Source organism: Hemiscyllium ocellatum, chromosome 5 (assembly GCF_020745735.1).
Source record: "Hemiscyllium ocellatum isolate sHemOce1 chromosome 5, sHemOce1.pat.X.cur, whole genome shotgun sequence".
In the NCBI taxonomy this organism is placed as follows: domain Eukaryota; kingdom Metazoa; phylum Chordata; class Chondrichthyes; order Orectolobiformes; family Hemiscylliidae; genus Hemiscyllium; species Hemiscyllium ocellatum.
The window spans coordinates 2699952-2844130 of record NC_083405.1 but is presented as its reverse complement, the minus strand read 5'-3'; positions in this window follow the sequence as shown (position 1 = coordinate 2844130).

The window sequence follows — 144179 nt, the reverse complement described above, 5'->3', positions numbered from 1 at the left end:
AGTCATTTCTGCCCTGGGAAATAGTCTCTGGCTATGCCTCTCATTATCTTGTATACCTCAATTAGGTCCCGCTTTTCCTCCTTTTCTCCAATGAAAAAAGTCCGAGCTCAGTCAACCTCTCCTCATAAGATAAGCCCTCTAGTCCAGGCAGCATCCTGGTAAATCTCCTCTGAACTCTCGCCAAAGCATCCACATATTTCTTATAATATGGCGACCAGAACTGGACGCAGTATTCCAAGTGCGGTCTAACCAAAGTTTTATAGAGCGGCAACAGGATCTCACGACTCCTAAACTCAATCCCCCTGTTAATGAAAGCCAAAACACTATAAGCTTTCTTAAAAACCCTGCCCACTTGGGTGGCCATTTTAAGGGATCTATGTACCTGCACACCAAGATCCCTCTGTTCTTCCACACTGCCAAGAATCCTATCCTTAATCCTGTACTCAGCTTTCAAATTCAACCTTCCAAAACGCATCACCTCGCATTTATCCAGGTTGAACTCCATCTGCCACCTCTCAGCCTATCTCTGCATCCTGTCAATGTCCCGTTGCAGCCTACAACAGCCCTCTATACTGTCAACGACACCTCCAACCTTTGTGTCATCTGCAAACTTGCCGACCCATCTTTCAATCCCCTCATCCAAGTCATTGATAAAAATTACAAATAATAGAGGCCCAAGGACAGAGCCCTGTGGAACACCACTCTCCACAGACTTCCAGGCAGAATATTTTCCTTCTACTACCACTCGTTCTCTTCTGTTTGTCAGCCAATTCTATATGCAGACAGCTATGTTCCCCTGAATCCCATTCCTCCTGACCTTCTGAATGAGCCTGCCATGGGGAACCTTATCAAATGTTTTGCTGAAGTCCATATGCACCACATCTACAGCTCAACACTCATCAACTTTTCTAGTCACATCCTCCAAGAACTCGATAAGGTTTGTGAGGCATGACCTGCCTCTCACAAAGCCGTGTTGACTGCATTTAATCAAGCCATGCTCTTCCAGATGGTCATAAACCCAATCCCTCAGAATCCTTTCTAACACCTTGCAGACGACAGATGTGAGACTTACTGGCCTGTAATTGCCGAGGATTTCCCTATTTCCTTTCTTGAAGAGAGGAATTACGTTTGCCTCTCTTCAGTCCTCGGGTATGACTCCAGTGGAGAGCGAGGATGAAAAGATCTTCGCAAGGGGCTAAGCAATTACATTTCTTGTTTCCCAAAACAGACGAGGACAAATCTGGTCCGGGCCTGTCGACTTGTCAATCTTAATGTTTGACAAAATTTTCAGTACATCAGCTTCCTCTATCTCTTTCCATTTCAGCATACACACCTGGTCTTCAAAGGTTTCATTCACTTCAAAGTTCGTTTCTTTCGTAAAGACAGAAGCAAAAAACTCATTTACGGCTTCCCCTACCTCCTCAGAATCCACACCCAAATTCCCGATGCTATCCCTGATCGGATCTACTCTTCTTTTGACCATTCTCTTATTCCTCACGTAAGTATAAAATGCATTTGTGTTCTCCCTAATCCGTTCTGCCAAGCCTTTCTCGTGCCCCCTCCTGCTCTCCTCAGACCATTTTTACTTTCCTTCCTCGCCTGCCTGTAATCCTGTAGAGCTGAGCTTGACCCTAGCTTCCTCCACCTTATGTAAGCTACCTTCTTCCTTTTGACGAGAAGCTCCACCGCTCTCATCATCCAAGGTTCCTTTATCTTACCACTTCTTGCCTGTGTCAGAGGGACATATTTATGCATCACTTGCAACAACTGTTCCTTAAACAGTCTCCACATGTCTATAGTGCCTTTACCATGGAACAATTGCTCCCAATTCATGCTCCCTAACTCATGTCTAATCGCATCATAGTTTCTTCTTCCCCAGTGCAATATCCTCCCATTTTGCCTAATCCTCTGTTTCTCCATAGCTATGTAGAATGTGTGGCAGTTGTGGTCACTATCACTAAAACGCTCTCCCACCACAAGATCTGATACCTGCCCTGGCTCGTTTCCAAGCACTAAGTCTAGAATGGCCTCTCCCCTCGTCGGCCTGTCAACGTACTGGGTTAGGAAACCCTCTTGAACACACCTTACAAAAACAGCTCCATTCAAATCTTCTGAGCGAAGGAGGTTCCAATCAATATTGGGAAAGTTAAAGTCATCCATTACAACAACACTACTACGTCCACACTTTTCCAAAATCTGATGACCTATGCTTTCTTCCATCTCCCTGCTGCTAATGGGGGGCCTGTAGTAAACCCCTTAAGAAGTGACTGCTCCCTTGCTGTTCCTAATTTCCACCAGCTTATTAACACCAGCTTATGGTCCATGAAATAAACATTATAAATCTGGCCCTCCACTAATGCTCATCAATAGTACTCTTGAGAGCTTTTGTCAACCATGGGTGGTTCACATGCTTATCAAGTTCTTCTTTTGAACAGAAACAATATTTATTGAGCGGTTTGGGATATCTGCTTGAATGTCTGCTCACATACACTCACTGGCCTTCCTCTGGGTCTATTTTCAAAATTCACTTCAGACCAGATGTGAGGCAGAAATCCTCAATTGAGATGCTTGGTTCCTTTCAATCATTCACGGGGAACTGCTGCATGTGGCTGAACACATGATCAGCGGAGGCTGACTCCATTCTCCATGTTTCTCTTTCCCTGTTATTTCTGTTTGATGATGCCACATTCCTGTGAGCTGTGTTTAACGTGACCTTATTTTCCTTCAAACCAGAAATCCCCTAACTCTGGTGGCCAGGTCCTTCAGCTGTCACTGTCACATCTCCCAAGGTGTTGCCCTCAATCCGTCCCCTCCATCCCAGAACAATGATAGATTCCTCCTTGTCTACACTTCCTCAGGCACTAGAATCTACATTCACATTGTCACCTTATGCCATTTCCACCATCTCCAGCAGGACAGCACCATCAAACACATCTTCCCCTCCCTCCCACAGTCAGTATTTCACAGGGACCGTTCCCTCTGTTTCACCCTCCATCACCCAAGCACTTCCCCACTCCCCCATGGCGCCTTCCCATGCAATTGCAGAAGCTGCAACACTTGTCCATTCACCACTTCCCTCCTCACTGTCCAAGGCCCCAAACATACCTTCCAAGTGAAGCAGAATTTCACTTGTAAACTTTCAATCTGGTCTCCTGTCATTGCTACACACAATGCAGTCTCTCTATATTGGCAAGACGAAACAGAAATTGCGTTGAGGAAAACTCCCACCCTGTCTGTAGAAATAATGTTGACCTTCTCATTGCTTCCCATTGCAATAACCTACGTTGCTCTCATGCCAGCATTTTGGCCCTGGGCTGCTGCATTGTTCCAAGAAAGCACAACCCAAACTTGAGTAACAACTCACTTTACACTTTCGTATGTTACAACCTGTAGGAGTTAATGAACAATTTCATAACTTCAAAGTCTGACCCCATTATAACTGTTCTCTAGTTTCCGCACAATCTCCCTCCTGGACTCTCTATGACCTTGTGTGGTTGTATCTTCTTTACCTTTCGCTCAATACAGAGAAAACCTTTTCCCCTATTCACATTTTAATTTAAAGCTATTTCACATGATCTTCTCGTTCACAACTACTAAAAGCACGTTTATATTTTTTCACACCCTCTTTGATCCATCAACCCACTCCTCATATCTGTCAAGGGATTATAAAACTCATTTTCCAATCCTTTTCAGTTCTGAAGAAGTGTCATACTGGACTTGAAACGCTAACGCTGTTTCTCTGTCTCTGCAGATAATGCTAGACCTGTTGATTTTCTCTAGAAATGGATAGGCTCAGAACAAATTTTTAATTAAACAAATAACTATGGGTACTGGAAATGAAAATACAAAAATTGCTGGAGAAAATGGGAGCTTTGTAGAAGGGTCACTGGCCCTGAAAGATTAACTCTGCTTTCATTCCACAGTTGCTGTCAGACCTGCTGAGTTTCGTCATCAATTTCTGTTTTGAACAAGTTCCATAGACGTGTGATAAAGCTGCTCAAATGCCCTGTCTAACACGGAATGCCGTGCACTGGGAAGTGACCGATAATACAAGGTGCACAAATTCCTTGATCTGAAACTTCTTAAGGTTGGCACCAGTGACACCGCAGAGCTCTTAATCATGATCAGGGAGAGAAACAGAGGGGAACACATTCACATCAAACACAGAAGATGGCATTGGGGAAATGGAAAAGTTTCAGATGCATATGTTAAGGGGTTTTGAGTAAAGTAATAAATTGGAGGTGTGACACCAGGGAGAGACCCTCATCAGAATGAGAATAGGAAAATGCAAGTGTTACCACATCAGAAACCAGGGTAAGACACTGAGTACAGGGCTGATAGGTGAATGGGTCTTGGTTTGAACTGGGAGCTAGTTAGTAGAATTGAATTGAACATATTGGAGCTCAAAGTGGGCATTCATGTGGTGCGGTAGAATCACAGCAGCAGTAGAATTGTATTCAACTACAATTTTTAACATTTTCCCCAGGATAATCCCTCAGCCTACCATTACCACCAAGCTGACCTATGGTTCAGCGATGAGTGCGGGTGAACATGGTCGGGTCGGAACCATGTGCACCTAAACCTGATAATACGTTGCTGGTTAAAGCACAGCAGGTCAGGCGCCATCCAAGGAATAGGAAAATCGACGTTTCGGGCATAAGCCCTTCATGATGAAGGGCTTATGCCCGAAACGTCGAATTTCCTATTCCTTGGATGCTGCCTGACCTGCAGTGCTTTAACCAGCAACGCATTTTCAACTGTGATCTCCAGCATTTGCAGACCTCATTTTTTTAAACCTGATAATAATTTATTAAAGCTACCGCACTTGACTGGTTACATTCAAAACAGCAGGACTAACATCTGACACAGAGGGGGAAATGATCCCAAGACTAACTGATCATATAGAAGTTCTGCAGTGCTGCCACATCCAGACATAATGTCGATGGACTATTAAACACTGGATATCGCCACCCTAAATAATGGGATAGTCCTGTACATCAGTGTAAAAGACATGGTTGCATTATTTGCACAGTTCTCAGCCAGAATCACAGATGCCAGTCTTTAATCAAACTGATTCGCTGTATGTGACATGAAGAAACAGCTGAACACCGTAGATACGACAAAGGCAATGGGCCCTGACCCCATTCCTGCAATAGGACTGAAGGCCTGTGCTACACATCAAGCCGTGTCCCTGGGGAAGCTGTTTTATTCCAGCTCCAAATCTGACACCTCCCTGGAAAATTACTCAGCTATGTCCAATCCCGTAACAAGGGAATAACTACAATCTGACCATTTACCACGTCCTGATCCCACCGCGATAGTCACATTGGTGGGCGTTCTATTTGACAGAGCTGTCAAGCAGCACAGAAATAACCAGCTCAGTGTGGTTTCCGATAGGTCCTCACGTGGAGATGGTGCTGTTGTGGAAATGTCACTGGATTACTAATCCAGAGCAGGCTAATTCTCTGGAAGCTAGTGGAAGTTATAATTAATAAAATATCGAGATGTAAAACCTGGAATCATTAACAGTGACCTTGAAGCCAATGTCGATTGTAAACACCAATTTCCTTCCTCAATGTACTTTCAGGAAGTGAATCTTCCGTGCTTTTCTGCTCTGACCTAAACATGACTCCAGACACACAGACATGTGAATCACTCTTCAATGGTCTGAGGAACGGCCAAGCAAGACACTCTATTGTATCAGACTGCTCTGGGTCTTAAAGGATTAAACCGTAAAGATCACCCGTTACTAGCCTCAGTATTGGAAAGGGAAACACTATCATGTTGACCCTGCAGAGACCTCCTTCCTAACATCTGAGAGCTGGTGGCAACACTTACAGAGCTTTCCCACAGACTGCAGAGAAACTTCGGGAAAGGAGTAGGTCATTCAACACACTGAGCATCCTCCATTCTAGTTCATGGTGAAAACCTACTCAATTCAGTTTTCCGCACACAGTGTGCATATCCTTTAGTATGTTTAAACATCGGAACATATAAAATAGGAACGACTGTATTCGTTTTGGTCCATCAGTTATGATGCTCTATTTAATATACAGGTAGTTATCCAGTAAAGGTGTGTTTATTAAACGCAATTTCGCTGCAACACAATTAGTGAATTGCGCCCCTTTCTTTATAAAGCGAGCTCCCGTTCACTGTTATGGGAGACCGTCTCTGGCACCAGCTGGACAGCAAATCCCAGCCTCAGGATCCCTCTGTCTGCTAAATGCACCCTCAGTGTGTTCAGCTAAAGCAGGAATGTAATCCACTCTGCAAGCGTTGAAACTGAGCCTGAATGTGGGATTTGTAGTCTACATTTAGAAGGAACTTTATTTCAACCGGGAGGGGAATTCCGCATCGGCATCATGTGGTCAGTAAGCTCGCGCGCTTTCTGGTGAAGATCTTGGTAAAAGGTACAGCACTGTAGTCAGTGACTGTAGTGGTAAAGTGTGACATTTACTGTACTAATTCATTACAATATACTGTTTAAAGATTTATGTAGCCAATGCTATTGTGTGCAGGCACAGGGAGAATGTGCAAACTCCACACAAACAGTGAACTGAGACTGAAATTGAACCCAGATCTCTTGTGCTGGGAGGCTGCAGTGCTAACCACTGAGCTACCCACTGTGGGCAACACAACCTGCCTGCACAATTCAACACTTGAATTGTGGCAAAGCAGCAGGGAGATTACATAAATCCCCAAACTTGTCATTGAGCAACAGGAGGAGGACATTGAGATCTTGAACAGTTTGGTCAGGAGCAGGCGCAGCACATGCAAGCCATCAAAACTATAGTGTAGGAATATCAGGAGGACATTCAGCCCATCGTGTGTGTAAAGCAGGAACAGGATGAGTACAATTAGCCACCCATGCCTCTTACACAGCAATTGGAGTCGATCTTTTGCAGCCTCGTGCCTGTTTCACAGGAATTGAAACAGACTGTCGAGGTTATGGAAAGGGAAGAATAGCCAACTTCACTCGGGAATGGAAAGGGATGTGCAAACGATTGGGACTGAAGACAAATTGTTCGAATCTGTTATTAAGGAAATAACAACAGGAGACCTTGAAAGTCAAACCACAATCCATCAAATTTGACATGATTTTATTGAGAATAAATCATGTTTGAATGATTTTAATAACTTTTTTTTGTTACAAGTGTGACAAACAAGTTGAATAACGGGGATCTGAAAGATATATTATATCTGGACTTCAAGAAGGCAATGCATAACACGCTTGACAAAAGATTAATATGCAAGGCAAGAGCACATGGGGTTGGGACAATTTATTTGCTTGGAGAGAAAATTGGCCAATCATTAAAACCATGATGTGGAGGTGCTCGCTGTGGACTGGGTTGAATAAGGTCAATAATCACATGGCACCAGGTTATAGTCTGACAGGTTTATTTGAAAACACAAGCTTTCATTGTCCTGCGCCTTCATCAGGTGTTAGAGAGAGAGGACCTTAGGCACAAATTGTATAAGGGAAAGATGAAAGGGTTGTACAACACATGCATATGAATTGAACACATCTAAAATGGCTGCTAAATCTTAAATCGATGAGAATGGAGATTCAGGTTTTGATTGATGAATATGCAATTCCCAGAGTTCCTTTCAAGTCCTGCCTGGAGGTACCTTCAGGTATTATCAATGTAAAGGAGGTGACTCCTCCAGTCAGACAACGTATTTGAGGCAAGCGATCTTGTTTGGAGAGTGTATGTGCCTTCACCTGGAATCAGACTGGGTTTATTTCCTAAGTAGGAGTTCATTAAATATCGCGTTGTCTGGCTGTCTACAAACTGTATATTTTTTGAGAAACTATAATGCATCTGGAAATACAAACCAGCAAATAAAAATTCATCTTACAGAATAGACGTGTGTGTGTATCTGTGTGTTTGCACTCACGTGCATGTGTGTGTTTGAAAACAAGGTGGAGTGTCTGTGGGAGGGAGACAGAGACAGTGTATGTTTGTGAGAGAGTGAGGGGAAGTATGTCAGTCTTTGGGAGGGAAAGATAGGGTGTGCGTGCGTATGAGAGGGGGGAGTGTGTTTGTGTGCGGGGAGGAGAGGGTGAATTTGCATGGGTGTATTTAAAGGGGAGAGGGAAAGGATGTGTGTCTCCTCGTTAAAACACAGGCAGATTTGGCAGATCTCTTTCCCTACACACACTCTGTGGCTTTAGTGCTTCCCCTCTCTGCAGCCTCTGCTCCATTTGTTGTTCATGTTACACACCCAAATGATGGAACTAAAGTCCCCAGTGTCCATCCAGAATTGGTCACCAAATCCTCATGTCTCCCTGAATGCCTAAGGCAGCTCACAGCACAACCTGCAGCAAACCGTCCCCAGCCTGTCCACTAACATTTTAATAACAGGAGTCAGTCAAAAGCCCCTCAGCTCCAAGTTAGAGACCTGTTCGTTGACAATAATACTCGAGGGGTTTCCTCATGTCATGGACCGCACAATCATCTGAGAGGGACAAACACAGGCCTTCAGTGGTCATGCACAGACCAAGTTTCAAAGACGTGACTCCAACCTTCTGGGACCCCCTTTCCAACTTGGAGCAACAGCCGGCCACATACCAATTCATTGTTTCTGAGCTTCACAATGCCAGCACTCGATACACTCGGGAGCCAAAAATCAAAACCAGGCAACGCTACAGAAAAAAACAAACAATGAATTAACTGATAACATGTGAAAATATGGATAAGGAGACAGGGGAGTGGGAGTAACTAGAGAAGTGAGAAAATGGTGGGTCCAATCACAAGAATGAGACCATTGAATAAAATTGTTGCCAGGTCGGTTGAAATTGTTAGTTACATCAAATTGTGAATCTGCCTCACAGAACCATCCCAGACACCATAAACTTGGACAAGGGACCAGCCAGAATGGAGAGCTATGGACACCATGTTAGTGGACTACCTGCCCAGCATGGGGACCATTGCAAACCTTTGCCAGTATATTGCTACTATGCTTTCACGGGAAAATGTGTAACCCATGCAGTGAGTGACAGTAAATGGGCTCCCACAGATTAGGTTAGATTACTTACAACATGGAAACAGGCCCTTTGGTCAACAAGTCCACACCGACCCGCCGAAGCGCAACCCACCCATTCCCCTATATTTACCCCTTTACCTAACACTACGGGCAATTTAGCATGACCAATTCCTCTGACCTGCACATCTTTGGACTGTGGGAGGAAACAAGAGCACCCGGAGGAAACCCACACACAAATGGGAAGAATGTGCAAACTCCACACAGTCAGTCGCCTGAGTCGGGAATTGAACCCGGGTCTCTGGTACTGTGAGGCACCGTGCCGCCCACAGATGCATGGCTCTGCATCTCCACTGCCGAAATATAAGGTAAGCGATTGTGTGTGTGTGTGTGTGTGTGTGTGTGTGTGTGTGTGTGTGTGTGTGTGTGTGTGTGTGTGTGTGTGTGTGTGTGTGTGTGTGTATATTGGTGGCAGTAGATATGAAAATTATTATTTGAGAGAGAATAAATATAGAGGAAGTCAGTTTAATGTGAACAACTGACAGGGCTTTGTGTCATTAACCGAGGGAGACTGAGGACCATTTCATAGACAGAGGTAACGACATGCTTGTGAATATATAGCTAAAGGCATTGTCAGATCCTGCAACAATATAAAGCAATCCGTACAGGAATGATGGAATTTTGGTCTGCCTTTAGATACAAGCCATGGGATACCAACTCACATTTGGTTCAGCAGCAGCAGATCAATGGCTTTATTAAGACTGTGTTTCATCGCTGCAGGTTCAAACAGCAGATGGGATGAACCAGTGAAATGTATTCTGCAGTTGACAAAGGTTAAAATTAGGAATGGTCAGTAATCAGCTTGTGGCAAAAGGGATGACTGTAGTTGTGACTCGTCTGTTTCAGCCTCAGTCATTGGCCAGGAATGAGATGGAGTCAGAGGAAGGAAATGGAGTTTGCATCCAGAACAGAAGACAGTGACCTCAAGCGTTCAATATTTAAATAGCAAGTGCAGTCATGCAATGAATCCTGGGTCATACCTGAAACTGAGTAGGTCAGTTAAGTAGTGCCTTACGTCATTTTACATAACACAATGAAAGGGAACATTTACTCGGTTTGGATAGAATGGATTAGGGTTGCTGAGGTATAGATCATAAATCTTCCAATCTTATTAATCTGTCTTCCCCGTATGTGGGAGTATTGAGGGAACATTCCATTGTTTCACAACTGTCTATAAAAAGTGACAGGAATAAAATAACAGACCAGCTGCATAAAACGTTTGGTGGAGAAGTTTCTAGATACCATTTTGTAATGCTGCTCCAAGTTTGAAATTCTCTGTCATCAAGTCCTTTCTTAACCTTATGACATCATTCAGAGCATTGAAACTGCTGTTCAGGAACAGGGAGAAACAGGAGGTAGTCACTCAACTGGTCGAGATTGTGACACAGGGACAGGAGACAGTCTTTCAACTGTTTGAGACTGGGACATAGGGACAGGAGGTCACCACTCAACTGCTCGAGACTTGGACACAGGAACAGGAGGGAGTCGCTCAACTGCTCAAGACTGGGATACAGCGAAATCTGGAGGCTCGTGAGGCCCCAGATTTCTGTTCCCCAGGTGCAAGAGGAAGTGACTCACTGCCCCCCAATCTGGGACACTGGGAGAAAAGGGAAATTGGCTTGTTATTAACAGAAATATTTGAATAATTTGCATGAGCGAACCATTGAATGCTGCTGCAACATTCTTCAAATCCATGGCTAATCTAATTGTAATTCCCTCATTCCATTTAATAGAGACTCCCCTCTCTGCAGCCTCTGCTCCATGTGTTGGTCATGATGCAGATCCAGATGCTGTAACTACAGTCACCATGTTTCATCCAGAGTTGGGTCACCAAAGCCTCTGGTCTTCCTGAATTTCCACAGGAGCTTAAAACGCAGCCTCCAGGAAACCGTCCCCAGCATTTCCACGTACGTACAAAAACTAGAGTTAAGTCAAATGTCGGTCAAATGCAAGTGAGAAGCCTGCTCTGATTCATTAACAGTTGTGGGGATTCCTCATGTTACTGAGCACATGAGCAGCAGACAGTAATTAACACAGGCGTTCAATGGATAGGCACAGAGCAAGTTACAAAAATATGCCTCAAAACTGCTGAAAACCCACTTTCCAACATGGACCACAGGGCAGGACACTGGGGAGTAAAGGAAAATGCAAGCAATGCTTTTTGAACATTGTTTCTAACCTTCTTAGTGTTGGAAGCTGATGCTCTTGGGTGAGCAACACTTAAGGGCAGGAAAAGATATTGGACGGTTTTTCACATTAAAACTGGACAATTAAAACTGGATGGCGGGGAAGCAGTTTAAACACTGACAAATGGGAGGGAGTTGGGAAAGGACAGAGGGAGAGAGTCCCTGAGTCAGTGTTATGGAAGGATGTGTTAGCAGGTTTCAGAATGCTGTAATGAAGACATTTCGATCATATCTAGCAACATAGCTTAGTATGTCTGGGAATGATGAAATTAATACGATATCGGTGCAAGGTCAGATAGCGTCAGAGTCTTGGAGATGTACAGCACGGAAGAAGACACTTCAGTCTAACTCGTCCATGCTGGTGGGATATCCCAAATTAAACTAATCACATTTGCAAGTATTTGGCCAATATCGATGTAAACCCTTCCTCTTCATATACCCATCCAAACGTCATTTAGAAGGTGTAATTGTAAAAGCCTCCACCACGTCCTCTGGCAGCTCATTCCACACATGCACCACTCTCTGTGGGAAAAAAAAATGCTCCTTAGGTCATTTTTAAACCTTTTCCCTCTCATCAGAAAGCGACGCTCTCTAGTTTTGGGGAAAAAAGACCTTGGCTATTGTTGGGACAGATCCTCTGTCCCCGTGTTCGTTTGGAGGAGAGAGACACCGGGTCTGATTAAAAGTATAAACAGGTTTAATGAGAGAGAATCGTACACAGAACAGTGAGGTGTCTAGCTCACTGGAGAAGGCGTTCTGACTATTTTAAAAATTTGTTTATCCTTTTGTTCTCTCACATTCCAGAGTTACATCCTTATTTGGTAAAAAGCAGAATTTTCATATGTGATTGGGTCTCACCTGATAACGTTCTATTACCTCAGTTTGAGCTACATGCATCTAGACACGGCTCTAATGTCCTGTTATATCTCACCCTCCCTGTGGCCTCTTCAGGCTATGCGATCAGCTTTTCAGTCTGTTCTTAGTGTAACATAATGGCTTACTGTTGTATAGTGAAGCTAACAAGTTCCAGACATGCTAATACTACCTTACGTGAGCACTACCTAACAATAAAGTTTCTTACACTACCTAACCTTAATAATGGATCCCAACACGCCCTCCCTTGGCCTCGAAAGAGGCCACACAAAATACAGCAGTTCGTGCGCAGCAGTCAGGACCTGGATGGTCGGTGAGCGCCCCTCCGTCGCTCCTTTGCAAGACCGACCAATTAGCTTAACCCGGCTTGTCTGACTCTAGGGAGACATAGTTTTAGGGGATAGGAGTCCCTAAGCAGCATACAACCTCACAAAGCAATCCGCGTCGCAAAAAATTCCTACTCTAGGCGCCTCTCCAGTTCGCATACAATCGTTAAGGCACGAGAAGCAGTGAAATAATACATAACAGACATAATCACTCAAAAGTCGTAAACATCTACAAAAAGCTATCTCAAAACCAACAAAACGATTACTGAGTATGATAACAAAAGCGAAGAGAACCAGAGGAAAACACAAAGTGGATGAGTTAGGACGCCTGCAGAATGAAGGTCTGCTGTCCAAAGAACACCCAATTGTACAACCTCCCAGTAAAATCGGTCGTATTATACCATGACATCTTAAAATAAATTTTCAAACTACTGACATAGTGTCAAATCTTTTTTGTAATAGGATTCAATGAGCTCTCCTTCCTTCCCAAAGGTTTGTTGTTAAGTCGGTTCTGGAAGTTGACACAAAACTGGCATTTTCCTTTGTCAAAAATACAGTGAATACAATGTCAAACTACTGGGTCCACGATTTTCCTTATATCAAGCTGCTTTGCAAGCCAGAAACTTGACCAGATTCCCGACACGGATACAAAAGCCAGGCATCTGTTAAAACCACATGACCACAGGCCATCATTCTGAAGGTCAATGCACGACTGTGCCTGTCTTAGGTTGTCCCTCGCTCGAGGAATCTTACCCGTCATTGGCTAACCAGTCACCTTCACTTGACCAATAAAAACCCACATCCATTTTACAGCTGTCAAGTATGGACACGGGCAGTGGTCACTGGCTTATCATTGTGAACAGTGGCTGTCGAGACCAATCGAAGCCGTTTAGGAATACCAGATGATGGCTAGGAATCTCTTGAGTGAACAATAGTCTCTTGAGTCTCGAGGCATATAGCACTTCACAATCTCTAACTGCAGCATAAAAGCACAAATTTACCTGTTGTCAATTTGAACGGGAAAGAAAAAAAATACACAACTAGGGGGTCTCTGCACCTCAGCCCTCACATTCTGAGGCCCGAAATGGGAAGGATTAGAAATGAGAGATACAGTTATAAAGTAAAATCATAAGTTGTCCCGCGCTTCTCTCTCAGGCATATCTCCTCCATTCCCTCTGATACCGATCCCGTAATCTTTCCTTGGGGTGCCCCCATCACAGGCTCCTCCAGCACCGCTGCCTGGTATGCGGGTGGGGGGTCATCCTTTCCCGTCAAGGCATAGTCGATCGTTCGTGTCACAAGCGTCCTGATACATGGTATACAACAACAACCACAGGTAATAAAGATAGCAACAGAGATGCATAAACCAAGGGCCAGCTGTCCCAGCACAGTTCCCCATCTACCGAATGTGCTATTCAGCCAATCTATGACTGGGTTTTTTAACCCCTGACTGCTCAGAAATGATGCCAGTTGTTGTTCCCCTCCCTGTCGTTATCAAAATCATAAGCGGAATGGCTCTTTCTTCCCTTTATAGATCAGGACACTCCCGCCCAAAATGCCCTATCCTTCCACAATAATGGCATCCTGCCTGTGGAGACCTTCGTCTCTGCCCCTGTCGCTCAAACTCTCCATCAAATGCTCCTCCATGTCTCTCCCTACTCCCTTTCTTCTCTGCCCTACATGCTATCACTCGCTGCTCCGGTTGCTCACTTTTGGCTGCATTCTTCTCCTAATTACCTCATCAACCGCAGCTACCATCATTTATGCATTCTGCTCCGGTCACTCGTCCTTTCTCTCTTTACAAACACTTTCTGTGCCCCTCCTAACAATTCATTTAATGGATTTATCCCACTTCACCCTTCTATCTTCCGTATCTTTCCCTATCCAGCATCCCCATATAAGTCTCCTTTCTCCCGCAGTAAATAGTATATTCAAAATAGACATTAACTCAGCTCACAAATACAGACTGGGCCTCAAAACTAAATTAATTTGTTCTGACAATCCTATTGGATTGTCAACCAGGACCGTCATTTCCCTTTAAATGTTCCGACCTCCCCACTGGTGAGGGGGTCACACACAAACCCAATCTCCTTGTCCCCTATCAACACTTCCCGAAGGGGACAAGTCGTTATGTTCTTCCCTGTTTCTTTCTTTTAAGAAATTTTCCAATGTTCCTATCTTCCCATATGCTCAAACACCAATTTATCAATTCATGCTTGACTAACTTTAAGGCCTGTTCCTAACTTGTAAACATATTTATATATTTACGTCCATTTATTCAGTGTTTAATATTTAAAATGTAAAATGCATACAGTTCCCAATTTTGAAATCCACTGTAATCGTTCAGATTTAGTACCCTAATTTAGATCCAAAATTAGTTTTCTTATGTACTCCTGACCAATCATTTCTCAATAACAATACTTTAGGTCGTAAAAATAATCAGAGCTGTCTTACAACAATTTGTCAATTCAAGTTAAAAGCTTCTAACGCATGCACAATGGTCGAATCCAAGGTCACAGATAATAACCATGGAAACTTTCGTTTTTACAACTACCCACTGTCGAACGAAACTTCGACTGTCCTTCATATATTGCTTTTATGTAAAAATAAAAGAGGTTAGTAAGAAAAGTAGTTAGGGAGTCATGACTCATAAAAGAACAGAAGTTATTAGCCTTAAAAAATCATGTTAAGTTCACATAAAAAGAAATCACTTTAAACAGCAGTCCCGGAGCTCAAGCTCTAGAAACAAAACTTACTCATTCAATCACCAACAAATAAATGTGCATTCAAACCAAATCACAAAGGGTTAAATGTTTTGCTAGCTATACACGCGCTCTCTCTCTTTTTGCACAGTCCTTTGTGAATCTCCTTACCCCTAACCCTTATTCCTCGCAATCCTTCTATCTATCGTTCTCTCTTGCTTCCTCTTCATTTTTTTTTCTCTTTCACCTTCCATTTCTCTTTATCCATCTCTGTTTGTTCTGAAACTTGAGCTAGTTATTTTGGTTAAGAAAAAAAATAAGAACTCTGTCTGCTACTGGACCCTGAACCTACTGTGAATATAATACTGGGTCCAGGGCGCTACATATTTTGGCTCTTTATCGTTTTAATTATAAAAATATCCCAGAGCCATTTATACAACAAAACAAACTTATGACGCCATTTTGACTTCAGAACGCCACTTGAAAGTCTGATACTTGAAGTTTTTTAACCAATGACTTTGGGCGGACTAACATCCCTTTATATTACATTCTAAAAAGAAATGCCTACCATCTTCAATCCTAACTACTTCCACAGCATTAAGAACTGATTTCTAGAACAGAAACCATGCAATCGTCCATTCTGTAAACAAGGACAATCTCTTAAACCAAGACTCTACCATTCACAAAACAACTAAGTGAGTCACAAAACTAAAACGGCACACACACTCCACACCCCGCAGACCAGCAATGGCAATCACAATCCAAACACAATAAAAGAATATTTATATATCCATTGTTTTCATCATACGCGACAAACACAGCACGAACAAATCACCAATGTACACTTTTCTGAGACAACAAACAAGTCACAAGCAACAGTTCTCCCCTCCACCAAGGCAAACAGGCCACCTGGTGACAATGGAAAACAGATGAACCCGCAACAAAACCCGGAATTGTAGCTCTTTCCAAACAAGGCAAAGGAGCAAGTCTCTTAACACTTGTCTCCCCAACGAAGACACCTCCCCGGCAGGCCCCCCCCACCCCGTTCCTGATGTTGTCTGCAGCTCGCAAATCTAGTCATGTTGAACAAAGAGCGGAGCCTGCGTGTTTGTCTGTTTCTTTCTCTCTCTCTCTCTCTTACTCTCTCTGCCTCTCTTCCTGCAAGCTGCTGTTGAAAATAAACTTCAGTTGTCCTCCTTATACTGCTTCTATGCAAAGATAAAAGGGACCATCCAGAAACGGGGTTCAACACTATCATTTTCTAACTACTCTTATCCATCCCCAATCAATCTCAATAAAACCCCCAACCTGAAAAAAAATCATGTTAAGCATCCATAAAAATCACATTCAGAAAAAAACCAGAGACTCAGCTCTCGGTGATAACACTCAAACATTCAATCACTAACAAACAGATGAATTCAAGCCAGAGCACAAAGTGTTAAACTGCCTGTTAGTTGAGAAGTTTTCAGCCAGTCTCTCTCTTTTACACAGATGCACCGCTGACGCACGCAGCAATAGCTTTCTCTCTCTCTTTGGGCAACAATACAGACCTTTTTTTTTACAGACTCACACACAGATTTCCACACACAGAAACTCTCTTTCTCACACAGACCTCTACAAACACAGAAATACTTATACACACACAGATTTTTACACACCCAGAGACTCTATCTTTCTCATAAACAGACTCCCTCTCACACACACACAGTCGCTCTGTCCGTAACTCTGTGTCTGTCTCTGTCCCCTGTCCTTGTCTCTCTCTCCTTCGACTCCTGTCAATGTCTGTTCCAGTCAACACTCTCCTCTGGTCAGGGGAAGCATACGCTTTACCCAGATTCGTCAGCGCGGGGTTAAGTATACGCTTCACCCAGATTCGTCTGTGCGGGTGGAAGCATACACTTTACCCAGATTCGTCAACGCGGGGGGAAGCATATGCTTTACCCAGATTCGTCAGCACAGGGGAAGTATCCACTTTACCCCAACCCAGTCCAAAACACAGGGGAAGTATCCGCTTTACCCCAAAACTATCTCTTCACCAAACACTTCGCAGCGCTGCATCCAAAAATGACTCACCACTCTTGATCACCGGTTCACTCTACTTACTCATCTCTAGGACTTTCAATCCTGGACCCAGAGACTTTCGTTACCATAAAACAAAACGGTCCGATTCTCTCTCGGGCTGACAAGCCCAGAATTTCGGTTGGCAAAGAGTTGTGAGACGCCAAACAAAATAAGAATTTAGTGTATTCAAACCCCTACTGGAGATCTTTTGTATAAAGGGCGTCTCCGAGCCCGATTAGGAGTGGCCGGCCGTCCGGCGAGCTCTCAATCCCTGCCAACAGGCGTGTCTCTACTCCTGGGTCCCATCTGGGTCACCAGCTATTGGGACAGATCCTCTGTCCCCGTGTTCGTTTGGAGGAGAGAGACACCGGGTCTGATTAAAAGTATAAACAGGTTTAATGAGAGAGAATCGTACACAGAACAGTGAGGTGTCTAGCTCACTGGAGAAGGCGTTCTGACTATTTTTTAAATTTGTTTATCCTTTTGTTCTCTCACATTCCAGAGTTACATCCTTATTTGGTAAAAAGCAGAATTTTCGTATGTGATTGGGTCTCACCTGATAACGTTCTATTACCTCAGTTTGAGCTACGTGCATCTAGACACGGCTCTAATATCCTGTTATCTCTCACCCTCCCTGTGGCCTCTTCAGGCTATGCGATCAGCTTTTCAGTCTGTTCTTAGTGTAACATAATGGCTTACTGTTGTCTAGTGAAGCTAACAACTTCCAGACTTGCTAAACTACCTTACGTGAGCACTACCTAACAATAAAGTTTCTTACACTACCTAACCTTAATAATGGATCCCAACACTATATACCCTATACTTGCTCTTCATGCTACAGGAATAAAAGAACCCAACCTATTCGGACACTCCCTATAGTTCCAATCCTGGCAACATCCTTGTAAATCTTTACTGAATCTCTTCAATTTTCTTAATATATTTCCAAAAGGAGGGAGAGCAGAATTGAATGCAGTACTCCAAAAGTGGCCAAAATAATGTGCTGTACAGCAGCAACATGAGCACCCAATTCATATATTCAAAGCACTGGCCAATAAAGGCAAGCATACCAAATGCCTTTTTTCAGTATCCTGTCTACCTGCGACTCTACTTTTAAGAAACTATGAACCTGTATTCCAAGGTCTCTTTGTTCACCAATACTGCCCAGGACCTTACCATTAAGTGTATATGTCCTACCCTGATTTGCATTTCCAAAATGCAGCACCTCCCATTTATCTAGATTAAAAACCATCTGCCAATTCTCAGCCCATCTGACCATCTGATCAATGTTCCATTGTACTCTGAGGTAAACCTTCTTTGCTCTCCACTACACCATCAATTTTGGTTTCAGCTGCAAACTTAGCAACTATTGCTGTAATGTTCACATCCAAATGATTTATGTGAATAGGGAAAAGTAGTGGAGCCAGCACCAACCCTTGTAGCACACCAGTGGTCACAACCCTCCTGTTCGTAAAACAATACTTCACCACCACCCTCTGTCTCCTGCCTTCGGGCTAATTCTGTATACCTATGGCTAGTTCTCTCTGTATTCCATATGAACTAAACTTGTTAACCAATCTACCATGCAGAAAGTTGTCAAATGCCTTACTGAAGTCCATATCAACAATATATACCTCTGCCTCAATGAATCCTCTTTGTCACTTCTTCAAACATACTCAGTCAATTTAGTGAGACACAACTTTCCATGCTTCGAGCCATGTTGCCTATCACTTATCAGACATTGCTTTTCAAAATTTTTGCAAACCTTGTGTCTCATAATCCTTACCAACAACTTGCCCTCCACCGAAGTCAGGCTCACTAGCTTTTCCTTATCATCCTTCTTAAATGTTGTCAGTAATTGCACCAAGTCTGCAAGCCTCCCATCTTCCAGTACCTCATCTGTGACAATTAATGATACAAATATTTCAGTAAGGGGCCCAGCAATCACTTCACTAGCTTCCCACACAGTTCTAGGGTACATCTGATCAGGTCCTGGAGATTTTCCCGCCTTTATGGGCTTTATGAACTCCATCATCTCCTTCTCTGTCATGCAGGCACTTTTCAACGTGTCACGGTTTATTTCCAAAGTTCTTTATCTTCCATGTCCTTCTGCACAGTCAATAGTGACGCACAATGCTTGTTAAGTATCGCCTCCATCTCTTGTGGTTTTGCACATCGGCAACCTTGCTGATCTTTAAGTTGCCCAAAACTCTCCTGGGTTATTCTTTCGTCCTTAATGATATGTGTAGAGTCCTTTGGATTCTCCTTAACCCTATTTGCCAGAACTATCCCATGTCCCCTTTATGGCCTCCAGATTTCCCTCTTATGTATACTCCTACTGGCTTTAGACCCTTCTCGACAGTCACTTTAAATCTGGAATTAAGAGCCAAATGACAATGATGAATCCATTGTCGATTTTTGGAAAAACCCATCAGATTCGCTAATGGCCTTGAAGGAAGCAAACTGCCGTCATTACCTGGCCTGGGTTACATGTGACTCCAGACCGACAACAATGTGCTTGATTCGTAACTGCCCTCTGGGCAATTAGTGTTGGGTAATGAATGCAGACCCAACTAGTGATACCCTCATCCCGTGAATGAGTGCTGAAAAAAACTTGACTCCTGCTTTCTCTACCTGACATATGCGTCCCTCTTATCCGTGACCAGACACTCAATTTCTCTATTCCTCCAGCATTCCTTACACCTACCAGCATTACCCTACACCCTCACAGGGACAGACTGTCTCTGTGATTTTGACATCTCATTTTTGAAGGTTTCCCTCTTCTCAGCTGGCCCAGTAACTGCGAATATTTGTTCCAATCCCGTTTGGAAGTTCTTGCTAATATCATCAAAATTGGCTTTCCTCTAATTTAGAGCATTATCTTTTAAACCCAGTTCATTCTTTTCCATCTCTATTTTAAAATGAGTAGAATTATGATTATGTGTCCAAAAGTGCTTGCTCTTCACTGATACCTCAATCTCCTGCCCTGCCATATTTCCCAATGGAAAGGTGACATTGAGCTCCTTCTCTGTGATGGAGAGCATTGGTCCAGCAGCTGCAGCGTTGTAACTGGGATTGGGGTCAACAGTGTCTTCATCTCATTGGGCTGAATCGAACAATAATTTATCTCAGTGCCATTTTCATTGAGTGTGACAGAGGGATTGTCTGCACAAAGTCGAGCTAGATTCGTGGTGCTACCTGATCGAACTCATCTCATTAACTACATCCCCACCCAATGGTGCCCCTCTCATTCAATGTCAGCCCTATGCTCCCACCCATCACGGCTGGAGGCACTCACCATCGCATTGATACCCTTGGATATTATGTTACCCCTGGCACTGGTGCCATTTTTAAAAGGCCAGTGGGCACATAGTTCTGTGTTTTTTTGATTTTGGAGTGGTTTGTATAGTTTACTCCGAACATGGCAGATAAGGTGCAATTACACCACGGTTTGTCGACAGGGGCACCGAAGTCCTGGTGGATGGGCTAGTACAGAGGGTGACCATTCTCTTCCCAGAGGGGGCTCAAACTATTAGACACACCTGGCATGGTCTGAACTCACCACCCAGCTCAGTATCTGAGGTCTGAAGAAATGCCCAGCAATACAGCACAACCATCAATAACCTTCCCCTCTCTGTCAGGATAAGGGTCACCATATTCTCTCTGCTGCTTCACACTCACTGTATCTCTGTTGCAGCAGCGACCGAGAACAACGTTCACGCTCCACCACTCTCACTGCTGCTTGCAACACCTTCCCTCTCTTTCTCTCTCTCCGCTTTATCACCCCCCCCGCCACGCACACACACTGATAAAATTGCATGGATCCGCCACTGTGGACTGACTCCCTCCAGACACCTCACCATATCTACCCCCACCAACACCAGCAGGGGTACCCACTCCCAACTTCCTTCCATCCCTCCCTTTCTCCCATTCCAGGAGAAAGAGCATGGAATAGACAGAAATTACCAAGCATCATGTGGAGATTCTGAACTATCCACGTCTGTTACTGAGAAAGGAACAATATTCAGTGAAGGGCAATTCTCACTTTAACCTCACTGTCAGTTCCGTTTTCCCCGGCACAACTTAGAAACCGTGGCCCTGATGTCATCTCCCTTTTGTGTCAAGCTGGTACAAATGGAATCCACACGGTCTCAGTAGTCAGGAGGGTGGGCTCACATCACATCGTCTCCATCACATCTCAGGAAGGGAGCACGGAAGCTCCCTCGTACACCTCCTCCTGTAAACAGCTCAGATACTGAAACTAATCTGTGAGATTTACTGCTCTCCCAACCTGTCCTGACATCTTCAATAATCTGTTCTCATATACACCCTGGGCGCTCTGATGCTCCACCTCCTTTGTAACGGTACAACCTAATTTATATTGTCTTTCAATGTCCTTTCTACTAAAGAGCATCACCTCACACTGGGCTGCATTGATCCTCATCTGCCATACACCTGAACACTACACCAATTTATAACTTTCCTGTTAGAGTTCTACACCGTCCTCAACAAATTTCACAATTCTTTCAGGTTTGGTATCTGCAAATATTGAAATTGTCCTGCAGTCACACTCCGCCCAAAAATAATGACACACACCAGACAGAGCGAGTGAAATATTGACACACTCTCCATGTCTGTATCACTGTCCATGTATAGTGAATGCCTTTATGTGTCTGTATTCGTGTGTGTATCTGTGTGGGGCGGGTCTGGCAGTCTCTGTGGTGTTTAAAGTGATGTAATATCCCACGCTATGAGTTCTGAATAAGGATCACTCGATGTAAAATGTCAACTTTCATTTTTGTCCAAAGATGCTTCTAGAGCTGCGGAGATTTCTGTTGCTGTCAATCTCTGTTGCACCCCCACCCCAATCCCCCACCCCGATCCCCCACTTTAATCGTGACGCTGAAGTGTGTACAAGATCAGGGATTCAGTCTGGTCAAGAGAGAGGAAGGGCAGCAGCTCACAGCACAATCCAACCTGAATTTTGATTGCACCGAACACATGCAAGAGCGCGAACATACATACACGCACATGCATATGCACAGATTAGGTTGATTTGGAGAGGATTGTCATTGTATTTAGGCCCTCAGAGTGGAACCTGTTCATGTGGAGAAATGTCTGTGCTGTTTCTGCAATGTGGTAATGGTTTTTCACTGGAAAGCTTTTCCAACACACAGTATGCACATCAAAGCATATTTCCATTGCAATTAAATCCAAGCAATTCAGAGTGAGCCGCTTTCCAAGGCGATGCGATAAATTTTAATTCACTTCCTTTAACTTGGAATTATTAATGTTTTACTCTTACAAGTAATCTTACCTTTGAGAAAGGATTGAAAAGACCTAAACCAGACCAGCAGAGTGTGAGCTTGTATCACTTCAAAGAAAAGAGGGAAAGGGAGAGGAAGGAAGAGAGATTTTGACCCCGTTTCAGTGATTCACACCAAAACAAGAAGAGTTCCCATCGCACAGAGATGCAGTGACAGAGATCCACACACTAATGCAGGAACACATGTAACTAGCACAGAGAGGTAGACATGCCACAGTGGTTAACAGAGACATATGTAGATACACAGGAATAGACAAACACCAACAGAAATATGCAGGTACCTACTTTGACATACAAACACACACAGACTCATCGAGTTATACAGAGTATTTGCAAACAGGCCTATCGGCCCATACAGTCCATGCTGACCATAATCCCAAGCTAAATCATTCCCACCTGCCTGCACTGGGCCCAGATTTGTCCAAGTGTTCTCTTATTCTTGTACCGGACCAAATGCGTTTTAAAAACTATAACTTTACTCAAAATCCATCACTTCCTCAGGAAATTCGTTCCCTACACGAACCACATGCTGTCTAAAAAAAGAATCACCTCACAGGTCGTGATCAGGTGGAGCCAAGAAATTTGTAGGAAGCTAAGGAAGTGATTGCTGGGTCCCTTGCTGAGATGTTGTCATCATCAATAGCCACAGGTGAGATGCTGGAAGTCATGAGTTTGACTAAAGTTTTGCTATTAAACAAAATGGAAAGAAAAAGCCAAGAACTATAGATTGGGGATCCTAACATCAGTGGTGGGCACAGTGTTGGAGGGAATCATGAGCTACAGGATTTTCATGCATTTGGAAAGGCAAGAATGGAGTAGGGATAGGCAAAATTGAGGACTGCTGATGCTGGATTATCATAGTCTGGATGAGAGTGGTACTGGAAGAGCACAGCAGTTCAGGCAGCATCTGACGAGCAGGAAAATCGACGTTCTGGGCAAAAACCCTTTATGTGGATAGTGAAATGGGGTTGTACGTGGATAATCATGTCTCACTAATTTGATTTATTTTTTGTTGAGAAGTAACATGGAATCCAACTAGAATTAGCTAGTTGGATACAGAACTGGCTCAAAGGTAGAAGACAGAGGTTGGTGGTGGAGGATTGTTTTGCAGACTGGAGGCCTGTGACCAGTGGAGTGCCACACGGATCGGTGCTGAGTCCACTACATTTCGTCATTAATATAAATGATTACGACATGAACATAGGACAGTTAGTAAGTTTGTAAATGACACCAAAATTGGAGGTGCAGTGGCCGGCAAAGAAGGTTACCTCAGATTATGATGGGATCTTAATCAGATGGGCCATTGGACCGAGGAGTGGCAGACAGAGTTTAATTTAGATAATTGTGAGATGCTGCATATTGGAAAGGCATATCTGGGCAGGACTTATACACTTAATTGGTAAAATCCTGGGGAGTGTTGCTGAATAAAGTGACCTCAGATTGCAGGTTTCTAGATCCTTGAAAGTGGATTTGCAGGTAGATAGGACAGTGAAGAAAGTATTTGATATGTTATTGGTCAGTGCATTGTGTATATGCGTTAGGAGACTGGATTGCGACTGTACAGGACATTAGTTCGGCCACTTTTGGAATACTGTATGCAATTCTGATCTCCCTGCTCTGAAGGAAGGATGTTGTTAAACTTGAAAGGGTTCAAGAAGGGTTTACACTCGGATTGCCATGGTTGGAGGGTTTGAGTTACAGGGAGAGGCTGAATAGGCTGAGCCTGTTTTCCCTGGAGAATCAGAGGATGAGGGTTGATGTTCAAGGTTAGTAAAATCATGGGTGCAACAGAGAGAGTGAATAGCCAAGGTCTTTTCCCTAGGGTAGTGGAGTAAAAAACTAGATGGCAAAGGTTTAAGGTGGGATGGGAAAGACAAAAAAGGGTTCTAATGGGCAACATCTTCATGTAGAGGATGGTCCGTGTGTAATGAGCTGCCAGAGGAAGGTATTGAGGCTGGCACAATTACAGCGCTTAATAGGCATCTGGATGGACAGATGAATGGGAAGGTTTTCGATGGAAATTGACCAAATGCCAGCAAATGGCATGAGAGTAATTTTGGCTATCTGGTTGGCATGGACAAGTTGGACCAAGGGTATGTTTCCACGCTATACAGCTCTATAACGCTATGTCTTTTAGGAAACTTCCTCCTCTTATCTTAAAACAATCCCTCACTCGAGGGAAAAGAGACCTAACATTCAACATTGTCGATACCTTTCATGATATTATAAACCTCTACAAGGTTACCTCTCAGCCTCCTACGCTCCAGTAGAAAATATTTGAGTCTGTTGAGCCTGTCCTGATAATTCAAACACTCCATTCCCAGCAACATTCTGATAAACCTCTTCTGAACTCTCCCGAAATATGCTCTATATAACAGGGCGACCAGAACTGCACACAGTCCTCCAGGACATGCCTCACGAAACTCCTGTGCAACCAGAACATAACACACCAACTCCTGTACTCAAAGGACTGTCCACTGCTATTCGTCATTTATATAAATGGTTTGGATGTGAACATTGGAGATATAGTTAGTAAATTTGCAGATGACAGCAAAATCGGAGGTGTAGTGAACAGTTACGATCGTCACCACTGAGTAAAATGGAATTTTTATCAGGTGGGCCAATGGACTGAGGATTGGCAGATGGAGTTTAATTTAGATAAATGCGAGGTGCTACATCTTGGAAAAGCAAACAGAGCAGGACTTATACACTTAATGATAAAGTCCTGGAGAGTGTTGCTGAACAAAAAGACCTTGGAGTACAGATTCATATTTCCTTCAAAGTAGAGTTGCAGGTAGATATGATAGTGAAGTAAGTGTTTAATATGCTTTCCTTTATTGTTCAAACCACTGAGTGCAAGAGTTGGGAGATCATGTTGCAGCTGTGAATGACATTGGTTAGGCCACTTTTACAATATTACATACAATAATACGGACACGGTCTCATCCCTATCAGAAAGATGTTGTGAAACTTGGAAACGTTCAGAAAAGATTTACAAGGATGTTCTCAGGGCTGGAGGATTTGAGCTGTAGGGAGAGCCGGAATAGGCTGGGGCTGTTTTCGCTGAATCATTAGAGTCTGAAAGGTGAATTAAAGAGGTTTATAAAATCATGAGAGGCATGCATAGGGTAAATAAACAATGTCATTTCCCCGGGGTGAACGAGTCCACAACTTGAGGGCATAGGTTTAGGATGAGAGGGGCAAGATTTAAAAGGAACCTCAGGGGCAATTATTATGCATAGAGAGTGGTATGTGTATGGATTGAGTTGCCAGATGCTGGTCAAATTAAAGTTTTTAAAAGACATCTGGACGAGTATATAAATAGGAAGAGTTCAGAGGGATATGGACAAGTGTTGGCAAAATTGGCAAGATTAGGGTAGGGCATCTGGTCGACATGGACAGATTGTACCAGAGGGTCTATTTCCGTGCAGTACATCTCTATGACTCTATGTATCTATAACGAAGGCCAGCAAATGAAACACCTTCATAACCACCCTGTCTACATATGAAGCAAACCTCAAAGAATTATGCCTGAAAACATAGGTTGCTCGGTTCTACAACACTACCAATGGCTCAACATTTAATTGTATATCTGTTTTTTTAGTTTGTTTTACCAAATTACAATACCTTGCATTTATCTACATTAAACTCCATCTACAATTCTTTAGCCCAGTGAGTGATAATACTGGGGAAGAAAGGTTGGAAAGTAACCAGTTGCTTTGCATCATTTAATGGTTTTAGGAAGAGGGCAGTCACACGTTAGAGCTGGGAAACAGTGATCGGTGTTTCAGGCCAGAAAGTAAACTCTGTCTTTGTCTCTGAACAGTATTGATATCTATCGAGATCCTTCATAGTGCAGAGTGTGTCTGCAGGATTTCATTCCCTCATATTGCAGACTACAGATAATAGCCATTTAAATGGGAAATTACAGCCAAGATGTTCATAGTTTATCTTGAAGGCAGAGCACATAAACTCGACATTCTAACCAGATTTCAATAAATCCATACTGATCTGATAGCTAGCATTTAAAAAAACTTGGGCTTGGTTTAGATCTTGTGTAGTCGGTAGTATCCCTGCCTCTGAGGGAGAGCTCTGGATTCTATTCCAAATCCTGAACTTGTCTGGTAGTGTCCCTAGCTCAAGACTAGACGGTCTGGATTCAGGTGCAGCGTGTCAGACCAGGTCGATGAACAAACACACAGGAGAATAATATTGCAACTTTTGGGGCTATTGTGGAGTGGTGGTAGTGTCCCTACCTCTGGCCCCAAAGGTCTAGGTTCTAATCCTACTAGCGGCATTTTATAATACGTCTGAACGCGTTGACTAAAATGATTTAAAAATTGTGGTTTGGTCGAGATGGAAGAGGTGTCAGTATTGGATTTCAGAATTTAATCCCCGTTTGACTGAAAGCACAGACCCTGGGTGGAAGGCTCATTTGCACCTTTTAGAGGTTTATAAATTCATGAAGTGCACGGATAGGGTGAGTAGTCAAGATCTTTTCCCCATGTTTGGAAGTCCAAAATTCGAAGGTATGGATTTAATGTGAGAGTGGAATGATTTTAAAGTGACCACGGGGCAACTTTTTCACTCAGAAAGTGGAAATGAACTGCCAGAAGAAGTGGTGGAGGTTGGTATAATTACAACATTTAAAAGGCATCCAGACGATATATTAATAGGAAAGATTTAGAGGGATATGGTTCAATTGCTGAGATGTAGATTAGATTCCCTACAGTGGAGCACAAGTCCACATCAATCCTGTTAAGAGTTACCCACCCATCTCACCACATTTTCCCCCGACTAATGCACCTGACATTATGTGCAACTTAGCGTGGCCAATTAACATAACCTGTACAACTTTGGACTGTGGAAGGAAACCACACAGACAGAGCGAGAATGTGAAAATACCACATAGTCAGTTACCTGAGCCAGCAATCAAACCCAGGTCCCTGGTACTGTGAGGCATCAGCACTGAGCCACTGCACCGCCCCAAGTAGGGCACGATTAATTTCAGAAATAAGGTTGTCGTGGGCGAGTTGGTCAAAAGTGTTTGCTTCTGTGCTGTACAACTCTAAGATTTATCAAGCCATTTGATCCAGGTCCCTGTGTAAACATCATTGTCCACCATATAGCCAAACTTTACTTTATCCACCATCTTTCTAACCATGCCTTCTATAATTCTCATCTGAATCATTTGTCTAAATGTCAAACAAAAATGGATTGAGCACAAGTCCCTGTGGAACACCACTGTGCACAGTGTCACAAAGCTGGAACTTTTTCTCTGAAAGCTTCCTTTGCTCAACGATACTGTGTCCTTGATTTATTTTTCAGAGGGATCGTAAATAGTTCCCGGCTCCAAGGTGATTGGTTTGGTACAGAGATTAAACGGTTTTGTGATTAAAGGTATAATGAAAGGGGAGTGGTCAGCTCTCTAGGTGAGCAGTTCAGTCCAGACCTAGTTTGTAGTTCAACAGTGTGGACAGGTTCTCTCTCTGTCTCTCTCCCCGCCCCCCCCCCCCAACTCTCTCTCTCCTTCTGCCCTTCTAAATTCAACCTGTTAGCATTTTTCCATTTCTACTGTTCTTAAGGAGTGTTTGCTTATTGAGATGGTTGTGTACTTCCAGAACAACCAGTTAAGTCTAGTTTGATTAGATTGAGTTCTATAGGGGTTCTTTATTCCGTTCTTTGCGTTTCAATGTGTAGTTTAGTGAATATTTTTGTCTATTTTAAAAACTGATAATGTACACTGTGCACTTACTGAAACAACTTACAAAGTTATGGGCAGTGCTGCCTGCTTAAGAATATTTTGAGTGGTCTGGCCTGGTCCAAAACAACAGGCCTCCAACCTGAAAAAAACAACCCTCCTCGATAACTCTGTCTCCTGCTTTTAGGTAAACACACACACACATACACAAACACGTACACAGACACGTACTCAGACACATGCACACACACACAGAGACACGCACGTGCAGAGATGCACATACACAGATGCACACACAAAGACACGCACACAGAGGCGCACAGACACATGCACACGTACAGATACACATTCAGACACGCACGTGCATGTGCATGCCGCATACACACACATCTTAGCATCTTTTGGATATAACTCGATAAGTTATGATTAAAGATGGGCTCATGGCTTGTTGTGAGAGGGTAGTAGAACTGGCTTGAAAAACATGTCAGCCATGATCAATAGTTCAGTCGACTGGATGGGCCAAATGGCCTTTTTCTGCTCTAATTTCAATGCTCTATGGTACATCCATTTGTCTGTGTTAGTGTGTGTATTTACATGTGCATGTGTGTCTGTGTGTCCGTGTTTTTGTGTGTCTGTGTTTTTGTGTATTTGAGTATGTCTGTGTGTGCATGTCTGTGTGTATGTGCTTCAGTGTGTCTTTGTGTGTATGTCTATATATGCCTGTCAGTGAATGTATCTTTGTGTGTGTGTGTGTGTGTGTGTGTGTGTGTGTGTGCATATGTTTGTGCTACTCATTATTTTTAAAATTGTAAATGTCAATGTACATTTTTGTAATTTCTGTACTGTTTGTCATTCATCTTTCCATCATAGCTTGAGGAAATTTGTTTTCGTCATGAATTTGTTATTTTTACAGATGAAGGAAAACTACATGATTTCTTCCCAGGACGACTCTGACCCAATGTGAGACCTATATCATGGGCCATGCCATCAAACTGGTTGCACCGATAATTTGCTGTGACCAATGAAGAGAGGCAGTAGAAAAGAAAACAGTTACTCAACAACCCAGGGAACTCTGGACCGGTGAGCGTAACATCAGTAGTTGGTGAGTTGTTGGAGGGGATTCTGAGGGATAGCCAACTGCATGCATTTTCAAAGGCAAGGATTGATTGGGTATAATCACCATTGCTTTTTGCATGAGAAATCGTGTCAAACTAATTTGACTGAGTCTGTGAAAGAGGTGACAAAGAAGATTGATAAAGGCAGTGTTGGAAATGCTTTCCATATTGACTGGAGCAAGTTTTTCTACAAGATTCTGCATATTAGGCAAGTTAGTAAGCTTAGGTCACATGGGAAATAGCGCATCCAAGCTAATTGAATACAAAGTTAGATTGACGGGTGGCGACAGAGGTTGGTAGAGGATTACTTTTCAGACTGGAGTCCTGTGAACAGTAGTGTGCCACATCAGTGATGAGTCCGCTGCTTTTCGTCATATTTATAAATGATGTGGATGTGACCATAGGTGGTAACGGTAGCAATTTTGCAAAATTGTTAGTGTTGTGGGTAATGAAGAAAATTATTTCCGAGTGCAATGAGACCTCGATCAGATGGGTCAATGGGTTGACGAGTGGCAGATGGTGTTTAATTCAGATAAATTTGAGGTACAGCATTTTAGAAAGCAAATCGGGTTACTTAATGGAAATGACTTGGAGGATGTTGCTGAGCAATGAGAGAGAGAGAGAGATGCTCCTTCAAAGTGAACAGGATAGTGAACAAGGTGTTTGGCATGTTTGCCTTCATTGGTCAGAGCATTGAGTTTCGGAGTTGGGATGTCATGTTACAGCTGTACAGGATGTCAGTGAGACAACATTTTGGAATATTGTGTGCATTTCTGGTCTCCCTGCTTGTCGTAAATTGCTGTAAAACTTGAAATGTTTCAGAAAAGATTTATAAGGACGTTGCCAGGTTTGAAGAGTTTGAGCTATAAGCAGAGGCTGAATAGGCTAAAGCGGTTTTTCCTGTAGAATCACGGGCTTAGGGATGACCATGTAGAGATTTATAAAATCATAAGGGGCATGGATTTTGTAAATACGCAAGGTCTATTTCCCAGAATAGGGGATTCCAAAAATACAGGGTATAGGTCTAAGTTGCGAGGGGAAATATTTTAGATAGAACTTTGAATCAATGTTTTCATACAGAGGGACGTGTGCCAGAGGAAGTGGTGGAGTCTGGCATCTTGATGGGTATCTGAATAAGGAGGTATAGAGGAATATGAGCCAAATGCTGGCAAATCAGACTTGATCAGATTGTGATGTCTGATCAGTACGGACAAATTTGCATGCTATATGAACCTATAAGAAGGATGACGGGACATTCTAAACAGGCATTTCATGCGGGAATTCTCTTCCCCACAAGTTTGAGGTGCCTCTTTGCTTACATTGATTCAAAGCTGAGTTAGTTAAATATTTGACAGAGAAATGAGTCATGTAAAATGGGATACAGACAGGAAAGTGCATCAGTGACCATAACCTGATCAGCCACAATCTTAGTGCCTGGTGGAGCAAACTCAAAGTGTCTAATAACCCACTCCTGCTCCTGAGTCCCATGTTTCTGTGTCCCACTCAGTCCCTCAAACCTGCTAGACAGAAGCAGTTAGAATCTACTTACTGCTGGTGCACAGAAAGAGAGGCGACCATTCAGCCCCTCACAACTGTCACACCCAATTTGGGCTGGTTTGGAAAATGTAATTGCAAAACCCAGGCTGGGTACAAAAGATGTCTCTCATGTCACTTTAAAGAGCTTTCCCTGTCTGCAACTTGCGCTTCATTTGTTGGCTATGTTGTAGACCCAGTTTCACTGTGAATACAGCCCCTATATGTCAACCAGAGATGGTCAAAACAATCTGGCAACATTCAATAACAGAGCTTCCAGGAAAATAAATAACACCCTCTACTTTCCAATAATAGAATGTGAGAACGCCACAAACAGGGGTATGTCATTCATCCACACGCACCACCCCCCCTTCACCCCGCAAACATGTCTTCACCCACAATAAGATTATATAAGGTCTAATATCCTCTTTCACGTCCAATTCTTCACAGCCCTCACCTCTGACTGGTAAAAAGTGTCTTGCCCACACCATAAGATTAGAAGTGGGTGGGTTCACTGAAGATCACTCAATGTTCAGGAAAAATGTCCCCCTTCAGCTCCTGAACTAGTCTGTGTCCATTTGCAGCATGACCGAGACAGCATTCAGGCTTGTGCTGTTGGAAGTATCGGTAACATTCATGTAGCAGTGCTGCTGGACACTGCATATTTCCACAGTTAAAAGGAAGAGATTATTCAGCACCTCATGCTAGCTTCACAGGAATATGAGGGAGTCATTCAGCTCAATGAAATTATTGGAAAAATATAGAGATAGCCCATTTACTGCCTTCAAACACTTACACAGGAAGAGAACTAGTCACGTGTTATGCATGACAGCAAAGCTCCTCAAAAATATTTGAAGGTATTGTCCCAGACGCTATTAATGATTAAGTGTTCTGATACAGAAATATTCCATAAACATGTACTTGGCAAAAAGGAAAGATCAGAAACAGATTCTCAGATGAAGTTTTCCAATCGAGGAGGGAAAACAAATCAAGTGAAAATTTGGAGAGAGTTGCAGCTAGGAGACTTCCACTGAAGCTTCCAACTCTGTGGAGACCTCAAAAACTTCTGATGTTACTGAGAAACCAAAACACTTCCTGTAACGTGGCTGCCAGAACTGCACACTGTACTCTATGTATGGTCTAACCAATGGCATGTTTAACTCATATTATGTCGCCTCGATGAATAAACACTATGCCTACAGTCCCGTGTGATTTCTTAACTGGCTATTGCACTGCCCAGTCACATTCAGGAATGCGTGGGGGAACACTCTTTCTCCTCCTTATTGTTCTGCTATTCATTGAATTCTCCCCTGTCTGGTTACTTCTTACAAAGTACAACACCTCATATTTATCAACGTTCCATTCCTTTTGCCATTGATCTGACCATCTAACCTTCCAGCTGTATCTTCCTGCAACAGAAGGCCTTCCTCCTCACTGCCAACAACCTGGCTAATCTTTGTGTCAAACACAAAATTACTTATTACGCTCAGCCCCCACCCCCCGTCACCACCTCCACATTCACATTTACATCATTTATGTTTACCATGAATAATTAGATACACTGCACTCGCTCGCTGTGATACACCATCAGGCACTGGTCTATCTCTACCACCTTTTAGTAACTTGGGACCACATAGCTGATCTCCAGTCCTCTAGCACCTCCCTTGTTTGGTCAAATTCGACTTAAACATTTAGGTCAGGACATTTCCTCTCTTGTCTCCAACAGCATCCTGCGATACAACTTATCTGGACTTTACATCATCCAAAACCATCAATCCCAACTTGCATCTTATATCAACCTGTTCGAGAGCTTCCAGTCCATCTTCTTGAATTCTGTACCTGCATCTTACTTCTCCCAACTAAAACAGATGTGAAGCTCTCATGTCACAGTCTATCAATGTTCCCCCGTTTCATATACTCATTACCCCCTTGGTTTCGAAAGGGGACCTAATTTTTCCCTGGTTATTCTGTTCAGCTTGATGTTTTTGTAGAACATCTTGGGTTCCCCCTAACTTTGCCTGCTGCACTTCTCCGTGCCCCTGTATTAGTCAGTCTGCTGTGGGTGAATTTCCAAAGTTTCCCTGAGAACACCTCTCATTCTTTGAAACAGTACAGAACACAGGTATAATCTCATCCATACTGCATGCAATCTGTGCAGAACGCCTTTACTTCGATATTCCATTTTCCGTTAACTGAAGGCCAACTTCACCTTTACCCTTCCATTCCCAAAAGTCACCCCTGAACCACGTTGGTTCAAATTTATTTACTATTCACTTTTTGACTTCTAAACATCCACCTGAATATCTAACTTTATCACATCCAATAGTTCTGCATTGTCTCCCCCTACAAGAATTATCTTCAAACCATTTCAAAAAAGGTTTGTTTACAGTGATTTATTCGGGTGAGATCCAAGGTGGCGGTGATCCAGTCGGTCTGCCCTGCTGAGCTCTGCACCAGAACCCAGACAAAGTGATGCAATCGCCCTCTCTTTCTTCCCTAGTGTGGTAAAATCGGTCGTTTTTTAATCCCCAGTATTGCTCTCCGCCATTTTAAGTGAATAAGAAAAATGACTAAGGGAACATCACCACGAGGATTACAACCAGCAGGGCACTACAGCAATGAATACACCCGCGGCTGTGATCGCAGCCTCGGCGATCACTCCAGGGCACTTATTTGTGGAGCAGAACCTGGGGTCTCGGAGTGCAGGAGTATGAGAGAGAAGATTGATTCAGCAATGGAGGAGACCTGAACCATGCTGGAAATGATCTCAGCCATGCTGCAGAAGCATGACCAGGAGATCCAGCATCTCGGGCGGACCGGGGCTTTGGAAACCATGGCAGAATTCTCAGCGGGTCGAGTCCAAGCCCTGGAATGTTAGGTACAGGCCTTAGTAGAGCAGGTTGACGACCACGAAAATCACAGCCATCAGAAGAACATCAGCTTGGTCGGGCTGCCGGAACGAGAACAAGAAAGCCAGCTCGTCAGCTTCTTGGAACAATGGCTCACACAATGTTTGAAGCTGGAAGTTAGGGCAGACTGGTTGCGGGTCGAGCGGACGCACCGGGTCGCAGTGTGCAGGCCCGGATTGGAACAGCATCCCGGTCTGGTCCTAGTGCAACTCAAGCACGATAGAGACAAAACAGGTGCTGGAAGATTCTCGAGCTCTGCAGAAGGATGCATAGTTTCTGATCTACAAAGGATCACGAATTATGTTTTTTCCAAGACCTTTCTACGGCTGTGATTCGCAAGAGGCAAGCCTTTGAAAACGGCAGAAAGGAGACTGAGGGACATGAATATTCTGTGCTTGTTAAGATATCTAGCAACATCAGATTTCAGCCATGGATGGTCTGTGTTTAATTTTGACTCACCAGAAAACTCAAAGGACTTCCTATACACGTTAAAATAGACTGGCTGGTTCAAATAATATGGACACATGTGTTCCCTTTGTTTTCTCTGGGGTTTGCCTGGTTTACCTCGTTTTGGGTTTTTTTTTAGTATGTAGAGGTCCCATTTTTCCTTTTTCTCTCTCCTCCTTTCTTCTTCCCTTCCCATTATCCTTTTTTTTCAATCAAATGCTTTTCGTTTCACTTTCTTAGTACGGAATAGGACAGGGGGTTGGGGGAGGTGGGGTGGTTACATAATGTTTCACCAGGACTGCCTCGGGTGAAAGTAAGGATTGGACAGGATTAAATGCCCACTTTTAATTTGCTTGTGGTAAGACCCGTGTAATGTTTTTTAACTTTGTTTTGTCTGGGTTGGGAGCGGCTTCAGCTAGGAGGAGCCATGGGGGATTAATGGTTTGTATGAGCGTCCCCTGTGGGCAAGGGCAAAAGTCTCTGCTTACTTGTGTTCTATGTTGGTTCATGGTAGAAGTAGTTGTTAGAAGTTTTGATTTGGTTGTTTTTCTATTATATTTTCACGTTTATATGAACTGTTTACAGCTTTCACTCGGCGCGCTATAAATGGGGTACTTCTCGCAGTGGGTCATCGGCTGCTTTGGATGGTTATGGCTAACCACTCATTTAAATGGTGCATCTGGAATGTTAAAGGGAGCCATTCACTGATTAAGAGAAAAAAATATACGTTCAAGCCTTAAAAAGGAAATGGTTGATGTAGCCTTGCTGCAAGACCACATCTGACTAATAAGGAGCATTTAAAGTTACAGCAGGGAAGGTTCAGCCGGGTGTTTTTTCATCCTTTAATACAACAAGTAGAGGAGTAGCTATACTCGTTCATAAGAACCTTCCACTTCAGTTGTTTAAAAATGAATGTAGGTGGTCTCTGATCCTTAAAGTTTTAATACATGGAGAGGAATATGGGACCTTGATAAATATTGCCCCGAGCACACCCCCTCAAATTTCAAATAGATCTGCTCTTCTGGTTGATGATCCTTGGGGCATGTCGTACAATTAAGGGGAGACTTTAACTGACTTACGGACCCCGAGGTGGATAGAATGTCAAGGGGTTTCGCTGGCATTTCCCTGCCACCCAGGCAGCTGGTGGACCTGAACAGGTAGCTGGGTTGGTGGATGTGTGAGATGTCTTCACCCTGAAGATAGGGACTTCACCTTTTTTTTAACCCACATAAATTTTATACTAGGATTGACATGTTGTTTGCCCCATTGGTCTTTTTAAGTTCGGTGCTGTTCTGTAGAATTGGGAACATAGCCCTTTCTGATCATGTGGCAATGTACATGGAGGTCAAGGATGGTGGCGATGGGACAGGCTTGTAGCAATGGCACCTGGATTCTTTCCTCCTGAAGGATAGCAAATTCATTGAGTATTTTTCAGGGAAATTTAATTTTTTTGGGACATTAGTCTGTGTACGGCCCGTAATCCAATGGTGCCCTGGGAGACTGCCAAAGCCTACACAAGCGGTTTCATTATTTCCTACTCAGTGACTCAGAAGCGGCTGAAAGGAGAGCAGCAATGTACGCTTGAGGCTCGGCTGAAGACAGCTGAGACACCATATTTTGTCAGACCGTTTCTAACTTATTTGCATCAGTTTACAGCCCTTCGGACTGCTCTGAATGCTGCACTCGCCCTGACAGCAAAGAGAGAGATTTCCTTTGCGAAACAGAAGTTAATCGAGCATGGTGATAACCAGGTAGATATTAGGCGTAATGGTTAAGAAAGAAGATTGCTGACATTATCATCCACGATCACAAAAATATTAATGCAGCGTTCAGGAAGTTCTACTCTGGAGTGTTCCAGTCAGTGGGCTGGGAAGACTTATTGGCGACGATGGAGTCCTTTATTAAGATCTTGGACATTCCAAGTTTAAGTTCAGAGCAGGCGTATCTTTAGAATGCCCCTCTGAAAATCCGAGAGATACAGGAGACAGTCAGGCAGCTCCAGAGTGGTAACGCCCCCGGCCCAGATGGATTTTCGGAGTGAGATTTAGCAGGAGTTCATAGACATGCTGGCTGGGCCAATGTTGGACATGTACAATTATTCGTACAGTCAGGACTGCCTCCCATGCTCTCTGAGAGAAGGAAAAATTTATCTCATTCTCAAGAGAGGGAAAGTCCCAGAGGATTGCACTTTGTATGCGCCTATATCATTATTAAACGTGGACTTTAGCATTTTGTCGAAAATGCTGGCTTTGAAGATTCATTGTGGAAGAGGACCATTTTTATTAGGGGCCGTAGGTCCTCTGATAATATTAGAAGAATGCTAAATATGGTTCCAGAGTGCCAGCAAGGTTCGATTACAGGCTCGGGAGTCTCCCTAGATGCAGAGAAAGCACTTGAACGGATGGAGTAGGTGTGCACCTTTTACGTCCTTGAATGGATTGGTCTTGGAGGGGTCTTTGTCAGATGGGTGGCAGTCTTATATAGTGAGGTGAAAACAGTGGATTTCACTAATGGTATTGGGTCTGACAATTTTAGTATTGACAGTGGTAGCCAAAAAAGTTGCCAAAAAAGATGCTACAGATGAAATATTTTGTCTTCCAGAAGACATTGAATAGTTGTGCACAAATGATAAATCTGCAGAATAAGATCGCCTATGAATAAAAGTAATTTTTCGGCTTGGATACAGGTTTAGTGAAGCAACAAAATGCAGTGATATGGACAAAATAGGGTCATTTTCTGTTTGGCAGAATTTAACTTTTTGGAAACCACAAGTCTTGGTCCCCAGGCCCCACCTATTTACAATCTATAGTCTTACGTAATTGAGAGGATAGAACATGTTATAACCCAATTAACAGATGGTACTAACTCAAGTGAGAAATTGCAGTGAAGATGCAAATAATTAGAAAATGTACATGGATAGGTTAGGGCAACATTTGACAAAAAAATTGAGCAACAAAAAGTATGAGTGCATCCGTTTGGATCAGTGTAACAGAAAGGCAAATTATTATCCAAATGGAGAGAGACTTCAGAATGATTAGCTGCAGAGGGATCTGACTGCCCGCGTCCATACTGCAGAATACTCAGATGTAGGTACAGCAGATAATGAGAAAGGCAAGTGAAACTTTGGCATTTATTTCTAAAACAATGGATTATACAGGGAGGGAGGTGTGAGATCGCAACTGAGTACTATGTGCAGTCTTGGTGTCCTGACTTTAGGAATGGATGTATTTGCCATAGAGGCAGTTCAGAAGTGATTTACTCGATTGACTCCAGAGATGAGGAGTTTCTCCTTTGAAGAGAGATTGAGCAGTTCAGGCCAACACTGCCTGGAGTTTAGAAAAATGAGAGGAGGTGTCAGAGGTCTGGACGATGTTAAAGGTGATTAACAATGTAGATGTGAAGTGGTATTTCCTCATGTGGGACAATCTTGAATGATTCTAAGACCATAGTTTTACGATGAGGTGGGGGAGAATTGCAACAGGGGTGAGGAGAACCTACTTCTCTCACAGGGTTGGGAATCTGTGTAATTCACTGCCCCAGAGTGCACTAGGTGTTGGGATATTGAGTAAATGAAGGAATATGGAAAGCGGGAAGGAATGCGGAACTGCGGCCGCAATGAAATCAGCTATGATTGTATTCAATGTTGGAACAGGCCTGACGGGCTGGATTGCCGACTGCTGCTCCTCGTTCTTATTCAGCCCTTTGAATGTGTTACACATAAATGGGGGAGGATTGGTTATCAAAGAGGAAGCAGACACTCCGGGTAAATCAGCCTTAGTCAGTTTGACAGAACGTCACCAGTGGAGTCACACAGTGACCAGTGTAGGGTCCACAGCTCTTTACAATCTGCATCAATGATCAGGAGGAGGGGGAACAAATGTACTGTAACTATGTTTGCCAATTAAACTAAGATAAACAGGAAACTAAATTATCGAGTGAAGGTAGAGAGTCTTTAATTGGATATGGACAGGTAACATTAATGGATAAAAGTTTAGCAAATGGGATTTAAGATAATATATGGTCTGTCTTTTTTTTAGGAAGAATGAAAGGCAGTATGTTACTGAAACGGAGAAAGACGACAGGACTTAGAGATTCAGTGTGTACTGCAGGGTTGACTCTGACCCGATTAGACACGGGAAGTGTTGCTCCATCTCCCTGATGTTCCCAGGGACCCCATTACTCTCAACCACCATATATATCCTCCGTCTCCAAACATCGGCATACTGGGAGCTGATGGAGCTGTCACCCACTCCTGCCTGGGAAGTTCCAGATCATAGAAGCTGAATGAAACAGTGACCCTAACAGCCACTGGCAGCACCATCCTCCCCCTGGTGTGAAGATGCACATCCTGTTGAAGGAAGTGACGCCACTCTATGACCAGCTCCTTGTTCAATCAGGGTCCCGTCACACTCTGCTCCTGAGTTAAATGTAACTTGGGAAGCTGCTCCTGGAAAACTCGGTGTGGATACAGCAGATCCCTTTCTCCACACATACATTCACTCCGTGATTTCAGATCTTCTTCTCTGTGCAGCCTCTGCTCCATTTGTTGTTCATCTTACAGAAACTGATGTTGTAACTACAGTCCCTATGCTCCATCCAGAGTTGGGTCACCAAATCCTCACGTCTTCCTGAATGTCTGAGGCGGGTCACAGCACAACCTCTAGCAGACCATCCCCAGCACCTCCACTAATTTTCCAATAACAGGAGTCAGTCAGAAGCCCCTCAGCTACAAGTCACATGCCTGCTCTTTTACAATAATACTCGAGAGGTTTCCTCGTGTTAGTGACTACACAATCACCTGAGAGGAACAAGCACAGGTGTTCAGTGGACAAGCACAGAGCAAAGTTCAAAGGCATTTCTAAAGCTGCTGGAACCCCTGTCCAACATGGAGCACCACATGAGACACACTGGGAAGTGAGCAACAGTCAAACACATACACCCCTGTCCATGGAGTACCACATGGGACACACTGGGAAGTGAACAGCAGCCAAACACACACACTCCTGTCAGTGGAGCAGTACATGGGACACACCGGGAAGTGAGCAACAGTCAAACACATACGCCCCTGTCCATGGAGCACCACATGGGGCACACAGGGAAGTGAACAACAGCCTAGTGCACACCTCCCTGTCTATGAAGCACCACATGGGACACACCTGGAAGTGAACAACACATCTGTCTATGGAGCACCACATGGGACACACCGGGATGTTAACAGAAGTCTGTCACATACCCTTTCATTGTTTCTGAGTTTCACAATGGCAGCTCTCGATGCACTAGGGAGCCAAATGTGACCCACAGCCGGACGTCCAGGAGAACATGCACCACACACTTTGCACATTATTTCTGATCTTCATAATGATTTCCCTGGGATTACAGGGATATGAGCACCAATGGCCAAGTTAAGGTACAGAGGGACGGATATTCATGTTATAATTGGATGATTACTTGATCGACAAGTTCAGTAAACGTTGCTCTTCTCAGACAAATGGGATAAACTGGATGAGTAATATTTTCGTAGGTCCAATAAGAAAAATAAGAATATAAGATAAATGTGCTGACAAATCAGCTGAAATCCTTGTCGCAGAATCATACACCATAATCCAGATGATATATCTGTGCAGCATACATCAGTGTTCAGACCAGGATAGTATACTGCTCAATCCAACCCAGCAATCCCTGCAGACCACACCAGTCCATGAACTACCTCTCCAGCACTGGGAGCTATGCAGTGAACAACAGTGGATTGCTGTGTAAACCAGGACCTTCCAGCATGTAGAGCAGTGTACACTGCCCCAGGGCATTGAACTGTAAACCAGGAACAGTTACCCTCTCAGCATGTACAGCAGTGTACGCCACCCCAGTGCATTGTTTTTTAAACCAGGAGCAGTTACCATCCCAGCATGTCGAGCTGTGTACACCACCCCAGTTCATTGATCTGTAAAGCAGGAGCAGTTACCCTACTAGCATGTATAGCTGTGTACACTGCCGCAGTGCATTGTTCAGTGACACCGTGTTAGATCACTGCCCAGCGTGGGGAAACTTGTAGCCCATGCTGGAAGTGACAGGATGTGCAGCTCCCATTCATTTGCAGCTCCATACCTCCATTCCGTCAGTGAATGAAGGATATCTCAAGAGGAAGGAGGAAGATGACTTAGGGTTAAGTAGGCAAGGATCAGACAGGGCTCTACAGGGTTACAAGGTAGTCAGAAGGAAGTGAAGAATAATCTCAGGAGAGCGAGAAGCAGGCATGAGAAAGACTTGGTGAGTAAGATTAAGGTAAAACTTAAGACGTTCAACACTTTTGTGAGGAACAAGATGATGGCCTGAGTGAGGGTAGGGCTTATCAGGGTAGTGGAGGAAACTTGCGCCAGGCATTCGAGAAGGTAGGGGAACATAGAACATTAAACATAGAACAGTACAGTGCAGTACAAGCCCTTCGGCCCTCGATGTTGCGCCGATCTGTCATACCAATCTGAAGCCCATCTAACCTACATTATTCTATGTATATCCATATGCTTTTTCAATGACGACTTAAATGTACTTAAAGTTGTTGAATCTACTACTGTTGCAGGCAAAGCATTCCATACCCTTACTACTCTCTGAGTAAAGAATCTACGTCTGACATCTGCCCTATATCTATCATCCCTCCATTTAAAGCTATGCCCCCTCGTGCTCACCGTCAACATTCTTAGAAAAAGGCTCTCCCTGTCCACCCTACCTAACCCTCTGATTATCTTATATGTCTCTATTAAGTCACATCTCAACCTTCTTCTCTCTAACGAAAAAAGCCTCAAGTCCCTCAGCCTTTCCTCGTAAGACCTTCCCTCCATACCAAGCAACATCCTAGTAAACCTCCTCTGCACCCTTTCCAACACTTCCACAATCTTCTCATGATGTGGTGACCAGAACTGTACACAATACTCCAAGTGCGGCTGCACCAGAGTTTTCTACAGCTGCAGCATAACCTCATGGTTCCAGAACTCGATCGCTCGCTTAATAAAAGCTAGAAAACTGTAAGCCTTCATAACAACCCTGTCAACCTGGGTGACAACTTACAAGGTTCTGTGTACCTGGACACCGAGATCTCTCTGCTCATCTACAAGACCAAAAATCTTACCATTAGCCCAGTACTTTGCATTCTGGTGAGTTCAACCAAAGTGAATCACCTCACACTAATCCGCTCTACACTCCATTTGCCCACCTCTCAGGCGAGCTCTGCAGCTTATCTGTTTCTCTCTGCAACCTACAACATACTTCATCACTATCCACAAATCCACTGACCTTAGTGTCGTCTGCAAATTTACTAATCAACCTTCTACACCCTCATCCAGGTCGTTTATAAAAATGATGAACAGCAGTGGACACAACACCGACTCTTGCGGTACACCACTGGTAACTAGACTCCAGGATGAACATTTTCCATCAACCACCACTTTCTATCTTCTTTCAGCAAGCCAATTATTGATCCAAACTGCTATATCTTCCACAATCCCATTCCTCCGCATTTTGTACAATGGCCGATTGTGGGGAACATTATCGAACACCTTACTGAAATCTATATACACCACATCAACCGGTTTACTCTCATCGACTTGTTTGGTCACCTTCTCAAAGAAATCGATAAGGTTTGTGAGGCATGACCTACCCTTCACAAAATCGTGCTGATCATTGCTAATCAAATTATTCTTTTCTAGATGATTATAAATCCTATCTCTTATAACCTTGTCCAATACTTTACCAACAACTGAAGTAAGGCTCACTAGTCTATAATTACCAGGGTTGTCTCTACTCCCCTTCTTGAACAGGGGCACCACAATTGTTATCCTCCAGTCTTCTGGCACTATTCCTGTAGACAATGACGATTTAAAGATCTCCTCTCTGGCTTCCCAGAGGATTCTAGGATAAATCCCATCCGGCCCAAGGGACTTATCTATTTTCACACTCTGCAGGATTTCTAATACCTCTTCCTTGTGAACCCCAATCACACCTAGTCTGGTAGCCTGTATCTCAGTAATCTCCTTGAAAACATTGTCGTTTTCTAAAGTGAATACTGTTGAAAATATTCATTTAGTGCTTCCCCTATCTCCTCTGGCTCCACACACAACTTCATATTACTCTCCTTGATTGGCCCTGATCTTACTCTCGTCATTTTTGTATTCCTTAGATACCTATAGAAAGCCTTAGGGTTTACCATGATCCTATCCGCCAAAAACTTCTCATGTCTCCTCCTGGATCTTCTGAGCTCTCTCTTTAGGTCTTTCCTGGCTACCTTGTAACCCTCAAGCGTCCTAACTGAGCCTTCACATCACATTCTAACATAAGCTGCCTTCTTTCTCTTAACCAGAGATTCCACTTCGTTCGTGAACCTCGGCTCCCGCGCTCTACAGCTTCCTCCCTGTCTAGAGGACAGGTACATACTTAGCTAGGACATACAGTAGCTTTTCCTTGAATGAGCTCCACATTTCTAATGTGGTCAACTGCTGCAGTTTCCTTCCCCATCATATGCTTCCTAAATCTTGCCTAATCGCATCGTAATTGCCTTTCCCCTAGCTATAACTCTTGCCCAGTGCTATAAACCTATCCCTTTCTAACAATAAAGTAAACATAACAGAATTGTGATCGCTATCACCAAAGTACTCACCTACTTCCAAGTCTAACAATTGACCGGGCTCATTACCCAGTACCAAATCTAACGTCACTTCGCGCCTTGTTGGCCTGTCGACATACTGTGTCAGGAAGCCCTCCTGCACACACTGGACAAAAACTGACCCATCTACAGTACTCGTACTATAGTGTTCACAGTCAATATTTGGAAAGTTAAAGTCCCCCATTAAAACTACACTGTCTCTGTCACTCCTATCGAGAATCATCTTTGCTATCCTTTCCTCTACAACTTTGGAACTATTCGGAGGCCCATAGAAAACTCCCAACAGGGTGACCTCTCCTTTCCTGTTTCTAACTTCAGTCCATACTACCTCAGTTGACGAGTCCTCAAACATCCTTTCTGCAACGGCAATACTGTCCTTGACAAACAATGCCACACCTCCCCCTCTTTTACCATCTTCTTTGTTCTTCCTGAACTATCTAAATCCTGGAACCTGCAACAACCATTCCTGTCTCTGCTCCATCCATGTCTCTGAAATGGCCACAATCCCAGGTACCAACCCACCTTATTCCGGATGCTCCTGGCGTTGAAGTGGACACACTTCAGGCCAACCTCTTGCTTACCGGTGCCATCTTGCATCCCTGAAACTTGATCTTGGACCTCCCTACTCTCAACCTTTTCTATACTCGACCTACAATCTCGGTTCCCATTCCCCCCCCCCCCCCCCGCTGGATTAGTCTAAACCTACCCCAATAGCCTTAGCGAATTTCCCACTCCAGAATATTGGTACCCCTCCGGTTCAGATGAAGACCACCGTGCTTGTAGAGGTCCCACCCACCCCAGAAAGAGCTCCAATTATCCAAGAATCCAAAACCCTCCCTCCTGCACCATCCCTGTAGCCACGTGTTCACCTTCTCTCTCTCCCTATTCCTTGCCTCACTAGCACGTGGCACGGACAACAAACCAGAGCAAACAACTCTGCTCACCCTGGCTCTAAGCTTCCATCCTAACTCCCTGAATTTCTGCCTTAAATCCCTATCTCTCTAACTACATATGTCATTGGTGCCTATGTGGACCACGACTTGAGGTTGCTCCCCCTTCCCCTTAAGGATCCCAAAAACACGATTAGAGACATCACGAACTCTGGCACCTGGGAGGCAACACACCAACCGTGAGTGTTTCTCATCCCCACAGAACCGCCTATCTATCCGCTAACTATGGAGTCTCCAATGACTACTGCTCTATACCTCTTCCCCATTCCCTGCTGAGCAGCAGGGGCAGACTCTGTGCCAGAGCCCTGCTTTCCCCTAGTAATTCGTCCCCCCTGCATTATCTAAGACGGTATACTTATTGTTGAGGGGAATGGCCCCAGGGGATCCCTGCACTGCCTGCCGGTTCCCTTTCCCTCCCCTGACTGTAACCCATTTGCCTTTTTCTTGTACCTTAGTAGTGACTACCTCCCTGTAGTTCCTCTCAATAATCCTCTCTGTCGCCTGAATGATCCGAAGTTAATCCAGTTCTAGCTCCAGTTCCCTAACGCAATTTTCGAGAGCTGAAGTTGGGTGCACTTCCCGCAGATGTAGTCAGCAGGGACACTGGTGGTGACCCTTACCTCCCACGTTCTGCAGGAGGAACATTCAACTGCCCTAACCTCTATTCCCACTATTCTAAATTGCCAAAGAGACTGTTGAAAAAAAAGGATTATAAAATAATCGTTACCTTACCAATCTGGCGCACAGGTCATTTGTTTTTGGTTCGAGGAGGGTGTGTGGGAGACACCAACCGAATAGTGTTTTGGGTAAAGCAACAACACAAATATATGCCTTCCCAGAAGTCCTTCGCTCCTCCCTCGTACCTCTTGGCAAATGGAGTCCCGACTCCCGAGGTAAGTCCCATTTAATGCGGGAAAACTCACCCTTCTCGGCAGCCCTCGTTTCACCTCTCCTTCTCTCCTCGCCCCTCTGCCAAAATTCATTCAGTACTGCGAGGGACTTTCACGTTTTTGGGTACAGTGTGAAACAGTCTGATTTGCTAGAACAGGAGGATGGGCTGAAAATTTTGCGAATCACAAGGTTAGACAAATCTTCTTGGTCAGATGGGGAAAAAAAACCTAGGATACTATAGGAAGCGAGAGAAGAGATTGCTTTGTGTTTTGCGATGATCTTTGTGTCAGCATTGTCCACTGGATTCGTGCCAGATGATAGGAGTTTGGCAAATGTTATTCCCTTGTTCAAGAAAGGGAATAGGGATAATCTTGGGAATTAGAGGCCAATCAGTCTTACGCCAGTGATGGGCAAAGTATTGGAGAGGATTTGAGAGACATGATTTATGTTTACTTGGAACACCATAGTTTGATAAGAGGCAGTCAGCATGCCTTTGTGAGTAACAGGTCATGCTTCATAAGTCTTATTGAACTCTTTGAGGATGTGAAAAACACATTGATGAAGGTAGAGCAGTGGATGTGGTGTATTTGAATTTTAACAAGTCATTTGATAAAGTTACCAATTGTAGGTTCATTCAGAAAATAAGGAGGCATGTGATACAGGGAAATCAGCTGTCTCTGTACAGAATTGGCTAGCCCATAAAATACAGAGGGTAGTGGTAGATAGAAAGTACTCAGCCTGGAGCTCGTTGACCAGGGGTGTTCTGCAGGGATCAGTTCTGGGAACTCTGGTCTTTGTGACTTTTATAAGAGAGTTGAGTGGGGAATTGGGAGGGTGGGTTAGTAAGCTTGCCGACGGAGGTTGGTGGAGTTGTGGATAGTGTGGAAGGTTGTTGCACGTTGCGACAAGACATTGACAGAACTGAGCTGATGAGGGGCAGATCGAGTTAAACCTGGAAAAATATGAAGTCATTCACTTTGGAAGGTAATATTTGCATGCAGTGTACAGGGTTAAAGGCAGGATACTTGGTCGTGTACAGGAATAGAGGGATCTTGGGTTCCATGTCCACAGATCCACAAAGTTGTCACTCAGGTTGATGTGGTTGTTGAGAAGGCGCAAGGTATGTTGGCTTTCACAAGCCGGGGAACTGAGTTTCATAGCTGTGAGGTTATGCTGCAGCTCTATGAAGTTGAGTGCTGTTCTGCATTGAGAGCTTGTAAGCACCTGTCATATGACTAGCTAGTAGTCTCGGAATGTACTGGAAAGTTGAAAATATATAACATTTGACTGTTAAACAGATACCTTGAGTTTCAGTTGTTCTTTGGACAACTTTTCATGTTTAACGAATCTGTTTAAATTATGCCTCAGGATAATAAATCCAACAGATTTTGAATTTACTGTTTTGTCAACAATGAAACTGAGATGATTTGATCTTGAGGTGATAAAGAGTTAGGCATTATGAAACTTAGAGAGTAAACTGCCACGACAGAGACTGCCATGCCAAACACTCTCTGTTAAATTTATGGGTTTTTTGCATGAAACATCCTTGCAGTAAAAGACAGAAGACGACCCAGGGAGATCTTTAGATGAAAGAAGGAGGACATTGGAGATGACAACGGCTGTCTGGATTTGAAACTAAATGATGTAATTTTAATTTAGAGTTTTTTTAAAAATGGGAACAGTATATTTTTATATAGGTGGAGGCAGATAACAACAGTTCAGAGAAAGGGAGCTTTGAGCTATGAATAGTTGTTGTTCAATGTTCACTTTTAAAGTTAAGGAATAAATTAATATTATTTTTGTTTAAATAATGGAATTTTCGAGTTATCTGTCACTCGTGCTTTAACAGATTATACGGCAAGGTGAGCCTTTCTGGGTGTTTGGTTTAATTAACAAATGGGTTCATTACTGTGTCATAACAGCACACTTGGAACATTGTGTTCAGTTATGGTCGCCTTGTTAGAGGAAAGATGCAGAAGCTATAGTGAGGATGCAGAGGAATCTCTACGGATCAACAGAAATATTGGCACACACCACATGGTCGAGTGAAATATTGGGGAAGTCACCACACGAAAATTATGTATTGGCAGATTCTCCATGTCTGTATAAACGTCAGTGTGCCAGTGTTTGTGGTGTGTCTGTCCTGATGCCTGTATATCTGTGTGTGCACGTGCATCAGTGTATCGGCATTTGTCTCTGTGTGTCTGCTTTAGTATCTGTGTGACCACACCAATCTCTATGTGTGCCTGTATATCTATATTCATATCTATGTGTATGTGCGTGTCTATGTGCGTATCCGTGTGCCATGTGCGGATCTGCCAGCGTCTGTGGTGTTTAAAATGAGGTAATGCCCACCTCTGCTGGCCTTCACACTCTACTGCATTGATGGCAGTGGAGGGAGAAACCCATAAGGCATTCAGTCGAGGAGGCGTGGAGAGGGAGATAGATCATAGCACCATCCAAGCTGACAGCAGCATCTGCACATTCACAGACAGACACACACACACACACACACACACACACACACACACACAAACACACACACACACACACACACACAAACACACACACACACACAGTTGCGATTTAGGGAGGATCATAATTGTACTGAGGACACTCAGAGTGGTGAATTTGCTCCTGAGGAGTAATATCTGTGCTCGCTCTGCAATGTGGCAGTGATTTGTCTTTGAAGATTATTCGTTACACCTTAAAGAGTATTTCCACTGCAACTGCATCCAAGCACCTCTGACCAAACCATTTGTAAGGTGATTCGATGAATTTATTACATGTTCTTTAAATTGAAATATTTTATAATTCACCCCTACAAGATGCAAGTGAGAAAGGATTGAAAAGTTCTGAATCTGACGCAGTGGTGGTGGTAATATATCGATGTATCAAAAACAACTGTTCTGTGCCTCCAGAGATATTTCTAAAACCAAACAGCATAGCAATGTGAGGGATTCACAGTGTTTGATGTCCTCTGATAGAGAGAAAAAAACTGACACTTGTGCAGTGGCATGCGGAGGCCAGCAGAGGGCGGCATTGTATGACTATAACCTTAACAGGGACAGACATAGAGGTGGAGGAGGGGAGTAGGGGTTTATCTCAATTTCAATGGATTTCCCCCCAAAACCACAGAGCCATCATTTCACAGAGATGCACACAAACATACATAGACACATTAAACACACAAGAAATATGCATATGGATATGGACGCTCACACACAAACGCATGCACACGCCCACACACAGACACAATTGTTTCTTTAAGATATAGATAAGTACGTTTTTCATGAATAAGGGAATCAATGCTCATTTGGTGAAGACAGGAGAATGTGGCTGAGAAACATTTTAACCGTGATTAAACGGCACAGCAGATCCAAGGGGCTAAATGGCCTAATTCTGTTCCAATTTCCTATTTTGTGAAGGGATTCATTTTGGAAGTCGAATTTGAATGCAGATTACTGGGTCAAATGTAGGATTCATAGCTGTGTGGAGAAACAAACGGATCTTGGGGTCAATGTCTGTAGGTCTCTCAGTTGCCACCTAAGTTGATAGGGTTGTTAGGAAGGTGTATGGTGTGTTGGTTTTCATTAGCAGGGGGACTGAGTTTAAGAGCCATGAGATTCTGCTGCAGATCTATAAAGCCCTGGTGAGACCACATTTGAAATATTCTGGTCGCCTCATTATAGAAAGGATGTGGAAGCCTAAGAGCAGGTGCAAAGGAGATTTACCAGGTTGCTGCCTGAACTAGAGGGCTTGTCGTATGAAGAAATGTTGAGGGAGCTATGGCTTTTCTCATTGGAGTAAGGAAGGATGAGAGGAAAATTGATAGAGCTGAGCAAGATGATGAGAGTTACAGACAGAGTAAACAGTCAGAGACTTCTTCCCACGGTGGAAATGGCTGCCACGATGTGAGCATAACTTTAAGGAGTCTGTAATGGGATATTGACAGGGGAGTTTAGTATGCAAACCTTCCGCAGAAATAGTATGAGCTGGGCTACCGAGGTTTGTACTGTGAAAGAAAGGTAAAACAACAGTAAACTATTTAAATGGTGCGACGTCGTAAAACTCAGTGTGCAAAGGGATTTGTGAATCCTGGTATAGATATCAAACAAAGTTATTATGCAAAAGTAGCGAGTGATTAGGAAGGAATACGGAATAACTCTACTTTATACAAAAGCTGTCAGGACATTTTACTGCCTCTGTACAGGGCATTCCTGAGGCCACATTAGATGCATTGTATGTAGCTATGATTCCCTAAACTGAATACCAAATATACTCAATTGTTTTCGAGTCTTTGTAAAAATGTTTCACTTTTTTTTCCTGGAATGAAGGCCTTATTCTGTCATACACCATGGAAGTAGAAACTTTGGTCCAACTTGCCCATGCCGACTGGATGTCCTAAATTAATCTAGTCCCATTTGCCAGCATTTGGCCCATATCCCACTAAATACTGCTTATTCATGCACCAAACCAAATGGGCTTTAAATACTGTAACTGTCCCAGCTTCCAACACTTCCTCTGACAGTTCATTCCATACACTCCATGAAAAGGTTACCACTTTTTTTCTCTTTTAAATCTTTCCATTTTTGCCTCAAATTTATTTGATCTAGTTTTGGATTCCCCCAATCAAGGAAATGTCATCATTTCCATGCCCCTCGTCATTTTATAAACCTTTACAGGGCCAGAGTAATTCAGGATTGAGAATGAGTGATGTTCATACTGCACGATAAGATCTTGAGGATAGTGTATCAGTTGCGTAGCTGATGGATATTTCCTACGGTTATGTGAGACAAGAACTAAGGAATCAAATTTAAGAGAACGATGTACTCATTTTAAAACAGATACTTTGAAGACATGAATTTATTGGACAAAAATTATGAGGACACGTACAAACGTATCTTCAAATTATACTTTATAAATTGTTCCTACAGGGAGCTCCTACAATCCTGAGAATGTTCAAGGAGGCTTCACATGATCCAGTGTGGTGGTCAGATAACTTTATTACATATTTCAGCTAAAAGAGCGAGATAATGCTACCTGCTTGCGAAGCCACAGCTTATTACTCCCTCTCTACCCTTCTTCCTTCTCACAGCAACGTTTGAGAGGTGAAAACCTGTCAGTCATCTTTACCATTCATGTAGAATTCCTGTTGAGGATTGATTGGAATCTCCACATTGCCTGAAGCAAAGGGAATTCAGTCAACTCCAAATGTCACAGGAAGGAATCCGATTGCTAATAGTTTGTGTGAGCAGAATAGCTTCAGAGACAGAATACCATTTATTTTGTTTTTCCTTTTTGTCTTCAATTTAATTATTTTTTGTAAAGCTCTTTCGAGCTGGTATTCTGCAGAGGTTTTTTTTCTGTTTGTCTTCAGGCATGTGTATGGGTGTATCTGTGTGCACCTGTGTATGTGTCTGTGTGTATGCACAAAGTGTGTTGGTGTATGCATTGAAAGATAAATATTAATGTACATATCTGTCCAAATTGCTTGTCATGTATCTTTCCATCTTACTTTGAGTATCTTTGATTTGGTGAATTATTTTTTCAAATGTAAGATATCGAACTGACTTGCCCCTCACAAAGAGCGCGACCTAGTCTGAGACCTATATCATTGGCCATAACACCAACCTGGTTACATTTAAAATTTATAATGACCAGTGGAGGAGAGGCACTAGAAAATAAAACAGTGACCCCTCTCACCACAGTCTGAGCATGGATGAAGAGAAATTCACAAAGGGCTGTTTGAGTGGAAACGCTCTTCCCCAGAAGTTTGTGGTGCCTGTGTGTTTGCGTTTAGTCAAAGCTGTTAGTTAGATATTGGACAGTAAAGGACAATGAACTACAGATAGGAAATTGGGGCTGAGACCACAAACTGATCAGCCACAATCTTACTATCTGCTGGAGAAGGCTCAAAGCGTCTAATTACCCACTCCTGCTCCTCAGTCCAACGTCCCTATGTTCCATTCAGTTCCTTAAACCTGCCAGACAAGAGCATTTAGAGATAATTTACTTCGATAAGCTGGTACACAGAAACAGAGCAGACCATTCAGGGCCTGAAGACTCGAGAGTGTAGCGCTGGAAATCCAGCATCTGCAGTCCTCAGTTTTAGCGCCTGAAGACAGTTTGGTATGGTGTTGGAAAATATTCTTGGGAAAAGAAAGAGTCAGTGCCGGTGTGAAACATCCTACTCCTTTGTTTGGTGAAGATCAACCATCTCAGTCACAGGACATCTCTGCTGGCATCCTCTAGGTAGATTTCTTCAGCTGCTTCAACATATATCCCAGAGCATACAGTCAGAAGTGGGAGATGTTCTCTGAAGATCGCATAATGTTCAGAATAAGTTGTCACCTCTCTGCCGCTGAAGTAGTGTGTGTCCCTGTGCAGCAAGACCTGGATAGCATTTAAGTATCATTCGTGTAACAGTCCTGCTAGACATTGCTCATCTCCACAGTTAAATATGAGGAGGTCATTCAGCGCCTCACACTGGTTTCAATGGAATATAAGGACGCCATTCAACCCATTGAACCTATTGGATAAACCATTCAGTCCTTTCTGTCTATTGCACAAGCAGGGAAAGAGTGTAGTCAGCACATCGAGGCGTTAAAGAGGAACCAGGAGTCGCTAAGTCAAGTCTTTGAGCCACTTCCATATGACCAGGAAGAGGCAACGCAGCCTGTCAAGCTACTTATTCAGAAATAGGAGAAATGTACTGATACTCCACAGATAGACTGCTGAATGTTGTTCCTCCTGGCTCTATTGCTCGTTGTAGACACGTGTCACTTTAAATTGGTTTGCTGAAAGTGAGGATGAAAAATGGATGGTTTGTGCAAAGTCTCAAGAAAATACCTTCTATCTCCTAGCAGACAGACTGTGGCGTTCCTGTGGAGGTCAGAAGCTGGTGGGAATGGTTAACTCTTTCAGGAATTATGCATTGTGGCTACTGACAGATTTATGAACAGTGCAGGGTCGCATACAACTGCAGACTGAGACGGTGGGAGTTCATTTAGAGCCTAAACCTCCATTTCAACCAACATGGGGATTAGACACGGGTATGTGAAATATTGTGAAAACATATCATGTGGAAAATTCAATTTCTCACAAAATCATCGTCTTTTTCTCGACATAATGAGTGTTAGTCCATCATCCTCAAGTTTAAATGTAATCGCCAGCTATTCTCTCGCAGTGCTACAGATTAAACACTCATTTCCTTTATACTCTCGTTATCATCCAGGAATTAGTCTAGTGAAACTCCTTTGCACTCTCGATCGCAACGAAATCATTCCTTAAAAAGGAGAGAAAATCTGCCAACAGTGCCCCAAACACTGTCCCAGCAACACTCTACAACTGCAGGAAGATGTCTTTACTCCTTTACTTGAATAATGTTATAATGAAAGATAACATACCATTCACTGTCCTGATTACTTGTCTTTTTACAACTGCAGTTCCCAACCTCTCATCTTCTAACCAATACAAAATGGAAAGGACTGCATTTGTTGCTCACGTTCAAATAATTTCTTTACCTTGGGAACAGCTGTGCTCCAAGCACTGATAAATTTGATACACCATTAGCAATGACCTTCAGTTCAGAGCAGGACCTTACTCTCTGTATTCTCCCCATTATCCAATTCTCAATCCATTTAGTATATTCACCCCTTACAGAAGGACTCTAATGTTCTTCGCTCACCTGTCAAATGCCTTCTGAAAATTCAAATACAACATTCCCATTGGTTTTCATTTGTCGATGTCACAATCTACATCCTCCAAAATCTCCTACTAGTTTATGAAAAACGATTTTCCCTTTCCTAAATCTAGGCTGACTCTGCAAATCATATCATAATTCTACAAAGATATAGTTGTTATTAATGACTAAACAATTCTAATAGCTTCCTCATAACTGACATCAATTTATCCATCAGTTGATATTCTCTTGTCCGTCTCTCTCTCTCTCTCTCTCCTGTTTTAAATATTTGTGATCACAGTAGCTACTTTCAAGTCTGCAGGACCCTTTCCATAATATAAAGCGCTTTGACCAACTTTGACGTCCCTCATAGAGTTATGGAATTGACAGTACAGAAGCAGGCCACTGACGCATTGTGTCCGTTCCTGCTCCGGACAGATCTATGCAGCAAACGCAACTCTCCAGCACTAAATATGTGACCTTCTCAATTCATCTAGTCCAAAAACTTACCAAACTTCAATACAATGAGTTTTTCCCCCAGTTTTTCCACTTTAATAATTCTAATTTCTTGCGGTTTCTCATTTTCCCCAGTCACTCTGGTCCTTGATATTTCAGGAGGATATTCTATTACTTCCTCGGTGGAGACTGAACCAACATATTTTCCTCACCATAGCCTCTGTCACCTCATGAATACACGAAAGGATGGCACTCTCGCTTAATGGGCAAGTCATCCACTCCTGCCTGGAATGTTCCAGAACAAAACCATTGTTGGAGATTTTGAGTACAGTCCTCTCTCTAGTGTTAGACTATTGGATATGCTGAAGGATGGTTCACAGCTCTGTGACATCCATATTGTTGAATAAACTGGCTTCACACTTTGCATCTGGAAAAGTATGTCATTGGGAAATATTTGTGGAAATTTCAGAAAAGATGGTGCAGTGTCCTGCTCGTCCCTGTAGATACAGACACTCCATAAATGCAGTGCCCACACCATGTATAGAGTGGGAACACTAGACACTCGAATCTCCCTGAATGATCGTAGCAGCTGACACCACATATCCGAGAAAATCATCCAGAGAACCACCACTGACTTTCCACGACAGGAACAAATCAAAACGCTGTCGACAGGCACATCCACCCAGTGTTAAAAATGCTATTCACTTCAGTTTCTATTCTGGGATGAAAATCCATAGGATCTCCGCATAGACACTGTCACCTGAAATATTAATAGCTTTGTTCTCCATGGAAGTATTTGACAATGTAACTGCACAATTTTCTTTACCTCAGTCATGATAATAGCAACACTGCTACTGCTGACGGAGGTGATTGTCTCGTGTTATTTTCTCCAGACTATAAATCCAGGGACCCAGGTAATGACCCAAACACAGCCCTCAACCGCCCGCCCGTCCCCCCCCCCCCCCCCCCCCCCCCCCCGCCACAGCAGACTGTAGAATTTGAATTCAAGTAAATATGTGGAATTAACAATCTAATGAAACACTGATGTTGTTAAAACTAAAAACCTCTGGCTCACTAGTGTCCCTCAGGGAAGGAAACTTGCTACCTTCACTGGTCTGACCGACATGTAACTCCAGACCCTCAGCAATGGTAGATTCTCAAATGCCCTTTGAATTGGCCAAGCCAACCATTCAGTTATAACACTACAAAACCTCAAAGAAATGAAACCAGATAGACATGAGCACTGGCAGCCGACAGCACATCGAAGTACAGTGGTTCAGAAAGGCAGTTCCCCAACAGCTTCTCAAGAGCAAATATGAAAGAGAAATAAACTCTGGCCCAGCCAACATCAAACATGTCCCATTCATAAAGGAAAGAAATGGGCACACTGAAGAAAGAGATCGAAGGGACAGAACTCACTTCAAACAGGGACGTGGATATGTGCCCACACGTGCCATGAAACTCAAAAATATTGGAGGAGGTGAAAAATGATTCAAAATAATATCACATTTTATTTCCGTCCTAGCTGATTATCAATAATCCCTTTGTTTATGTATTCTATCTCTCTATTTCCCAGTATATTAATCTCACCCCACCAACAGACATTAGACTAATTCCCAGTTGCTTTCAGATGAAAATCATTGCACCCAGACCTACCTCATGCCCTACTCCTGCATTTCCCATGGCTAAGCCGGCTACTAATGTATCCATGCATCTCACATAGCTAATACACCTAGCTGCACATGATTGGTAATTTAGACTGATCAATCGACTGAACCTGTTTGGATTGTGGGAGGAACATGGAGCACCTGGAGGAAACACTTGCAGACCCGGGGAAAACGTGAAAATTCAATACAAAACGTCCTGAGGGTGGAAGCAAATTGGGTCCCTGGTACTCTGAGACAGCCGTGCTAACCACTGAGACGCTATGCCTCTCTCCCCCTCCACCAAAACCGGGTCCCTGGTACTGGGAGACAGCTGTGCTAACCACAGAGACATCATGCCCCTCTCCCCCTCCACCAAAACCGGGTCCCAGGTACTGTGAGACAGCTGTGCTGACCACTGAGACATCATTCTCCCCTCCCCCTCCCCCCAAAACTGGGTCCCTGGTACTGTGAGACAGCCGTACTAACCATTGAGACACCATGTCCCCCTCCCCCTCCCCCACAAACCGGGTCCCTGGTACTGTGAGACAGCCGTGCTCACCACTGAGACACCATGCGCCACCCTCCCCCTCTCCCCCCAAACCAGGTCCCTGGTACTGACAGACAACCGTGCTAACCACTGAGACACCATGACCCTCTCCCTGCTCTCTCTCCCAAAATACTGGAGAAAATGAGAATAAAAATGATGAGCTTAGAGCATGGATGAGTACCTGGTGCTATGATGTTGTGTTCATACTAGAGACGTGGTTTCTCAGGGGCAAGAATGGTTGCTGGATGTTCCAGTGTTTAGAACATTTAAAAAGAATATGGAGGGGGAAAAAGAGGAGGGGGTGTAGTACTACTTATCAGAGAGGGTATCACAGCTACAAAAGTTACCATTGTCAAGGAGGGTCTGCCTACTGAGTCAGTATGGGTGGAAATTAAGAACAGCAAGGAAGCAGTCACCCCGTTAGAGGTTCACTACAAGCCCCCATCCCCTCCCCCCCCCTCCCCCCCCCAATAGCAGTAGGGAGATTGAAGAAAACATAGGTCGGTAGATTTTGGAAAAATGTGAATGGAGGCGGGTAGTTTTAATGGGTGACATTAACTTTCCCAATATTGATTGGAACCTTCTTCGGGCAGATGGTTTGGAAGGAGCTGTTTTTGTAAGGTGTGTTCAGGAGGATTTCCTAACTCAGTACGTTGACAGGCCGGCGAGGGGAGAGGCCATTTTGGATTTGGTGCTCCGCAATGAGCAATGAGGTGTCAGATCTTATGGTGGAAGAACATTTTGGTGAGTGACCACAACTGCCTCACATTGTACATATCTATGGAGAAGGAGAGAAGCAGGCACAATGGGAGGATATTTAATTGAGGAAAAGGAAACTATGATACTATCAGACGTGCGTTGGGAAGCATGGACTGGGAGCAATTGTTCCATGGAAAGGGCACTATAGACATGTGGAGACGGTTTGAGGAACAGTTGTTGCGAGTGATGCACAAATTTGTTCCTTTGAGACAGGCAAGAAGAGGTGAGTTAAAGGAACCTTGGATGATGAGAGCGGAGGAACTTCTCATCAAAAGAAAGAAGGCAGCTTATGTAAGGTGGAGGAAGCAAGCTCAGCTCTAGAGGATTACAGACAGGTGAGGAAGGAGCTCAAAAATGGTCTGAGGAGAGCCAGGAGGGGGCACGAAAAAGGCTTGGCAGGAAGAATTAGGGAGAATCCAAAGGTATTTTACACGTACTTGAGGAATAAGAGAACGATCAAATAAAGAGTAGGGCCGGTCAGGGATAGGATAGGGATCTTGTGTATAGAGTCTGAGGAGGTAGGGGAAGCCCTAAATGAGTTTTTTGCTTCAGTCTTTACTAAAGAAAAGGACCTTGTAGTGAATGAAACCATTGAGGAGCAGGTAAGCACGCTGGAATGGAGATTGAGGAAGCTGATGTGTTGAACTATTTGACAAACATTAAGATTGACAAGTCACCAGGGTCAGACCAGATTTGTCCTTGGCTGCTTTAGGAAGCGAGAAATGTGACTGCTTCGCCCATTGCGAAGATCGTTGCATCCTCGCTCTCCACTGGATTAGTACAGGAGGACTGGAGGGAGACAAATGTAATTCCTCTCTTCAAGAAAGGAAATAGGGAAATCCACGGCAATTACAGACCAGTCAGTCTCACGTTTGCCTTCTGCAAGGTGTTAGAAAGGATTCTGAGGGGTAGGATTTATGACCATCTGGAAAAACATGGCTTGATTAAAGGCAGTCAGCACGGCTTTGTGAGGAGCAGGTCATGCCTCACAAATCTTATCGAGTTCTTTCAGGATGTTACGAGACAGGTTGATGAGGTTCGAGCGGTGAATGTTGTGTATATGGACTTCAGTAAGTCATTTGATGAGGTTTCCCATTGTAGGCTCGTTCAGAAGGTCAGGAGGAATGGGATACAGGGAAATTTAGCTGATACAGAATTGGCTGGTCGACAGAAGACGGCGAGTGATAGTGGAAGGAAAATATTCTGCCTGGAAGTCAGTGGTGAGTGATGTTCCACAGGGCTCTGTTTTTGGGCCTCTACTCTTTGTAATTTTTATTAATGACTTGGATGAGGAGATTAAAGGATGGGTTATCAAGTTTGCAGATGTCGAAAAGGTTGGAGGTGTCGTTGACAGTATAGAGGGCTGTTGTAAGCTGCAGCGTGACATTGACAGGATGCAGAAATGGGCTGTGAGGCGACAGATGGAGTTCAACCTCGATAAATGCGAGGTGACGCATTTTGGAAGGTCAAACTTGAAAGTTCAGTACAGGATTCTTTGCAGTGTGGAGAAACAGTGGGATCTTGGTGCGCAGGTACATAGATCCTTAAAACTGCCAGCAAGGTGGACAGGGTTGTTGAGAAAGCATATGGTGTTTTGGCTTTCATTAACAGGGGATTGAGTTTAAGAGCGGTGAGATCTTGTTGCAGATCTATAAAACTTAGGTTAGATCGCACTTGGAATACTGCGTCCAGTTCTGGTCGCACTTTTATAGGAAAGATGTGGATGCTTTGGAGAGGGTTCAGAGGAGGTTTACCAGGATGCTGTCTGGAATGGAGGGCTTATCTTACGAAGAGAGGTTGACTGAGCTTTGACATTTTTAATTAGAAAAAAGAAGGAAGAGTGGGGACTTAGTTGAGGTATACAAGATAATGAGAGGCATAGATAGAGTTGATAGCCAGAAACGTTATCCCAGGGCAGAAATTGTTAATACAAGGGGCCATAGTTTCAAGCTGTTTAGCGGAAAGTGTAGAGGGGATTTCAGAGGCGGGTTCTTTACGGAGAGAGTTGTGAGAGAATGGAATGCGTTGTCAGCAGCAGTTGTGGAAGCGAGGTCATTGGGGATATTTAAGAGACTGCTGGACATGCAGATGGTCACAGAAATTTGAGGGTTCGTACATTAGGTTTACCTCACATGAGGATCAATGGTTGGCACAACATCGTGGGCTGAAGGGCCTGTTCTGAGGTGTACTGTTTTATGTTCTATGTTCTAAACAGTAAACAGTGACAAAACACCACAGATGAGTCAGGATCTAGAGGTAGAAACAGAGGCAGCATAATGAGTCTGATATGATCCTCTTCTGAAAAACTCATATTGGGACTCAAAAAGTTAGTTGTGTTTCTCTCTGCTCAGAACCTGTAAACGTTTACCTGCACTTTCAACTTAATTACTCTTTTGGACAATGGATATTTGTCTGATCTGAAAGGGGTCAGTGAACCTGCCATTTCTGTTAATACTCAAGAATTTGCTTATGGTTCTTGAATGAAAAATGAAAAACTGTGTGCCTGATAGCTCCCCAAATACCGATAATTTATTGTCATTTTCGTCATGCATTATGAAAATGTTGAACTCGGTGGTCATGACATCACATGTTCAATCCTCTGAAAGCAACTGATTGAAGTACTGATCCCAATCGTTATCAATGTCTTATCATGCTCCTGATGTCGCTGGCATTGTACTCATCCAGCAAGGTCTTACCTTTCCGAGAGTTTACATACATCTATGAAAACAAAAAATATCTTTGTATTTTTAACAGGGCATATTCATCCAGGGTTTTGGAAGTGTCTAGCAAGGGCAGAGTTTATTTGTCGGCCCCAATAGCTCTGGAATAAGTGACACAGTGTTGCCCTGTTTTACCTCTTCAATCCAAAGTGATGCAGATTCAGACAGAGCTGTTTGTAGGGCCATTCCAATATTTTTAACAAATACTTGTGAAGGAACAGCAAATTAGTCCCTAGTCAGGATGACATGCAGTTTGGAAGATACCTTGCAGAGACTGATTTTTCTATTGCTCCCATTCCCAGTGCAGAATGTTCTTTAATTCCCATTAATCACAGTTTTGCTCAGGATCCTTGATTCCACTCTCAGTCAAGTCCTGCTACGATTGAAAGGGAAGTCACTCTGATCTCACCTCAAATTACACGGGAAAATCAGTTGAAAGAATAAAGAGCAAAAGACAAGAACACTGTTTGTTTGAACAATGTCCTCGCAATATTCAAAAGAAAATTGATGCATGTTCTTCCTTAATGCATTATTTCAACATGACATCACGTTTTAAACAATATTCAGAACGGTGGGTATTTGTTCTTTTAATTTGGTTCCAATTCAACGTAGAAATGAGAATGTGAATTGATCATCTATAGTGTGTTTATAATCCAGAATTTAATTCAATCTTATCATCATTGCTCTAGCTCTTTCAAACAAAATTAATGAATAAGCCTGTGTCCATCCTGCAGCTTAAAAAGTTCTGTTAGCTCTGAGTATTGCACCGAATGTGGTAAACAATAAGCTGCAGGCCCAAGTAAAATGGAAATGTTGCAGGGCAAGGTGCCAAAAGTTAGTGCAAGGTTAATGATATCCAAGCCATATAAATAATAAATGCAGAGGGGTGGAGTATAAAAGCAGAATTCAGCTCCATGTCCAAAATAATATTTACGGCTCCCTCACAAAAGACCATAGCTGATTCATGATGTACATTCTCCAAAATAAGAAAAACAAGAGACTGGAATTCCCAATTCGGCAACAACATCTGTAGAAAAAGAAGAAAATCAAGGTTAGGTTTCTGAAATTCATAAATGTTGATGATAAGAATGTGGGAGATGGAGGGGATGTTGGAGAATGATAAACCATGTTGTAGATGACACAATGATTAGCCGGCTGGGTCACAGTGAGCAGGAATGTGTTGATTACAAGAGGGTACAAACGGATTGTCAGATGGTCAGAACAATGACTGATAAACGGTAACACTGAAATATATGAGATGCTGCACTTTGGAAGATGTAACAAGACAAGAGAGAACTCAAACCATGAAAATACGTTACATTTGCTTTTGGAGCCGAGAAGAGTGAGGGGTGAACCTGACAGAAGTGAATTACAGCATGTGAGGTATCGGACGAGTGAACAGGCAACAGCTATTCCCCGTAGTTAAAGGGTCAAAAACAACAGGAAATACGTTTGAAGTGAAAGAGAAGATACTAAGAGAGGATTTGTGAAATTTGTTTTGAACGCAGAGCTTGATATGTGTCAAACATGCATTGCCTGGGAGGGTGGTTCAGGAAGGTAACCTCACAAACACTATAAAGCACTTGTATCAGCACTGGGTGGTGCAGACTCAATGGGCCTTGTCTTTATTGCATGATTCCATGTGGTGGCAGCCATGAAAGCTCTGATATATTCTGAAGCAGCAGCCAGTTGGACGTCTGGTTTGTAAAATCGAAATGTGGTCAGTGCGTGGCGAGATTAAAAACAAGCATCATCCCATGGAGTATCAGCACATGCTCAACCTAGGTCAGCCCAGCCATCTCTGAAATCATCCAGGATAATTCACATGTTCAGTGCAAGAATCATCCAACAACGTCATCAACATTATTCCAGCTGTTTGTCACCATTATTGTAAGTTCACCAATAACATAGAAACAGACTTCGTTTCATTATTAGATACACTTCTCGTCTACAACTGTTATTTCCCTGAAGACTCATAAATTCCTTCCCATATATTCGTATTGACAAAGAGTCTGTTATCCTGCGAGTTGTTATCATAGCGTGGCGGCTGGTTTAACGCTCTATCCATCACGAGTAATATTTACTCCCAGTTAGACCAGCACATGAGATGCACTGCTGGTACTCTCTCTCAACAGCCACTTGGAGGGACCAACGTCAACTGGACTGGAACTTCTCAAGGGCAATTAATGCTGGTATAGCTCCATTAAAATCCCAAATGAACTAAAAAGACAATCTGATATTCTAATAATTTTAAATAACGAGGACATTTTATTGATCTGATGAGCTTGTCACTGTCTTTGAATTTGTGTGATCTATTTCCGTGAAACCATTTCTTGCATATATTGGAAGAACAAAAAAAGCTCAGGTCACAGATACACGGTAACACAGCACTTTAGCGCAAAATAGATCTTCAGGTAACTGGGAAAATATAGTTCGGCGGTTTCTGGCTGATGTAGTTGTACTGGGCTGGAGGGTCGGTTTGTATGCTGTATGACTGTCACTTTAATTGTTGGAAAAAGAGAATGTGCTCTCACTATTTCCATAGCTTGTGAGTATCAAATTGTGAGGAATACAATCTCCAAGGGAACACAGGATTTGAAGCTATATCAATCTCCCTTCACTATCAAATTGTTAAGAACACTGTTTCTCTCTTTGTAACATACCTGTTAGTGTTCCTGCATCTCAAGATCCCCTGGTGTCTATTACCATATTCTAAATAGAAATTAGATACAGGTAATAGAATGCTGGCCTTGGTAATGAAACGCATCTCACAAGAACAACTAAAAGGAATCTGCTGTATTAAAGTTATCCATTCGACCCAATCTGATTTCTAAAGCAGTTTCAAGCGAGGCTTTTTTCTTTGTCCTATGTTCCTGACCTCTCTACAACATCATGAATCCTTCCTGAGTGTTTTTGCGTGCCGTTTAAAAGTCACACATGGAAAGCTGTGCCCAATAATCTGAAAGGAAAAGTCTTCATGTTCATTACAATCGTGTCATAATTTTTTCAGTATCTAAAGACAACAGAAATGTAGAAACTAGCATCAGGAGTAAGGAATCAAACCAGGTCCGTCATGCGATAAGGTCGTGGATGATCTGATTGTGGATGATCTGATTGTGACCTCAATCACACATTCCTCCTTTGCCTTTACAATGTTAGTACGTCATTCTTAGTCAATAATCTGCCTGCCTCTGCCTTAGGAATATTTAGTGACTTATTCTCCATCACTATCTGGGAAGAGAATTCCACAAAGACACAACACTTTGAGATAATTACACCAAATCACCATCTTCTTAACAGAGGCATTCTTCAGTTTTGTAATCCATCCAAACGTGGTAATCTCTCACACAAGCTGACACATTGTTTCAGAATTCAACTTGAAACACTACTTGGAATATTCTGGAGTTAAACAAGATCACATGTTGTTCGCCTAAAGCCCAGCAGATCCAATTCAAGATTTCCTCCAGAAATATACGCTCCTCCTAGGAGTCAGCTGACTGAATCTTCTATGGATTGCATTTCACATCATTGTGGCCATCGCTCTCTCGGTGTGCTTACACATTACCTTGTAGATCTGTAGAAAATTGCCCCTACTTTTAAATGTATTCTGTTTCAGAAAGTTTCAACATTTATCTTACCTCCCTAAACATTTCATGTACACGTAAAGATTTTATTTTGTAACCCAGGTGCCTGGTTCCTCTGTGCCTAAAGCCAATCTCTCCACTGAAATAACACATTACGTTTCCATTCAACCCGCCAATATCTTTGAGCACAGACACATTTTTCCTAATATGTTCCATATACCAATATTTGCCTGTTCTCTTGGCCCAACCTAAATCCCTTCATAGAATCATGTCCTCTTCATATCTTCCTTCTCCAACAGTTTCAACAGTTTGTATTCTTCCCTAATACAGACAGAATATTTGGCCAAAGAAACGCATTGCGGCGACTTTTCAAAGTAATTTAAAATGAAATGCTTTTACTCCATGTCTAAACTATAAATTTGAGAGAAAGCTAAAGTGTTTTGCAGTCCTATCACTCATTTCCTATTACTCAAAGTAGGGTCAGATGGTGTAGAATGTGTGTGGGTAGAATTGAGGAACCACAAATGTGTGAAACCATAGTTGGAGTAATGTACAGACCATTGAATCGTAGTCAGGAGCTGGGGCGCATGATAGACTAGGAGATAGAAAATATATGTAGGAAAGGCATAGTTACAGTGAGTTGGGGATTTCAATTTGCAGGTGGATTGGGAAAATCAGACTGGTAGTGGTTTGCAAGGAAAGGAATTCGTGGAATGTCTACAACATGACTTTTTGGAGAAGCTTATGGTGCAGGCAACAAGGGAACGGGCAATACTAGATTAGATTAGATTACTAGATTAGATTACTTCCAGTGTGGAAACAGGCCCTTCGGCCCAACAAGTCCACACCGACCCGCCGAAGCGCAACCCACCCATACCCCTACATATACCCCTTACCTAACACTATGGGCAATTTAGCATGGCCAATTCACCTGACCCGCACATCTTTGGACTAGATTTAGTGTTGTGCAGTGAGTCAGACGTGAGAAGGAAATTTAAGGTGAAGGAACCCTTCGGAGGCAGTGATCCTAATATGTTTGAACTTAAACTTCAATTTGAGATGGAGAAAGTAGAATCGGAGTTAATATTACAGCTGAATAAAGGCACCTACAAAGACAAGAGGGAGGAGCTGGGTAGAATTGACTGGGAGAGGAGCCGAGCAGGAAAGACAGTGGAAGAGTAATGACGGGAGTTTCTCGGAGAATTTAGAAGTCACAGCAGACCTTCATCCCGAGGTAATAGATGCATTGTACAAGGAGGATGAGGCATCCATGGATGACTGGGGAATGCAATGCTAGGGTAAAAACAAAAGAAAAAGCAGTTAACATGGCAAATGGCAGTGGGCAACCAGAGGATTGGGAAGCTTACAAAGAGGAACAGAGGGCAACAAAATAAGAAATAAGGAGGGGGAAGATTGAATATGAAGTTAAGCTATCAAGTGATAGAAAGGATGACTGTAAGAGTCTCTTTAGATATATTAAGGGCAAAAACGGGAATCAGAAGTGGACATTGAGACACTGGAAAATGATGCTGGAGTGATAGTAGTGTGGAGCAAATAATAGATGAGAAGCTGAATATTTATTTTACATCTGATTTCACAGCGGAAGACATGAATAATATCCGAAAAATTCAAGAGAGTGAGGCGTGACTCCTCACCCCTCCAACCGTAACAAGGACAGAACGCCTCTGGTGCTCACCTTCCACCCTACAAACCTTTGCATAAACCAAACCATCCGCCGACATTTCCGCCACCTCCAAAAAGACCCCAGCACCAGGGATATATTTCCCTCCCCACCCCTTTACACCTTCCGCAAAGACCGTTCCCTCCTTGACTACTTGGTCAGGTCCACGCCCCCCTACAACACACCCTCCCATCCTGGCACTTTCCCCTGCCACCGCAGGAACTGTAAAACCTGTGCCCACACCTCCTCCCTCACCTCTATCCAAGGCCCTAAAGGTGTCTTCCATATAAATCAAAGTTTTACCTGCATATGCACTAATATCATTTCTTGTATCCGTTGCTCCCGATGCGGTCTCTTCTACATTGGGGAGACTGGAAGCCTCCTAGCAGAGCGCTTTAGGGAACATCTCCGAGACACCCGCACCAATTAACCACACTGCCCCGTGGCCCAATATTTCAACTCCCCCTCCCACTCTGCCAAGGACATGGAGGTCCTGGGCCTCCTTCACCGCCGCTCCCTCACCACCAGACGCCTGGAGGAAGAATGCCTCATCTTCCGCCTCGGAACACTTCAACCCCAAGGCATCAATGCGGACTTCAACAGTTTCCTCATTTCCCCTTCCCCCACCTCATCCTAGTTTCAAACTTCCAGCTCAGCACTGGCACCATGACTTGTCTGGACTTGCCCTACCTGCCTAGCTCCTTTTCTACCTATCCACTCCACCCTTTCCTCCCTGACATATCAGCTTCATCTCCTCCCCTACTCACCCATTGTACTCTATGCTACACTCTCCCCACCCCAACCTCCCCAAGCTTATCTCTCCACGCTTCAGTCTCTATGCCTTTATTCCTGATGAAGGGCTTTTGCCCGAAACATCGATTTCACTGTTCGTTGGATGCTGCCTGAATTGCTGTGCTCTTCCAGCACCACTGATCCAGAATCTGGTTTCCAGCATCTGCAGTCATTGTTTTTACCTGGAATCCATCTGGTCCGGCCGCTTTGCCACTCTGGAGCTGCCTCGCTGCCTCCTGTATTTCCTGGGTTGCTAGGGGAGAATTCAAGAACAACACCTAACCAGGTTAGACCCAGGAGGGCAAGATTTTTAAAAAAATAAATACTCTATTTTCCTTTTCCTATCCTCACAGAACTGTGACCTATACAATTTGAAATAGGACTTTTTAAAGGCTGCATTGATCTTTTTATGATCACAAGTCAGGGTACCAACACTCTTTCTAAAGACTTAATGGCTTGGGGAGCCTTTTTCTTTCTGGCAAGATACCTGCCAGGTTTGTCACCATATTCAAATAATCTCTGCTTCGCAAGTAATAGCTCTGTCTTTGCTTTTTGAGTATGTGTGTGATTCAATGTTGCTCTAAGGGCTGTGATCAGCTGTAGTTTGGTAATGGAGGATCTATCCACATACACTGTCTCAGCCGTCTTCAGGCGAGCCTCGAGCCCACCCTGTTGTTCTCCCTTTTGTCTTTTCAGGGTCACAGAATATGAGATAACCAAGCCTCACACAGAGGCCTTACCAGTCTCCCACATCACCGAAGGGTTACTGGCTGTGTTGGAGTTGATATCCCAAAAGGTTTTAAATTCCTGCCAGAACTATCTTATGAACTTACTAACCTTCAATAGGAAAGGGCCCATGCGCCAATGTCGGGAAGCTATGTCATCATCCCTAGTCTTAACCTCCATATATACTGCTGCATGGTCGGAAATAGATATATTACCTACTTTACAAAACGATATTGAGTTCAAAAGTGTCGAGGGGATAGATACATATCGATTCTGGGATGGCTCATGTGTGGATTAGAATAAAAAGTAAAGTCTTTACCCTCAGGGCGAATACACCTCCACACATCTACCAGCCCCAACTCTCTACTCAGATCCACCAACTGCCTAGATCTCAAAGACAAGCCCGCAGAGATCTTAGGGGTTCTGTCCAGCCCTGGGTTGATGATACAATTACAATCTCACCCTATAACTGTGTGGTGCACCCCGAGAGCATTCAACTTGGAGAACGCTTCCATCACAAACTTAAAAGGGTACGTCGTGGTTGGGGGGGTGCAATAGAGATTCAAAATCCCATATTCCTCTCCATATATTAGGGTTTTCATTTTTATATACCATTCAGAATCATCTTTTATTGGCTTAGCATTTCGAAGGGAAGAATCGTCTGAATAGGAATGGCTACTTCCCTACTTTTTGAGCTCAAAGATGAAAAGAACACCTGGCCAAATCCATGCTATTTCAGCCTCTAATGCTCCTTATCAAGTAAATGTGTCTCCTGTAGAAAGGTTGCATTCACCCTTTCTTTTTTAAGACTTGATAACATCTTTTTCCTTTTGATCAGTGAGTGGCTCTCCTTGACAGTCCTGGTGAACCATCTAAACGAATGGGTCGCCATGATCGTCCAAGCAAGCCCGAGACCTCCCACGAGGAAGAACCCCACCCAAAAGACATTGACTAAAAACCAAAAACGATTCACACGTAAAAAAAAAACACTCTTTAAACAGCGAAATGAAAACAACTGAGAATTATTCCTAAAAACAGATAAAATAAATTTAAAAGGAGACTTTCCCCCTTGTTCACAAGGGGCACTACTGGCTTCCAATAATCCCGCCATAACATCACCCAGCCAGAACCATACCCTCAGCCCAGGCATTACAAAGTAGAGGAGTAAATAAATTCCAACAACTTATAAGGCTGAGGTTAAAAAGGTGGGAGCTAACACCCCCACACACACCATCTTCCACTCATCAAATGCCTTCCTCTTTTGAAACACATTATCCTGGAGCCCTTGTATATCATGACATGGGTATCCTTCCCCAACACTCTGGAGGACTCGAGCAGCATCTGTTTTTCCCTGTAATGTTGAAGTTGAACTAGGACTGGGCAGGAGCACTGGTCCGACCCGGGCCGGCGCACAGCAACCTGTTGATCCCGTTCAACCCACACCCAGCCCAGCTCCGACTCCAGTTTCAGCAGCTGTGGGAGCCATTGCTTCAGGAAAGCAAAACGCTGGGCTTCCTGCACCTGGACTGTCTCAGACTCGTCCCTCCCCTTCCTAGACCTTTCCATTTCTATCTCAGGCGACCGACTCAACACAGACATCTACTATAAACCGACTGACTCCCACAGCTATCTGGACTACACCTCCTCCCACCCTGCCCCCTGTAAAAACTCCATCCCATATTCCCAATTCCTTCGTCTCCGCCGCATCTGCTCCCAGGAGGACCAGTTCCAACACCGCACAGCCCAGATGGCCTCCTTCTTCAAGGACCGCAGATTCCCCCCAAACGTGATCGACGATGCCCTCCACCGCATCTCCTCCATTTCCCGCTCCTCCGCCCTTGAGCCCCGCTCCTCCAACCGCCACCAAGACAGAACCCCACTGGTTCTCACCTACCACCCCACCAACCTCCGTATACAACGTATCATCCGCCGTCATTTCCGCCACCTCCAAACGGACCCCACCACCAGGGATATATTTCCCTCCCCTCCCCTATCAGCGTTTCGCAAAGACCACTCCCTTCGTGACTCCCTCGTCAGGTCCACACCCCCCACTAACCCAACCTCCACTCCCCTGCAACCACAGGAAATGTAAAACTTGCGCCCACACCTCCTCCCTCACTTCCCTCCAAGGCCCCAAGGGATCCTTCCATATCCGCCACACGTTCACCTGTACCTCCACACACATCATCTATTGCATCCGCTGCACCCGATGTGGCCTCCTCTACATTGGGGAGACGGGCCGCTTACTTGCGGAACGCTTCAGAGAACACCTCAGGGACGCCCGGACCAACCAACCCAATCACCCCGTGGCTCAACACTTTAACTCTCCCTCCCACTCCACCGAGGACATGCAGGTCCTTGGACTCCTCCACCGGCAAAACATAACAACACGACGGTTGGAGGAAGAACGCCTCATCTTCTGCCTGGGAACCCTCCAACCACAAGGGATAAACTCAGATTTCTCCAGTTTCCTCATTTCCCCTCCCCCCACCTTGTCTCAGTCGGTTCCCTCAACTCAGCACCGCCCTCCTAACCTGCAATCCTCTTCCTGACCTCTCTGCCCCCACCCCACTCCGGCCTATCACCCTCACCTTGACCTCCTCCCACCTATCACATCTCCATCGCCCCTCCCCCAAGTCCCTCCTCCCTACTTTTTATCTCAGCCTGCCTGGCACCCTCTCCTCATTCCTGATGAAGGGCTTATGCTCGAAACGTCGAATTTCCTATTCCTTGGATGCTGCCTAACCTGCTGTGCTTTAACCAGCAACACATTTTCAACTGTGATCTCCAGCATCTGCAGACCTCACTTTTTACCCGTTCGGGAAGGCCCAGCAACCGAATATTTTTCTGATGACCTCGATTTTCTAAGGTCGGGACTCCATGTTCCAGAGCCCAGACCTGACCCATGGATACTTCAGTAGTGGTCTCGGAGGCCATGTTCCATTGCTCTGCACCTCTGACCCGCTGCCCGAGTTTCTCGATCTCTCTGTCATGTTTCTGCGGCATGACCGAGATTGACTCCCACCTGGACTGGGTCTCTTCAATGGACTCATCAACCTTCCCTCAGAGTGTAACAAGCTCCGAGAACAGGCTCACCTCTGCAGGTGAGTTCCCCGCGACGGCCGCAGACGTCTGCCTTTCTGCGGGGTTGGGGGTGGGGTCCCTGCCTGTTGTGAACTACGACAGCCTTTGCCTTTGGTCATTTTAAAAAGCGTCAAATTCTAAAGATTGACGTAGAATGGGCAGGCTGCTGGGCAAAAATTATTTTAAACAATTTAACAGGTGAGGTGAGGGTGAGTACCCCACATTGCCTGAGTCTTGGGCAGAGCTCTGCAGACTCATACCTACTGGGTCGCCGCCATCTTGAATCTCGATGACACCCTGTTTAAAAGGGGAATAAGGTCAAAGGAGAAAATTATAAACTGATCAGCCCAACCCAGTCGTGGGTAAATTTCTGGAATCCATTGTGAAGGATGAGATTTTTGAATAATTGCCAGTGCATGGTAAAGTCAGTATGGTTTCGTCAAGGCAGGTCATGCTAATGAATCTGTTAGAGTTGAATGAGGATGTAACAAGCAGGTTAGACCAAGAAGAGCTGATGGATTCTGTCTATCTGCACTTCAAGAAGGACGTTGACAAGGTGGCTCCCAGGAGGCTGCTGCGTAAGGTAAGGGCCCATGGTGTCAGGAACAAGGTACGAGCGTGTATAGAAGCTTGACTGTCCGGAAGAAAGTAGAGAGTGGGAATAAAAGGGTCCTTCTCAGGTTAGCAGCCGATGACAACTGGTGCTCCGCAAGGGAACCAAAAACGTTTTACTTTGTACATTAACAATCTGGATGAAGGAACTGAGGGCACTCCGGCAAGACTTTTAGATGATGCAAAGGTAGGTAGTGGGACAGCTATTATTGAGGAGGCAGGGAGGCTGCAGAAAGAATTAAGCAGGGTAGGAGAGAGGGCAAAGAAGTGGCCGATGGAGTACAACCTGAGAAAGTGCGCGGTGATGCACCTTCGTAGGAAGAAGAGAGGCATGGATTATTTTATATCTGGGGAGAAAATTCAGGAGTCTGAAGTACAAAGAGTGTTGCGAGTTCCAGTCAGGATTGTCTCAAGGAAATTGTGCAAGTTGAGTCAGTAGGTAGGAATGTGTTGTATCTGCGGAACAATGTGTTTGAAATCTTATATTCATCAAAAGAACTGAGACAACTCTTATAAACAATAATGTTTGTTTATTGAACACAATTAATATTAGAACAATAAGACATTTTATAATGTAATGATAAACACTACAAACTATCTTATGGTTTAATTTAACTTTGGATTATCACATACCACCCCACTAGAAGTTGACCGGATTCCACGTGGTGAAGTGCTCTTGTTCTTCTGATGGTCTTGTAGGTGTCTTCTCGTTCAGTGGTTATTCTCGAGTTACCACTCTCTGATTCCTATCCTTCCAAGTCTTCATGCCTTTTGGGAGGGTGTGGAGGTTCTGCCAATGAAATGATCAGGTTCATTTACCCTGATCAATCAGACCCAACCTGGGATTGTCACATTGATGGCCCAAGGACGACATTCCATTATCCCATTCAGGTCCAACTTCAGGTGTGTATTACATGGTCTGGTGCTTCAGGTTTCTTTGCAACCATCTGTGAGTAGTTGTAGCCTGTCTGGATCTGAAGCATGTGGATTAGCACAGAGACTTTAGTCGAGGCTGGGTTCTACTTTCCAGCAAGTTTTAATCATTGTTCATTTTTGTAACTCCATGGGAAATTTATTATTGTCCATCGTAATATTATTATTTCAGATGGTCCATCTGGTCAGAAAGACAAATACAGTGATGGCATTTATTTTGAGAGGACTTGAATATTCCAGCAGCAATGGATTTCTGAGATTCTATAAGACTCTGGTCAGACCACATTTGGTGTATTGTGTGCCGTTTTGTGCCCCAGGAAGGATGTACCACCCCGGAGCATGTTCAGAGGGGCTTCATAAGAATGGTCCTTGGAATGAAAAGCTTAACATATGAGATCTCTGGGTCTATGCTCGCTGAAGTTTATACGGATGAAGGGAGATCTAATTGAAGCATGCTGAATACTGGTTACCTGGTCAGAGTAGATGTTGGGAAGATGCTTCAACTGTTAGGAGAGAAAGGATTCAAGGTCATAGCCTGAGAGTCAAGAGAAGATCTTTTAGAACGGAATTAAGGGGAAATGTCTTCAGCTTGAGAGTGGTGAATCCATGGGAGGGATTGCAGTTTCCTTCCCAAAAGGACATTAGTGAACCAGGTGAGTTTTGCTTGGCAATCGATTCATAACCACCATCAGTCTCTTAATTCCAGATTTCAAGTCAAACTCCACCACTTGCTGTGGGAGGATTTGAACCCTTCTCACTCGAACATTATCTCGGTTTATCGTGTAAGCATTCAGCCATAACACCAAGAGGCCACTGACTTGCCAAATCCTCCACAGTGTGATTAACTTGTGCAGGAAGAAATGTCCTGGGATTTGCCTTCATGTTATCCTTGACTTCCTTATCAAGATATGGCTGATTTTCTCTGGTATGCAATTCCTCTTCGGTCTTTAGTATCTCCCTATTTTTTTGCCAAATGTCTTCATCTGTCCTGCCTTTGACTTTTCTTTTCTACCCCAGTCCACCCAGGCCAAGTCCTTCCTTAGGCCAATATAATTATCATTGCCGAACACTAAAACTGCATTTATGACTCAGTCTTCGCTCTTTCAATCTGAATGTGAAACTCCAGCATGTTGTGGTTACTCTGTCCAAGGGGAAGCTCATCCACCAACCCTTCCTTGTTACATAATATCAAGTCTAAATTAGCCCATTCTCTGGTTGGTTCCATGACGTCCTGCTCTCAGAAACAATCTCTCATACACTCCATGAATTTTTATTCGAGGATATCATTGTCAAGTTGATTAATTGAGCCAATTTGCATGTTTCAAACCACCCATAGTTACTGTTGTGCCCTTGCTACAAACCCTCACTTATTTCTACCTCAGAAGTACTTTGTGGGGACAGTGGCTGAAAATTACTCTTCCCAAGAGGTTTCTTCTCTTGCTTTTTATTTGCACTGAGACGGATTTCAAAACACCTCATCTGAGCTCCACTCGCACAAACAAATGTTTGTGTTCTTTTCACTAACCACATTTGACAATAAATATCGAGGAATTAAGAGGGAGAAAAGTGGTCACAGTATCTTTGGCAAACAAGGTTGAGGAAAAACGCGAAAAGCTTTTATTCCCAGTGGCACAGTGGTTAGCACTGCTGCCTCACAGCGCCAGAGACTGGGTTCAATTCCCGCCTCAGGCTACTGTCTGTCTGCAGTTTGCGCATTCTCCCTGTGTCTGCGTGGGTTTCCTCTGCCTGCTCCGGTTTCCTCCCACAGTCCAAAAATGTGCAGATTAGGTGAATTGGCTATGCTAAATTGCCCAAGTGTTAGGTGAAGATGTAGATGTAGGGTCTGGGTGGATTATGCTTCAGCGAGTCAGTATGGACTTGTTGGGCTGAAGGGCCTGTTTCCACACTGTAAGCAATCTAATATAATACATAAGGAGCTAGAGGGTAACCGGAAAAATGGTTGGCAGACGCAAGGAAAAAAGAATAAAGTTATGCATGGAGTCAGAGAAAATGTGTGAGATTCTTAACGAGTATCTTGCATCTGTATTCACCAAAGAGAGGGACATGACAGATGTTAAGGTTCGGGATAGATCTTTGAGTCCTGGGTCAAGTCGACATAACGAGGGAGGAAGTTTTGCATATTTTAAAAGGTATTAAGTTAGACAAGTCCCAGTACCGAGTGGGATCTACCACAGGTTACTGAGGGATGTGAGTGAGGAAATAACTGGTGTCTTAACATATATCTTTGCAGGATCCTTGAGCATGGGTGAGGTCCCAGAGGACTGGAGAATTGATAATGTTGTCCCCTTGTTTAAGAAGGATTGCGGGGATAATCCAGGTTATTATAGACCGGTAAGCCTGACATCAGTGGTAGAGAAGTTGCTGGAGAGGCTATTGAGGGACTTGAGTAAGGCATTTTATTAGATTTCACATTGTAGGCTGATGGAGAAGATGAAGTTGCATGGGGTCCAAGGTGTTCTATCTAGATGGATAGAGAACTGGCTGGCCAACAGGAGACAGAGACTGATAGTGGAAGGGGATTTCTCAGCAGGGAGACCAATGACCAGTGGTGTGCAACTGCAATCCGTGCTAGGACCATTGTTGTTTGTAATATATATCAATGATTTGGAAGGAGGTATCCGTTGCCTGATTAGTAAGTTTGCAGATGACACTAAGATTGGTGGAGTAGCAGACAGTGAAGGGGGCTGTCAGAGAATACAGCAGAATATACATCAATTGGAGAGATGTTCACAGAAATGACAGGTGGAGTTCAATCTGTGCAAATGCAAGGTGATGCATTTTGGAATATCCAATTCAAGAACTATACAGTAATCGGAAAAGTCCTGGGGAAATTTGATGCACAGAGAGATCTGGGTATTCAGGTCCATTGTTCCATGAAGGTGGCAACGCAGGTCAGTAAAATCGTCAAGAAAGCATATGGCATGCTTTCCTTCATTGGATCAGATGTTGAGTACAAGCGTTGGCAGGTCAAGTTAGAGTTGCATAGGACATTGGTTTTGCTTCATTTGGGCAATATTTCATATAGTTCTGATCACCACATTATCGAAAGGATGTGGATGTTTTTAATAAGGTACAGAGTAGGTTCACCAGGATGTTGACTGGTATGGGATTGCTGGTTATGAAGAAAGATTAAGCAGATTAGGATTACTTTCCTGATAAAGATGAAGGTTGAGGTGGGAACTGATTGAGGTCAACAAAATCAAGAGAAATATAGACAGGGTGGATAGCAAGAAGCTTTTTCCCCAGATTGTGAAACTCAAATACTAGAGTCATGAGTTCAAAGTGAGAGGGGAAAGGTATAGGGCAGATATGTGTGGGAAGTTCTTTACACAGATGGTGGTGGCTGCCTGGAATGTGTTGCCAGCGGAGGTGGTAGAGGAAGGAATGATAGCGTCAACTAAGATGTATCTGCCAGATACATGAATGGGCAGGGAGCATAGGGATTCAAACCCTTAGAAAATAGGTGGCAGGTTTAAAAAAATGGGAGGATCAGGATCAGCACAGGCCACGAGGGCCGAAGGGTCATTTCCTGTGTTGGAATGTTCTTTGTTCTTTATCATTCATTCTAAAAATAGCAAGTTATCAACTTTTTGGATGCTACAATTTAATAATATAAACTATTTATTTATTTGACAGTGCATGTCAACCTATTGTCATTTCTAAATTACAGTTACAGGGTCAAAGGGATGTATAGCGTGGAAACAGACCCTTCGTTCCAACTCGTCCATGCTGATCAGATATCCCAACCCAATCTTCTCCCACCTGCCAGCACTCAGCCTAAAACCCTCTAAACCCTTTCTATTCAGATACCCATCCAGAAGCCTTTCAAGTGTTGCAATTGTACTAACCTCCACCACTTCCTCTAGCAGCTCATTCCATACACGTATGAAAAGGTTGCGCCTTACGTCTTTTTTATGTTTTTTTCCTTCCCAACCTTAACCTGCGCTCTTTAGTTCTGGACTCCAACACACCAGGGAAAAGACCTTGTCTATTTCCTGATTCATGCCCCTCATGATTTTATATACCTCTATAAGGTGACCTCTCAGCCTCCAATGTTCCAGGGAAAATAGCCCCAGCCCATTCAACCTCCAGCTATAGCTCAAACGTTCCAAACCTGGCAACATCCTTGCAAATCTTTTCAGAACCCTTTCAAGTTTCACAACATCCTACCGATAGGAAGGAGACCAGAATTGCATACAATATTCCAAACGTGGCCTAACCAACTTCCTGTATAGCCGTAACATGACCTTCCAGTACTCAATGCTCTGACCAATTAAGGAAAGCATACCAAATGCCTTCTTCACTATCTTATCTATTTGTCACTGTACTTTCAAAGAACAATAACCTGCACTCTAAGGTCTCTTTGTTCAGCAACACTCCCTTGGACCTCACCATTAAGAGTGTAAGTCCTCTTTCGCAAATTGCAGCATCTCACATTTACCAAAATTAAACTCCATCTGCCATTCCTCAGCCCATTGGCCCAACTGATCAGGATCCCGTTGTAATCTGAGATAACCTCTTTTGCTGTCCACTACACCTCCAATTTGGGTGTTATCAGCAATTTTACTAACTATGCCTACGATACTCACATGCAAATCATTTATATAAATGACAAGAAGTAGTGGACCCAGCACCAATCCTTGTGACACTCCAACGGTCACAGGCCTCCAATATAAAAAACAACCCTCCACCACCACCTCTGTCTTCTACGTTTGAGCAAGTTCTGTATCCGAATGGTTAGTTCTGCCTGTATTCCGTTAGATCTAATCTTGCTAACCAGTCTCCCATGAGGAACCTTATCGAACACCTTACTGAAGTCAATTTAGATCACATCCACCGCTCTGCCTCATCAATCCTCTTTGTTACTTCTGCAAAAAACACAATCAAGTTTGTGGGACATGATTTTTCCAGGCACAAAGCCATGTTGACTCTCCCTCATCAGTCCTTGCCTTTCCAAATAAAATGTACATCCTATCCCTCAGGATTCCCTCCAACAATATCCCCTCCACTGACGTCAGGCTTATTGGTCTATAGTTCCCTGGCTTGTCCTTACCACGTTTCTTAAACAGTGGCACCACATTTGCCAACCTCCTGTCTGTGACACGTCACCTGTGACTATCAATGCTACAAGTATCTCAGTAAGGGGCCCAGCATTCACTTCCCTCGCTTCCCGCAGAGTTCTAGGGTACACCTGATCGATCAGGTCCTGAGGATTTATCCCGTTGTATGCATTATAATACATCCAGCACTTCCTCCTCTGTAATATGGACATTTTTCAAGATGTAACCATCTGTATTTCTACATCTCCCATGTCCTTCTCCTGAGTAAACACTGATACAAAATACTTGTTTAATATCTCCTCCATCTCCTGCGGTTCCACACAAATGCCGCCTTGCTGATCTTTGAAGGCTCTATTTTCGCCCTATTTACCCTTCTTGGCTTGTAAAATCCTTTTGGATTCTCCTTATCTCTATTTGCCAAAGCTATCTCATGTCCCCTTTTTGCCCTCCTGATTTCCCTCTTTAGTATACTCCCATTGCCTTTATACTCTAAGGATTAACGAGATCTATCCTGTCGTATGCTTCCTTCTTTTTCTTAACCGGACCCTCAATTTCTTTAGTCATTCAGCACTCTCTGTACCTACCAGACGTTCTTTTCACGTGAACAAGAACACACAGTCTCTCGACTCTCGTTATGTCATTTCTGAAAGCTTCCCATTTTCCAGCCTTCTCTTTACCTTCGTTTAGATCTAGTCTATCTTTTTCTATCATTATTTTAAAACTAATAGAATTGTTGGCAAATAGCTGAAGCTCACATATTTCAGGTGAGAAATTAAATTGATTGATTATATTTAAATGTGTAAGAGTTATAAGTCTATTTGATTTTTCAAACATTTGTTCACTCTGAATATATAATCAGTCAGAGGTCAACCACTTTCCAAATGATAAAGCGTTATGTATTTGAATACTGAGATTCAATGTGTAATTGTGATCACCAAAATAGCCAGACTTGTTCTTTTTCGATACTAAACGAAATGTGATTGTTTACTTTTGTATTATAAAATGTTTTAAATGTTTATATTTTAATTCCATCAATATAGAATCAACTTAATTGTTTTCAGAGATGGTGCACTTATTGTTCAGTTGAATAATTATAGACCATACCTTATTATTGCCCAATTCAAAACATGGCAAACTTCTGGTCATTGTTCAGGTCAGTAAACCCATGACTTGCATCCGACATTAAAAGTGGATTCCAAAAGGCATGAATTCGGGTACAGTGCTACTGGACCTCACAGCTGCCTGTGGCCCTGAGTGAGACACTGGCCTGCTCCTGAATCTGACCAGACAGTTTCCAACCTGGGTCAGGGCAGTCATTCAAACATTCCCTCACAGAGAATCATTTGGAATCCACCTTGAGCAGGAGGAAAGAAACCAACAGGCTATCACTTCTCTCAGTGTAGGTATCACTGCTATCTAAGTTAGAATCCAATGACTGACCTGGAACCAGGTGTTACAAATTCATCCACAGTCAGAGCCTGGCCCAGGGAGCAGACGTATGGACACGGAGTGTCAGAATCTCACCGCAAAAGTTACTTATGGTGATGAGATCTGGCATGTCCCCCAGACTCCATATATCTGCCCCCTGGACCAGACACTGGGTGAAAACGTTCACATTTGACAGTCTATTACAGAATCTTGTGTCTCACAGCGAACCCTCTGAAACTATATCCAATAAATGTACCTTCACATTCACCAGTATCAAAATAAAAGTGTACATGCCTGTGGATGCTCAGATACTAATTCATAAGTCACCCAACAGAATGTATCTGAAGAAACCAGGAGAAAATGGCAAGCCAAGAATCGTTTTAATAACAGAACTTGGTGGATTTTGTCTGTTCTTGGTAACCTCACATATTGTGTGGACACTCAGGTGAATGTAACAAAGCACATCAAAACTGGACATATTGGGTCTGATGTCCCTCCCCAGATTCTCACACACCTCACTCCCTCACCCGCCTCACCCCCTCACACATTCACCAACTGAGGTGAATCCACAAACTGAGTGAAACTTGGGATATAGAACAGTACGTCACAGTGCAGGCAGTTCAGCTCTCAATATTTTGGCAGCTTTTATCCTACTCTAAGATCAGACTAACACACATAACCTTCAATGTACTAACCTCCATGTGCCTATCCAAGAGTCTTCTTAAATATCCCTAATGTACCTGACTCTAACCATCACTAGCGGTGCATTGTACCCCCACCACTCTCTGTGTAAAGAACCAGGTCTGCCATCCCCCCGAAACCTTTCTCCAATCACCCTAGAATTACGGCCCTTGTTGATAGCCACTTTTGCCATGCGAAAATACTTTGGCTATCCAATCTATCTATCTCTCTCCACATCTTGTACACCGCTATCAAGTCACTTCTCATCCTTCTTTGCTCCAGGGAGAAAAGCCCAAGCTCCCTCAAACTTTCTTCCTAAGACATGTCCTCCATTCCTGGCAGCATCCTGGTAAATCTCCTCGGCACACTTTCTGAGGCTTCCCCATGTTTCCTCTACTGAGGCAACCAGATCAGAACACAACAGTCCTAGTGTGGTTGAACCTCAGCTTTATTGAGCTAAGCATTAACCTCGCCGCTCTTAAACTCCATCCTTCATAATGAAAGCCAACACAACATACACCTCCTTAACAACCTTATCAACTTGGGTGGCAATACTGAGGAAAATATGGACATGGACATCAAGATCTCTCTGTTGCTCCACACTGCCAAGAATTCTGCCTTTAACCCTGTATTCTGTATGCAAATGCAACCTTCCGAATTAAATCAATTCATACTTTTTACGTTTAAACTTTGGCTGCCACCTATCATCCCAGCTCTGTATCCTGTCAATGTCCTGTTGCAACCTACAACAACTCACCACACTATCCACAACTCCATCAACCTTCGTGTCTTCGGCAAACTTTCTAACCCACTATTCCATTTCCTCATCAAAGTCATTTATAAAAATCACAAAGAGTACAGGTCACAGAACCGATCCCTGTGGAATGCCACTGCTCACTGAGCTCCAGGCTGAATACTTTCCATCTGCTACCACCCTCTGTCTTTTATGGGCCATCCACGCCCATATCCAGAGAGCCAAAATTCCCTGTGTCCCATGCCTCTTTACTTTCTGAATGAGCCCACAACGGGGAACCTTATCAAACGCCTTCTAAAATTCGTGTTCGCCACATCTGCTGGTCTATCTTCATCAACATGTTTGTTCACATCTTCAAAGAATTCAATAAGGTTTGTGAGGCATGACCTGCTCCTAAAAATGCAATGCTGACTACTTCTAACCATACTGTGTTTTTTCAAGTAATTGTAAATCCTGTCTCTCAGAATCGTCTCCAATACTTTGCCCACCACTGGTGTAAGACTGACTGTTCTATCATTCCCAGGGCTATCCCTATTCCCTTCCCTGAACAAGGGAATAACAGTTGCCACCCCCCCCCCCCAGTCATCTGGCACTTCTTTATCTATCCTTACGTTTGTACTTCAATCAGTCTGTACTTCCCCTCAACTTGTCTACACCCTGTCCAACCAACTGCTTGACTGCTTTCCTTTTCAGGGCAATACACAGTGCTGACTTGCTGAGCAAGAATGATTCCCAACGTCCTGCGAATCACGGAATCAAAAAAAAAGAATGCACGATGTCTTCCTGATAAAGAGCTCATGCCTGAACTATCGACTCTCCTGCTCCTCAAATGCTGCCTGACCTGCTGTGCTTTTCCAGTACCACACTTTTCAACTCTTATCTCCATCAAAAGCAGTCCTCAGTTTCTCCATTATGGACGGCTGTCCCCCCTGCACACTTAGAGGAGAATTAACCAACAGAAACTCATTGTATGTCGAGCTGACTGCTCAGTTCTGGGAAGTTGCACTTGATGAATACATGTTTTGAAAAAATAAATTACAATTCAACAAATACTCATTCAGTCGCAGAGTTATAACTTTGGTTCATGGTTTGGGCAGCCTGATCACAAATAGTGAATGATTGAGGAACTCTGAGGCACAGCGTATTCCAGGTGTTATATTCCAGCTTACGTTAATGCTGAGAATATTATCAGACAGACTGTTGTGATAATGGAATGAGTTGACATGTGGAGGTGGAATGTTTTTGCCATCACAGAGATGTGTTTGAGAGAGGTCAGGGCTAACAAGTCATTATTCTATTGCACTGGAACTATACGCAGGACATGAGAAAGTGTTAAAAACAGACACACTGCTGGGGATATTTTATAGAACCAAACGAAGATGAAAATAAAGAGCAGATATATAACTAATTCACTGAGATGTGAAGGAAAGCAAGGCTAGAGATGTTACAGAGAAAGGAAAGGAAGGCCAGAGATGTTACAGAGAGATAGGAAAGCAATGTTAGAGATGTTACAGGGAGAGAGGAAAGCAAGGCTGGAGATGTTACAGAGAGAGAGGAAAGCAAGTTTGGATATGTTACAGAGAGAGGAAAGCAAGGCTGGAGATGTTAAATAGAGAGGAAAACAAGGCAGGAGGTATTACAGAGAGAGGAAAGCAAGCCTGGAGATGTTACACAGAGAAAGGATAGCAAGGCTGGAGATGTTACAGGGAGTGAGGAAAGCAAGGTTGGAGATGTTACAGGGAGTGAGGAAAGCAAGGTTGGAGATGTTGCAGAGAGAAGAAAGCAATGCTGGAGATATTACAGGGAGAAAGGAAAGCAAGGCTGGAGATGTTACAGAAAGAAGACAGCAACGCTGGAGATGTTACAGGGAGTGAGGAAAGCAAGGCTGGAGATGTTACAGGGAGTGAGAAAAGCAAGGCTGGAGACATTACAGAGATAGGAAAGCAATGCTGGAGATGTTACAGAGAGGGGAAATCAAGGCTGGAGATGTTATAGCGAAAGGAAACCAAGGCTGGAGGTGTTACACAGTGAGGAAGGTAAGGCTGCAGATATTACAGAATGAGAGGATGCAAGGCTGGAGATCATCAAGAGATAGAGTGGCCTGTGCATGCTCGAACATGTTATAGAGATATTTTATAATTCATTCACAGGAGATGGGGAGAGGTGTAGCAGCTGCATATTAGAGAGATATGGAGTGGTGTAGGGGCAGGCAGAATTTACAGTGATAGATGGAGCTGTAGTATGAGATAAAATTTGTTGAGATACGGAGGGTTACTGAGATGCAGATGGATCTAGCGGCTGGACGAGATGACAGGGAAAGATACAGAGATACCCGTGGATAGTTTAAAAACGGAATTATGCAATGTCTTAATAGAGAAAATATTTTAGAAATCTGTGGTACTTGGAGGAACTGAAGGAGTGAGACCTTGGACTGTCCAATCACAAGAGTCATAGAGTGAGTGTCATACAGTACAGAAGAGGCCATTCGATTGATAGTGAAAAAAATTAAAAGCGCTGCAGACTCTGGAAATTCCTCCTTCCTAACATCTGGGGGCTAGGGCGAGATGTGGGAGAGCCGTTCAACAGACTTCTCAAGCAACAATGTGACATAACGAAATCTCACGGTGTCAGATCAAACACTGACACGGAAACCTCTTGCTGACTCCCTTCTGTCAGCTGATGGATAAGTTTCCCTCTACATTGTACGCTTCTTGGAGGACGCACTTACAGAGTGAATGAGCTGAAGAATGTATACTGGGTGTGCCATTTAAAACCCACCACCAAGAGGAGCTCAGCAGCAGAATTATTGATCGAGATGGTCGGGTACAAAAGGACATTGCTGCAAGACTGGGTCAGCACCGGATCGAGAGGGTACGACCGAGAGGGAGAAACATATCGACCTCATCCTCACCAAACTATCGGCTGCAGACACATTGATCGAGGACCATATTGGGAATGGAGACAGGGCATATGGTATTTCGATAGATAAAGTTCCACTTGTACGTTGTCAATAGTTTGTGTGCGTGTGTGTATGTACACATACGCATGAACGCACATGTGAGAGATACTATCACCATGCTAAACGGGACAGATTTCAAAGAGATCGAGAACTCAGTACTGGCCTGTGTGAGGTGACTTGGATCATTACCAACAGCAGCAGAATTGTACTCCAGCACAATTTTCACAGTCACTGCCTGGCATATGGTCCACTTTACCCTGACCATCAGGCTAGGGGATAAACCCTTGTTCAATGAGGAACACAGAGGACCAGTCAAGAGCAGCACCAGGTATACTTCACAATGAGGTGACGTTACCAAACAGGATCACTTACTTACCAAATAGCGTAAACAGCCAGTGACAGACAGATCTAACCAACAAATTAGAACTAATCTCTGCAATCCTGTCCCAATGCAATCAGCGTAAATTGTTTGGTCAATCAAAGAACTCACTGGAGGAGTAGGATCCACAAATATCGCCTTCCTCAGTGATGGAAGGGCCCAATACAACAATATAAAAGCTAAGACTGAAACATTCACAACAATGTTCAGACCGAAGTGCCGATGGGATGATCTATTTCAGTCTTCTCCAAATGGCAGCCATCAGCTAATCTGATTCACTGTGTGTGCTAACTCCAAACGGCTGGAGGGATGGGGACTGCAAAGGCTGTGGGCCCTTAGAACATTCCTTTCAGGCTGGCATCTACCTGACAATGTGGGAAACTAACAGGGTGTGTCCTGTACACGCACAGACAAAACATCAAACAATCAATCAATGACTGCCCCATTGCTCTAATTCCCAACATTAAAAGAGAGATGGAAGATGTCATCTACTGTGGTGTCAAGCAGCACTGCCTCGGCTCCAACCTGCTCACTGAAGCTCAGTTTGGGCTTTCATCCCTTGGGGACCATTGAAGCCCAAGGATTAACAGCAAAGCTGGAGCAAATAGGATTCGTCCGCACTGGCTGAATTTATACCTGGTACAAAGGACGGAGGCTGGAGTTGGTGGGGAGCAGCCATCTCCACAGCAGTTCCCCCGGGGAGGGGTTTCTGAGTAAACCTATAGACCATAAATGGAAAGCAGGGCACCATACTCCAACAGGATGATAGGGTTGTACTCTTGTTAGATAGATGCGAGTAGAGGCCGTTTAACTGGATAGTCATCATGCCTCAAGCAAGGGAGAGGTTGAGTAAGACAGCCTTTTCCAGACACTTCATTCAGTGCAGGAACTGAACCCACATTGTTGACATTAATCTGCATTACAAACTAGCTGGCCAACTGATTTAGCTAACCAAGTCCTCTCTAAGCTCCTTGGGGAAGATACTGTAACATTATTCTATTCAAATACGTTGTTAAACACCTCTACAGCAGGTGGAACTAGAAGCAAGCTTCCTAGATAAGAGACAGGGACAGCATCAGTGAGCTGAAAGAGTTATCTCTGCCCTAGGCCCAATAATTTTCGGCTGCTTCAAAATGACCATCCCTACACTGTAAATTCACAAGTGCATGTTTGCCAATGATTGGACTATGGTCAACACCATTCGTGATTTACTCAGATACTAAAGCAATCCTTACCCAAATATAACAGGACCTGGAAATATGCAGGTGTGTGCTTAACAATGACAAGTACCATTTCCATTACACACATGCCAGAGAATAATTGCCTCTAACAATAGAAAAGTGTACCATATTCTTTAATGTTCAATGTCACCACCATAACTGAACACCCACGTAGCAATATCCCGGGGATTACTGTTAACCAGAACGGGACAGACCATATAATTTCATTACCCATCCTGTGAAGAGCTTTTGCTAAAACATTGACTCTCCTGTATCTCAGGTCCTGCCTGACCTGTTGTGCTTTTCCGGCACCACACTTTGACACATATTAATTCATTGGCTACAAGAATATGTAAGGGGCAAGAAATCCTACAAGAATTACTCACCTCAAAATTTCAGAAAGCCTGTCTCCCATCAAAAAGACTCATGTTGAATGTGTATGTGATTAAGTTGCCTATGTGAGTGCAGCTTCACTCCTCATCCACTGACACTCAGTAGCAGCAATGTCTGCCATCTACATGGTGCTCTGCAGAAATTTGCTCAGGCTCCATACAACGTACCTCTGAAACCCCGACCATTAAGAAGGACAAGGGAAGCAGATACATGGGACCACCATGCTCGCGTTCCGATCCAAGCCATCTACAGAACTGATTGGGAAGTATATTGCCGTTCTTTCAGTGTCACTGTTTCAAGATCCCTCCCTAATGGTATTGTAAGTCTACCTACAGCACATGGGCTGCAGCGGGTCAATGCAACAGCTCACCCCCACCTTCTCATGGGCAATAAGGGACAGGCAATAAGTACTGGCCTTATCATATTCCATGTATAAATTAGCATGAAAAGTATTGTCCAGACCTGTCCAATTCTGGACACTGTTCTTTGGGTTTTGTGAGCTCAGACTGGTTTGTAACAAGGCAGTAACCTATTTGTTGTAAACAGCTGAAGGAATATGCTGTTTGAAACAATTGGACAGTCTCGCAGAGGCATGGCCTACATATCGAGCATCACACAGACATTGACAGTCACATCCCACATTACTAAGCTCTGAGATAGACAGAGGCAATTGAAAATGCATTCATATCTGAAGAACATGTTGAAGCACACAGTGATATTGTTGCCGTGAAAATGATTATGAATGAATATTAGCAGGGAGAAAGGGAGGACTGCAGATGCTTGAGATCAGGGTCAAAAGGTATGGTTCTGAAAAAGCACAGGCATTCAGGCAGCATCTGAGGAGCAAGAGAGTCGACTATCCGTTCACAATATCAATACAAGGGAAAGTAATTTTATATTTTCATAGTCCTTGTACTTAACAATAAATTGGTCTTGGGTGTGGAATGAGATTTATCATTTCAATGCTCCTGTGAGTTGTGCACTGTTTTCATCATATTGTTGTTATAAAAGTAAACGGAATAAATGGGGGATATAATGCTTATTGGACAATCTAAAAGTTGGCATTATGAAAGATTATCATACTTTCAGTAAAGAGACTTTGCTGTTAATGGTTAGAACAATGCTGCAAACATTTACACAGAGATTTCCAGCTCAAGTCACACACAAGGACGTTGGGCTGGGATCACGGTGGCCATCAATGGAGCTGCACAATTCTGTTTGGATACTGACATTGTGGGGCTAACATACACTGGATATGGTTTATGAGGAATTCAATGTAAGATGCCATGTGCTGCAGGAGCCCATCACCTATATAAACCTTCATTCAGGATCAGGTCCAAGGTGCAGAATTACAGAGTTTAGGTGCCATACCATAAGCGATGTACTTGCAAGACATGGCTGTTCACAGGTCATTGTTACAAATGTTGAACTGCTTCTGGATCAGCACCATGTGCTAGTCCATTGACCAGTTTTCCCCACTCACATCTCCCTGTTGTTCAGGTATGTCTCTAACCAGTCTATTGTGAGGGATTATGTCAGTAACTGTCCAGATCCAGCTTAGAAATTCACTGGACAGATTCTGGAGATGGCCAGTGTTTTGGAGGTCATGGTGAGGCACAGTAACACTGTGTCTGAATTCAGGCTTTTCCTCAAAGTCATATTGTCAGGGATCTGAGTAGAGAGGGAATTTGGTAAGAAGTGGAAAAACAGGACCTCAAGGGCAGTGAACTCCAGATTATTCCCCGTGCCACGTGCCAGTGAGGATAGAAATAGAAAGAGAGACCAGATGGATGTATGGCTGACGAACAGTAGTTTCCTCGACTATTCTGTTTTGTTACTATAGCCCCGCCAAATCAGTTTAAATCCCTCCCAATAACATTAGCCAAACACTGCATAACGAAATCAGTCCCAGCTCTGTCACATATTACCCAATCCAACTTGTACAGTTGCTCCCTTCCCCAGAACCAGTCCCAATGAACCAGGACTTTGAAGCCCTTCCTTCACACTCTAGTCACACTCTCACCTACTTAATATTCCTGGTGCTGCACTGCCTTGCACACGGTACTGCGAGTATTCCAGCGATTGCTACATTTGAGGTCCTGTCTGCTAACCTTTCATCTACCTCGCTAAATTGATTCCGAGACCATATCACACTTCCCACCCAAGTCACTGAGACCAACACGGACCATGACCTCTGGCTACTAACCATCTCCCAGACCAATATGCTGCAGACACAGTGACATTCTAGAGTCCACAGTCCTGGAATTACATTGACAGTCAAAGAAATGCTTGTGATTTCCTCAATTTCCTGATTCCCCTGTGACTGTTGCTCCTCCTTCCTTCTCCCTCCCTCTTGTACAGTCAAGCTGCTTGTGGAGCCACAGACATGGCTTTGACTGCCGTCCCCTGAGCAGCTAATACCTTCATCAGCTCCAAACTGGAAAGCTGAATTGAGAGAGAGGTATCAGGCTATTTCTGGATTCCCTGACTGTTTATATTCGATTGCGTAGTACCCCCATTTCCTTCATTCTTCCAGGCTGTCATATCTGCAGGGTGATATGCTCTGTGTATGCTATCCCCCTAACTTTCAGCATCACAGATGTCCCACAGAATTTCTAGTCATTGTCTGAGCTCCAAGACCCAGTATTCATCTAGGACACGAGCAGGGAGTTATGGCTTCCCAATGTAACAGAACACATTTTCCATCTGACAAACATGTCTGGTTATGTCTTAAAATACAACATGTCTGGAGTAACTTAATTAATTACCTCGAATGAAGTCAACATCAGGGAAATAACAAAGCAGTTAAGTCTCTTTTTCATATGTGGCTTACTGAGGATAATTTATTATAGTGGCTAAGAATTTCACTTATCCCTCTTATTTCTAAGTTCAACCCTTATTTCAGAAGTTGAAAAAATAAATTCGCTAACTAATAGCAATTTAGAGACAGTCACTAATAATTGTGTATTATCAGCCAATGAACTTACAGCCTTTTCTGTGATGGCTCTTGCCCTTCTTTAAAACTCAGTGCAGGCAGGTCCCAGCAGCAGCAAGTTATCTCTGTGACTCCCAGGTACATGTAATCCTCTAGCTCCCACTCCACTCTGCTCCCTCACAAGGTCACCGTCTCTGTGATTCCCAGGGACATGTAATCGTCCAGCACCCACTCCACTCTGCTCCCTCACAGGGTCACCGTCTCTGTGACTCCCAGGGACATGTAATCCTCCAGCACCCACTCCACTCTGCTCCCTCACAGGGTCACCGTATCTGTGATGCCCAGGTATGACTAGGCCTCAATCCTCAGTGCTGATTTATATCCTTCCACTTTGGTGTTTCTGTAACTCCCAGGTGTGAATAAACCTCATGTTCCTGCTTCAAGTTGCTCTGTCACATGTTCACTACCACTGTGACTTGGTGCTGATTTCGAGCCTCCTGCTCTGCTGTTTCTCCAACTCCAAGTCTCAGTCGGCTATGATCCTCACTGCTGATGTATATTCTCCTGCGTTGTGCTGCTCGCTGTCAGGTTCTCTCCTTTTGTGACTCCCAGGTAATGGTAGGCCTCAAGCCTCAGCTGAGATGTGTAACATCCCATTCCACACTGCTCCCTCATAGAATCGCCGCTGTGCCTGGATGACAGTGGAAAAGAGGAGGATGAGAGTGTGCAGACAGTGTTACAGTGATTAAGCGATCTGTCGGGGATGGAACAGGTTATCTGGAGAGGTTGGCAGACCTGCAGTGTCTAAAGCATGTTATTAGAAGATACAGGGAAAGTTGCAGGCACTGAGGGAGGCAAAGGAAATAGAGAGACGGTGGTTTGTTGGTGACGGAGCCTTGCAGAGCCTAAAGGGCTTTTTGTGAGCTGCTTCCTGAGATGTGAAGACTTCAACAAGTGCAAATTGACAGCCAGAAAGTGTTGTAATGTACTGGAGACTGTTGGATATTGCAGAGTTAGAAGACACGCAGTAACTGGGGGGTTACAGCTGTTTGAAGCACTCGTGCTGTTCAAGGACCCTCAGGACATAAGGAGGTACAGAAAATGGGAGCATTGCAAATAGTGGAATTGTAGGGGCTGGAAGAGCTAAGACGGATAAGGAGGATGAAAAGTACCAGTTTAGCACAACCAGCAGCTGTAATTCACAGAGATTTAAGGAAAGGAACCTGTGCTGTTATTGAATACAGTTATATGCCGAGTTACAGATACTGAGGGGTTACAAATTTAGAAAGGAAGAGGTTATAGGTGATCAGAAGTTTAAACAAGAATAAAGAAATTTGAGAGATCACTAGCACAGATGGGAATGGAGGTGGTGAGACATTCTGATGAGCAACAAGTGTTGTTGGCAGAGAAGGATGTCACGTATAAAGGAAGAGCTGCATTGTCTGTATGCAGTTACAGACATGAGGAGTGTTGTAGCGCCTGCTGGAAGGTACACAGATAACGACAGTTCAAACAGCTTGTGCAGTGGCTCAGGAAGGCAACTCACCACCACCTTCTGAGGGACAACTCCAAATCAACAATACATCCAGCAGTGGTCATGAACACGAGTGACAAAATGAATAAAATGTCTACAAGCACCACTGAGGTCACTCAGGAAGGCTTTTTCAACAGCCCATCACAAACCCGGAACCACTATACCCTGGAAGGACAGGAATTCCAGCTGCACGGGAACATCAGCAATTCCAACGTGCCCTTCAAGACATGCTCCACCCTCCCAGTACTGTGTCTGTCCTTACACCTAAAGGATTGCAGTGGGTGAGGGAGGCAGCTCATCACCACCTTCTCCAGGGAATTACAGATGGGACGGCAATGATGGCCGAGCAAGTGATGGCCACATCCCATCAATTAATTTGTACAAAGGAGACTCATGGACTGTTCATGTCCTCTTTGCTTCCTCCACACAACCCACATTCCCATCTCGTTCTGTGTCAGCAACAAACATGGAAGCAGTAGATTTTGTCCATCCATCAAATGCATCGAATCCCTTTGTGAATAGTTAGGGGTCAAGCACTAACCCATTGATTCCCACTTAGTTTTCCGTTAAAGAATTTCCAATCCATGCCAGTACATTCCCTCCAATTCCACATTTGCCAATATTGCGTATCCAGCGCTTCAGTGGGAACTTGTTGAAAGGTTTCTGAAAATTCCGACAAACCATTCCTCCCTTTTATCTACTTTGCTTGTTCACCTCCAGTCAGAAAAACAAATCCAGCAGGGTTTGTGCAAGGAAATTTCTGTTTCAGAACAACATGCTTGGCGTGGGTAGGAGATTGGCTGACTGGCAGAAGACAGAGTAGGTATAAAGGGGTCGTTTTCACGATGGGAACTGGTGATGTTGGGAACTCCGCAGGGATCAGTGTTAGGACCACGCTGTACATGTTACACATTAACAGTCTGGACAAAGGGTGTGAGTGGATACAAGAATTAGTTTTACAAAAAAGACCCCAGGAAGAAATGCTTGTCATAAGAGGAGCAGGTGAAGTCTCTAGGTCTGTACTTGATGAAGTTTCAGAGGAGGCGGTGGCAGGATCTCATTCAAACTTACAGAAAACTGAGGGGCCTCGATGGAGTGAACGGGAGTGGGGGGAGATGCTTTCACTAGTCAGAGAGATTAGGGGGCAAGGGTACAGCTTCAGAGTAAAGGCGCAAACCTTTAGAATGGAGATGTGGAGGAATTTATTCAGCCAGAGGGTGATGAATCTGTGGAACAGATCCTGCCGTAGGGAGGTTTATAGATGAGGGTATCATTTACTCAGATAGGGCTACAAGAGCTGGCGCAAGTTATGGAGACGATTAGATGGACAGAGATACTACAGGAGCTTACATTGACAGGGTGGGTGATAGTGACGGGAGAACGTTATATTTATAGTGACTCTTGTAGGAACTGGATTGGGACAGTCACAGGTATTGGACTGGGTTCTACAAATTGAGAGTAATGCAGGACCTGAAAGGATTACACAGATAGGGAGGATTGTGGGCTTTCCGCATTTTGAGAGGGTTTCAGGTTACGCAAAAAAGGAGGGATGTTGGTACTGTCGCAGGGTACAGACACTGGGAGGTTTAATTGTTACAGGGTTATTTTTAGTATCAGTAATATAGAACGGAGAGGGAGAGTTTAAATTTTATTAGATTCCCTACATTATGGAAACGCACTTCAGCCCAACAAGCCCACACCAACTCTCCAAAGAGTAATCCACCCAGACCCATTTCCCTCCGAATGATGCACCTAACGCTCTGGGCAGTTTAGAATGGCCAATTCACCTGATCTGCACATCCTTGGACTGTGGGAGGAAACCGGGGCACCTGGAGGAAACCCATGCAGACACAGAGAGAATGCGCTAACTCCATACAGACAGTCACCCAAGTCTGGAATAGAACCTAGGTCTCTGGCGCTGTGAGGCAGCAGGGCTCACCACTGAATCCCCATGCCACCCTAAACTGCAGAGTTACACAAAGATGGGGAGTGTTGTTGCAGCTGGAAAAGGGTCTGGAAGTGTTTAAGCAAATAAGAAGGTTGGTAGGCATGGTTACAGAGGTGGCGTGGTGTTGTAGGCCTGCAGAAGGTTACAGTGATACCATGTTCTCTTGGGGCTTGAGGAAGGTATACAGGTGGGCATTTTGGTCCTGGCTGGAGGATTTTACAGAGACAGGATGGACTGCAGTTATTGTGGAAAACTACAGAAATAGAGATTATAGTACTGAGTGCAGGATGAGATTATTGAGATGGGCATTTTATCAAGACTGGAGCAATTTACAAATAGGGAGAGTCGTCAGCATTGGAGTAGGTTTCAAATAAACAGCAGGATAATGGGAAGGGTGGAGGTTACAGAAATAAGAACTTTTCTGTCAATTACAACCATTCAAGAAACTGGTGCAGATGTGTTGGACCAAAAGGTGTATTTCCTTGTTGTACGACTCTATCACATGACAAGAGACCATGTGAGAGGGGAAATAGGGAACAGAAAGATCCCAGGTTTCAATGCCACCTTCTTAAGGGAGACCTCCTTTCCTCTCCAATGTCCTGATGATCACTAAGAAAGCACATGCCTGGATTGATAACTGTGAACTCCCTATGTTGTCAGAGGAATGCTCAGAACTGCAGAGATGAAAGTTAACAAGAGTATGGGGTTTGGACCTTTGACCTTGATGCTGTTTTTACCCTTCAACACTGTATCTGTGTCAGGTCTTCCGGACCAAACTTCGATCCCTTAAATTCGCTCTGCTCTGTGCACTGTGAGTGATCTGACCTCGCTGCAGGATTTATTGAAGACTCCAGTTCTCCCTGCCCACTGGCTGACCAATTGCGTTCAATGAGATGATGGATGAAACACTCAGCAGTTGGTAAGTTTATTGAGTCAGGAACGTCATGAATACATGCAGGAGACAGAGAAATAGACAGAATGTGATATTAGACTGACACAGTGAGGATTACACATGGAGAATGGCACTGAGTCCCACAGAGATCTGGAAAATCCCAGTCTGCCCTGCCTCGTCTCCCTGGAGTGCAGAATTCTGTTGCCTCAGGATCTGGAGTAGCTGCAAAAGTTCCAGTCACTGGCAGCGATTAGACCCTCGCAGTGACAGATGTCACACGGAGAGATACTGAATGATATCAGAGTGCAGGTAGGTATCAGGATCAAACCACGGTCAAGAAGAAAGGGTTTGATTCATGGTGCACTGGGATCAGTACTCAGGTATGAGGGAGCTATCAGTGGGACAGGCAATGGCCTAGTGTTACAGTCACTATCCTGTTCATCCAGAATTTAATGCCGGTGGCAGGGATATCCATCTGAATGTTCAATATTCGTTCAGGAAAGAAATCAGTGGTAGGCAGTTGGTCTGACCTTCATATGACTCCAGACCCAGAGCAATGGAGTTGACTTTAAACTGCCCTCTGTTATAGTCTAGCAAGGAACTCAGCTCAAGGGGGTGGGTATGAAATGCTGACCAGCCAGAGACAGCAATATCAGAAGACTGAATTAAAAACAACATCTTTGGGACAAGTGTCCTGGTCAATCATGTCGGTAGTGGTATGGACAGAGCTTTCAGCTAACATGGAGGATGTAGGGATAGGGTTCAGGTGAAAGGAGCTTTCCAAATCTAAAGAGAAAAGGTGACGCATCGGAACAACATGGGGATGTGACTAAAGACAAGCAGAAAAGAACAGGAAGGGTCAGAGTTTAACTAAAACTGTACATCAGTGAATCAGTTTGTGACAGGACATTGTGGGAAAGAATAAATTATAATGTTTTTTTGGAATTGTCAAGGAATCTGCAATAAGGTAATAGACTTGTGACACAGAGATAAATGGGACTTAGTCAGCAGAGAGATGTGGTTACAGGGTGAACAAAAGGTGAAACATAAATATTCAATGGTACACAATCTTGTGGGATCTCGGGCAGTATAGGAGTGCAGGATGGGTAACCCTGACAGTAATCAATAACAAGGGCGTTACAGCAAAAGAATTTGGCCTCAGATGATGTGGCTGAATCGGCCTGTATGTGACTACTTGGTCCCTTGTGGCACAAACACAAGCAGAGGAAATTTGTTTTTAGGCTGCCTAGCAGCATTTCATTGTTCCTCCCCTGTATTAAACAGGAATTCACTGGAATTTGTAACAAAGGCATGATGATAGTTTTGGGAGACTTCAATCTTTGCATGATCTGGGACAATCACACTGGCAAAGATCGCCTCTTCTAATGTTTTTGTCAGTGTTTCTTTGAATAACATATTGTGCAAACGGCTAGGGATATCATGATCTCAGATCGACCGTTGACTGATGAAGCTGAATGAAGGTGTGATGTAACACAGAGATCCTCCAGGAGATTGTATTATAGTGGAACTCAAAGAGATTATTAAGTTTTCAAGTGACCATAAAACACATCCGAGCATCAGAAACAAAGCCAATTACATGAGGTTCAGAGGAAACAGACTGAAATGTCAGGCTGTAAATGAACAATTAGAGTCATAGAGTGATAGAGATGTACAGCAGAGAAACAGACCCCTCAGTCCAATTCGCCCACGTCAACCAGATATCATAACCATTCTAATTCCATTTACCGGCACTTATCCCACTAAACCCTTCCTATTCATATACCTATCCAGATGCCTTATAAATGCTGTAATTTTACTAGCCTCCACCACTTCCTCTGGCAGTTGATTCCATACACACAGTACCCGAAAAGGTTGCCCGTTAGATCCCTTTCTAATCTTTCACCGCTCTGCTCTGAACTTATGCCCTCGAGTTATGGACTCCCCCACCCCAGGGAAATGACCTTATCCGTTTATCGTATCCATGCCCCCCGCCCCCGACATTATAAATCTCTATAAGGTCACCCGTCAGCCACTGACACCCCAGGGAAAACAGCCCCAGTCGATTCAGCCTCTCCTTGTAGCTCAAATCCTGCAACCTTGTAAATCTTTTCTGAACCCTTTGAAGTTTCACAACATCCTTCCGATAGGAATGAGACCAGAGTTGCACGCAGTATTCCAACAGTGGCCTAACCAATGTCCTGTACATCCGCAAGATGACCTCCCAACTCTTATACTTGGTACTCTGACCAATAAAGGAAAGCATACCAGACGCCTTCTTCACTATCCTATCTATGTGTGACTCTACTATCAAGGAAATATGAACCTGCACACCAAGGTCTCTTTGTTCAGCAACACTCCCTAAGATCTTACCATTAAGTGTATAAGTCATGTGAGGAGTTGCTTTTTCAAAATAAATCACCTCACATTTATCTAAATTAAACCCCGTCTGCCATTCCTAACTCCATTAGCTCATCTGATAAACAGCTGCTGGCAATCAGAGTTGAGAGTGTGGTGCTGGAAACGCACAGGTCAGGAAGCATCCGAGGAGCAGGAAAGTCAACATTTCGGGCTGGAGCCCTGCACCAGGAATGAGACTGGGAGCTTTGGGGTTGGAGAGATAAATGGGAGGACGTGGGATTGGGTTGAAGGTAGTTGAGAGTGCAATAGGTGGTTGGAGATGGGGTAAGAGTGTTAGGTCAAAGAGGAGGGTGGAGCAGATTGGTGGGTGGGAAGATTGACAGGTGGGACAGGTCATGAGGGTGGTGCTGAGCTGGAAGGTTGGAACTGTGGTAAGTGGGGAAGGGAAAATGAGGAAACTGGTGAAGTCCCCATTGTTGCCATGGGGTTGAAGGGGCACAAGGCAAAAGAAAAGACGTTCTTCATCCAGGCGTCGGGTGGTGAGGGAGTGGAGGTTGGAGCAGGCCCAGGACCTGCATGTTCTCGGCAGAGTTGAGATGTTTGGCAACAGGTCATTCGGTTGATTTTCGTTGGAGACTTTTAGTGAAGTGCGCTGTGAGAAGTTCCCCAGTCTCCTTATCTCCTGTACATTGGGAACATGGGGACATGGGACACCTTCTCACAAAGCAATTTAGAGAACATCTCTGGACACCGGCACCAATCAACCCCACTGCACTGTTGGGCAGGATTTGAACTTGCGTGGGTATACCCCAATGGATTTCTAACCCATCGCCTAAACCACACGACTACAGCTGCATGCTTACAGACGTTACAGAGCTAAGGAAGATTATAGGGACTGGAAGAGGTTTCACAGTTTATGAGTGTAGCGGGGACTGGAGGAAAATACCAAAATATGGAGGGTTTATGATTGAAGGATTCTGTCGAAAAATTTTTTTACAAGGTTAATGCAGGATTCTTGACAATGAGGAGCAGCAGAAAAATCTTGGGTCAAAGTCCAGAGATGCTTCACAGTTGCGAATTAAGTTGTTAGGGTTGTTAAGAAAGCCAATGATGTGTCTGCTTTCATTTGCCGGGGGCTTGAGTTTAAGAGCTGTGAGGTTATGTTGCAGCTCGATACATCCTGTGGTTAGACCAGAATTAGAATTTTGTGTTCAGTTCTGGTTGCCTCATTACAGGAAAAATGTGGAAGTTTTGTGGAGGGTGCAGAGGAGATTTATCAGGATGTTGCCTGGTCTGGAGGGGAGGTCTAATGAAGAAAGGTTGAGGGAGCCAGGATTTTTCTGTTTGGAATGAAAAAAGATGAGAAGTGACTTTATAGAGTTGTACGAGATGATGAGAGGCAGACATAGAGTGGCTGGCCTGAGATTTTTCCCAGTGCGAAATAGCTTTTACTAGAAGGCAAAATTGTAAGGTTGAGGGGAGATGTCAGAGGTAGCTTCTTTACACAGAGTATGGTGGATGATTGGAACATATTGCCAATGTGGATAACATTAGGGACATTTAAGTAACTTTTGGATAGACACATAAATGATAGCAAAATGAATTTCTCAAAATAGAGACCTGTGACCAGTGGTGTTTCACAGCGATCCGTGCTGGGACCACTGTTGCTTGTGAAACATATCAATGATTTGGAGGAAGGTATTGGTTCATTGATTAGCAGGTTTTCAGATGACACTAAGATTGGTGGAGTAGCAGATAGAGAATGGGATTGTCAGACAGTACAGCAGAATATGGATAGATTGGAGAGGTGGGCTGGGAAATTGCAGATGGAGTTCAATACTGGCAAATGCATGGTGATGCATTTTGGATGATCTAATTGGAAAGTGAACTATACAGTAAATGGAAAAGTCCTGGGGAAAATTGATGTACAGAGAGATCTGGGTATTCAGGCCCATTGTTCCTTAAATGTGGCAATGCAGGCCAGTACATTGGTCACGGTGGCATACAGCATGCTTTCCTTTATTGGAAGGGGTATGGAGTACAAAAGTTGGCATATCATGTTACAGTTATATAGTTCTTTGGTTCAATCACATTTAGAATATTACGTGCGGTTCTGATCGCTACATTACCAAAAGGATGTGCATGCTTTGGAGAGGGTGCAGAGGAGGTTCACCAGGATGTTATCTGGTATAGAGGGTGATAGCAATGAGGAGAGATTGAATAGATTTGGATTATTTTCATTAGAAAGATGAAGGTTGACTGGTAACCTGATTTAGGTCTGCAAAATCATGGGATGTATAGACAGGGTGGATAGCAAGAAGCTTTTTTCCCCAGAGTGAGGAACTCAGTTACTAGGTGTCATGAGTTCACAGTGAGACGGGAAAGGTTTAGGGCAGATATGCTGGAAAGATCTTTATGCGAAGGGTGATGGGGACATGGAACTCGTGGCTAGTGGAGGTGGTACAGGCAGCAATGATGACATCACTTAAGAAGTGTCCAGACAGATGCATGAATGGGCAGGGAGCAAAGGGGTACAGATCCTCACAAAATAGGCGACGGGTTTTGACAGAGGATCTGGATCGGCGGAGGCTTAGAGGAGTAAACAGCCTGTTCCTGTGCTGTGATTTTCTTTGTTCCTTGAATGGTCTGCAGGTTAGATTGATCTAAGAGAAGGATAAAACATGGGCACAACATTGAGGGCTTAAGGGCCTGTACAATGCTGTATTGTTCTGTGTTCTAAATAGAGAGGCTTACAATGACTGGAAAAGGCTTCGGGAGGCTGGAGAGGATGGGATCTGATTGAATACATATATTAGAGAGGTTTACTAGGATTGTCCGAGGTAACAGAGACAGCAATGATCTGATCTGGAGCAGACGACCCAGACTAGGAGAGTTGTGGGGATTGGAGGTGGTTTCACAGTGAGGGAGGACCATAGAGCCACAGGGTGTTACAGAAATGTGGAGAGCTGCAGGGCCTGCAGGGGTTCATGGTGGTGGGGAGGTTGGGAGGGATGGAGCAGTTTACAGGGAGAAGGAAGTTGGCAGGATGAAGCCGTTTACATAGACAGGGAGGGTTTTCAGTGAAAGGAAAAATGACAGAGATAAAGTGGGATGTAAGGACTGTAGGACAAACAAAGATATGGAGGGTAGTCATGACTGAAGATGTTTTTAGATATAGGAAGGTTTCCTTCTGCAGATTATTTAGATATGAAGGGTGTGGAGTCTGACAGATTTTCCAGTAGGGCAGTAATTTTGCTTCGAGACAGTTTCACAGATAAGGAAGCATTAGCAACCTCCTCCAGTTTGGTCAAAGTGGGAAGGTTTGTAAGAGAGGGTGACATTTACACAGATAGGGGTGTAAGTGCTGGAGAAGGTTATGGAGATGAGTAGATGGATGGAGAAAGTGAAGGAGCTTACATTGACTGGGTGGGTGTTAGCAATGGGATGATGCTACACAAATGGTGAGTCTTGTTGGAACTGGATTGGGAGAGTCACAGACGTTCAGTGAATTCCACAGATCTGGAATGCTGCAGGGACCTGAGAGGATTGTCGAGTCTCCACCGAGCGATCGTGTCTTTAGGACTGGAAGAGGTTACATAGATACGGAAACATTAAAGATAATGTATGCCGTTTCTTTTCTTGAACAGAGTCTCAATATCACTCATCAGCCAGTGATCCGTAAACCTGCCAGGTTTTCCCTTCACCCTAACGGAGACACATTGGATTCTTGAGATTCCACTTTTAAAAGCCTCCCGTTTTTCAGTCATTCCTTTTCCTTGAAACAGAATCACCCAGTTGATTGGAGCATGATGTGGAGAAGCCGATGTTGGACTGCGATGGACAATGTTAAAAATGACACAACGCCAGCTTAAAGTCCAGCAGGTTTATCTGGAGGCACTAGGTTTAAGAGCGCTGCTTCTTCATCAGGTGATTGTGGAGCACAACCATAAGGCACAGAAATTATAACAATAGGATTGCAGTGTCATGGAAAGTAATACCAAACAAATTTAGTTTATTCCTTTCATCTTTTTAGAATGACCATCTGCGCTTTGAAAGCTAGTGCTTCGAAATAAACCTGCTGGTCTATAACCTGGTGTTTGGGATTTTTAATTCACCCAATCGACCTCTGCTCATTCCTGCTTAATGGCCTCAAATCTGGCTCTGCTCCAGTTTCACAGCTTAATCTCTGGCCCTGTCTGACGTTTTGCCCTAACTATATCAAAACGAAGACAGTTGTGGTGCCCGACCTCGTTTTCTGAGGGGAGGTCCAGTGTTGCACCCGCCTAAGTAGAGTGGGGCCGTCTACATATTGATCTAGGAAACTTTCTTGGACACATTTGACGATTCCACCCCATACAGGCCTTTGACACTTTTGGTGGCCAAGTCATTCCGGGGAAGTTAAAATCTCCAACCAATACTATTCAATTATTTCTATAGGTATCTGCAATCTCTCTTCAAATCTGCTCCTCTAGTACCCACTGGCTATTTGGGAGTGCACAACACCATCCCAGCAGACTGAGTATCCTCTCAAACCACTGATGTTACATCCTTCCTTATCAAAAGACAACGCCCCTCCTCATTTTTTTTTATCCTTCTGTCATGCCTGTAGCTAGTGTATCCTGGAACACTGAGCTGTAAGTCTTGCCATTCTCTCAGCCATGTTTCTGATATGGCTACAATACCCGAGTTCCCAGAACAATCCATGCTCTGAGCCTGTCTGCCTTACCAGTCACGCCTCATACTTTGAAATAAGTACATTTAAACCAGAAGTGTTTTTCCCTCCCTTGACTGCGCCCAGGATATCCTGGATAGGATACTTCCTCTCGATGGCTGGTGCATTTTTCCCTTGACTGGTCAATGGTACCTCTCTTATTCAGAGTCCAAACCCCTGCCAAACTAGTTTAAACCGTGCAGGGTAACACAAGCAAATCTCACCCCAAGGATACTGGTGACCCTCTAGTTCACGTCCAACCCTCCCCCTTGTCTAGTTCACCTCTACCCCAGAGGAGATCCCAATGATTCAAGAACTGAAAACCCTGTCCCCTCCATCAGCTCCTCAGCCACACTATCTGGTCAATAGTTCTATTTCTATCCTCATTGGCATGTGACAGTGGGAGTAATCTGAAGACCACAACCCTTGAGGCCCTGTTTTTTAAACTTCTTTCCTGACTCCCTGCACATGTTTCACAGAATCCCGTCCATTTGATTAACTGTGTCATGTGGACGGATGTGCACAATGACCTCTGGCTGTTCACCCTCCCTGTAGGCAGCACACCATCCTGGGGTCTCTTCTGCAGCCACACAGTCTCCTGTCTGTCCTCCTCACAACAGAGACTCCTATCAGTATCATGATCATTAGAGAGGATCTGACAAACAGAGACTGGGAGAACTATCTGCAGTTGGGTCTATATTTGGAAAGTGGGAGTATGTTAAAATGATGCAGTGTGAATTCAGGGCCAGTGTGTTCATGCCGAGGGAATAGTAAAGGCAGCAAGTCGAGTGAATACTGATCAAGCGATATCGTGAGTTTGATAAAGAAAATACAGTGCAATAAACACAGGTGAAGCCATTAGAAAATATAGCGAGTGCAAGAGGGCTCCTTGAAAATGAATTACAAACAATGGTCATTAAATATCCTTGGTAGAGAGTGTTAAGGAAAAGTCACAGGTATTTTAGCAGTGTAGATGGAATAAGAGAATTACTGGGGAAAAGGTGAGACCTGTTAGAAACTAAAGGGACAATCTGTGCAAGGAGCCAGAGGAAGGAGGTGAGGTCTTAACTGAATACCTCTCATTTGTATTCACACAGAAGATGGACATTTTAGCCTGGGATTTCAGTTGGGATTGTCAGGTTCTCACACATGTTAATATCAATAAGGTGGAAGGATTAATTTTTTTCACATGCATAAAGGTGGAGAAATACCCAGTGTCCAATGAAATGCATCTCAGGCTGCTATGGGAGGTAAGGGAGGAGATTACTGGGGCCTTTGCGGATATCTTTAATACTTTGCTGGCCACAGGTGAAGTGCTGAATGACTGGAGGATCGCTAATGTGGTTCCTTTGTTCAGGCAGGGCAGCAGGAATAGGCCAATTAATTACAGAGCAGATAGTCTGACAGCAGGGGAAGGGAAATTATTGGACACAACTCTGAGGGACAGAATGAATCAACACTTGGAAAGGCAGAGATCGATTAGAGATACTCATCATGGATTTGATAGAGTAAGATCCTCTCCCAAATTCAGCTGAGCTTTTTTCTTTGAAATTACGATTGAGGGTTTTGATGAGGACAGTGCAAAAGATGTGGGTTACATGGAGTTAATTAAGGTGTTTGACAAGGTCCCTCATGGAACGCAGGTCCAACAGACCAATGGGATGCAAGACAATTTGGCAGCCTGGATCCACAACGGTGAAGGGTTAATTTTGTGTTTGAAATTATTCCATCAGCGGGTGTACCACAGGGATCTGTACAGCAATCATTGCTGTTTATTATAGAACATAGAAACGTACAGGACAGAATAGGCCCTAAGGCCCACAATGTTGTGCTGAGACTTTATCTTAATGTAAGATATAGTAACTTAACCTGTGCATCCCTCAACTCACTGCAATCCATGTGCATGTCCATCAGTCATTTAAATGTCCCCAATGACTTCGCTTCCAACACCTCAACTGGCAGCGCATTCCATGCATTCAGAACTCTCATGGACGGCACGGTGCCACAGTGGTTAGCACTGCTGCCTCACAGCACCTGAGACCCGGGTTCAGTTCCCGACTCAGGTGACTGACTGTGTGGAGTTTGCACGTTCTCCCCGTGTCTGCGTGGGTTTCCTCCGGGTGCTCCGGTTTCCTCCCACAGTCCAAAGATGTGCGGGTCAGGTGAATTGGCCATGCTAAATTGCCTGTAGTGTTAGGTAAGGGGTAAATGTAGGGGAATGGGTGGGTTGCGCTTCGGCGGGTCGGTGTGGACTTGTTGGGCCGAAGGGCCTGTTTCCACACTGTAAGTAATCTATCTAATCTAAACTCTCTGCGTAAAGAACCTACCTCTGATGTCTCCTTTGTAACTTCCTCCTAATATATTCTCGTACCAGTCTATCATGCCCTGGGGAAAACATAGAACATAGAAGGATACAGCGCAGTACAGGCCCTTCGGCCCTCGATGTTGCACCGACCGAATCCTACCTAACCTATACTAGCCCAATAATTTCCAAATGCCTATCCAATGCCCGCTTAAATGACCATAAAGAAGGAGAGTTCACCACTGATACGGGCAGGGCATTCCATGAACTCACAACCCGCTGTGTGAAGAATCTACCCCTAACATCTGTCCTATACCTACCACCCCTTAATTTAAAGCTATGTCCCCTAGTAACATCTGACTCCATTAGCGGTAAAAGGTTCTTAGTATCTACCCTATCTAAACCCCTAATCATCTTATACACTTCTATCAGATCTCCCCTAAACCTTCTCTTCTCCAATGAGAACAGCCCCAAGTGCCTCAGCCTTTCCTCATAAGATTTTCCTACCATTCCAGGCAACATCCTGGTAAACCTCCTCTGCACTCGTTCTAAAGCTTCCACATCCTTCCTATAGTATGGCGACCAAAACTGCACACAATACTCCAGATGAGGCCTCACCAGAGTCTTATACAACTGCAACATGACCTCAGGACTCCGGAACTCAATTCCTCTGCCAATAAAGCCCAGTACACCATATGCCTTCCTCACAGCACTATTTACCTGGGTGGCAACTTTCAGAGATCTGTGTACATGGACACCAAGATCCCTCTGCTCATCCACACTACCAAGTAGCCTACCATTAGCCCAGTAATCCATCATCTTGTTATTCCTACCAAAGTGAACGACTTCGCACTTAGCTACATTGAATTCCATTTGCCACATTTCCGCCCAGCTCTGCAACTTATCTATATCCCGCTGTAAACTACCACTTCCTTCCTCACTATCCACAACTCCACCGACTTTTGTGTCATCCGCAAACTTGCTTACCCAGCTTTCAAGTCCTTCCTCTAGATCATTTATAAAGATAACAAAAAGCAATGGTCCCAAAACAGATCCTTGTGGTACACCGCTAGTAACTGCGCTCCAAGATGAATATAATCCATCAACTACTACCCTCTGTCTCCTTCCAGCCAGCCAATTCCTAATCCAAACCTCTAATGTATCCTCAATGCCATACCTCCGTAGTTTTAGCATTAGCCTACCATGGGGAACCTTATCGAACGCCTTACTAAAATCCATATACACAACATCTACTGCTTTACCCTTCGTCCACTTCCTTAGTCACCTTCTCAAAGAACTCAATAAGGTTTGTGAGGCACGACCTGCCCTTCACAAAACCATGCTGGCTATCCCTGATCACGTTATTCCTACCCAGATGTTCATAAATCTTATCCCTTACCATTCTCTCTAATACTTTGCCCACCACTGAAGTCAGACTCACTGGCCTATAGTTACTAGGGCTATCCCTACTCCCTTTCTTGAACAATGGGACCACATTCGCTATCCTCCAGTCCTCTGGTACTATTCCCGTTGACAATGACGACATAAAAATCCAGGCCAATGGCTCTGCTATCTCCTCCCTAGCTTCCCATAGGATCCTGGGGTAAATGCCATCAGGCCCAGGAGACTTATCTATATTCATCCTTTCCAATATTCCCAAAACCTCTTCCCTGCATATTTCCAGGGCATCCATTCTAATTATTTGTGATTCCATATTCACATCAGCAACAGTGTCCTGTTCCTGAGTGAATACTGATGAAAAGTACTGATTTAATGTCTCTCCAATCTCCTCCGCCTCCACACACAACTTCCCACTACTATCCTTGACTGGACCGATACCTACCCTAGTCATCCTTTTATTCTTGACATACCTATAGAAAGCCTTTGGGTTTTCCCTAATCCTACCAGCTAAAGACTTTTCATGTCCCCTTCTCGCTTCTCTTAGCTCCCTCTTTAGCTCCTTCCTGGCTTATGCTCGAAACGTCGAATTCTCTATTCCTGAGATGCTGCCTAACCTGCTGTGCTTTGACCAGCAACACATTTGCAGCTGTGATCTCCAGCATCTGCAGACCTCATTTTTTACTACCTTATAACTCTCAATCGCCCCTACTGAACCTTCACGCCTCATCTTTACATATGCCGCCTTCTTCCCTTTCACAAGGGACTCCAATTCCTTACTAAACCACGGCTGCCTCACAAGGCCCTTTACACCATGCCTGACTGGTACATACCTATCGAGGACACGCAGTAGCTGCTCCTTGAACAATCCCCACATCTCATTAGTGTTCTTCTCTTGAAGCCTGTTTTTCCAATCCACACATCCTAAGTCATGCCTCACTGCATCATAATTTCCCTGCCCCCAGCTATAACTCTTGCCCTGCGGCGCACGATTATCCCTCTCCATCACTAAAGTAAAAGTCACCGAGTTGTGGTCACTGTCCCCGAAGTGCTCACCTACCTCCAAGTCTAACACCTGGCCTGGTTCATTACCTAGAACCAAATCCAATATAGCCTCCCCTCTTGTTGGCCTGTCGACATATTGTGTCAGGAAACCCTCCTGCACACATTGTACAAACACCGACCCATCTAATGAACTCGAGCTATAGCTCTCCCAGTCAATATCTGGGAAGTTAAAATCCCCCATAACAACCACCCTGCTACCTTCACTCTTTTCCTGAATCATCCTCGCAATATTATCCTCTACTTCTCTAGGACTATTAGGAGGCCTGTAGAAAACACCTAACAGGGTGACCTCACCTTTCCTATTTCTAACCTCAGCCCAAACTACCTCAGATGGCAAGTCCTCTTCCATCGTCCATTCCACTGCTGTGATACTATCTTTGACAAGTAATGCCACGCCTCCCCCTTTTTTACCCCCATGTCTGATCCTACTAAAACATTTGAACCCTGGAACGTGCAACAGCCATTCCTCTCCCTGTTCTACCCACGTCTCTGTAATGGCCACAACATCGAAGTCCCAGGTACCAACCCACGCTGCAAGTTCACCTACCTTATTCCTTATACTTCTGGCATTGAAGTATACACACTTCAATCCACACTTCTGGTTACAGGCACCCTCCTTAGAGATCACTGCATTATTCCTAACCTCCCTACACTCAAGGTCCTGTACCCTAAAGCTACAGTCCTGGTTCCCATGCCCCCACGGAGTTAGTTTAAAACCTCCCAAAGAGCACTAGCAAACCTCCCCCCAAGGATACTGGTGCCCCTCAGGTTCAGGTGTAGCCCATCCTTTTTATAGAGGTGCCACCTTCCCTAGAAAGGACCCCAGTTGTCCAGAAACCGGAATCCCTCCCTCCTGCACCATCCCTGTAGCCACGCATTTAACTGCTCTCTCTCCCTATTCCTCGACTCTCTATCACGTGGCACGGGTAACAAACCAGAGACTACAACTCTGTTTGTTCTAACTCTGAGCTTCCAACCTAGCTCCCTGAAAGCCTGTCTGACATCCTCACCCTTCTTCCTACCTATATCGTTGGTGCCAACGTGGACCACGATCTGGGGCTGCTCCCCCTCCCCCTTAAGGACCCGGAAAACACGATCAGCGACATCACGTACCCTTGCACCTGGGAGGCAACATACCAAACGTGAGTCCCTGTCGCCCCCACAAAACCGTCTGTCTGTACCCCTCACTATCGAGTCCCCAAGAACTATTGCTCTACCTTTCTCCACCCTACCCTTCTGAGTCTCTGCCTATTGACTTTATGTATTCCTCTCATTATTTTGTACAGTATTATGTGCTTAATGAGTTGGATGTGAAAGCAGAAAGTATCATTATCAGGTTTGCAGATGACATGAAATGTGAGGATGTTATCCACAGTGAGGTGGATGGTCTCAGGCAACAGTCTGAAGATTGAGGCTGGGACAGAATTTCAAGACAGGAATTTAAATAGACAAGACCAACAAAAGCACAGCAGACAATGAGGGAAAACTGATCAAATAAAGTGCATTTATTTCAAAGTAAAAGGCCTAACAGTTAAGGCAGATGAACTCAGTGTGTGGATGGGAACTTGGGACTGGGGTACCATAGTTTTACAAAAACACAGCTGATGGAGGGACAGGACTGGGAGCTCAATGTTCCAGGGTACAGATCATACAGGAAGGACAGAAGGATGGATAGAACTGGATGTGAGAGAGGAGGGGGAGTGGAGTTTTTGATCACTGAACACATTGCAGCAGCACTTCGAGAGGATATTCCTGGGTATCGCCTAGTGAAGGTATAATAGTGCAACTGAGAAATGAGATTGGATCATCAGTTTGATATGACTGTACTACAGGCCCCCCAGCAGTCAGCGGGGATTTGAGCAGCAAATATGTCGGAGATCTCAGATAGGTAAGAATGATAGGGTTGGAATGGTCAGGGATTGCCAAACCTAGACTGGGACTGCCAGAGTGTTCAGAGCTTGGATGGGAGGGATTTGTTAGGCATGTTCAAGAAAACTCTCTCAATTAGAATGTAAATGGTCAGAATGCAGGAAACAAGGTAGGGAAAGGGACTGAGTTGTTAGTGGCCAACACTTTGGCAAAATGACCACAATTAGTTTGAAAATATAGATGGAAAAGGACAGGCCTGGTCCACAAGTTAAACATCAAAATTGGTCTCGCCCCAATCGAGAAGATATTAGTCAAAAGCTTTTAGCAATTGATTGTGGAAGGTATTCGCAGGTAAAGGGACATCAGACATCAGACATCAGAAGCTTTCGAAAGAGAGATAAAATGAGAGTTCAGGGCCAACATATTCCTGTTAGTCTAAAAGACATTGCCGATCACAAGTAGGAAGCACTGGATGACTGGGGTCATTAAGGCTCTGGTGAAGAAAAGGGGGCACGTGTCACATGTAGTCAGCTGGAATAAGGAAATCCCTTGAAGAACATTGCGGCTGGACTAATTCACTTAAAAGGAAAATCAGGAGGGCCCAAAGGGACTACAGAAAGCTTTGGCAGATCAGGCTGAGGAAAATCCAAAGAGATTCTACAAGTATATTAACATCAAAAGATTAACTAGGGGCAGAATATGGCTCCTTGAAGACGAATGGGGCCATCCAAGTGTGGAACCACAAGGAGATGGGCGAGATCCTGAACAAAAATTTCATGTTTGAACTTATTGTGAAGAAAGACTGGGGAGTTCAGGGAAATAAACATTGATGTCTTCAAGACTCCACATAACAGAACAAGAGGTACTGAAGGTGCTAAAATGCATATAAGATGGTCAAATCCATGGGAACTTACTAGTTATATCCCAGGATATTGTGGAATTCAGAAAGAAATTAAGAGATTAAGAAAGAAATAAAGAGATATTTCTATCACTGACAGCCACGGGTGATGAGCTGGAAGCCTGGAGGGTGGCTAATGTTGTGCCTGTATTTAGGAAAGGCTGCGAAGGAAAGCCAGGGGCATCAACACCAATTAGATTGATGTCAGTGGTGCATACGTTGTTGGAAGCGATTCTGCTGGACAGGAGTAACGTGCATTTACAATGGCAAGGATTGATTAGGAATAATCAGCATAGCTTTGGAACGCTGCGAAGAATTCTGATCATCCTGATCTGGGAAGCGTTTCCTGAAACTGTGAATAGAGCAAAGATTGACGAAGATGTTACTGACACTGGAGGGTTTGACAGAATTGGCGAGGCTGGATAAGCTGGTAAGCAACATGGATGGGGGGGGGGGGAGGGATGAGATAGCTTTGGCAAATAAGGCTAAGGAGAATGCAAACAATTTTCTTCAGCATACAACTACAAAAAAGGAGATGGGCGAGAGCCTAAATGAATATTTCATGTCAGAACATACTGTGGACGAGGAAACAAAGGGAAGAAACAGTGATGGCTTGTAAAGAGCCCCCAGTACAGAAGAGGTGGTGCTGAAGGTCTTAGAACACAAAATTAGAGAAAGCCCTTGGTCCTGAACAAGTGTATATCAGATCATTGTGTCAAAGTAGTGGCAGGGACACGAGCAGAAATATTTAAGTCATTGTCCTTCGCATTTCCATTGGGCGTAGGTGTCTGAGGGGTGACCTTATAAAGGTTTAGAAAACCATGAGGGGTACAGGTAAGTTGATTAAACCACGTCTTTACCCCAGGGTAGTGGAGTCCATCACTAGACTGGATTGAACTGCAGAAGGAGAAGGTGATAGCAATTCTGGAAAGTGTGAAAAAAGTCTCCTGAGCCAGATGAAATTTATCCTTGGCTTCTCTTGGAAGTCAAGAAGGAGACTGCCGAGCCTTTGGCTTTGATCTTTATGTAGGCATTGTCTACAGGAATAGTGTCAGAAGGCTGTAAGACTGCAAATGTTGTGCTCTTGACCAAGAAGAGGATCAGAGATAGCCCTGGTAACTATAGAGCTGTGAGCCTTACTTCAATTCTGGGTAAAGTGTTGGAAAGTGTTGTAAAAGCTAGCATTTATAATCATCTGGAGATGAATAAGTTGATGAGGGATAGTCATCACAGTTTTGTGATGGGTAGGTCATGCCTCATAAATCTTATTGACTTCTTTGATGTGATCAAACAGGTGGATGTGGGTAAAGCAGATTTTGGTAGTGCAGATGAGCAGAGAGATAATTGTGTCCATATACATAGATTCTTGAAAGTTGCCACCCAGTTTGATAGGGTTGTTAAGAAGTCATTCCGCATGTGAGCTTTTATTGGTACAGGGATCGAGTTTCAGAACTATGAGATAATGCTACAGTGTACAAAACTCTGGTGCGGCCACATTTGGAGAGTTGCCTATAGTCTCGGTCACAGCATTAGAGGAAGGATGTTAAAGATTTGGAAAGGGTTCCAAGGAGATTTACTTGGATGTTACCTGGTACAGAGGGGAGGTGTTATGAGGAAGGCTGAGGGACTTGAATCTGTTTTTTTTGTTCGAGAGAAGATGTTTGAGGCCAATTAATTGAGACATACAAGATAATCAGAGGGTTAGATGGGCTGGACATTGAGAGCCTTTTCCCTTGGATGGCGATGCCTAGCACGAGGGGAAATAGCTTTCAATTGAAGTTGATATTAATATTATTATTAACTGATAGATATGGGACAGTGTTAGGTGCATTAGTCAGAAGGAAATGGGTCTGGGTGGGTTATTCTTTGGAGGGTCGGTGTGGAATGGTTGGACCAAAGGGCCTGTATCCACACTGTAGGGAATTTAATCAAATGCCAGAGGTAGGTTCTTTGCTCAGAACAGTAGGACATGAAATGCATTGCCTGCAACAGTAGTAGACTCGCCAACTTTAAGGACATTAAAATGGTCATTGGATAGGCATATCGATGTGAATGGAATAGTGTAGGTTATATGGGCTTCAGATTGGTTCCACAGGTTGACGCAATATTGAGGGCCGAAGGGCCTGTACTACGCTGCCATGTTCTATGTTCTGTGTTCTCGACTGCATAAGTATAAGATGGGAAAGAAAAGAAACTTAAAAGGGATTGGAGGAGAACATTTTCCACACAGACGGTGGTGCAGGTATGGAATGAGCTTCCAGGGAAAGTGGTAGAGAAAAGTACAATAACAACATGTAAAAGACATTTGGGCTGGTACATGCAGAGGTGAAGGTTTGAGGGATATGGGTCAACACAGAGAAACTCAACATGTTCAGGGACTCTGGTCAGCATGGACTAGTTAGATCGAAGGAACCGTTTCTGTGCTACATGATCCTGTCTCCAGTTATTGTAGGAGGAGACTACTGAGATAAGGCATGTTGTAGACACTGAAGAAAGTTACAGTGATAGGGATGGTAGTCTGGAATGTAGTACATTTCAAATATGTGGAGGGACTATCAGGAAGGGAGGATGTTACAGGGACAGGAACTGTTATAGGAGCTATAAATTATTGAAGAGACTGGTCCACAAGCCATGCCACAGATACAGTGTTGCAGGGTAGTGAGTCTCAGTACAACAGAACTTACAGTTGATTGAGCCTGGGGTGTATCTGTACCGTGCTCCCCCTCCAGCAGTGTATCTGTGTCATGTCTTGTTAGCCGATGTTTGGAGCCCTCTCATTGTTGCCTGGTCTGTGAACTGTGAGTGATCTTACCTCACTGCAGGGCTTATTGAAGGTTTCCAGATCTCCCTGCCCTTTGTCACTCTGGCTGACCAACCATCTTCAATGAGATGATGGACGAGACACCCAGCAGTTGGGAAGTCTATTGAGTCAGGAACTTCCTGATTTCCTACAGGAGACAGAGAAATAGACAGAACGGGAAATTAGACTGATTCAGTGAGGGATACACATGGAGAATGGCACCAAGTACCACAGAGATCTGGAAAATCCCAGTCTCCATCCCTGGCCTGTGCTGTTGTCGCTCTCTGGAGTGGAGACTTCAATTGGCTCAGGATCTGGAGTAGCTGAAAGAGCGAGAGGCGCTGACAGAGGCAGCAATTAGACCCTCACAGTGATGGATACCACTGGTATCAGTGCTTAGGGATGAGCAACCTTTGAGCAGGTGAAGTGATGGCCTAGTGGTATTATTATGAATGCATGTATCCAAAACCTTACTCAATGTTCAGTGGAGGCAGGTTTAATCCCACCATCAGAAAAGGTGGAATTTGCAATGTTTTTTTTTAATTGTAATGAACAATCCATGAATAAGTACAAAACTATTGCTGAGGCCCAAAGTAACGTTTGTTCATCAAAAAGACACTTGGGAACAGCTGCCATCCTCAGTTGTCTGCATGACATACTCACAGCAAAGTGCTTGCCTCTCAATTACCCTCTGAAATGGCCGAGCAAGCTACTCAGCTAAAGGGCAGCTAGGGTTGAGCAAGTAAGGCTGGTCAGCCAGAGACACCCACATCCCATGACTGATTTTAAAAATAATCCATTAGGATTTTCCCACTGGAACCCTGCTGGGAGCAGTGACCTGGCCAATCATGATGTTAGTTTTATGGGCAGGACTTTAAACTGACAGACAGGATGCAGGGACAGGGTTCAGGTGAAAGGAGCTTTCCAAATCCAAAGAGAAAAGTTGAAGCATTGGAACAGCATGGTCATGTGGCTGCTGACAAACAGAAAGGTTCAGGATGGGACAGAGTTTAACTAAAACTGGACGTCAGTGAATTAGGCTGTGACAGGAAATTGTAGGAAACAGTAACTTTTTTTTTAAATGACCAAAGTCTCTGCAATAAGGTAAATTGATTTGTGACACAGAGATAAAAGAGATTTAGACACCAGAGAGACATGGTGTCAGGGCGAACAAAAGTGGACATAAATTTTCAATGGTTCACAACCTTGCAGAAACTCAGGCAAAATGCGTAACACTAACAATAATGGATAACAAAGGCATTACAGAGAAGCATTTGGTCTGAGATCATGAAGTAAAGTCAGTCTGAATGTAAATTCTGGCGACTACTTGCCAAGGACACAAACAGCAGAACAGTTTTACCCACTGAACAGTGTTTCATTGCTCATCACTGCATTAAACAGGAACTCATTGGAATTTTAATATAGGCAGAATGATATTTCAGTGAAACTTCAGAATTTGTATAATCTGGGACAATCACACTGACAACATTGACATTGGAAGGGGAGTTCGGAGAATTTTTTTACAGTTTTTCTTTGAATAACACATTGTGCAACTGGTTATGGATGTAATTATCTCAGAGCGACCGTTGTGTGATGGAACTTAGTGAATGAGTAATGTCACCTGCAGAGATCATCTGGGAAATTGTGATAAATTGTACTTTAAAAGCAGTTTAAAGGAATATAAAGTATTGAAGTGAATCAGAGAAAGGACAAGCTACACCTAAATACAAAAATAGTCAATTACCTGTGTTTGATAGGAGAACTGACCAAGGTAAACAGGCAAAACAGACTGAAACATGTGTCTGTAAATGGACGGTGGTAAACATTTGAAGGAACACTGTAAAACACTCAACAAAAGAACATTCCATTGTAACAGACAAAACCTCAACAAGAAACTCACAACTCTCCATCATTCAGGACAAAATCGATCAAATTAGATATTGAGGCTGAGAAGATCACCAAAAAATATTTAATATCCTGAAGTAAGAGTGTTTTAGGAATAAGTGTTAAAGGGATTACAAAGGGACTGATAGCATGGGGAAGGCAGTGGGAGGGGAATCATTGTCCAGTTTTATTGTCACAATAGGAACAGAGAGAGGTGAAGGTGCTGGAGGTGATGAGAGTGTTACAGAGAGGCGCCATGGCCTGAACAGTGTTATAAAGCCCGTACAAATTGCTGCAGCTGGAGGGGTTTTCAGAAGTAAGGAGGGACATATGTATTTTTATTTATGCATTCATAGGATGAGAATGTCACTGACTGGACTAGCATTCTTTGTCCCTCTGCTAATTACCCAGAGAGCAGCTCAGAGTCAGCCATATTGATGTGGGTCTGGAAGTAGGCCAGACCAGGTTAGAATATCAGATGCCCTTCCCTAAAGCAAGTAAGTTAACTAGATGAGTTTTTCATACTGATCAACAATGGTTTCATGGTGAACTCACCAATGTCGAGTACAGATACGCCATGATATTCAACTCCTACTCTCAATGCTCTGCCCAATGAATGTAAACATCCTAAACGCCATTTTCATCAGCCTGTCACCCCTGACACCACTTTCAAAGAACTGTGTACCTACATCCCTGACTGACAACACTTCCCAGGGCCCGAACATTAACTGTATAAGTCCCGCCCTGGTTTGTTTCACCAAAATGGAACACTTCACATTTATTTAATTAAGCTCCATCTGCTATTCTTCAGCCCACTATCCCAGCAGTACTGTTCATCCTGCTGTATCATAGATAACCTTTTCCACTGTCCACTTTACCAACAATTTCAGTGTCACCCAAGAAGCTTACTTACCGGGAAACCAATATTCCCATCCAAACAATTTATCCAAATGACAAACAACAGGGGACCAATGCACCGCTGGCCACATGCCTACAGTCAGAAAACAGCATGTCTCCCACCACCCTCTGTCTCCTACTATCAAGCCAATTTTATATCCAGTTGACTAGCTCCTCCTGAATGCCATATCCTTTTACACTGATTTGAGCTTATTACACAGTTTACGAAACAGAACATACAACACAGAACAGTACAGTACAAGACCTTTCGGCCATGATACTATGCCAACCTTTCATCCGACTGTAAGATCAAACTAACCGACATTCCCTTCATCTTACTGCTATTCATGTCTCTCCAAAAGTCTATTAAATGTCCTGAAAGTATCTAATTTTACTGCCACCATTGGCAGTGCATTCCAACCACCTACAATTCTCTATCCTCCATTCACCTTACAATTATGCCGCCTTGTAATAGCCATTTATTCCATAGGATGAAACATCACTGACTATATACTCTCTCTGTGCCTCTCATCATCTTGTTCACCTCTGTCAAGTCGCCCCGCACCTTTCTTCACTTCAATGAGCAAAGCCTTAGCTCTCTCTACCTTTCTTCATAAGAAATTGCCCTCCATTCCAGGCAACATCCTGGTAAATCTCTTATGTACGCTCTCTAAAGCTTCCACATCCTTCTTGTAAACAGGGGAACAGAACTGAATACAATGTTCCAAGTGTGGTCTCAACAGGATGCTATAAAGATGCAGTAAAACCTCACGGCTCTTAAAATCAACCCACTTGCTAAGGAAAGCCAATGCAACATATGCCTTTTAACAACCCTATCAACTTTCAAAGTTTGGGAGAAGATTTGTAGCTCAGTTGCTCGTTGTTGTAGTTCTGTTCGCCGAGCTGAGAATTTGTGTTGCAGACGTTTCATCTCCTGTCTCAGTGACATCCTCAGTGCTTGGGAGCCTCCTGTGAAGTGCTTCTGTGATCTTTCCTCCAGCATTTGTAATGGTTTGAATCTGCCGCTTCTTGTTGTCAGTTCCAGCTGTCCGCTGCAGTGGTCAGTATATTGGTTCCAGGTCGATGTGCTTATTGATTGAATCTGTCGATGAGTGCCTGTCTCTAGGAATTCCCTGGCTGTTCTCTGTTTGGCTTATCCTATAATAGTAGTGTTGTCCCAGTCAAACTCATGTTGCTTGTCATCTGAGTGTGTGGTTACTAAGGATAGCTGGTCATGTCGTTTTGTGGCTAGTTGGTGTTCATGGATGCGGATCGTTAGCTGTCTTCCTGTTTGTCCTATGTAGTGTTTTGTGCACTACATTGGTTTTTCTCATGCTGGGTATCAGGTCTTTCGTCCTGGTGAGTTGTTGTCAGAGAGTGGCTGTTGGTATGTGTGCTGTTATGAATCCTAGTGGTCGCAGTAGTCTGACTGTCAGTTCATAAGTGTTTTTGATGTATGATAGTGTGGCTAGTCCTTTGGGTTGCGGCATGTCCTCATTCTGTTGTCTTTCCCTTAGGCATCTGTTGATGAAATTGTGCGGGTATCCGTTTTTGGCGAATACATTGTATAAGTGTTCTTCTTCCTCTTTTTGCAGTTCTGGTGTACTGCAGTGTGTTGTGGCCCTTTTGAACAGTGTCTTAATGCAACTTCTTTTTCGTGTTTGGGTGGTTGCTTTCATAGTTTAGGACTTGGTCTGTGTGTGTGTGTGTGGCTTTCCTGTATACCTTTGTTGTGAATTCTCCATTCATGTTCTCTGTACCGTCACGTCTAGGAATGGGAGTTGGTTTGTCCTTTTCTTCCTCTCTAGCGAATCGGATTCCTGTGAGTGTGACGTTGATGATCCAATGTGTGTTCTCTATTTCTGTGTTTTTAACAATTACTAAGGTAATGATTACCTTTAAAAGAGGAAGACAACCAAAAGCGGCTGATACAAATCACGATAAATGCTGGAGCAAACATCACAGAAGCGCTTCACAGGAGGGTCCCAAGCATTGAGGATGTCACCTAGACAGGGGACGAAACGTCTGCAACACAAATTCCCAGCTCGGCGAACAGAACCTATCAATGTGGGTGGCAACTTGAGGGATCTATGGACATGGACCCTATGATCTCTCTGTTCCTCCACACTGCCAAGTATTCTGCCTTTCACCCTCTATTCTGCATTCAAATTCGACCTTCCAGAATGAATCACTTCACACTTTTCCAGATTGAACTCCATCTGCCTCTTCCAGCCCAGCTCTGTGTCCTGTCAATGTCCCATTGCAACCTACAACAGCCCTCCACATTCCCCACCACTCCACCAACCTTCATGTGATTGGCACGCTTACTAACCCACTCTCCAAATTCCACATCCAAGTCATTTAAAAAAATCACAAAGAGCAGAGTCCCAGAGCGAATTGTTACAGAACACCACTGGTTACTGAGCTCCAGGCTCAATACTGTCCACCTGCTGCCATACTTTGTCTTCTCTGGGCCATCCAATCCTGTATCCAGAAAGCAGATTTCCCTGTATCCGAATCATCCTTTTTTTCTGAATGAGCCATCAACGTATTCTGTCATATCCTCAAAGAATTCAATAAGTGTTGTGAGGCATGACCTGCCCCTCACAAACCCATGCTGACTGTCTCTAATTTAACAATGGTTTTCCAAGTAGTCATGAACCCTGTCTCTCAGAGTCCTCTCAAGTAATCTGCACACCACAGACATAAGACTCAATCTGTAATTCCCAGGATTCTACCTCCGTAATATGGCTCAGACTCTACAAATCCTCCCTCCTCTGCCATGTTCCCCAGAAGGGCACTGGAGGGTGGTGGGGTTACAGAGATAGGGAGGAATATCAGGGCAAGAGGGTTTTGCAGACATTAAGAGGGTTGCAATGCCAAAAAGAGGCTTCAGTAATTGTGAGGTTTCACGGTGATGAAGGCATTTGAGGAGGGAGGGAAGGAGGATTGTCGGGAAATGAGAGGTTTCACAGTTTAGGTGCTTTGTTAGGACCGCAAGAGGTTACGAGATGGCGAGGTTTAAGCACTGGTGGATATTGCATAAACATGTGGTTTCACTTGCAATTCAGGAAGAAGATGCTGGAAGCTGGAGAGTATGGGGTCTGAACGAGGTTACATAAATGGAAGTGTTGTCAGGAGTGGAGGTGTTTACAGAGACAGCAATGGTCTCATTTGGAGCAGAGGACCCAGATTGGAAGGGTCGTGGGGACTGGGGGTGGTTTGACAGGGAGGGAGGACCATAGACCCACAGGAGGTTACGGAAATGTGGAACGCTGTATGGCTGACAGGTTCATGGAGTTGGGAATGTTGGGAGGGATAGAGAAGTTAACAGTGATAATGATGTTTGTAGGACAGGGCTGGATTACACAGACAGGGAATGTTTTAGGGAGCTGAGCAGATTACAGAGAGAAAGATGCTTATAGAAGAACAAACAGAGATATGGAGGGTCATCGTGACTAAAGATGTTTATAGATATTGGAAGGCTCATGTTCTGGCGGTTATTTAGACATGGAGGCTGTGAGATCTGGATTCTGTTTTCAGAGATTGGCGTAGCAATTTTGATTGGAGACAGTTTTACAGATAAGGGAGCATTGCACAAACAGGAGGATGATCCTGAAGTAAGGAGGTTTGGAGGGGAGAGTGATGTTTACACACTTAGGGGTGTAAGAGCTGGAGAAGGTTATGGAGATGGATAAATGGATGGAGATACAGGAGGTGCTTACATTGACAGCGTGGGTGATAGTGATGGTAGGATATTACATAGTCAATGAGTCTTGTAGGAACAGGATCGGGAGAGGCACAGGCATAGGAGTGGGTTCTACATATCAGGAGTGTTGCAGGGACCTGAGAGGATAATACAGATAGGGATGGTGGTAGGGTCTCCACAGACTGATGGTGTTTTAGGGACTGGAAGAGGTTATGTAGACAGTGAGGGCTGTATGAGCTGCAGGAGCTTATGGAGAGTTGAAGAATTGGAGCAGTTTACGATGGGAGGGTTCCCTGACAGGAGTAGGTCACAGATAGTGAGTGCTGTGTGGCCTGAGAAAGGTAAAGAGAGGGAGAGTTTTTGGGTCTGGATGAGATTACACTGACAGGGACGGTTGAAGAGACAGAAGCAAAAATGCATGGAGAAGGTTACGCAGATAGGGAGGGATGTGGAGATTGAATGTGAATACACATAAATGGAGGGTTGTATTGTTAGACGGAGCTTAGTGGGATAGGGACTGGTGCAGGTAAAATTGTATTTTTGGAGTAGGTTAGACAGATACAGACAGTGTTATGGACTGTTTAATGGACTCCAGATGAGCTCAGAGAGAATGTATTATGGAGAGTGGAGGAGATTACAGACACACAAATGGCTGTCGGGTTGAAAAGAGCTTCTATAGATTCTCAGTGCTGTAAGGCTGGAAGGAGGTTATAATAATAAGGGTTACCTACACTTAATTACTTTTTTGAAATAGAGAAAGTCTCAGCATGGGACTGTCAAAAGGAAGTATCGTCAGTGCAAATGAGTACAGAGACATAAATGTTTTTGGGGTTTCAGGATGGAACAGTGATTGGGAGTGATGAAACGAATGGCAATAGTTATAGGGATTGTTCTAAAATCAGGAAGAGGTGACAGTCATATCGATCGTGGTAAGGACTGGAGAAGCTAACATCGCCAAAGAGTGTTTTAGAGACTGTTGGAGATTACATATATAAGGAAAGTATTGGGGATGAGGCAAGGTTCAAGAAACAGGGATGGTTGACAGGACTGGGCAATAACCTGAATAGAATCTCTACAGTGTGTAAACAGGCCATTCTGCTGAACAAGTCCACACCAACCCTCTGAAGAGCATCTGACCAAGACCCAGCAATCTACCTTATCCATTAAACACTGCATCTCTCGTGGTGAACTTACCTAAATCACACTTGTCTGAATACTACAGTCAATTTATGATGGCCAATCCACCTACCGTGCAAGTGTTGGGCTATGGCGGGAAATCAGAGCACTCAGAAGAAACCCACACAGTCAGGGGAGAGAACATGCAAAGTCCACACAGACAGTCGCCCAAGGCTGGACTTGAAGCCAGGTCCCTGACGCTGTGAGGCTGCAGTGCTAACCACGGAGCGACCCCTCTATCTGATTAAACAGAGCACAGCAGACATTGGATCAGGTCACAAAGTTCTCAAGAGTTGATTGGAAAGGGAGGAGAATATAGATAGAAACAGGAGAAGGTTACATAGACGGTGTCCATGAGAGGGACTGGAGGAGATTAATGCAATAGGGAGAGTTGTGGATTCTCTCGACAATTACAGGTATGGACAGTTAGGGAGACAGGATGAAGCTAGTAATACTCAGATGTACACATTGGGTGAGGTTACAGAGTTAGAAGGGTTCTATGGACTGGCTGAGGTTATGGACAGAGGCAGTTGTGGGAATGTGAGTTGTTACAACAATTGAGAGGACATTTCAGACACATGGATGGTTTTAGTGGCTGCAGGATGTTCGAGAGCTAGGAACACTAGTACTGACTCGAGGTGGTCAGATGTAAGGAACAATGTAATAATGGGAGTTAGTCACATAGACAGAGAAGATTGAAGAGAGAGAGAGAAGGCAAGGTTACAGATCTCGGAAGCGTTCAGGTGGCTTCAGAATGTTATACAAAGGAAGGGTTGGCAGGAAAGGCTGTAGGAATTTGACGACTCTGTACAGACAGCGAGGTGAAATAGATGGTGGAAGGTTAGAGGTAATGAAGTGCTGTAGGACAGGATGGAGGAGTGCTGTTGGGACTGGAGAAGGTTACAGTGACATAATGTGCTGGAGAGGCTGGAGGAAGGTACACAGATGGGGACGTCACTAATAGCTGACTGTTACAGGCAGAGTGGGCTGTAGGCGCTGGACAAGATGACAGACATAAGGATTTTTAGAGTGTTTTGGTGATAGTGGTCATAACACTAGTTTTCAAAGTCATTTTGGAAAAATATAAGGATAGGGCAGAAGTGAAGATGCCAAATTTATGGAAGCGCCCTCATCATTAAAATATCACCGTTACTCGGCATTATCATTATCACGAGACAGGATCTGGCAAACACAGACTGGGAGGAACTATTTGCAGTTGGGTTCATATTCTGAAAGAGAAAGTATGTTAAAGTGCTATAGGGAGAATTCACGGCCACTGTGTTCTGGGAAGAGTGAAAGACAAAGGCAGTAACTCCAGTGAATACTGGTCAAACGATATCCTGAGCTTGATAAAGGAAATACAATGCAATGAAAACAGGCAAAGACCGACCAACGTATAGAGATTGGAAGGGCATCCTTAAAATGAGGGGCAAATAGTGGGCATGAAATATCCTTGGCAGATACTGTTAAGGAGAGGCCACAAGGTATTTAATGAGTATAGTTAGAGGAAGAGGATTCCCAGGCAAACAGCGAGGCTTGTTAGAAACCAAAGAGACAATCTGTGCATGGAGCCAGTGGAAGTAGGCGAGGTCTTCAGTGAATACTTCCCATCTGTATTCACACAGGAGAAAGACACTGTAGCCGGGATTTCTGTTGGGATGGTGAGGTTTGAGAACATGTTAAGATCAATAAGGAGGAGGCATTAAATGTTTTCACAGGCATAAAGATGGGGAAATCCCCAGTGCCCAATGAAATGTATTGCAGGCTGCTATGGGAGGTAAGGGAGGAGATTGCTGGGACCCTGGTGGATATATTTGATGCTTTGCTGGCCACAAATGAAATGCTGAATGACTGGAGGATCACTAATGTGGCTCTTTTGTTCAAGAACGCCAGCAGTGATAGGCCAGGGTAATTACAGAGCAGAGAATCTGACAGCGGGGGAGGGAAATTATTGGGAACAATTCTGAGGATGAATCAATACTTCCAAAGGCAAGGATCACCTCAGCAGCGTCATCACGATTTTGGTAGAGGGAGATACAGTCTGAGGAATTCAATGTAGTTTTTTTTTCTGAAATGGCGTTTTAAAATATTGATGAGGGTAGTGCAGATGATGTGGTTTACATGGACTTGTATAAGGTCTTTGACAAGACCCCCCATGGGAGACTGGTCAAAACGTAAAGAGCCATTGGGATCCAAGGCAAGTTGGCAAATTGGATACAAAATTAGTGGATAGACTTATTCGTGTTTGAAATTCTTTCAACAGTGGGTGTACCACAGGGATCTGTACAGGAACCATTGCTGGTTATTATGTATATTAATAACTTGGATGTGAAAGCAGAAAGAATCATGAGTAGATTTACAGATGATATGAAAGGTGAGGGGGATGGTCTCAGACTGCAGTCTGATATCCATCAGATGATATACTGTGTAGAGCAATGGCAGATGGAGTTTACTTCTGATCACTGTGAGGTAATACACTGTGGGAAGTCTCATAAGCGAAGGATATACATCATGAATAGTAAGTCCTCTTGGAGTATCAAGGAGCACAGGGGCCTTGGAGGGCAAGTCCCTGGATGTGTGAAGTTGTCAGCACAGGTATTCAGGGTGGGGAAGACACTTGAACTGGAAGCAGGAGGAGGACCCATATCCTGCTGGGACGAATTGTTAGAGCTGCTTGAGAGGATATAAACACGTCTGGCACTGTGTTGAACCTTAAACAGTCGTAAGGTCAGCAAGAAGATTGAGGCTGGTACACAAGGTAAAGAGAGCAATTTCAGCAGACAAGGCAGCAAGAATATAGCAGGAAATGGGTGGGGGGTGGGGAGGGGGGAACTGATGATTAAACTGCAATTATTTCAATGCAAGGGGCCTGACAGCTAAGGAAGATGAACTCAGGGCATGGATTGGAACATCGGTGTAGGAGATTATAGTTATTACAGAAAACAGCTGACGGAGGGGCAGGACTGGCAGCTCATTGTTTCAAGATAGAGGAACTGCAAGAAGGGGAGGCAAGAGAGGACGCGTGATGGTGGGTTTTGATTGCATGAATCATCACAGCAAGACTTAGAGAGGATATTCCTGTGGGATTGCCCAGGGAAGTTATGTGAGTTGAACTGAGAAATTAGAATGGGTCATCACTTTGATACGATTGTCCTACTGACCCCGAATAATCCGTGGCAGACTGAGGAACAAATATATCAGGAGATCTCAAGTATCAATCATAATAATAGGGCTGTCATGGTTGAGCTTTTTAAACTTTCCAAACCTAGACTGGGACTGCCAGAGTTCAGCATTTGCAAGGGAGGAATTTGGTAATTGTGTTCCAGGATCTCCCAATCAATATGTAAATGGCCTGAAAAGAGAAAGGGGCAAAACCTGACCGCCCCTTGGGAAACAAGGTAGGGAAAGGGACTGAGGTGTGAGTGGGAACGCATTTTGACAAAATGACCACAATTCTATTAGCGTAAAAATAGCGATGTAAAAGGTCAGGTCTGGTCCACCAGTTCAAGTTATAAATTGGGGCCAGACCAATCTTGATGGTATTAGCCAGGAACTTTCAACAGGTGATTGGGGAGTCTTTTACAGGAAAAGGGAAGTCTGGCAAGTGAGAATATTTTAAAAGTGAGTTAAATTGAGGGATCACCACCAGTATGTTCCTGTTTGTCTGCAGCTCAATGCTGACAGCATTCGGAAACACTGGCTGTCTATTGAGGGTCTGGTCAAGGAAAAGGGGCACATTTCAGGTTTTCGCCAGCTGGATCAAGGGAATCCCTGAGGATCACACGGGCTGGAGGAATACACTTCGGATAGAAATCAGGAATGCAGAAAGAGAACATGAAATAGCGTCGGCAGAAAAGGATAAGGAAAATCCAAAAGTAATTGTATAAATATGTTGAGTAAAAGAGTAACTCGAGACAAAATAGTGTCCCTTAAAGATCAATGAGACCATTGATGTGTGGAACCGCAGGATATGGCTATGACGTTAAACACATTTTTTAATACAGAACTTACTGTGGACAAAGACTGGGGAACTCAGGGAACAAGAGCAATACGTTAGACCGCATTTAGAGTTCGCTGCAATTCCAGTCTCCCTGCTCTAGGAAGGAGGTTGTGAAGCTTGAAAGTGTTCAGAAAAGATTAACAAGATGTTGCCGGGTTGTTGCTAAATAAGCTCGGGTTATTTTCCCTGGAGCATCGGAGACTGAGTGGTGACCTGACAGAGGTTTATATAAACATGAGGGGCATGGATTGGGTAAACATTCAAGGTCTTTTCCCGAGTTTGGGGAGTCCAAAACTAGAGGGCATAGGTGTAAGATTAAAGGGGAAAGGTTTAAAAGGGACTGAAGGGACAGCTTTTTTATGCACACGGTGATGTGTGTATGGAATGAGCTGAGAGAGAAAGTAATAGATACTGATACAATGACAACATTTAAGAGATGAATGGTATGTGAATAATAAGGGTTTAGGAGGTACACGGGCCAAGTGCTAGTATAAGGGATGGATTTACTTACCCCTTCTGGTCAGCATGGATGAGTTGGACCGAAGGGTCTGTTTCCATGCTGTACATCTGTATGACTTGAAAAGAGTGTATTTTATAGAAGAGGTTGTGCTTGTGGTTTTAAAACACAAAGATTATGTAAAGCCCCAGGACCTGATTAAGTGTATCACAGGACATTGTGGGATGCAAGGGAAGAAATTGTGGAGCCCCTAGCAAAGTTATTTGTACCAGTGACAGCCATGTGCGATGGGCTGGCAGGCTGGAGGGTGACATAGTGGGCAGTGAATGAAGTGTGCTACGATTACAAAAGGGATCTTGATGATATGGGTGAATGAGCTGAAAAATTGTAGACGGAATTCAATCTGAATAAATGCGAGGTAATGCACTTGGTAAAACAAACAAGGGTAGAGCTTATACAATTAATGTTCGGGCCTTGATTAGTGTTCTAGAGCAGAGGGACCTCTGGGTTCAGGTACATAATTCTTGAAGTTTGTATTACAGGATGGATAAGACAGTGCTTGGCATGCCTGACTATTGCTCAGTCCATTGAGTGTAGGATTTGGGACGTCATGTTGAGATGGCACAGACATTGGTGAGGCCTGTTCTGCAATACTCTGTCCAGTTCTGGTCGCCCAGTTATAGGGAGGATATTATTAAGCTGCAGGGGATTCAGAAGAGATTTACCAGGATATTGCTGGGTATGGAAGGCTTGGGTTCTGAAAAATGGCTGGATAGGCTGAGTCCTTTTTTCACTGGAGCCTGGAGTTTGAGATGTGATGTTATAAAAGTTTATTTTTAAAAAATTAGATATAGATCTATTTAATGGGAGTTGCCTTTTCCCCAGGATGGGGGAGTCTCAAGAGGAGGGACCACATTTTTAAGGTTAGAAGAGGGAAATGTTCCCAAAAAAAAAAGAATGGGGGCAAATTGCTACACAGAGGGTGTTTTGATTGTAGAATGAACTTCCCGAGGAAGGCGTGGATGTGGGTAAAATTACAACATTTAAAAGACAGAGATACTAAACGAGTATTTTGCATCAATTTCTACTGTGGAAAAGGACATGGAGGATATAGAATGTCGGGAAATAGATGGTGACACCTTGCAAAATGTCCATATTACAGAGGAGCAAGTGTTGGATGTCTTGAAATGCATAAAGGTGGATAAATTCCCAGGACCTTACCAGACGTATCAGATTGTGGACATAGATGCCACTATAATGCATGGGAAAACCTCCCACCTTGTACATGGCAGGTACTCATGTGACTCAGCCAACGTTGTCTATCTTATACAATGCAGGCACGGATGCCCAGAGGCATGGTACATTGGGGAAACCGATTAAAGGCTACGACAATGGATGAATTGGCACCACACAACAATCAACAGACAGGAGGATTCCCTCCCTGTTGGGCAACACTTCAGTGGTCCAGGACATTCAGCCTCGGACCTTCGGGTGACCATCCTCCAAGGCGGACTTTGGGACAGGCAGCAGAGAAAAGTGGCTAAGCAGAGGCTGATAGCTAAGTTTGGTACCCATAGGGAGGGCCTTAACCGGGACCTTGGGTTCATGTCACATTACAGGTGATCACCATTGCACTACACACACTCACAGATATTCCTACACACACACACACTCTCACATACACATGGACACAGGTACACACAGACACGCACACAGACACCCTTACAGACACACACACTCCCACACTCACACTTGCACCCCCTCACAGACTTAAGACACTCTGCACTCACTACACGCACACACTTTCTCAACCTCCGCCCCAGACAGACACACACAGGCAGACAGACAAAGACCCACAGATACACATATTGTGTGGGGTGAGTTTGTACTTGCAGAGTTACATTGTACTTTGGTCAAAAAACAGCATGCATTCCTGTAGAGCTCTGAGCTCAAAAACTGCAGGAATTTATGTAAAACGCTGTTATCTCACTTTTTAGATTAGAATCAATCTAAACATTAGGGCATAGACAGAGAACACAGGGGCCTAACACCTTCAACATATTGTCTAGCTATCACCATTCTAAACAGCTAACCCGAGAATGTAACTTTAAAAAAAGATTTTTGTGGTTTCCACATGAAAGAAGTGAAACTATCACTGTATTCTAACCAATGAAAGGCTTAACAGACAATCAATTTTTCAAGTTATAATTTCAGTTACATCACACTGTAAATTTTTGCTATATTCTGTGTTACGATCGAGCCCTCCACTATCACCTGATGAAGGAGCGTCGCTGCGAAAGATAGTGTGCATCCAATTAAACCTATTGGACTATAACCTGGCGTTGTGTGATTTTTAACTCTCTTCCATAAGGTAGATTGATTTGTGACACAGAGATAAAATAAATTTAGACACCAGAGAGATGTGGCTACTGAGTGAACAAAAGGTGGACGTAAGTATTCAACGGATCACAACTTGTGGAAACTCAGGCAGAATGGGTAACGCTAACAATAATGGATAACAAAGGCATTACAGGGAAAGCATTTGGCCTCAGATCATGAAGTAGAGTCAGTCTGAATGTAAATTCTGGCTACTACTTGCCAAGGACGCAAGCAGCAGAACAGTTTTAGCCACCGAACAGCATTCCATTGCTCATCACTGCATTACACAAGAACTCATTGGAATTTTTTAACAAACACTTTGTGCTAATTTTAGGAAACTTCAATATTCCCATAATCTGGGACAGTCACACTGACAGCAGTGATATTGGAAGAATAGTTCAGAGAATTTTCTTTCAGTGTTTCTTTAAATAATAAATTGTGCAACTGGCTAGAGACATAACTCAGAGCGATTGTCGTGTGATCAAACATAGTGAATGAGTGCAGTTGAAATTTGTTCATAGGTTCTATCTGAACCAATTTTTCTCTCAAAATTCAAAGTCGGAGTATCTTCAGCATGTCCTTAATTCAGAATGACTACAGGCACTCTTACTCATTGTATGTGGTCGTGCTGCAGACTTCGTATATATTACGCAGACTTTGTGAGCTTATCATGGAGAATATCCCTTTGGACTTTCTCACCAGCATGGTGCACCAAAAACAGAGATTAATATAAGTCCTTTATATGGAGTCATAGAGATGTACAGCATGGAAACAGACCCTTCGGTCCAACCTGTCCATGCCGACCAGATATCCCAACCCAATCTAATTCCACCTGCCAGCACCCGGCCCATATCCCTCCTAACCCTTCCAATTCATATACATATCAAAATGCCTCTTAAATGTTGCACTTGCATCAGAGTCCTTGACATCACCTGGCAGTTCACACCATACATGTACCACTCTCTGTGTGAAATAGTTGACCCATAGTTCGCTATTACATCTTTCCCCTCTCACCTTAAACCTATACCCTCTCATTCTGGACTCCCTGACCCCAGAGAAATGACTTTACCTATTTACCCTATCCATGCCCCCCATAATTTTGTAAACCTCTATAATGTCAGCCCTCAGCTTCTGACACTCCAGGGAAAACAGTCCCAGTCTGTTCAGCTTCTCTCTATAGCTCAAATCCTCCAACCCTGGCAACATCCTTTAAATCTTTTCTGAACCCTTTCAAGTTTCACATCATCTTTCCGATAGGAAGGATACCAGAATTGCACGCAATATTCCAACAGTGACCTAACCTGTGTCCTGTACAGCCGCAACATGATCTTTCAATTCCTGTACGCAATACTCTGACCAATAAAGGAAAGCATACCAAACCTTTCTTCACTATCCTATCTACCTACGACTCCACTTTCAAGGAGCTATGAACCTGCAATCCAAGGTCTCTTTGTTCAGCAATACTCCCTGCGATCTTACCATTAAGTGTATAATTCCTGTTAAGATTTTCTTTCTCAAAATGCAACACCTTGCATTTATCTGAATTAAACTCCACCTGCCACTTCTCAGTCCATTGGCCTTTTGATAAATCTGAGGTGACCCTCTTCGTTCTCCACTACACCTCCAATTTTGGTGTCATCTGCAAACTTACTAACTGTACCTCTTATGCTCACATCCAAATCATTTATGTCAATGACAAAAAAGAAGTGAATCCAGCACTGATCCTTGTTGCACTGCACCTGTCACAAGCCTCAGTTTGAAAAACAACCCTTCACCACCGCCCTCTGTCTTCTACCTTTCAGCGAGTTCTGTACCCAAATGGCTAGTTCTCCATGTCTTCCATGAGATCTGACCATGCCATTCAGTCTCCCATGGGGAACCTTATCAAAACCTTACTGAAGTCTGTTTAGATCGCATCCATTCCTTTGCCCTCATCAATCCTCTTTGTTACTTCCTCGAAAAACTCAATCAAGTTTGTGAGACACGCTTTCTCACGCACAAAGCTATGTTGACTATAATCAGTCCTTGCCTTTCCAAATATGTGCACATCCTGTCCCTCAGGATTCCCTCCAATAACTTGCCCACCACCAACGTCAGGCTCACTGGTCTATAGTTCCCTGGCTTGTCCTTCTTAAACAGTGGCACCACGTTTGCCAATCTCCAGACTTCGGGCACCTCACCTGTGACTATCGATGATACAAATATCTCAGCAAGAGGCCCAACAATCATTTCTCTAGCTTCCTACAGAGTTCTAGGGTACACCTGATCAGGTCATGTGGATTTATCCAGCTTTATCCATTTCAAAGATATCCAGCACTTCCTACTCTGTAATATGGACATTATGCAAGGTGTCACCATCTATTTCCCTACATTTTATAACTTCCATATCCTTTTCTACAGTAAAACTGATGCACAATACTCGTTTATTATCTCCCCCATACTTCCTCTGCTAGGAAAAATATTCCGTTTCTTTGGATGCTTGAAATCCCCCCGGGTCTATTGGGTCATTGTAAGCTCGTCATGGAGAATATACCTTTGGACTTTCTCATCAGCATGGTGCACCGAAAAGCAGATATGCGATATGGCAACCCTTTTTGGATTACCGCGATACAGGCTTATCTGCCACTCTAAAAAGGGCTTTTATATAGCCATGACAATATTGTCTAATGAATCACATATGAAGAATTATGAATGAGTATCAGTTAATGCTCTCGAAGAACGAGAGCTATCATTTTGTTATAATGAGCTGTATTACTTATTTATTATTTATTGTTCATTTTTGTTTTTCTTCGGTCCGTTTTGAGAGCTTAACTTATTTTGTATATACATGCACATGAGAGTAATTTTTATCTGTTATTTGAGTTGTTTTGTTAATGGTTTAATATAATAATAAAAATATCTTTTCAATAAAACAAATTGTTAAAAAAATTAAAATGCTAACATTGATAGATTCGAGACCACTCATGGTGGTTTACGTTGAAGGTCACCACACGGGTGATGGGGTGAGGTTGAGAGAGCGTCCCCTTCATGGTAACTTTTGTCAGTGTGGGGAATTGGACCTGCACTGGTGTCCTCCCTCTGCATCACAAACCGACCAGCCAACTGAGTGGGAGACTGTGTAACTGTTACACATAGAATCAGTCACAGACAGAGGGCATGAGAAACTTTCATGACAACGAAAAAGGTATATTTGAGATTAAAATGATCTCTGCTAGCGATTATATTTTATAATGAGGCAAGTGTTTGGAAGCTGTTTTTGCATGAATACATTAAGGTGAGACAAGTGAAATCACCAGAATGTCTAATTGTGATTGGATATCGATAAACCTAAAATAAGTGCATGTTTTTTGATTGGTCTGTGGAAAGCATGCTGACTGTTGCATTAATTTATAAAGCAGATTAAATATATTGTAAGGAGAGTCCGTCCCCATGGGAAATGCCTTCCGAACACATGCTAGAAGAAACCCGGGGTAAAAAGTTTCTGAGAATTGTCTGCTCCGTAACAGGAACCTGGGGATTGAATGACTGAAAGTTCCTGTAACATGGAGCTGAGAAAACCATCAGATCATCCCGAACGTATTGAATGTTGAAGCATATTTGAAATACTGAATGGCCTCATGCTGGATTTTAATTGTGTGTGATTTGAAAATCATACATCTCTACTCCATCTTCTTACACACTGGGGCACAGCCGTTTTCCTGAAACTGGGAATAAGTTGGAACAGTATCTGGAACAGTGATTAATTGGCATTCCCCAGAATATTCTATAACTATGTGGGATGGTGGTGGGGGTGGGGGGCATTAGAAATGCAAGAGAGAAAGAGAGGGGAAAGTGCTGCTTGCAGTAGTGAGAGTGGTGGAGCAAGAGACTTGTTCGGGGGTCAGTGCGATAACAGATGTACGGTGAGTGTGAGGCAGCAGAGAGAATACGGTGACCCTTATCCTGACAGAGTGGGGAATGTTATTGATGTTTGTCCTGTTTTGCTGGACATTTATTCAGACCCCAGAAACTGCACTGAGCTGGGTGGTGAACTCAGACAATGCTCGGTGGGTCTGGTAGTGCGGCCCCCTCTGGGAAGAGAATGGTCCCCTTTTGTACAAGCCCATCCACCAGGTCCTCCATGCTGCTGTCGACAAACCGTGGTGTCATTTCCCCTTAGCTGCCATGCTTGGGGAAAATGTGCAGGGCAGCTCCAGACTGAGAAAGCACAACCGTGTGCACATGGGTCTTTTAAAGATGGCACCAGTGTTAGGGATCACGGAATATCCAGGGGCATCCAGGTGACTGTGAGTACCTTCAGTCATGATGGGTGGGAGATCGGGCTGGTATTGTATGAGAGGAAACTGTGGAGTGGAATGGGTAGTTAGTGAGATGAGTTTGGTAGCACCAGGAAACTAGCTCGGCCTCGTGCAGACAACCCCTCTGTCACACTCAATGAAAATGGCACTGAAACAGTTTTTTTTTGTTAGATTCAGCCCAGTGAGGCGAAGACTCTGCTGTCCTAACTCCCAGTTACAAAGCTGCAGAACAAATACTCATCCAAAACTCTCCATTGCCTGAACTCACAGCAATATCCCTTTCACTCATAATTCTTCATAATACTGACCCGTGTTGCATGATACCATCGAAATGTCTTCAGTTCAGTATTCTGAAACCTGTGAATATATACTTCCATGATATTTTTTACATCAGTGCCCCTCCCCACCCTGTCTCCATCACAAAACACACTCATTTACAGTCATATTGCACAAGACTGCCATTATGACTGATCATTTGTCCCAGTTGGTCCATGCTAAACAAAATGTCCATCCAGACTCACCACATTTCCCTGTCGTTGTTCTGTTTCGCTCTAAACCTCTCCTATCTGTGTATTTGCCCAAATGCCTTTTCAATGTTGTTATTGTACCCACCTCAACCACTTCCACTAACAGCTCAGTCCATATGCGTACCACACTGCGTAAAAAAGTTGCCCCTCAGTTTCCTTTTAATATTTTTTATCCTTTCCAAACATTAATGGATGTCCTCTAGTCCACGATTCCCCAACCTTGGGAAAAAAAATTGAAGTATTCACCCCATGCACGCCTCTCATGATTTTATAAGAGTTATGCTTCTATAAGAACCCCCTCAGTTTCCTACACTGTAAAGAAATAAGTTCTAACCTGTCCAACCTCTGTCTGTAACTTAGAGCCTTTAGCCCAGGAAACATAAATTTGTTCTACATTCTTTCTTGTTCAATAATATCCTTTCTAGGGCACGGTGAACAAAACTGAACATAATACTTCAACTGCAGCCTTACCAACATCCTGTACAACTGCAACATAACGTCCCAACTTCTATACTCTATGCCCTGATGAAGGCCAGTGTGCCAACAGCCTTCTTCGCTGTCCTTTATATCTGCGACTCAAATTTCAGACAACTGTGTACCTGGTCCCCAATATTCTTTTGTGCCGTTACACGCCTTAAGGCATGATCGTTCATCATTAAATTCCTACCTGGATTTGACTTTCCAAAATGCAAGACATCACACTTATCTATATTAAACTCCATTTGCTATTTCTCAGCCCACTTCCCCAGCTGGTCAAGGTACTGCTGCAATTTGTGATAACGTTCCTCACTGTAAATGATGTCTCCTAATTTAATATCATCTGCAAACTTACTAACCTTACGTGGTGCACTCTGGTCCAAATCATTGATATAGATAACAAACAGCAATGGGCCCAGCACCGACGCCTGAGGCACTCCACTGGTCACAGGCCTCCAGTCAGACAAGCATACCTCCACTATAGACATTTGCTTCATAACGTCAAGCCAATTGTGTCGCTAATTTGCCAGTTTACATTGGAGTCCATTCGATCTTACCTTTCAGAACGGCCTAACATGTGGAACCGCATCAAAGGCCTTGCTGAAATACATATAGACTATGTCCACCACCCTGCCCTCGTCAACCTTTCTGGTCACTTCCTCAAAAAACTCTATCAAAATTTGTAAGGCATGATCTGCCACGCACAAGGCTATGCTGACTGCTGCAAGTTAAACTCTGTCTTTCCAAATGCATGCACATCTTATATCTCCGAACCTACTCAAGTGGTTTCCGAAACAGATGTGAAGCTTACTTGTCTATATTTCCCAGGCTTTTCTTTGCAGCCCTTCTGAATAAGGACACAACATTTGCTACTGCCCAGTCTTCCGGGACCTTGCCCCTGAACTATCTTCTCTTGCCCCATGCAGTGCTCTTAGTTGTATCTGGTCAGGACCAAGTGATTCATCCAACTTTGTGCATTCTAATATGTCTCTACTGTGATATGGAGTGTACCAAGATATCCTCCCAAAGTTCACAGGTCTTCATGTCTTTCTTCGTCATAAACACAGAGGGGGAATTGAGGACCTCACCCATCTCTTGAGGTTTTAGATATGCATGCACATTTTGGATTTTAGGGTGTCCTATCCCTCTCTAGTTGTTCTTTTTCTTTACTGTACTGAATTTGGATTCACCCTGATTTGCTAAGCTAAGGCTATCTCATACCCCACTTTAGCCCTGCGGCTTTCCTTTTTCAGTAAACTCCTGTAACCCCTGTGTACCTCCAGAGATTCCCTTGGTCCCAGCTGCCTGTACTTGAGCGTAGCCTCCTTTTTTCTGTTCAGTGCCTGAATATTTCTTGTCATCCAGGTTTCTCTCTTCCAGCCTCACTTTCCCTTCATCCTCACAGGAAAATATAGACCTTGAACTCGAGCTATCTCACTTTTGAAGCCCTCCCACTTGCCCGGGATCCTTTTACCTGGAAACACACCACTCCAATCAAGTCCTGCAATCCCCTGTCTAATTCCAAAAAAATTCACCTTGCCCCAATTTAGAACTTGAATATGTGGACCAATTTTGTTCCTACCTTACCTAATTTAACATTAATACAGCTCTGGTCACTTTTCCCAAAATGCTCCCCCACTTTACCTCCGTCACCTATCTTGCCCTATTTCCCAACAGTAAGTCAAGTTTGTCCCTTCCCGAATAGGCCCCTCTACTTGCTGCTTGTGGAAACTTTCCTGAACACACTTAACAAATTACGGTCCATCTAAGTTCTCAACCCTCTGGAAGTCCCCGTCTGTGCTAGATAATTAAAATCACCTATTATGACACCCCTATTGCTCCTGCAAGTCTCTCCAGTCTTCCTGCATATTGATTCCCATTGATTATTTGAAGGCATATACTGCAACCACTATAACATTACCACCCCCTCTTACTTGTTTGGATCACTTACAAAATCTCATTGGATATTATCTCAGTTATTTCATCTTTAAATACTAGAGTGATACGCGCCTTAATCATAACTATTGGTATTTAAATTGTTTCCAATTACATTACTTCCTCGCAGTGACTTTCACATTTGCAGCACCCCTTGTCAAGGCACAGTGGAGATGTGGAGCTGTAATTGGATGGGAGCTGCACATCTTGTCAGTTCCAACATTGGCTGCAAGTTTCCCCACACTGGGCTGCAATCTAACACAGTGTTACCGAACAATGCAACAGTCTGGGTTAATATATGAATGAACCAATGGGGACTGCGCAGCTCCCTATGCTGGACATTTAGCCCAGGATTATAGATCCAGCATTGGTGTGGGCTGCACAGAGTTTCACTCTGGACATAGCTGGGTTGCATTCAGCAGTACACGAGCAGGATCTACATGGTGTTCCATCCTGAATATGTAATGGATGGGCTGGTTATGTGAGTTGGATTGCGATTGTGAGAGAACTAAACATCTGGCAATGTCTTTATTTTGTGTTTTCATTCTTGTGATTGGACTCTTCAAATCCTGATTCATCTGGTTAGACCCATCCCTCTGGATGAGTGATGGTGACTGTTGTTACAGCATCTGGGCCTGCAACATGGCCAACAAATGGAGCAGAGGTGCAGAGAGGGCAGTCTCCGTAAAATGGAATAAGGGTATCACCATCAGATCAGTCGTAGTCTTAGCAAATGGTGGGGCATGATTGAATGGACCATTAATGCAATTTATTCATATATTTCTGTTTGTTCCAAGCAAACTCGCTTTCTCTCCCAGTGTCCCATACTGGTGTGGACTGAGTCACCTCCTCCTGTTCCTGCGTAACAGGATCCTCAGGCCTCACTAGCCTCCAGATTTCCCTGTGCCCCATTTTTCAGCAGTTGAATAACTTCCTCGAACATTTGAGTGACTGCCTCCTGTTCCTGTATCCCACTCTCGAACAGTTAAGTAACTGTCTCCTGTCCCTGTGCCCCAGTTTCAAGCAGTTGAATGACTGTCTCCTGATCCCAAGTTTGTGAAAATACATGTCCTCGTCGTGCTCCTGAGTAACAGGCTCCAATAGCTCTGTGCTCACCTGTTGCTCCTGTAGAATGGAGGTGAGGGACTGAATGGCCTCTTCACATTCTTTACAGCTTTTCCTGACTAAAGGCCTTTCTCCTGTTTCTGTAAAACACCATCAAAACACCATTGTATTTGACGCTCAGTAATTGAGCAAACAAGCCGACTGGCAGAATTCAGATGCTGAATAGCCTCCTCCAGCTCCTGTGTTATATACTGAAGAGTCAATAGACTCTCAGAGATGTACGGCACGGAAAATGATCATTCGGTCTTGTCATCCATACCGCCAAATATCCTAAATTAATCTCATCCCCTTGCCAGCAATTGGCCCATCTCCCTCTACACACTTCCCAAGCATGTATCCATCCAAATGCTTTTTAAATGGTGTAATTGTACCTGCCTCCACCACTTCTTTTGGCTGTTCAGTCCATACACACAGCAGTCTCTGTGTGAAAATATTGTCCCCCATGTCCCTTTTTAAATCTTTCTCCTCTCACCTTAAACCTTTGTCTTCTAATTTTGGACTCGCCTATCCTGGGGAAAAGATGTTGACTGTTTACCTTATCTATGCCCTCATGATTTAATAAACCTCTTTAAGGTCCCCCCTCAACCTCAACACTTGAAAATAGTCCCAGCCTATTCAAACTCTCCCTATAACTCTAACCTTCCAACACCTGCAACATTCTTTTAAATCTCTTCTGCACCCTTTCAAGTTTGACAACGCCTTTCCGACAGCACGGAGACCAGAATTAAAGGTAATAAGTGGCCAAACCAATATCCTGAACAGATTTTGTCATGCAAATCCTTCGACTCAAAGCACGCACCAATAAAGGGAAGATCACCAAATCCCTTCTTCACTGCGCTATCTACCTGCGACAGCACTTTCAAGGAACGGAGAACCTGCACCACTAGGTTAGCTTTGCTGCCTCACAGGGCAGCGACCTGGGTTGAATTCCATCCTTGAATGACTGGTTGTGTGGAGTTTGTACATTCTCCCCGTGTCTGCATGAGTTTCCTCCGGGTGCTATGTTTTACTCCGATTGGCCATGCTAAATTGTGCACCGTACCCACGGATGTGCAGGGGAGGTGGATTACCCATGGGAAATGCAGGCACAGAGGGATAGGGCAGGTGTTTGTACAGTGGGATACTGGTTAGAGGGTCAGTGTGGCCTCGTTGGGCTGAAAAGCCTGTTTCCTAACTGTAGGGATTTGATACTTTCTATGGAGTTCTCCTTCATTGGCAGCTTTCAATAGGGCACCTATATGTCTTGCCTTGATTAATCTTGCCAAAATGCAACACCTCACATGTAACTAAAATATACTCTATCTGCCACTCCTATGTTCACATAAACGAGAGAGATCATTCTTCACTATCGTCGATACCAACAAATTTAGTATTATCTACAAACTTAATGACCATACTTAATATACTCAAATGTAAATGATTTGTATAAGGGACAAAAGGCAGTGGACCCATTATTGATCTTTGCAGCACTCCACTGGTCACAGGTTTCCAGGTTTAATGAACTAATGCCCACTGTCACGGCCTGTCTCCAATATTCAGAAAATGTTGGATTTAAATGGCGAACTCTCCCAGGATCCCAGGCAGTCTAACCTTGCTAACCAGTCTACCATATACAACATTTTGGTTTTCTTACTGAATTCCATAAAAACAACATCCACTGTCCTGCCTTCATCAATCATCTTCATCACTTCCTCAAAAAATTCCATCGAGTCAGTGAGACGTGATCTCCAATGTATAAAGCCCTCTTCTGTCCTTGCCTTTCCAAATGCATGCACATCCTTTCCCACAAAATCCCCTCCAACAATTTAGTCACCAATGACGTCAGGCTCACCGATCTATACTTACCTGGGTTTTCCTTGCTTTCTTAAAATATGACACTATGTTAGCAGCCCTCCAGTCTTTTGACACCCCATCTGTGGAAATCAATGATACAAATATGTCAGCAAAATGCTGACTGATCTCTTCCTAGCTTCCCACAAACATTTGGGATACAATTGATCAGGTCCCAGGGATTTGTTCAGCTTTATGTGTTTTAAAATATCAAACACCTCCTTGTAATATAGACACTTTTCAATGTATCACTGTATATTTATTCATTCTCTCGCTCTTGTAACCTCCTCCTCATTAAATACTGAGGAGAAATACTTGTTTAGTATCCCTCCAATCTGCTGTGGTTCCACACATAAGTAGCCTTACTGACCTTTAAGGGGCCCTGTTCTCTTCCCAGTCAATCTTTTGCCATTAAAAGATTTGTAAAATTTCTTCAACGCCTCGTAAACTCTATTTCTAAAGCCGTCTCATGTCCACATTTTTCTGGTCCGATTTCCACATTGAATATACACTTACTGCTCTTATACTTCTCTCGGGATTTACTTGATCTCAGCTCTGTTTACCTGACATATGCCTCCTTCCTTACCTTGATCAGAGCATCAATATATTTAGCCATCCAGCAATCCCCGCACCCATCAGCCTTGCCCCTCTCACTGCTGGGAACACGTTGGCTCTGGACTCTCCGAAATCAAGTTTTGATGGCCTTGCATTTTCCAACCATCCCTTTACCTGAGAATAGGGTATTCCAATTAGCCTTTCACAGGGCTCGCCTAACACTTTTAAAATTGGCCTTGTTCAAAGTTAGAACTTTAATGTTTACATCAGGTCTTTCCTAGTCCACAACTAATTTAAAACTCATACTTATGCGTAATAGAAAGTTAAAGAAACACTTCCTGCCCTTCTGTAACAGGCTCGAGATGCTGAATGGGCTCCTCGTGGCCCTCTATAATAGACTGGAAATGCTGAATGGCAACCTCCTGTCCCTGTGTAACAGACTTCAGACATTAAATGAGACGGCAACCCGTGGATTATGAGCAGCTGGTAAGCTGTATCCAATGGAGGCCCATCCCTTCTCAGTTACAGAAACATAAACAACACAATGTACTCCAGGTGCCCTCTCAGTAACACCTCATACAGCTGCAGCGACAAATCTCTTTGTTTTGAATGATTCTGTTGGCAAAATGTGCTGAAAAATGTGTTGCTGGAAAAGCACGAAACGTCGATTCTCCTGCTCCTTGGATGCTGCCTGACCTGCTGTGATCTCCAGTATCTGCAGTCCTCACTTTCTCCTTTTCGGCAAAATGTGCCAATATTCTAGGTTTACACCTTCTCAATGAGCAACAGTCTAATATAGGCTGAATGGCCTTTTCTTATCCCTCTGTAAGAGGCCCATAGGGACATAATTGCTTCTGCCTGTTGCTGAGCAGCAGTCTCAATGCTCCGTCTCAAGGTTATGAAAGGATTTGGTAGCAGGGCACTTAAAACCAGGAGTAGCCTCACACTGGTCAATAAGGAATCTAGAAACTTGCCCACCCTAATTTTCTTTATGCAACCGATCTGTTATTTTATAACTGCCTCTTTCATTGTCAGAGTGGAACTTATATAGACCCCTGAAATGTTCTGTTAATACTCTCACATCCAAGTTTTAAAAATATTTAAAGGTTTATGGTTCATCCCTCAGCAACCCTCATCCATTCCATCCAAACCCAGTAAATGTTCTCTTTTGTAGTTATATGAAAAGTGATAGAACATAGAACATAGAACATAGAAAAGTACAGCGCAGTACAGGCCCTTCGGCCCTCGATGTTGCGCCGACCAAAGCCTACCTAACCTACACTAGCCCAATAACCTCCACATGCTTATCCAATGCCCGCTTAAATGACCATAAAGGGGGAGAGTCCACCACTGCTACTGGCTGGGCATTCCATGAACTCACAACCGCTGAGTAAAGAATCTACCCCTAACATCTGTCCTATACCTACCACCCCTTAATTTAAAGCTGTGTCCCCTAGTAACAGCTGATGTGTGGAACTGGTTAATTGAGCCTGTTTGTTTAGTCATGATTTGGAAATGCCGGTGTTGGTCTGGGGTGTACAAAGTTAAAAATCACACAACACCAGGTTTTCGTTCAACAGGTTTAATTGGAAGCACACGAGCTTTCGGAGCGCCGCTCCTTCATCAGGTGATAGTGGAGGACACACTTCTAAGGCACAGAATTTATAGCAAAAATTTACAGCGTGATGTAACTGAAATTATACATTGAAAAATACCTTGATTGGCTGTTGAGTCTTTCATCTGTTCGAATACCATGATAGTTTAACTTCCTTCATGTGTAAATCACAAAAAAATTCATAAAATAAATGTTGCATTTTCAGGTTAGCTGTAACAGTGGGTGTTAGCTAGACAATAATTTGAAGGTGTTAGCCCGCTGTGTTCTCTGTCGATGCCATGGTGTTTAGATTGATTCTCATCTGAAAAGTGAGATAACAGAGTTTTACATGAATTCATGCAGTTTTTGAGCAAAGTACAATGCAACTCTTCAAGTATAATTTCATCCCACAAAATATATGTGTGCGTGTGGGTCTTTGTCGGTTTGTGTGTGTGTGTCTGTGTCTGTCTGGGTTGGGGGCTGTGAGTGTGAGAGAGCATGTATATGTGTGTGTAGTGATGTAGAGTATCTTAAGTCTGTGAGGGGGTGCATGTGTGAATGTGGAGTGTGTGTGCGTGACTGGGGTGGGGAGTTTTGAGTATCAGTGAGAGAGTGTATGTGTGTGTGCCTGAGTGTAGAGTGGTCTAAGTCTCTAAGAGGATGCCGTGTAAGTGTGGGAATGTGCGTGTCTGTACGGGTGTGTGTGCGTGTCTGTGTGCATGTCTGTGTACATGTGTGTCCATATGTATGTGTGTGTATAGGAGTGCTGTTTGTGTGTGTGTGTATAGTGCAATGGTGGTCACCTGTAATGTCACATGAACCCAAGGTCCCAGTTGAGGCCTTCCCTATGTGTATCGAAATTAGCCATCAGCCTCTGCTTGGCAACTTTTCGCTACTGCCTGTCTTGAAGTCCGCCTTGGAGGATGGTCACCAGAAGGTCCGAGATTGAAGGTCCTGGACCACTGAAGTCTTCCCAACTGGGAGGGAACCCTCCTGTCTGTTGATTGTTGTGCAGTGCCCATTCATCCGTTTTCGTAGCCTTTGCTCAATTTCCCAGTGTTTGTTCAGTGACTGTGATTAATGCCAATCTCCATGGATTCTAATTATACCAGTGGAAGGTTTCCATTTTTAAATGATAAATGGGAGCCATTCAATGTGTTATCCCATAACATGAGCGGAACATCACCGACAGCTTTGACAAGGATCAACAGATTTGGAGAGAGGGTGAGGAAATATCAGAATCTGAGAACATTAGACTGGAATATTCCAACAATGGATCAGAATCTGAGAACATTAGACTGGCATGTTCCAAAAATAGACAGGAGTTTATCTAATTATGTTTTGTACCTTTCTGCATTTTATTGGTGGTCATTATCATTGCGGATTTATTACGCTCTTCTCATTATTCAATATATTTATTATCCTTTCCTGGCTATCATCGGTGTTCCTGGTAAGTGTCACTGTCCAGATTTTTTTCTCTATAAACCATTTATGAGTGTATTATTGTTCTTTCATATAGTCTACACTTTTTGTCCCTACTATTTTCCTGTTGAAACTCTCAATCCAGATATTCACTCTACAGAACACTACTAACTACACCAATGAATGTGTTCAATTACTGTCTCTCTCTCAGCTCTGGCAGTGTTGCTCATGGGTCTCTATGTTGACCGACTCAGTTTCAGCGGAGAACTACAATTTATTGTATCATTGCCCTTGGTATTGAAGTATTAAGAGCATGGGGATCACTCTCTACTCTTCTGGTTACAAACTCCACTTCCTTCCACTGTTTCCATCCGATTCCCGGCCACTATCTGCTGCTTAAGCAGACAAGTCCCAACTGTGGGAGATCCCTTTGACCATGAGCTGATTCCTGACACCATACCCTGACCATTTCTTAATTGAAATATTCACCACTCCAGAATATATCTCACTGGCTTATTCCATCTGCTGTTTGAACCTTGAGCTATGAAATACAATCTTAAGGAAGCCAATAATCTGCTGCTGATGCCCCCCCTTCAAACCTGCCGAAGCAAATCTGATTCGAACTCACTTTAAACTCCCATCCATCAAATTCACGTGCACGCCGATGTATATTGCTACTGTGTCTGGCAATGCCTTTATTCTGACATTCTCAAACACTTTATCTCATCTGTCCATGAAACTTCTCTCATTCTATCTCTGTCGATTAACAAAAAGCCTGCCAGTTGTTCTTACTTAAAATAGTTTCTTCCATGTGTGTTCCTTCTCAAACAATGAAGTTCACATTCAACCACACCAATCGCACGCACGCACGCACTGTCCCTCAGTTTCTGATGAACACACACACACACGCACAGCAAACCTTCCCATTGTAGGCAGTAATCTGATGCGAGTATAGTTAGCACATGATAGTAAAGTTTGCAATACTCACTATGTTGGACAGATAGTGCAGATTACTGAGCAACACACTGGCATGGTCTGCACGGCTCTCCATGCTGGGCTGTCATCTTGTCCAAGTATAAGTTGTTTGTGGTCTTCTGTGAAGCCGAATCAGAATTTGATGTAACAAACCATTTCAGCTGATCTGACAATCAAATGTTCTCATTCTTGTAAATTTTCTCTCGAAGATCTCACTTCTCCAGTTAGTCCCACTGCCCTGTCTTTTTCCCATCTTTCCACAACATCTTTTCAGTTAATTTACTGTCTGCTTCTGTCTTTAATGTGAATCTTTCTGTCCCTCTGTATCTTTCCTTGGCCTTTGCTTTTGGATCCCTAGTGTAACGAGTGCTAGCATTGTGAAGCTGAGAAACAGTGAAATGGTGTGTGTCAGGCTGTTGTTCACTTCCCGGTATGTCCCACGTGACGGTCCATGGACAGGGGTGTTTCAGAAGTTATGAGACACATACTTGTAACTCGGTCTGTACCTGAATTTGTCTCTCTCAGGTGACCTTGCGATCAGTAGCACGAGGAAGCCCCTAGAGTAATGGGCCAGTCATCTAAATTGTGTGAGAATGCTGTCACTTTTTTTTTTAAAAAAGGTATTTTCTCTTTTTTTTAAATATGAGCTCTTAAAGGCCAAACTGCCTGCTGAAAACGGCTCAAGTAAATAATTTACGACGCTTTTAGGGTTTTTAATAAATAGTACTAACAATGGCCTAGTAACCTATCTCCAGCTGCTACTCTCTCTGAAACCTGATTTGATGCTGTTTCCTCTGGATTGGAGAACTGTATGCAAGAATGTATGTCTGAATGTTCCTTTTTTCCAAGGGGTGTGTTTATGGGATGTTAGTATATTGGAACAGTTCATTTGTAGAAGGTACTGTTTCCATTATTCGGTTAAGGTTTCCAATAGTTAAATTATTCTAAATTACTCGTCATTTTGAATGGATTTTTCATTACATTGTTTAAATATATTGTGTTTTGCTTAATGGTGAGTGGTTTGACTAGTAGCATCACATCTGGAACTCCCACTTCCCATCTTTAAAATAAGAAAGGTTTGGTATCCAAACTACCCTCTTAAAATAGTTTGAGACAGTCCAGTTAGTCAATAGCAAACTGGGGACACTTGTCTGGTTCTAAATCGAAAACACCAACTTGGGTTTATAATTACAATCTCTACAGTATGCAAACAGGCTATTCGACTCAACAAGTCCACACCGACCCTCCGAGAAGTAACCCACCCAGATCCATTCCTTTGCCCTATTATTAAACATTTACCCCGACTAAGGCACCCATTCAACACATTACTGAAAACTATGAACAATTTAGCATGGCTCATTTACCTGACATGCACACCTTTGGATTGTGGGAGGAAATCAGAGAGTCCAGAATAAGCTCATGCAGATACTGGAGATTATGTACTGTTACACTATTGGGTTCAAAGGTCGTGTATGTAAGCTGTTAGTGTCTTTTGTTGCGGATGTTGAATTCGGTTGGTTTAAACAGTGTTTGTGTACAAAGATTCTTTCAGTCATTAAGAGTTCTCTGGGTGGGGAAGAAGTGAAGTTGGGGGTTTGACAAAAGGTAATGAAGGCAATGCTGTAGGAATTGACAGACAGGCTGGAGTTGGGGCTGTGTTTGCCTGTGAGAAAATGAGAGATAATTACAGCTGTAGCTCGGCAATTACCTTTGGTAGAACTGCCATCAGAGTCTTTGGAAATGGCTAGAATTCAATTTCAAATGAGGTACTTTGAACATGAGAAGGAATTGAAACAGTTTGAATTATGGTGAAAAGTAGAAATAAAAGAAAGGGAAATGAAGAAGAAAGAGAAAAAAAGGAGAGAAGAAAAGCAGAGCGTTTCAACTTAAACAGTTAGCAATTAGAGAGGAAGGTTGACATAGAAGGTGGAGATGAAGGTAGACGGTCGGCAGGATGAGGAGGATAGTGAGGTTGAGCAACCCTATTGTAGCCGACGGCCTAATGGGGTTCTGTTTAAATGCATCCAGGCATTCTCTAAATTTGATGAGAAGGATGAGGAAGCCTTTTGAATTTCATTTGAGAAAGTGGCTAAACAAATGCAGTGACCAGTGACCATGTGGATTTAGTTGATCCAAACAAAGCTGATAGGTTTTTATATCCCTATCGGAGGAGGTATCTGGACAGTATGGGATGGTGAAGAAAGCCATCTGAAGTGCATATGAGCTTGTGCCATAAGCCGACAGACAGCGTTACAGGAATCTAAAAAAGGGTCCCTGGTTAAACGCACATTGAGTTTGAAAGGATCAAACAAAGTTATTTTGAAAGGTCGGTCTTGAGCTTGTTGTTGGCGTTCCGACATTTCAGCATTTAAATTGCGAAGAACATACATGAAACAAATCTTTATCACTGATCGTGACCCCTTAATGTTGTTGGAGAAGTTTAGGGAGAAAAATACCAGTCTGTTTCAATTGAGCTTATTATTGCTGCCATTCAGTTTGAAATTATACAGGTGACAGGGCAAAAAAACCTAAGTTTTGACATGTTGTGGAGACTTGGATGAAGAAAGACAAGGCATTCTGTGGCAGGAGTAAAATGCCTGAAATCGAAACTAGTTATGAACATTTGTATGCTCACAGTCAATGTAATGTATATGCATTTCAGTGTACTAGTAGAAGAAGATTGGGAGGTCTAAAATGAATCCACTGTTGTATATTGATGGATTATTGTATTAAAGATGGAGTTGTGAGAATACTGTCACTGTAAAAAGTTATTTTCTCTTTGTTTTTTTTTTGAAGAGTGGTTTTAAAGGCAGAGGTGCATAACTGCTGTCTGAAAACAGGTTAAGTAAAAAACTGAGATTTTAGGTTTCATTAAAATGGTGATAACAATGGAAGGGCAGTGGCCAGCTCTCCCAGACCAGGTTTCTTCATTTTGATTTTAGCTGCAGCATTCAGAAGCTGCTGGGGATCCCAGAAGGGTTGGAAGTTTCAATACATGATCCCCAGCTGCTTTTCTCTCTGAGATCTTTGTTGATGTTGTTTCCTCCTGGATTGGAAAACTACTGCAAGGATCTGTATTTGGATATGTCTTTGTGCCAAGCGATGTAAACCAAGAAGGTACGGTATCTATTGTTTGTGTAAGTGTTCCAACATATAAGCTCTCCCACAATGTTCTTTTCTTTGATTGTGTTTTAACTAAAGCATTTGAATAGAATATATGTTGCTTAATGTTGAATGGTTTGACCAGTCACAACTTATCTGTAAGGCATACTTCCCATCTATATTCAAAATAATGAAAGGTTTAGGTCTAAACGGCCTTCTTAAAATATTTTGCGGGGATCTGGTCTGGTCCACAACACTTGTACCAAGGGGTTTCTGACTGGCTTCTGCAATTGAAAATTTAGTGGAGGGGCAGGGGATGTTTTGCTGGAGTTGTGCTGTAAGTTGCCTCAGACATTCAGGGAGACCTGAGGATTTGGAGACCCAACTCTGGATGGAGGATGGGGACTGTAGTTACAGCATCTGAGCCTGCAACATGAAAAACAAATTGAGCAGAGGCTGCAGAGAGGGGAAGCTCTAAAACCACGCAGTGAGTGTATGGGGGGAAAGGGATCTGCTGTATCCATCCAGGGTTTTCCAGGAACAGCTTCCCCAGCTCCACTTGATCCAGGAGCAGAGTGTTAGGGGCCCTGACTGAACGAGGAGCTGATCAAAGAATGGAGTCACCTCCTTCAACACGACCTGCAGCTTCACACCAGGGGGTGGATGGTGCTGCCAGTGCCTGTTATGGTCACTGTTTCATTCAGCTTCGATGATCCAGAACTTTCCAGGCAGGACGAGGTGACATATCCATCATTTCCCAGTATCTCAACATCGATGCTACCATTCGGTGATGGAGGATATATGTGGTGGATGAGATAAATACATTGTTTTTCCCACAGCAGGGAGTTGCCAGGTGTATCCAGTATAGTGGGATTTCCGGTGATGTACATGGCATCTGCAGAGTATCCATGTCAATGGGAAGAGGTAGAGGAACTGAAGGAGCTCTCTCTCTTTCTATTAATGTTACAGTGTGTCCATGCAAAGTACATCATGTTGGTGAATACCCACTGTCCTGGCAGCAGTCCCGGCCTCTTCATTCAGAAGCAGTCAGCCATTCCCATCGTCATCGGGTCTCCACGTAGAAAGAAATGAATATATCTTGGATAAGAGACGTCCCCTTGATGCACGTTTCAAAACAGCATCCCCACCACCAGTCAACCACATCAATGTATTCCATGTGGACGGAGAGCAATGGGGTCACTTGGAGTGTTTGGGAGCAGACAATCAGGAATGAAGCAAAACCTCCCATGTCTGAACGGATCTGCGTGAACCCCCAGTACACAGTATCATTAAGTCCTGTAATCCCGCTCCATTTCAGGAACATATTGCTTTCCATTATTACTGTAAATGGAATGACAGGTTATATCATGTTAAATTCCACCTGCCAAAATATTATCTATTGCCTTTTACTCTCTGAATCTATTTGCAGACTCTCCACCTTCTCTTGATGATTTGATCTCTTGCTTACCACAGCGACATCACCAAACTCAGCATCTGTATATCTGTTCCATCCCCCTGATCATTGATATCGATTGCAAATAGTTGAGAACCCAGCGCTGGTCACTGTATGACCTTACTGGTTACGTTCTGTCTAACTAATTGAGACTGATTTATTCTGATTGTCTGCTTCCTGTATGATACCCAGTCCTCCCTCATTCCTGTCCAACACAGTCGAAAAGTTGAATAAGAACAAGGAGCATCTGTGAGGAATCCAACCGCTCGATGAGGCTGATGTCAACGCGGCCTCTGTTCCACTTTCCTGCCATCTCTCCATCCTAAAACTCTGGTCTCTTGTTGTAGATTGCGCCACATGAAAAAAAAAATCCACTCCACATCTACACATTCAATTACTTTTAGCATTTTACACACCTCAATAAGATCACCTTACATTCTTATAAAGTCGAGAGTGTAGGCCTAAACTGCTCAATTTCTCTTCATAAGACAAACACTTCAAATATGGAATCAATCTAATGAAGCTCTTCCGAATTGTCTCCAATGAAAATACCTCATTCCTCAGGACACCTAAACTGTACTCCAGTTGCAACCTCACAAATGCCTTGCGTAGCTACACCAACACTCCCTACCATTTCTACCTTATCCTTTTATAAGTAAACACTGAAAGTTTGCTTGCATTTCACAATACTTGCAGTGCCTGCAGGCAGGTTTTCTGTGATATGCAAGCAGACACCCAGATCCCTCTGCACCTATGCACTTTGAACTTTCTCTCCATTTAGATAATAATTTGTCTTTCTATTATACTGGCCAACTTGAATAGCCCCATATTTATTCACTTTTATTTTCCTTGCCAAATGTTGACCCATTCACCCAACCTATCCATATAGTTTTAAATCTCTTGCATCAATATTCCGAAGTAATTTCCTACCAAGGTTAGTGTCATCTGAAAATGTGGCACTGCATTTTCTATTCCATCCACCGAGTGCAGTACCATCATCGATCGCAAATGTATGAGGCATGAGTACTGAAATCAATGGCACCCCACAAATTGCATTTGCCAAGAAAATGACATATTTATTGCATCTGACTACATTTTGTTGGTTATTCAATCCTCCATCCAAGCTAATAAATTACTCCTAAACCCATGTTGTCTGATCTTACCACTTACTCTTTGGAGAAGTGACATATCCGATGCCTTCAGGAAGACCAGATATGTTTCATCTCCAGGATTCCCACGATCCACCTTGTTTGTGACATCTTCAAATAACTCAATCAGGTAATTCAAACATAATTTAGCCTTCGTAAAACCATGTTGACTCTGAGGAATTGTGGTTTAACTTTGCAAATGTCCTGAACAATGGAATCTAACAAATTGCCTTAAATTACAATAGTTTATTGTTACACTTCAGTCCGTAATGTATACCATTATTATAAGTTCTTCCCTTTCGAAAGCCTTTACGTTTTCTTTGAATTTCCATTTAATGGGCAAACGTTTTTCAGAGATCTGCTCCAAATGCTGTGTAAGAGCCATGTGTGGCTGTATGGACTCATCATCTTGCTGGTGTATAAACTCGATGGGCTGACGTCTTTCTGGTATTCCCATTTGTCATTTCCAAGACCAGAATGACCTCCTCCTGTTGATGTTTTAGAGGATTGGGAGATTATGGAATCTTCCTGTTGCTGTGTAACATTTTGAGGAGCTGATGGGTCTTTTCATACTTCTCCATAACAGATGGAAATACTGAACGGTCTCTTCAGGTATACTGGAGATGGGACCGAGGGATTGATTGTTCTTCTCTTGATCCCATACAACAGACATGTGTCTAAATTACCTCTTCCTTTTTCATGAAAGAAGTCTCAGACAGTTTTTTTTATCCTTATCCAATTCCCTTGCAATAGGCTCGGTGGGTCTGAATGGCCTCCTGTTATTCCAGTGTAACAATCTCCAGTCACTGTGCGACCTCTTCCAGTTCCTAAGTTACAGACTTGGGGAGGCTGAATGGACTGCTCCTGTTGCTGTTTAACTGGATACTGGTGCACCTTGGCCTACTGTTATAGGCTCAAGTGGCTGATTGGCTTCCTTCTGTAAATATATATCAGGCTCCAGGGGCTGGATGGTTTTGGTGTAACAGGGTCGAAGGCCTGAATATACTCCTATTGTTCCTCTGTAACAGGCTGGAAAACAGAATGGATTGCTCCACTATCTGTGTAATTCACTTCACTTGTTGACTCCTTCTGTCATCTATGTTCAAATAAGTTCATCTTTAACTTTTGTAAACTCCAATGGCTACTGGGTCAACCTGATCATCCTTTCGTTAAAAGCTAGCACCTTCATTGCACGAATCAGTTGAGGGAACCATCTCTGAGCTGCTCCAATATAACAACATCCTTTCTTCATTGAAGAGATTAAATCTGTACACACTACTCCAGATGTGATCTCACTAAGACCCTGCACAGCAGCAGCAACACTTTACCAGCCTGTTGTAAGGTTCCCACCCAGGTTAGAGCGGTCTCAGCTCTCTGGGGGAATATAGAGCATTGTTGGAATATCATTGTCCTTCTCTACTCCATCAGCATAACGGGAGATCTGGAGAAATTAAAGTTTGAGAAGATCATAAATAGCGAGATGATCTATGCCATTAATCTCCCCAGAGCGGACGTCGCTCAGATTCCACAGAATCTAGTAGATGGAGCGCAAAAACAACAAGGAGGAGCAAACATTGATCGGAGTTACATATCAAAGTGAAAGCTGCACTACAAATGCTAGACATGTAATAAAACAGGAAATTATATATACACATTTGTGGGTACTGCAGTAATAATATATGTTTAAATTATATC